This window comes from Salmo salar, chromosome ssa06 (genome assembly GCF_905237065.1).
Source record: "Salmo salar chromosome ssa06, Ssal_v3.1, whole genome shotgun sequence".
Taxonomy (NCBI): Eukaryota; Metazoa; Chordata; class Actinopteri; order Salmoniformes; family Salmonidae; genus Salmo; species Salmo salar.
In genome coordinates this window covers 19686946-19831124 of record NC_059447.1, presented here as the reverse complement: position 1 = coordinate 19831124, position 144179 = coordinate 19686946, and the positions used below count along the sequence as shown (strand labels likewise).

General features: G+C 41.6%; 1 protein-coding gene and 1 long non-coding RNA gene across 8 annotated transcripts; one reads left to right on the top strand and one right to left on the bottom strand.

Annotated features, from left to right (window-relative positions):
• Positions 1–4813: 4813 nt before the first annotated feature.
• On the top strand, positions 4814–5893 carry LOC123743399 (uncharacterized). The gene is made up of 3 exons (XR_006770167.1): positions 4814–5086; positions 5203–5451; positions 5559–5893. It is a non-coding gene; the product is annotated as an uncharacterized lncRNA (long non-coding RNA).
• Positions 5894–56268: 50375 nt separating this feature from the next.
• Positions 56269–140082, bottom strand: LOC106606551 (nuclear GTPase SLIP-GC). Of its 7 annotated transcripts, none has more exons than XR_006770165.1 (30): positions 139844–140082; positions 124746–124824; positions 124401–124516; positions 121319–121408; positions 121079–121170; positions 120901–120985; positions 120321–120369; positions 119880–119966; positions 112757–112850; positions 112445–112661; positions 105535–105762; positions 105149–105349; positions 96979–97239; positions 96252–96345; positions 95358–95479; positions 94349–94522; positions 89965–90122; positions 89749–89866; positions 85958–86066; positions 85493–85620; positions 84014–84098; positions 76512–76654; positions 76342–76418; positions 75961–76166; positions 75602–75852; positions 62420–62539; positions 62014–62164; positions 61432–61473; positions 60650–60797; positions 56269–58337 (listed from the first exon to the last, which is right to left on the bottom strand). XR_006770165.1 is itself a non-coding variant. In XM_045719887.1 (30 exons), the coding sequence occupies exons 2-30, from the start codon at positions 124813–124815 to the stop codon at positions 58321–58323; spliced, it is 3864 nt and encodes a 1287-aa protein (XP_045575843.1). In that variant the 5' UTR covers positions 124816–124824; positions 139844–140082; the 3' UTR covers positions 56269–58320. The 7 variants fall into 7 exon arrangements, 5 of the variants coding, with proteins under 5 accessions (XP_045575843.1, XP_045575844.1, XP_045575845.1 ...); XR_006770166.1 differs by having other exon boundaries at positions 56269–58334; XM_045719887.1 differs by having other exon boundaries at positions 60650–60928.
• Positions 140083–144179: the final 4097 nt, after the last annotated feature.

Sequence of the window (144179 nt, the reverse complement as noted above, 5' to 3'; positions counted from 1 at the left end):
CAGAGAAGAATGGGAGAAACTCCCCAAATACAGGTGTGCCAAGCTTGCAGCGTCATACCCATGAAGACACACGGCTGTAATCGCTGCCAAAGGTGCTTCAACAAAGTACTGAGTAAAGGGTCTGAATAAATGTGATATAGATGTGATATTTAAGGTTTTTATTTTTAATACATTTGCTTAAATGTCTATACCTGTTTTTGCTTAGTCATTATGGGGTATTGTGTGTAGATTGATGAGTGAAACAAATTAAATGAATACATTTTAGAATACGGCTGTAACATAACAAAAAAAGTCAAAGGGTCTGACTACTTTCCGAATGTACAATTTTCAGCTGCAAATGTCAATTACAATGCCAAATGTCAATGACATACCAGCAGTAGTTATTGAGTGGATAAAGTAAGTGTTAGGGTAAGGTTAGAACCCCTCCCCCCAAAAAAATATGTATTTTCTTTGTTACAGATATCACTGAGCACTGAGACAGTGAAGAGGTTCTACGAAAAAATGATGGGTAAACCTATCACAGATGTTGAAGAAGAGGCATGGTAAACACTCCACTGCTCCACATAAAACCATCAATTTGAACGTTTGAAACAAAGTACAGTTGAAGTCAGAAGTTTACATAGCCAAAAACATTTAACCTCAGTTTCACAATTGCTGACATTTAATCCATGTAAAAATTCCCTGTCTAGGTCAGCTAGGATCACCACTTTATTTTACGTATGTGAAATGTCAGAATAATAGTAGAGATAATTATTTACTTCAGCTTTAATTTCTTTCATCACATTCCCAGTGGGTCAGAAGTTCACATACACTCAATTAGTATTTGGTAGCATTGCCTTTAAATTGTTTAACTTGGGTCAAATGTTTTGGGTAACCTTCCACAAGCTTCCCACAATAAGTTGGGTGAATTTTGGCCCATTCCTCCTGACAGAGCTGGTGTAACTGAGTCAGGTTTGTAGGCCTCCTTGCTCGCACACGCTTTTTCAGTTCTGCCCACACATTTTCTATGGGATTGAGGTCAGGGCTTTGTGCTAGCCACTCCAATACCTTGACTTTGTTGTCCTTAAGCCATTTTGCCACAACTGTGGAAGTATGCTTGGGGTCATTGTCCATTTGGAAGACCCATTTGCCACCAAGCTTTAACTTCCTGACTGATGTCTTGAGATGTTGCATCAATATATCCACATAATTTTCTACCCTCATGATGCCATCTATTTTGTGAAGTGCACCAGTTACTCCTGCAGCAAAGCACCCCCACAACATGATGATGCCATCCCCGTGCTTCACGGTTGGGATTGTGTTCTTCGGCTTCCAAGCCTCCCACTTTTCCTCCAAACATAACGATGGTCATTATGGCCAAACAGTTCTATTTTTGTTTAATCAGAGCAGAGGACATTTCTCCAAAAAAGTACGATCTTTGTCCCCATGTGCAGTTGCAAACCGTAGTCTGGCTTTTTTTATGGTGGTTTTGGAGCAGTGTCTTCTTCCTTGCTGTGAGGCTTTTCAGGTTATGTCGACATAGGACTTGTTTTACCATGGATATAGATACTTTTGTACCTGTTTCCTCCAGCATCTTCACAAAATCCTTTGCTGTTGTTCTGGAATTGATTTGCACTTCTCTAGGAGACAGAATGCGTCTCCTTCCTGGGTACTATTGTTTGTACAGATCAACGTGGTACCAGATTTGTGGAGGTCTACAATTTTTTTTCTGAGGTCTTTCTTTTGATTTTCCCATGGTGTCAAGCAAAGAGGCACTGAGTTTGAAGGTAGGCCTTGAAATACATCCACAGGTACACCTCCAATTGACTCAAATGATGTCAATTAGCCTATCAGAAGCTTCTAAAGCCATGACATCATTTTCTGGAATTTTCCACGCTTTTTAAAGGCACAGTCACCTTAGTGTATGTAAACTTCTGACCCACTGAAATTGTGATACAGTGAATTATAGGTGAAATAATCTGTCTGTAAACAATTGTTGTAAAAATTACTTGTGTCATGCACAAAGTACATGTCCTAACCGACTTGTCAAAACTATAGTTTGTTAACAAGACATTTGTGGAGTGGTTGAAAAACGAGTTTTAACCTCTTGGGGCTAGGTGGGACGCTAGCGTGCCACCTGTGGTGCACTCCATCAACAGCAGGTGCATTTCAAGAGCGGCAAATTTGAATCCAAATAAATGTCAAAATTCAAATTTTTCAAAAATACAACTATGTTACACCATTTGAAAGATAAACATCTCCTTAATCTAACCACGTTTTACGATTTCAAAAAGGTTTTACGGCGAAAGCATAAATTTAGAGTATGTTAGGACAGTACATTTACAAGAGTTGTGTGTAATGTTTTGTCAAGTCAAAGACAGGGTCACCAAAACCATAAAACCAGCTAAAATGATACACTAACCTTTTACAATCTCCATCAGATGACACTCCTAGGACATTATGTTAGACAATGCATGCATTTTTAGTTCTATCAAGTTCATATTTATATACAAAAACAGCGTTTTACTATGGCATTGATGTTGAGGAAATCGTTTCCCTCCAATAACCGGCAGTCAAGTCAGCGTCACAAATTAAATAATTAAAATTAGAAAACATTGGTAAAATATTATATTGTCATTTAAAGAATTATAGATTTACATCTTTTGAACGCAATCAACTTGCCAGATTTAAAAATAACCTTACTGGGAAATCACACTTTGCAATAATCTGAGCACTGTGCCCAGAAAAATACGCGTTGCGATACAGACTAGACGTCATGTTGGGGAGATCTAAAATCGAAAATACTATGTAAATAATCCATTACCTTTGATTCTCTTCATCAGATGTCACTTCCAGGTATCACAGGTCCATAACGAATGTAGTTTTGTTCAAAAAAGCTCATCATTTATGTCCAAAAATCTCCGTCTCGTTAGCACATGATGTAAGCCAGCCGGACTTCTCGTCATGAACGAGGGGAAAAAATATATTTCCGTTCGTTCAAACATGTCAAACGTTGTATAGCATAAATCATTAGGGCCTTTTTAACCAGAACATGAATAATATTCAAGGTGGACGAATGCATAGCCTTTTATAACGTATTGGAACGAGGGTACCCAACATGAAGTAGCGCGCCAGGTGTCTAATGGGACATCACCGTTCCATGGCTCTTGTTCGGTCAGATCTCCCTCCAGAAGACTCAAAACACTTTGTAAAGGCTGGTGACATCTAGTGGAAGCAATAGGAAGTGCCAAAATATTCCTAAACCCCTGTGTTTTTCAATGGGAGAGGTTTAAAGTCAATACAACACATCAGGTATCCACTTCCTGTCAGAAAATGTCTCAGGGTTTTGCCTGCCAAATGAGTTCTGTTATACTCACAGACACCATTCAAACAGTTTTGGAAACTTTAGAGTGTTTTCTATCCATATATAATAAGTATATGCATATTCTAGTTACTGGGTAGGATTAGTAACCAGATTAAATCGGGTACATTTTTTTTATCCAGACGTGCAAATGCTGCCCCCTAGACCCAACAGGTTAATGACTCCAACCTAAGTGTATGTAAACTTCCGGCTTCAACTGTAGGTTCAACACATAGCGCTAATCTGCGCTTTAAAACCGCCTAAGGTCTAAGGGCCCGGGGCTGGGTTTCTGCTTAGCTAACATATGGAATAGTTTTAAGATGCTCATACCAAGGATCATTTAGCTATTTGATTTGGATTTGTAGGACCCCTGTAAGTATCCCCATTTTTTAAGATAAAACATTGAATTTGGCCTTACTGCTATTAGCCCATAGAAACTTGAATAACATATTCATACCAGTGGAGGCTGCTGAGGGGAGGGTGGCTCATAATAATGGCTGGAACGGAGCAAAAGGAATGGCATCAAAATATGTTTGATGTATTTTATACCATTCTACTGATTCCGCTCCAGCCATTACCATAAGCCCATCCTCCCCAATTAACGTGCCACCAACCTCCTGTGATTCATACATGGTAATACAGATAGTTTGTTTTGGAAATGTCTGTCCTATATCTGAGCGATATAAGAAAGATACTATTTTTTTTACCCATATATAGCCCCTTTTTTTTGGGCACTAAACTACTCCCATAAACACTTCCATTCATTTTTTTTTTTACTGTTACCGGGCTACCTTCAAACGAGTCTTGTGAGACTTGTGTGCATGCTAGAGCAAAACAACTGACATGTACGTGGTTGTGAGTGTCGCTACAGACGTTTGTGAGTAGACTGATTTTTGGAATAGCTCCTGGTATGACAAACACCGCTGTAGCTCTGCCACCTTCCACCACAGAAGACTATGATGGATTGAGACGCAGCCCATGCAAAACAAACTGATATTTACCTTTACAATTAGTTTACAGACACATATCAAGAAATGCTTTTGGTTGTGCTGTGCTTTTGGTTGTGCTTTATATTCATTCTGAGTGAAATTACTTAGTTTTTTTTTTCATTGTAGTATCCTAGAACACAACTCGGGGAAGGAAACAACATCTGAGCAGGTGTGCTGTTAATTGGGTTGAGATCTGGTGACTGAGACAGCCATGGCATACATCATTTTCATGCTCATCAAACCATTCAAAGACCACTCATGCCCTATGGATGGAAGCATTGTCATCCTATGGGGGCATAGCCATGGTAGCCAAAATAATGAGAAAAGAAAAATGGCCTGCCCTCATTTTTATACATGACCCGAAGCATGATGGGATGTTAATTGCTTAATTAACTCAAGAACCACACCTGTGTGGAAGCCTGCTTTCGATACACTTTGTTTCTATTATTTTGGCAGTTACCTGTTAATTAGTTGAAGAAAAGTTTTCTATCAAATCACACTGTGAGATTATAATGAGGTTCATGTCATTTTTGCACTTTGCACAATTATTTTGCAATAAGACATTTGTATACAAAAGGATGTTAGTGATATATCTTGTTTCTGTTTCACCTCTTACATTGTTGTAGAATCCACTAACAGGACTACACAAGTCATGTTAGTGGAACTCCCACCAGTTTTACCTTTAGGCTGTGTGATTCCCACCAACAGGTTCCACTAAGAAACAACAGGAATGATGAGGTGAAGGATGAACTTGCAGGTAAAAGCGATCCTTGCTATAGGCTGTGCTGTTTGTTCAAATACATTTTTTTACTATACCAGTTGATGTTTTATTCTGTACACTGTACTAAGTGTCTCTTTCACCTGAAATCCCAGATGCTGCGTTTGTGGATAAGCACATGAGTGCACTAATCAAGAGGGTCACAATGGTAATGGCTATAGCAGATGACCTACTGGGAGAGGACATGATCCAAGATTAAATGTATTTGGATATTAATGCAGCCGAGACCAGTGAGAAAAAAATGAGAGTTCTGTACAAGGCTCTACGCTCAGGAGGACCACTGATTAAATCAGCCTTCTACACAGCTCTCCAAACTAATGAACCTAATCTTGTCAAGGACTTGGGTAAGAACAATAGATACTATTTACACCCTGTGATTACCTTAAAACATTGTGTGCATTGTGATGTACAGTACACATCATATATTTTCCCATTCCTCTCCCATTTTAAGCTTCCCCCTGATAACAGACCTGGCTTGGGTTGGTCCTTCAAGTGTTGGACAAAGGACAGCAAGCAGTCTCACTGGCTGTGGGACAGCAGCGGAGTTACTACTCTCCTAATGCCCTATGGGTGTTGGGGGATATAACCAACTAGCTCTATCATCCTCTTTTGTTGTTGTGGCTTTATGCAAACTGGAACCTGTGCACTTGCAATCTGTTGTAGCCTTGTACTTTGTTTTCATCTGAATGTTTTATGTGTTTTTGTTTTTGTCAAACCCCAAAAGTTTGTCACAATTTATTTGACCAGAGGACAATACCAGTGGAAACAGTGCCATGAAGTAAAGTGAAACCCAATATAAAATGTTGATCATGTATGTCAAATTTAATTTTAGATGTGAGCTTGATTATACGAATGATTTGTGTTTGTCTCTGTTGTATCTTAACTTCTGATTTTATTATGGCACCTGGTTTATTTCATCATTCATTCTGTTCAGTCAAAGTAATCTCTATATCATCATTATATCTTCAACTCCTTTTACATTTTATGTTTCTGAGTTGAATGTCACATTGTTTCATTCTTTCCTCAATAAAAATAAATGTTAAAAGTACCATATAAATAATTTATTCAAGACTCAATATTCTCACATGAATACTACAGTAAATTTAAATATCAACATTTAATATGATTGGTGATTCTGTAATAAATACATAATGCATAGGCCTATAAACAGGAAACATATACAAAATGTTTTGTATTAAACAAACAAATTACAAAAAAAGTCAGCAATAACAATCTATATAGAACAACACCAGAAATCCTTCACTGCTACATAAGGCTATGTGTGGTGACGTAGTGCTGCTTAAGCAGATAAATTAGCCAGTTATTAATATACAAATCCCCCTAGAAAATGACTCAGGGTCAGTATCAAAGCCTCTCCCAGAATGACACGTTAATTACATGTTAGTTTTGGCTGCACTGATTCATGAAAACCCCCAGAATTGCGAGAAGATTTGCCTGGCTAACATGCTCATACCACAAGCTCTCCTCTCACTGTGTACCATGTGGGCCTGTGCATCAGCCAGGCTACAAGAAGACTGCTTTGAGATAAGGATGTTATAGCTACTGCACAGTGGTGAGTTACTTTGGTTTTCATTGTTAAATGTTTTCTCTGTAAATCCTCTCATATACACGGGCAGCTTCCAGATATTCCAGATATCTCAGTCATGTTTGTTTGTGAAAGGCAGCTATATTTCTGGTGTGGGATATTCTAATCTAAAGGATCTCCAAAGACATAGGCTTGTCTGTCAGCGACAGCTCCAACATGCAGCTCCAACGACCATCTGAAACCAAAGCATGGTTCTATTGGTACAGGGTAAAATAAACACGAAAATAGTACTTTCAGTAGTAAATGTTCTTTCATTTGGCCTTGAAGTTTCTCAGCAAAACACATTGACGTATTAAAACGGCACGTGAGATTGATAAAAGCCTTGAAAAGTTCAGCACCATGAACCAGAGGGAGAGAGTCCTCTAAGCCCTTCAACTGAAAACTAGATTACAAATAAATATCTTTTAAATACCTTTTTTTACATGGCAAATATCTATTTGTCACGGATCCCTCCGGTACTGTTGCTCATTCTGTGCACCAGTTTCGGAAGTCACCGGCCTCTAGGCACTGAACTTTGTGTCATTAAGCACACCTGGTTTCATTTCCTCACTGATTTGTATTTGTAGAAATGTGCCCTTTGGTCCACCATTGGGCTGTCGATTATTGTTCCAATGTCCGTTGGTCATGTGAGTACCTGTGCCTTGTTGTTTTGGCTTTCGTGCCACTTGTATTGTGCATAGATGATTATGGGTCTCATCCTGTGTTGTATCATTGTGCGCTTGTGCTTTCGGGTCTCGTCCCATGTATTTATTCAAGGTACACCTTGCACTTTTGTTTACATCTCAACTCTGTGTTTTGTATACGTGTTTGTTTGGTCTTCGCCTTTACATGGCACGCTGTAATTTGGGTAGAGAAATAAAAAACATTATTACGCATTCCTGTGCCTGTTCTCCCAATTTCTTATATACAATGTGACACTATGTGACTACCAACAGGGCCATTTGACATTGTAAAGGCTACTATAGCAAAGGCTAAAGCTAGGCATCACAGATTATGTAAACAGGGAAGGATACGTTTGTGTGTGCATGTGTGCCTGAGTGCGTGCGTTCGTGTGCATGTGTGCTTGAATTTGCGCGTGTGTGTATGTGGGTGTGTGTGAGCAAGAATGAGAAAAGGCTAGTTATGAAGGCATGTCCATTTCCCAGGACCAGTAGAAGAGTGCTGACTTCTTTTCCTTCATGGGAAACAATGACCTCTATCTCTAGACTGTGTGTATCTGGAAAACCCCCAAGTGTGTTTTACTGCATACACCCCTCATTGTCTTATGTCAGATGGCGCCGCGACTACGTTGAGGTTATGAGTGAAGGAGTGACACCACCTGTCAGAAGACAATCCACACCCCTGACTAATGAAACTTAATGGAACCTACTTCCTTTACTTTTGATTGTTTCTTTAAATGTTTTCACGTAAAACCTTGAAGTTTGTCTCCCTAGTACATCACCTAAGCAAGGCCTCTAGCTACAAAGTCTTTGCAAGTTATGCACCCTATATTGCTAGCTAGCAGCAATTATACAGTAATCATCTTGGCAAAAGAGTGCACAGCAGCATACAAACCTACATCAACTCATCATACTTTTGTAATATTAGACAAATCTATGGAATGATATAACATATAGTATGTACCAATCGATCGGGTGGTGTGTTGCCCTGGGTAGAGAGCACTGGACTGCACAATTAGAGGGGTTTCAGAGGGAGGTCAGAGGGACTAGCAGCATTGGCGGTTGTTGTGGTGTTGGAACCATATTGGAACATGGGGTTGATCAAAAGGTCAGGGAGTGAGGGGTCATAGAGAAAGTGAGGGAGGAACCTGTTATCCCAGGGAGTTCTGCTTCTTCAGGCTGTCTGACTCGCCTCGCTCTGTCCTCAGGGGTCTTTCTGTACCAGCTCCTGACAGACAGACACAGACAGACACACAACAGACACAGACAGACAGACAGACAGACAGACAGACAGACAGACAGACAGACAGACAGCCAGAGGGGGGGGGGTATTTTTAATAATTATAAATCATACACTCTTAGAAAGAAAGATGCTACTGTATCTAGAACCTAAAAGGATTCTTTGGCTGTCCCTATTGGGAAATAGGTAAATGCAGCTCCATCATTCATTGAATCAGTTGGCTCATTCATCACAAAACCAACCGATATAATTATTTTTTCATTGGCAAGATTAGCAAATTTAGGGATGCCATTTCAGCGACAAATGCTGACACTACACATCCAAGTATATCTGACCAAATTATTAAAGCCAAGCATTGTAATGTTGCATTCCGTAAAGTGAGTGTGGAAGAGGTGACAAAATCAACAATGACAAGCCACCGGGGTCTGACAACTTGGATGGAAAATTACTGAGGATAATAGCGGACGATATTGCCAGTCCAATTTGCCATATTTTCAATTTAAGCCTAAAAGAATATGTGTGCCCCCAGGCTTGGAGGGAAGCAAATGTCAATACGCTACCCAAGAATAGTAAAGCCCCCTTTAATGGCTCAAATGGCCGACCAATCAGCCTATTATCAACTCTAAGTAAACCTTTTGAAAAAATGGTGTTTGACCAGATACAATTCTATTTTACAGTAAACAAATTGACAACAAACTTCCAGAATGCTTATAGGGATGGACCTTCAACATGCACAGCACTTACACAAATGACTGATGATTGCCGTAGAGAAAGTAATGCTAAAAAGATTGTGGGGGCTGTTTTGTTAGACCTCAGTGAGGCTTTTGACATTATTGATCATAATCTGCTGCTGGAAAAATGTATGTGTTATGGCTTTACACCCCCTGCAATATTGTGGATAAAGAGTTACCTGTCTAACAGAACACAGAGGGTATTCTTTAATGGAACACTTTCCAACATAATCCAGGTAGAATCAGGAATTCCCCATGGCAGCTGTCTAGGCCCATTACATTAGACTTTCTATGTATGTGGATGACTCAACTCTATACATGTCAGCATTAACAAAGAGTTGCAGTTAGTTTCATAGTGGGTGGCAAGGAATAAGTTTGTCCTAAATATTTCTAAAATGAAAAGCATTGTATTTGGGACAAATCATTCACTAAACCCTAAACCTAAAAAATCTGATAATAAATCATGTGGAAATTGAGCAGGTTGAGGTGACTAAACTGCTTGGAGTAACCCTGGATTGTAAACTGTCATGGTCAAAACATATTGGTACAATAGTAGCTAACATGGGGAGAAGTATATCAATAATAAAGCGCTGCTCTACCTTCTTTACAGCACTATCAACAAGGCAGGTCCTACAGGCCCTGGTTTTGTTGCACCTGGACTATTGTTCAGTCGTGTGGTTAGGTGCCACAAAAAAGGACTGGCACTTGGATGTACACAGAGAGCTAATATTAATAATATGCATATCAATCTGTCCTGGCTCAAAGTGGAGGAGAGATTGTCTTTATCACTACTTGTTTTTATGAGAGGTATTGAAATGTTGAATGCACCAAGCTGTCTGTTTGAACTGCTGGCGCACAGCTCGGACATCCATGCATAACCCACGAGATGCCATAAGAGGTCTGTTCACTGTCCCCGAGTCCAGAACAGACTATGGGAGGCGTACAGTACTACATAGAGCTTTGACTACATGGAACTCTATTCTACATCAAGTAACTGATGCAAGCAGTAAAATTTGATTAAAAAAACAGATAAAAATACACCAATTGGAACAGCGGTGACTGTGAAGCAACACAAACATAGGCACAGCATGCACACACACACACACACACACACACACACACACACACACACACACACACACACACACACACACACACACACACACACACACACACACACACACGATAACATGCACACCATACACACACGTACACATGGATTTTGTACTGTAGATATGTGGTAGTGGTGGAGTAGGGGCCTGAGGGCACACAGTGTGTTGTGAAATCTGTGAATGTATTGTTATGTTTTAAAAATTGTATGAACTGCCTTCATTTTGCTAGACCCCAGGAAGAGAAGCAGCTGTAATGGGGATACATAATAAATACAAATACAAATAGGAGTTTCAGGTAGAACCCTTTTGAGTTCCATGTAAAACCCTTTATACAGAGGGTTCTACATGGAACCCAAAATAGTTCTACCTGGAACCAAAAAGGCTTATCCTATGTGGACAGCCAAAGAACCCTTTTGGAACCCTTTTTTGTAAGAGTGTAGTTGAATCAGTGGAGGTTTCTGAGCGGAGGATAGCTCATAATAATGGCTGGAACGGAGCAAATAGAATGGCATCAAACACATGGAAACCATCTGGAGGAGAGGATTTCTTATGTACTACAATATTTGAAAGTATAGGAGACATTAAGAGATGTGAAGTATAGAAGACATTAAGAGATGTGAAGTATAGGAGACAGTAAGAGATGTGAAGTATAGGAAACAGTCAGAGATGTGATGTATAGGAGACAGTCGGAGATGTGAAGTATAGGAGACAGTAAGAGATGTGAAGTATAGGAAACAGTCAGAGATGTGATGTATAGGAGACAGTCGGAGATGTGAAATATATGAGACAGTCGGAGATGTGAAGTATCAGGAGACAGTAGGAGATGTGAGTTATAGGAGAAAGTCAGCGATGTGAAAAATAATAGACATAAAGAGATGTAAAGTAAGGGAGACAGTCAGAGGTGTAAGGTATATGAGACAGTAAGACGTGAAGTATAGGAGCAGTCAGAGATGTGAAGTATAGGAGACAGTAAGAGATGTGAAGTATAGGAGACAGTAAGAGATGTGAGGTATAGGAGAAAGTCAGTGATGTGAAGAAAAGGAGACAAAGAAATGTGAAGTAAGGGAGAAAGTTAGAGAGAGATGTGAGGTATATGATACAGTAAGACATGTGAAGTATAGAAGCAGCCATAAATGTGAAGTATAGGAGAGAGTCAGAGATGTGATGTATTGGAGACAGTTGGAGATGTGAAGTATAGGAGACAGTCAGAGACGTGAAGCACAGGAGACAGTCAGAGATGTGAACTATAGGAGACAGTCAGAGATGTGAAGTACAGTAGACAGTAAGACGTGAAGTATATGAGCAGTCAGAGATGTGAAGTATGGGGGACAGTCAGAGATGTGAAGCACAGGAGACAGGCAGAGATGTGAAGCATAGGAGACAGTCGGAGATGTGAAGTACAGAAGACAGTCGGAGATGTGAAGTATAGGAGACAGTAAGAGATGTGAAGTATAGGAGACAGTAAGAGATGTGAGGTATAGGAGAAAGTCAGTGATGTGAAGAAAAGGAGACATAAAGAAATGTGAAGTAAGGGAGACAGTTAGAGAGAGATGTGAGGTATATGATACAGTAAGACATGTGAAGTATAGAAGCAGCCATAAATGTGAAGTATAGGAGAGCGTCAAAGATGTGATGTATTGGAGACAGTTGGAGATGTGAAGTATAGGAGACAGTCAGAGACGTGAAGCACAGGAGACAGTCAGAGATGTGAACTATAGGAGACAGTCGGAGATGTGAAGTACAGAAGAAAGTCGGAGATGTGAAGTAAATTAGACAGTAAGAGGTGTGAAGTATACAGTCGTGGCCAAAAGTTTTGAGAATGACACAAAAATAAATTTTCACAAAGTCTGCTGCCTCAGTTTGTATGATGGCAATTTGCATATAGTCCAGAATGTTATGAAGAGTGATCAGATGAATTGCAATTAATTGCAAAGTCCCTCTTTGCCATGCGAATGAACTGAATCCCCCCCAAAAAACATTTCCACTGCATTTCAGCCCTGCCACAAAAGGACCAGCTGACATGTCAGTGATTCTCTCGTTAACACAGGTGTGAGTGTTGACGAGGACAAGGCTGGAGATCGTTCTGTCATGCTGATTGAGTTCGAATAACAGACCGGAAGCTTCAAAAGGAGGGTGGTGCTTGGAATCATTGTTCTTCCTCTGTCAATCATGGTTACCTGCAAGGAAACATGTGCCGTCATCATTGCTTTGCACAAAAAGGGCTTCACAGGCAAGGATATTGTTGCCAGTAAGATTGCACCTAAATCAACCATTTATCGGATCATCAAGAACTTCAAGGAGAGCGGTTCAATTGTTGTGAAGAAGGCTTCAGGGCACAAAAGAAAGTCCAGCAAGCACCAGGACCGTCTCCTAAAGTTGATTCAGCTGCGGGATCGGGGCACCACCAGTACAGAGCTTTCTCAGGAATGGCAGCAGGGAGGTGTGAGTCCATCTGCACACACATTGAGGCAAAGACTTTTGGAGGATGGCCTGGTGTCAAGAAGGGCAGCAAAGAAGCCACTTCTCTCCAGGAAAAACAGCAGGGACAGACTGATATTCTGCAAAAGGTCCAGGGATTGGACTGCTGAGGACTGGGGTAAAGTAATTTTTTCTGATGAATCCCCTTTCCGATTGTTTGGGGCATCCAGAGAAAAGCTTGTCCGGAGAAGACAAGGTGAGCGCTACCATCAGTCCTGTTTCATGCCAACAGTAAAGCATCCTGAGACCATTCATGTGTGGGGTTGCTTCTCAGCCAAGGGAGTGGGCTCACTCACAATTTTGCCTAAGAACACAGCCATGAATAAAGAATGGTGTCAACACATCCTCCAGAGATGTGAAGTATAGGAGACAGTAAGAGATGTGAAGTATAGGAGACAGCCAGAGATGTGAAGTATAGGAGACAGCCAGATATGTGAGGTATAGGAGACAGTAAGATATGTTAAATATAGGAAACAGCCAGAGATGTGAAGTATAGGAGAAAGTCAGAGATGTGAAGTATAGGAGACAGCCAGAGATGTGAAGTATAGGAGACAGTAAGAGATGTGCAGTATAGGAGACAGTCAGAGATGTGCTATTAAAAGGCTGTTTAACTTGCAAATACTTTGCCTCTAACCCTTTTACAGGGGCTGAGTCACTGGCTTACTGGTGTTCTTCCATGCCGTCCATGGGAGGGGTGCGCCACTTGAGTGGGTTGAGTCACTGACGTGGTCTTCCTGTCTGGGTTGGCGCCCCCCCTTGGGTTGTGCCATGGCGGAGATCGTTGTGGGCTATACTCGGCCTTGTCTTAGGACGGTAAGTTGGTGGTTGGAGACATCCCTCTAGTGGTGTGGGGGCTATGCTTTGGCAAAGTGGGTGGGGTTATATCCTGCCTGTTTGGCCCTGTCCGGGGGTATCATCGGATGGGGCCACAGTGTCTTCTGATCCCTCCTGTCTCAGCCTCCAGTATTTATGCTGCAGTAGTTTATGTGTCGGGGGGCTAGGGTCAGTCTGTTACATCTGGAGTATTTCTCTTGTCTTATCCGGTGTCCTGTGTGAATTTAAATATGCTCTCTCTAATTCTCTCTTTCTCTCTTTCTGTCTTTCTCTCGGAAGACCTGAGCCCTAGGACCATGCCTCAGGACTACCTGGTATGATGACTCCTTGCTGTCCCCAGTCCACCTGGCCGTGCTGCTGCTCCAGTTTCAACTGTTCTGCCTGCGGCTATGGAACCCTGACCTGTTCACCGGACGTGCTTGTTGCACCCTCGACAACTACTATGATTATTATTATTTGACCATGCTGGTCATTTATGAACATTTTAACATCTTGACCATGTTCTGTTATAATATCCACCCTGCACAGCCAGAAGAGGACTGGCCACCCCTCATAGCCTGGTTCCTCTCTAGGTTTCTTCCTAGGTTTTTGGCCTTTCTAGGGAGTTTTTCCTAGGGAGTTTTTCCTAGCCACCGTGCTTCTTTCACATGCATTGCTTGCTGTTTGGGGTTTTAGGCTGGGTTTCTGTATAGCACTTTGAGATATCAGCTGATGTACGAAGAGCTATATAAATAAATTTGATTTGATTTGATTTATAGCTAGAGGCCTTGATTAGTTGAATATGTATTGGAGTGTTCTATTCGGGTTCATTGGGACGTCCCTACGCCCATTGAAGTTTAAATAAAAAATGGTTAGGGTTAAGGTAAGGTTAGAGTTTAGGGTAGGGACATCCCAAGGATCCCTGGATAACACTGACCAATATGTAATAGGGAGATGGACTTCAAGGTTTTACATGACAACTGACAAACATTACCAAATTAAAGGAAGTAAGTTCCATTAAGTTTCATTAGTCAGGGCTGTGGATTGTCTTCTGACAGGTGGTGTCACTCCTCCACTCGTAACCTCAGTGTAGAGGAGATAACAGTTACCCAATGGAGTTAACACTCTTCTATTGGTCCTGAGAAATAGACATGACTTTGTAACTGCCCCCCTCCTTCAGTTTTTCTGTTACATGAGCACACAGTCTCAACAGACAGGCACACACACACAAACAAACTGTGATGCCGAGATTTTGCATTTGCTATAGTAGCCGTTACAATGTCAAATAACCCTGTACTCTTGTCTTCTCATTTATTTTTCACTGAAGACATGCTCTATGACAGAGGTGTGCTCTATGACAGAGGCGTGCTCTATGACAGAGGAGTGCTCCGTGACAGAGGCGTGCTCCGTGACAGAGGAGTGCTCCGTGACAGAGACGTGCTCCGTGACAGGGATGTGATCCGTGACAGAGACGTGCTCCGTGACAGGGATGTGATCCGTGACAGAGACGTGCTCCGTGACAGAGACATGCTCCGTGACAGAGACATGCTCTATGACAGCTCTATGACAGAGACATGCTCTATGACAGCTGTATGACAGAGACATGCTCTATGACAGCAGTATGACAGAGACATGCTCTATGACAGCTCTATGACAGAGACTTGCTCTATGACAGCTGTATGACAGAGACATGCTCTATGACAGAGACATGCTCTATGACAGCTCTATGACAGAGACATGCTCTATGACAGAGACATGCTCTTTGACAAAGACATGCTCTATGACAGCTCTATGACAGAGACATGCTCTATGACAGAGACATGCTCTATGACAGCTCTATGACAGAGACATGCTCTATGACAGCTCTATGACAGAGACATGCTCTATGACAGAGACATGCTCAATGACAGCTCTACGACAGAGACATGCTCTATAACAGCTGTATGACAGAGACATGCTCTATGACAGAGATGTGCTCTTTGACAAAGACATGCTCTATGACAGCTCTATGACAGAGACATGATCTATGACAGATACATGCTCTATGACAGCTCTACGACAAAGACATGCTCTATGACAGCGGCGTGCTCTATGACACTCTATGTTTGAGATGTAGCTGATACACAAGCCTATTGTAGAGTCTTACAAGAGCCCATTCATTATGTACAGCAATGTAGCAGCCTTTCAAAAAACTAGACATGGATTATTTATTGGTCGATGTGGGAAAACATGAAATGAAAACCAAAGTAACCTATCAGCTTGAGGTACACTGTGTGGACGGCCTTTCCTGAACCAGGTGAGCCAACACTAACCACAAGGTCAACCATGTGTAAACCATGACTTGAATTCATTCTCGTATAAACCTGCTTTTAACTCATAACACGGAGATCCCACTAGCGGGATCAAATTCGACAACATCCAGTGAAATCAGAGAGCACCAAATTCAAAATCGTAATATTAAACATTCATTAAAATACAAGTGTCATACATGATTCTTTAGCTTAGAATCTTGGTAATCGAACAGCGTTTTCAGATTTCAAAAAGGCTTTACGGCGAAAGCATAGCATTTGATTGTCTGAGGACAATGCCTCACATTAGCAAATTTTCCAAACCAGCACAGGTGTGACGAAATATCAAATAACGATAAAATAAATCACTTACTTTTGAAGATCTTCCTCTGATTGCAATCCCAAGGGTCCCAGCTACACAATGAATGGTCATTTTGTTCGATAAAGTCCTTCTTTATATCCCAAAAACGCCGTTTAGTTGGCGTCATTGAATTCAATAATCCAGTCCTTCAACATGCATACAAAGGATTCCAAAACGTTTTTTATTAATCCTCAGGTTGTCTAATATCTAAATAAACAATAATATTTTAGACAGAGATTACGATGTTCAATAGCAAAGGAAAAGAACGAAGGGCGCACCCACGTTCACGCGCGCAAAAAATACTACTTTTGCACTGGCGCTCAACTTGGAAAGACAACAAATACTTCTTCATTTAAAAAAAGCCATAGGAACTGCAATCTGGGAGGTGGAAATTAGATCTTTCAATAGCATTGCATTGCATCATTTCAAGATCCAATTTTTTTATTTTATGAATCTACTTTCCTCGGGTTTTTGCATGCTATGTCAGTTCTGTTATACTCACAGACATTATTTTAACAGTTTTAGAAACCATTATATGCATATCCTAGCTTCTGGGCCTGAGTAACAGGCAGTTTACTTTGGGCATGTCAGACAGGCGGAAATTCATGATACTAGCCTTACTCGCAGAGAGGTTAAAAGCAGTAGGTTACAGCAACATTATACATATGGCCTCTTGTAGGTTGATTTTGGAGTTGTGTGGTGTTGCTGCTTTCTCTTTGAAATGTGAGTGTTATTAGATACAAAAAGTGATTTGTTTTGTACATTGATCTTATAAATGTAGACCAATGAAAATTAATTATAATCATGTTGAACGTTGATATTTATCATGTACAATCATTAACCCCCTGTCGTGTCTTTGGCATCATTAAAAGTGAAGACTGTTATTTTATCAAATCAATTCTCTGTGATTATTATTACGTGATTAAACTAATCACTAATCAAAATCTTCAGATTACAAAGTTATAATTTTCCTAATATAACTCTTCAGATATTTTAATATCTGATAAATTAGTCTTCTTATTAATGAATTATTATATACCTCACGTCAGTCTCATTCCAAACGTCGTAAATTGTTGGTTATCTGCACGAACCCAGCCTTTACTATAAATCATCCATACACCAATTGGCTTAAGCATTTATTTAATAAATAACTAAATAATCACAGATATGCATAAACAAACAAACAGTAGATCGATCTATTACTAACAAATCGTAGGGAAGATTCCCTAGTGGGCTAAGCCGATATGTCGGCTTGGTGGACAAAGGGAAGTGGGTGTGGACTGAGCGAGAGCAGGAAACACCAGAGGGATCAATACACACAGCACTACTATAATTACATTAATTGAAATGCTAATTCTTTGCACATGAACGCTCACACATTCGGGAATAACTGCAATCAATATATAAACTCAGCAAAAACAGAAACGTCCTCTCACTCTGAACTGCGTTTATTTTCAGAAACTTAACATGTGTAAATATTTGTATTAACATAAGATTCAACAACTGAGACATAAACTGAACAAGTTCCACAGATATGTGACTAACAGAAATGGAATATTGTGTCCCTGAACAAAGGGGGGGGGTCAAAAGTAACAGTCAGTATTTGGTGTGGCCACCAGCTGCATTAAGTACGGCAGTGCATCTCCTCCTCATGGACTGCACCAGATGTGCCAGTTCTTGCTGTGAGATGTTACCCGACTCTTCCACCAAGGCACCTGCAAGTTCCCAGACATTTCTGGGGGGAATGGCCCTAGCCCTCACCCTTCGATCCAACAGGTCCCAGACGTGCTCAATGGGATTGAGATCCGGGCCCTTCGCTGGCCATGGCAGAACACTGACATTCCTGTCTTGCAGGGAATCACACACAGAACGAGCAGTAAGGCTGGTGTCATTGTCATGCTGGAGGGTCATGTCAGGATGAGCCTGCAGGAAGGGTACCGCATGAGGGAGGAAGATGTCTTCCCTGTAACGCACAGCGTTGAGATTGCCTGCAATGACAACAAGCTCAGTCTGATGATGCTGTGACACACCGCCCCAGACCATGACGGACCATCTACCTCCAAATCGATCCCGCTCCAGAGTACAGGCCTGGGTGTAACGCTCATTCCTCCGACGATAAATGCGAATCCGACCATCACCCCTGGTGAGACAAAACCACGACTCGTCAGTGAAGAGCACTTTTTGCCGGTCCTGTCTGGTCCAGCGACAGTGGATTTGTGCCCATAGGCGACGTTGTTGCTGGTGATGTCTGGTGAGGACCTGCCTTACAACAGGCCTACAAATCCTCAGTCCAGCCTCTCTCAGCCTATTGAGGACAGTCTGATCACGGATGGAGGGATTGTGCGTTCCTGGTGTGACTCGGGCAGTTGTTGTTGCCATCCTGTACCTGTCCCGCAGGTGTGATGTTCGGATCTACCGATCCTGTGCAGGTGTTGTTAAACGTGGTCTGCCACTGCGAGGACGATCAGCTGTCCGTTAGGACGCTAGCGGAACGCCTCACCAATATCCAATGGTATAGAGTGGCGCGAATTACAAATACCTCAAAAATTCAAAAACTTCAATTTTTTCAAACATATGAATATTTTGCACCATTTTAAAGACAAGACTCTCCTTTATCTAACCACATTGTCCGATTTCAAAAAGGCTTTACAACGAAAGCAAAACATTAGATTATGTCAGGAGAGTACCCAGCCAGAAATAATATACACACCCATTTCTCAAGCTAGCATATATGTCACAAAAAACAGAACCACAGCTAAATGCAGCACTAACCTTTGATGATCTTCATCAGATGACACTCCTAGGACATTATGTTATACAATACATGCATGTTTTGTTCAATCAAGTTCATATTTATATCAAAAACCAGCTTTTTACATTAGCATGTGACGTTCAGAACTAGCATACCCACCGAAAACTTCCGGTGAATTTAGTAAATTACTCACGATTAACGTTGACAAAAAACATAACAATTATTTTAAGAATTATAGATACAGAACTCCTTTATGCAATCGCGGTGTCCGATTTTAAAATAGCTTTTCGGTGAAAGCACATTTTGCAATATTCTGAGTAGATAGCCCGGCCATCATGGCTAGCTATTTTGACACCCACCAAGTTTGGCACTCACCAAACTCAGATTTGCTATAAGAAAAATTGGATTACCTTTGCTGTTCTTCGTCAGAATGCACTCCCAGGACTTATACTTCAACAACCAATGTTGTTTTGGTTCCAAATAATCCATAGTTATATCCAAATAGCTCCGTTTTGTTCGTGCGTTCAAGTCACTATCCGAAGGGTGACGCACCGGCACGTTTCGTGACAAAATAATTCAGAATATTCCATTACCGTACTTCGAAGCATGTCAAACGCTGTTTAACCTCTTGATGGTCGCCTAGGATAGGGGGCGCCACAGCGCATTTTGAAAAAAATATTGCCCATTTTAAATGGCGTACTACTCAAACTCAGAAGCTAGGATATGCATATAATTAATACTTGTGGATAGAAAACACCGTAAAGTCTCTAAAACTGTTTGAATGGTGTCTGTGAGTATAACAGAACTCATATGGCAGTCAAAACCCCGAGACAGATCGAAACAGGAAGTGGAATTCTGAATTGCGGACTCAACTTCATCACGTTGCCTATTAATCACACCGTGAGCTATGGTTCATTGAGCACTTCCTATTGCTTCCACTAGATGTCCCCAGTCTTTACAAAGTGATTGGAGTCTCCTACTGTGAAAACTGACAGAATGACACGCTGTGGAACGTGGTCCCACGGAGAGGGCCATCACCATTATGGAGCCGGCGCTTCCCTGGCTACCCTCCCCTTTCGAAACGTTAATAAAGACAATGCAATCGTCCCCCTTGAATCTTATTGGAGCTCTGGTTGAAAAAGGCCCTAAAGATTTATGTTATACAACGTTTGACATGTTTGAACGAACCTAAATAAGAAAAAAATGCATTTTGTTGAAAGAGTAGCCCCGCGCACCTCGGAACTTTTGGTGCAGCCTTCAGAACGCGCTAACAACAACAAGCTAATGGAACATAAAGGATGAACTTTTTCAACGAAAATACATTTGTTGTGGACCTGGGATTCCTGGAAGTGCCTAAGGATGAAGATAATCAAAGGTAAGGGATTATTGACAATAGTATACAAAACTAGATTTGATATGCGATTGTTCCAAGATGGCGCTGACCTGTATTGCTAGCCTATTGTTCTGAGTATCGCATCCCCTTTTATCGCAAAGTGTGATTACCCAGTAAAGTTATTTTTAAATCTGGCATTACAGGTGCTTTCAAGAGATATTCATCTATAAATCTTAGAATGAAAATATTACATTTTAAAAAATGTTTTCAAATAGTAATTTAGTAAATTGTAGCGCTGTTTCATCGGATGCATTTGAGGAAAAATAGTTAGTCAACGTTACGCACCGATGTAAAATGCTGTTTTTATATTTAACCTGTTGGGGCTACAGGTTAGCAATGAACCCCGAGCCAGGATTGCTAACAAGGCTGGAAATTCAAAACATCAAAAATCTAATAATTTCAATTTCTCAAACAATCAACTATTTTACACAATTTAAATGATAAACATCTCCTTAATCTAACCACATTGTTCGATTTTCAAAGAGGCTTTACGGAAAAAGCATAAAGTTAGATTATGTTAGGACAGTACATAGCCACAAAAGTACAAACATCCATTTTCAATTCAAGGTCAGGCGTCACCAAAAGCAGAAACCAGCTTGAATTATGCACTAACTTTTGTCAATCTCCATCAGATGACACTCCTAGGACATTATGTTATACAATACATGCATTTTTTGTTCCATCAAGTTCATATTTATATCCAAAAACAGCATTTTACAGTAGCGTGAAATTCAGATTTTTTTCTTCTCTGAAATGCTTCCGGTGAACATAACAAAATTACTATTCGAAAACATTGGTAAATTATAATATTGTCATTCAAAGAATAATATATTATCATCTCGTAATTGCTACCGAATGGCCAGATCTCAAAATAACTTTACTGGGAAATCACATTTTGCAATAAACGGGGTGCTATGCTAAGAACAACAGGCTATGCTATACAGTTAGCATCATCTAAAATCGATAATAACATTGTAAATATCCCCTTACCTTTGATTATCTCCATCAGAAGGGGAGGCATCCCAGGTCCGGAAGGCATCCCAGGTCCGGAACAAATGTGGTTTCTTTTGACAAAGTTCATAATTTATGTCCAAATAACACCAAGTACTTAGCGTTCATTATGCTCCCACAAAACGTGGTGGGGGGCTGGTAAAATCACGCCGAAAAGCTAAAAAAACCTAGTAAATAATCTATTTATGTTCGTTCAAACATGTCAAATGTTGTTTAGCATTAATCTTTTGGTCCATTTTTAACGTTAAACATCAGTAATATTTTCACACAACCTATCCTATGTCTAGATAAAAATGATGACAAACTCACGTTTCTCAGATTTATGCGAAGGCGCAAAAAATGAAGTGATGACATGTCAACTTCCTTGGATTCTAATTTGCTCTCTGTTTATCATAGACGCTTCAAACAACTTTATAAAGATCGTTGACATCTAGTGGAAGCCGTAGGTGTTGCGAAATGAATCCTTTCTCACTATGGTATCTATAAAACAATGACACTAAATAGTACAGTCACAAAATCCACATTTTTTTGGATCTATTTTTCACAGGTTTTTGCCTGCAATATGAGTTTTGTTATACTTACAGACACCATTCAAACTGTTTTAGAAAATTCAGAGTGTTTTCTATCCGAATGTGTTAATAATATGCATATCCTAGCTTCTGAGTTGGTGTAGGAGGCAGTTAAAAATGGGCACATCTTTTTTTCAAAATGTCTCAATACTGCCCCCGAGCCCCAACAGGATAAATATGAACTTTATCGAACAAAATAATGCATGTATTGTGTAACATGATGTCCTAGGTGTGTCATCTGATGAAGATTGTCAAAGGTTAGTGCTGCATTTAGCTGTTTTTTGGTTATTTGTGATGCATGTGGTTGGTCGTAAAATGGCTATGTGGCTACTTTTACGATATACTCCTCTAACATAATCTAATGTTTTGCTTTTGCTGTAAAGCCTTTCTGAAAGTGGACAACGTGGTTCGATTCAGGAGAGGTGTATCTATGAATCGATATAATTTGAAAAAAAATTTGAAAAAAAAAAGTATTACATTTTGTTATGCTAATGGCGATAGGATTTTGCGCTGGAGGCCGCACAGGGGTTAAAATCAATTTTTAGGCGATTTTTCTCATAAAATAGCGATAATATTCCAACATGGAGTCGTCACATGCACGCGCGCACCAGTGCCATTGTTCTCAGAAGTACCACTCTCCAAAACCCCTGCTGTTTTTCGCCCAGAGACTGCAGAGATCTCATTCAACGTTCTGGCGCCTTCTGAGAGCCAATGAAAGCCTTAGAAAATGTCACGTTACAGCAGAGATCATGTATTTTCGATAAAGAGGCTATAGAAGGACAAGAAATGGTCAGACAGGGCACTTCCCATATATAATTTTCTCAGGTTTTGGCCTGCCATATGAGTTCTGTTATACTCACAGACACCATTCAAACAGTTTTAGAAACTTTAGGGTGTTTTCTATCCAAATCCTGAAGGACTGGATTTCTAATACTAATTCTGAGTTTAGGTGACCCTGAAGTTGGCGGGTGTCTGAATAGCTAGCCGTGATGGCTGAGCTATGTACTCAGAATATTGAAGAGTGTGCTTTCTCCGTATGAGCTCTGTTATACTCACAGACACCATTCAAACAAATCTACTAATAATATGCACATTCTCGTTTCTGGGCAAGAGTAGTAACCAGTTTAAATCGGGTACGTAAATACTGCCCCCTAGCCCAGACAGGTTAAACAAATCAAAATATATTGTATATTTTAAATTCTTCAAGTAGTCAACCTTTGCTTTGATGAGAGCTGCAGAATGCTGTTGTAACGGCTGTCTGAGGTAGAAGTGGACCAAAATGCGGCGGAGTTAGGGTTCGTCATATTTAATTCAACGAACACTATGCAATTCACACAAAAAACAAAACTGACAGCCAACACAGTCCTGTCAGGTGCAACCACAATGACAAGAACAATTACCCACGAAACACAAAGGAAACGTAGGCAACTTATGTGTGACTCCCAATCAACCACAACCCTCTATAGCTGTGCCTGATTGGAAGTCACATGGCCAAAATCAATGAAACAATAAAACACACACTCCCTTCTGCCACGTCCTGACCCAACTACACCCTCTACTGGTCAGGAGGTGACAGTACCCCCCCCCCCTCAAAGGTGCATACCCCGAAATGCACCTACAGAAAACACAGAAAAAAACCCCCAAAATGACAACAAACCAAAAAAAATCCCCTAAACAAAAAAATGGGAGGGAAGGGAGGGTGGCTGCCGTCAACGACGGCACTGTGCTACACCATGCCTCCCCAACCCACCTATCCTGGAGGTGGCTCAGGTGCAGGACGTAAACCTCGCTCCAACTTCGGCGCCGCCCACTTTGGTGGCGCCGATAGCTGCGACGGGCAGACGGGCCACTCGGGCTGACCCTGGCAGACGGGCCACTCGGGCTGGGCCGGAGGACAGGAGGGCCACTCGGGCTGGGCCGGAGGACAGGAGGGCCACTCGGGCTGGGCCGGAGGACAGGAGGGCCACTCGGGCTGGGCCGGAGGACAGGAGGGCCACTCGGGCTGGGCCGGAGGACAGAAGGGCCACTCTGGCAGCTCCGGGCAGTCTGACCACTCTGGCAGCTCCGGGCAGTCTGGCCACTCTGGCAGCTCCGGGCAGTCTGGCAACTCTGGCTGCTCCAGGCAGTCTGGCCACTCTGGCAGCTCCGGGCAGTCTGGCCACTCTGAGCTGTTCTTGCCATAATATGGACTTTGTCTTTTACCAAATAGGGCTATCTTCTGTATACCACCCCTACATTGTCACAACACAACTGACTGGCTCAAACACATTAAAGAAGGAAAGAAATTCCACTAATGAACTTTTAACAAGGAACACCTGTTAATTGAAATGCATTCCAGGCGACTACCTCATGAAGCTGGATGAGAGAATGCCAGAAGTGTGCAAAGCTGTCATCAAGGCAAAGGGTGGCTACTTTGAAGAATCTCAAATATTAAATATACACTTTTTGGGTTACTTCATGATTCCATGTGTTATTCATAGTTTTGATGTCTTCACTATTAATCTACAATGTTGAAAATAGTACAAATAAAGAAAAACCCTGGAATGAGTACTGTAGATGTGTCCAAACTTTTGGCTACTTCTTTAGATATATGTATGGTTTTTTTACACATCTTTAACCCTTTTTTTGGGGGTTGGCACAAATCCACCTCAATACTCCCATAAAATGTTTTAACCAGTACTGGTTACCTTCAGACGATTCCTGTTACACCTGTGGGGGGTTGTAGAGCAAAATGGATAATATCATCGTATTTGTGAGAATCTCCCCTTTTCACAGTGGGGTCACATTCATTTGTAGCCCAGTTTGGACGCTACAAACAGAAGTTGGCACATCGACGGTACCGATTTCAGACAAGTCCCTTGGGGCTTATGGAGGTTGTAGAGCAAAACTTGTTTGTGAGAAGAATGATTTTCGCGGTGTCTCTTGGTCTGACAAACACTGTTGTAGCTCGGCCACCTTCCACCGCAGATGCTGAAGGCCACCATAGGCGGATATCTCTAGCTTAAACGGACAGATTTTGATGTGGATTTTTTAAAGATGTTTCTTAGATTGATGCACCAATGGGTCAATAGACTGAAGGGTTTAATCAGCTTCTTGATGAGCCACACCTGTCAGGTGGATGGATTATCTTGGCAAAGGAGAAACGTCACTAACGGGTGTAATAAAAAAATAAGCTTGGCAAGCACTTTCTTGACACCAACATGACACAGTCATAACCATGCCATAGTATGTCATAATAGCTGACATAACTTGTCAAAACCTGTTATAATATGAACATACCACTGTCATTCCACATATATTTAGACCTGTTGTGACATACAGTTGAAGTCGGAAGTTTACATACACTTAGGTTGGAGTCATTAAAACTGTTTTTACAAACACCACAAATTTCTTGTTAACCTCTTGGGGCTAGGTGGGACGCTAGCGTGCCACCCGTGGTGCACTCCATCAACAGCAGGTGCATTTCAAGAGCGGCAAATTTGAATCCAAATAAATGTCAAAATTCAAATTTTTCAAAAATACAACTATGTTACACCATTTGAAAGATAAACATCTCCTTAATCTAACCACGTTTTACGATTTCAAAAAGGTTTTACGGCGAAAGCATAAATTTAGAGTATGTTAGGACAGTACATTTACAAGAGTTGTGTGTAATGTTTTGTCAAGTCAAAGACAGGGTCACCAAAACCATAAAACCAGCTAAAATGATGCACTAACCTTTTACAATCTCCATCAGATGACACTCCTAGGACATTATGTTAGACAATGCATGCATTTTTAGTTCTATCAAGTTCATATTTATATACAAAAACAGCGTTTTACTATGGCATTGATGTTGAGGAAATCGTTTCCCTCCAATAACCGGCAGTCAAGTCAGCGTCAGAAATTAAATAATTAAAATTAGAAAACATTGGTAAAATATTATATTGTCATTTAAAGAATTATAGATTTACATCTCTTGAACGCAATCAACTTGCCAGATTTAAAAATAACCTTACTGGGAAATCACACTTTGCAATAATCTGAGCACTGCGCCCAGAAAAATACGCGTTGCGATACAGACTAGACGTCATGTTGGGGAGATCTAAAATCGAAAATACTATGTAAATAATCCATTACCTTTGATTCTCTTCATCAGATGTCACTTCCAGGTATCACAGGTCCATAACGAATGTAGTTTTGTTCAAAAAAGCTCATCATTTATGTCCAAAAATCTCCATCTCGTTAGCACATGATGTAAGCCAGCCGGACTTTCGTCATGAACGAGGGGAAAAAATATATTTCCGTTCGTTCAAACATGTCAAACGTTGTATAGCATAAATCATTAGGGCCTTTTTTAACCAGAACATGAATAATATTCAAGGTGGACGAATGCATACTCTTTTATAACGTATTGGAACGAGGGTACCCAACATGAACTAGCGCGCCAGGTGTCTAATGGGACATCACCGTTCCATGGCTCTTGTTCGGTCAGATCTCCCTCCAGAAGACTCAAAACACTTTGTAAAGGCTGGTGACATCTAGTGGAAGCAATAGGAAGTGCCAAAATATTCCTAAACCCCTGTGTTTTTCAATGGGATAGGTTTAAAGTCAATACAACACATCAGGTATCCACTTCCTGTCAGAAAATGTCTCAGGGTTTTGCCTGCCAAATGAGTTCTGTTATACTCACAGACACCATTCAAACAGTTTTGGAAACTTTAGAGTGTTTTCTATCCATATATAATAAGTATATGCATATTCTAGTTACTGGGTAGGATTAGTAACCAGATTAAATCGGGTACATTTTTTTTATCCAGACGTGCAAATGCTGCCCCCTAGACCCAACAGGTTAACAAACTGTAGTTTTGGCAAGTTGGTTTGGACATCTACTTCGTGCATGACACAAGTAATCTTTCCAACAATTGTTTACAGACAGATTTTTTCACGTTTAATTCACTGTATCACAATTCCAGTGGGTCAGAAGTTTACATACACTAATTTGATTGTGCCTTTAAACAGCTTGGAAAATTCCAGAAAATGATGTCATGGCTTTAGAAGCTTCTGATAGGCTAATGGACATCATTTGAGACAATTGGAGGTGTACCTGTGGATGTATTTCAAGGCCTACCTTCAAACTCAGTGCCTCTTTGCTTGACATCATGGGAAAATCTAAAGAAATCAGCCAAGATCTCAGAAAAAATTTGTAGACCTCCACAAGTCTGGTTCATCCTTGGGAGCAATTTCCAAACGCCTGAAGGTAGCACGTTCATCTGTACAAACGATAGTACGCAAGTATAAACACCATGGGACCACGCAGCCGTCATACCGGTCAGGAAGGAGTTCTGTCTCCTAGAGATGAACCTACTTTGGTGCAAAAAGTGCAAATCAATCCCAGAACAACAGCAAAGGACCTTGTGAAGATGCTGGAGGAAACAGGTACAAAAGTATCTATATCCACAGTAAAACGAGTCCTATATCGACATAACCTGAAAAGCTGCACAGCAAGGAAGAAGCCACTGCTCCAAAACCGCCATAAAAAAGCCAGACTACGGTTTGCAACTGCACATGGGGATATAAATCATACTTTTTGAAGAAATATCCTTTGCTCTGATGAAACAAAAATAAAACTGTTTCGCCATAATGACCATCGTTATGTTTGGAGGAAAAAGGGGGAGGCTTGCAAGCCGAAGAACACCATCCCAACCGTGAAGCACGGGGGTGGCAGCATCATGTTGTGGGGGTGCTTTGCTGCAGGAGGGACTGGTGCACTTCACAAAATAGATAGCATCATGAGGATGGAAAATTATGTTGATATATTGAAGCAACATCTCAAGACATCAGTCAGGAAGTTAAAGCTTGGTTGCAAATGAGTCTTTTAAATGGACAATGACCCCAAGCATACTTCCAAAGTTGTGAATAAATGGCTTAAGGACAACAAAGTCAAGGTATTGGAGTGGCCATCACAAAGCCCTGACCTCAATCCCATAGAAAATTTGTGGGCAGAACTGAAAAAGCATGTGCGAGCAAGGAGGGCTACAAACCTGACTCAGTTACACCAGATCTGTCAGCAATGGGCCAAAATTCACCCAACTTATTGTTGGAAGCTTGTGGAAGGCTACCTGAAACGTTTGACCCAAGTTAAACAATTTAAAGGCAATGCTACCAAATACTAATTGAGTGTATTTAAACTTCTGACCCACTGGGAATGTAATGAAAGAAATAAAAGCTGAGCTAAATCATTCTCTCTACTATTATTCTGACATTTCACATTCTTAAAATAAAGTGGTGATCCTAACTGACCTAAGACAGGGAATTTTTACGATGATTAAATTGTGGGAATTGTGAAAAACTGAGTTTAAATGTATTTGGCTAAGGTGTATGTAAACTTCTGACTTCAACTGTATATTGTGTTATTTTATGGCTGGATATAACTCCTACATAAGAGTGTCAAAACCCACAAAACCTACCACACAAGGCAAATCATTCCATTACACCATAGCCTATGTGTCAACAGTATGTTTATGTTGTATACCTTTATTTTTAATTGACCATATTAAATTATAATTGTAATTGCTCACACATTAATGTCAAACAAGTAAAGTATAATGTAATTTCTACAAGTTTTTTCATAAATGTATTTTCTATCATTTTTTTAAAATATGATGAAAAAAACATGACTGTAAAGAATGAATTACAACAATCAACAAAGCATTTAAGAAACAAACTTTCAAACAAAATGAAACTTCTTGGCAGGGAAAAATACTAATTTGAGTAAATGTGGGTTTTGACACTCTTAGGTAGGTGTCATAACCAGCCATAAAAGAATGCAATATATTTCACCACAGGTCTAAATATATGGGCCATGACAGTGCTATGACCATAAGTTATGTCAGCTGTTATGACACATTATGACATGGTTATGACATGGTTGTGTTTGCATTTTTGTTCAGTGTACTATGCACAAAGTATAATTTTTGTTTCAACAGATTTACAGTTACCTGTCAAAAGCAGGCTACCTGTCAACATTCAACAAGCCGTCGAAGTTACAAACATACAACCAGTAAAATGTACCTTCTTTTTAACCTGTTGGGGCTAGGGGGCAGTATTGAGAAATTTTGCATTTTGTTTATGATCTGTAAAAGCCCCTTTAAATGTAATCTGGGGTGTGCATTGTCTTCTGACAGGTGGTGTCACTCCTACACCCTAACCTCAACAAAGTTGTGGCACTATCTAACGTAAGACAGTGAGGGGTGTGTAAACTGTAATAGAACACCTGGGTGGCCTTTCCAATCACTGACAAACACCAGAGAAAGAGGTCATTGTTTCCCGTGTGCCTGAGAAATGGACATCCCTTCATAACTTCCCTTCCTTCTCTTTCTCTGTCACACACATGCACACAGTCACACACGCACTCGAACAGACACAAACACACAAACACACAAACACACACACACACACAAACACACAAACACACACACACACACACACACACACACACACGCATTCCTCCCTCTTTACAAAATCCTTCTGTGACGCCTAGCTTTTGCCTTTGTTCTAGTAACCTTTACAATGTCAAATGACCCTGCTGATAGTCAAAGAGAGATTTACAAGGTTATCAAAGCGCCACTCCAGTGTTAGCCTACACATAACACAGCCTTTATTTAAAAAATATATGGTGGAAAAATTATTTGAACCATTTCCCTGTTTGACTGCAATGTTTTATGGGTATTATGACACCTCCACTATGGGGCTCTATTTGCTTATGACTGATGGTGAAATCATAGGGGGAGGACTTGCACCTAGTTCAGGCCACTGAGGTATGGGGTTTGAGCGGGAAGACGTCGATGTGCCCTTGAGCAAGGCACTTAACCCTAATTGCTCTTATAAGTTGCTCTGGATAAGAGTGTCCGCTAAATTACCTAAATTTAAATTTAAAATGTAACAGAGAGAGCGAGTGAGCGGCAGATGACAAACTGTACTGGATGGGAGAGCCCCACTCTTATCAAGTTCTACCAAGTTAGCTAGCTATTGTGAGCGATAGCTTTTATTGTTTTGGACAGCCCTGCCATATAGCCTGTATTAAGAGGGCAATAAAACCCTGTTGTCTGGTTCAACTTGATCTACCATCTCCAGTTAGCTGAGGAGTTGACCCAGTAATGCCACACTATGATAAGTAGCATTTACTTGGTTATTTTCTGGATAAAAATAAGTAAGTAAAGCATTGCTAAAAGTACACACAAAATGTACAGCAGTGTGAGAATCTTCATGTGTCACCTGATTCCAACCAGAGAAACCAGTACACATGAAAGAATAACACATTAAACATGGAAATACAAATAGATTCTGTTCTTAAATTGAAAAAAGGTGCTCAAGAAATGATGATGCCCACCTTTGTCAATCCTTTATGGCGTTCTGCTGTTCTGCCCGCAAAACTGACTAAGACGCTCTATCTCTTTCTCTTTTTCTGTCTCACTCACTCTGTCACTTTCTCACTCTCACACACAGGTACAAGTGTGTTGACCACTTTTTACTTTCACTCTCGATTCTGCAAAATCAAAAGTGTATCCTTCCCAGAAGCAAAGGCTGGGGGATAGTGCAACAACTTTTTGCATTATTTTGCATTACTTTTTGCATTATTATTCTGCAATTTTTGTACCTCTCCTGTACATGCACGTTTCGTTTATTTTAATGCTCAGCTTATTGTTTTGTCTTTTTCTTGTGCAAATAATAAATCATAAAATAAATAACTCAATGTTTATGTTTTTGTGGGATTACATTCATACATCACACCTCTGACTTTTTAGTACTTTTTAAGCCAAAGTACGTTAGGACACAGAGGATAACACACCTGTTATTTTATTGCAGCAACTGCTCAATTGTACTATTGTACTTTGTCGAGGTGACTAGTACGGGCCGCCTCCCAGAAGGACCTACTCGCTTCACTCACACATGGGTAGTCTTTGCCTGTGGTTCTTCTCTTGACCTCAAAGGGTGGTTAAACACCCACCACATGCTTAGGCCTGGATTATCCCATGGTATGAGCCTGAGGGGGCATCCCTGTCTTCCTACCCTGAGCTGAGTTAGCAGTGGAGCCCTCACTTTATCAGCCGGGCATCCCTCTTGGTCTATCCCTGCCTGCCACAGAGGTTAGCTTGCTCCTTCTTACTGATTACACTTCACAAGTAATTTGTGACACGTTATACTACAGAAAGCAAGGGTTCAAGCACTTTATCTGGGTAACTATAGACACCGAGTGCTCCTTTAGCACAAATAGGACTACTTCATGTTAGATCCCTCACTTCCAAGGTAGTCATGGTCAATGAATTAATCACTGATCATAAACTTCATGTGATTAGCCTGACTGAAAGATGTCTAAAGCCTGATGAATTTATTGTGTTAAATGAGGTCTCTCCTCCTGGTTACACTAGTGACCATATCCCCCGCTCATCCCGCAAAGGCGGAGATGTGGCTAACATTTTTGACAGCAAATTTCAATTGATAAAATTCAGTCTTTTGAGGTTCTTGTCATGAAATCTATGCAGCCAATCCAAGCACTTTTTATAGCTACTGTTTACAGGCCTCCTGGGCCGTATACAACATTCCTTCCTGAGTTCCCTGAATTCCTATCGGACCTTGTAGTCATGGCAGATAATATTCACATTTTTGGTGACTTTAATATTCACATGGAGAAGTCCCCAGACCCATTCCAAAAAGCTTTCGGAGCCATCATCGCCTCAGAGGGTTTTATCCAACATGTCTCGGGACCTTTGCATTGCCACAATCATACCCTTGATATAGTTTTGTCCCGTGGAATAGATATTGTGGACCTAAATGTTTTCCCTCATAATTCTGGACTATCAGTCCAACATCTTATTAAGTTTGAAATCGCAACAAATCATTTGCTTAGACCTTCTGACAACACAAAGATTCATTGATTACCTGCAAGACTCCCTCCCGCTACCCAACGTCAAAGTATAAAAATCTGTTTACCACCTAACCAAGGATCTAAACTTAACCTCGCTCAATACCCTAGATGCAGTCGCACCATTAAAAACAAAAACAATGTGTTCCAAGAAACTAGCTCCCTGGTATACAGAAAATACCAGAGCCTTGAATCAAGCTTCCAGAAAATTGGAACGGAAATGGCGCTCCACCAAACTTGAAGTCTTCCGACTAGCTTGGAAAGACAGTACTGTGCAATATCGAAGAGCATTTACTGCTGCTCGATCAGCCTGTTTTTCCAACTTAATTGAGGAGAACAAGAACAATCCCCCCAAAAGATTGATACTGTCGCAAAGGTAACTAAGAAAGCAGCATTCCCCAAGAGAGGATGGCTTTCACTGCAGCACTTCTTTGACGAAAAGATCATGATCGTTAGAAAACAAATGATTGACCCTTCTTTAAATCTGCGTATTTCTCCAAAGCTCAGTTTGTCCTGAGTCTGCACAGGACCTAGGATCAAGGGAGACACTCATGTTTTTTAATCCTATATCTCTTGACACATTCATGAAAATAACCATGGCCTCTAAACCTTCAGGCTGCGTACTGGACCCTATTCCAACTAAACTACTAAAAGAGCTTCTTCCTGTGCTTGGCCCTCCTATGTTGAGCATAATAAACGTCTCCCTATCCACCAGATGTGTACCAAACTCACTAAAAGTGGCAATAATAAAGCCTCTTTTGAAAAAACTAAACCTTGACCCAGAAATGATAAAAAACTATCGGCCTGTATCGAATCTCCCAATCCTCTCAAAAATGTTAGAACAAGCTGTTGCACAGCAACTCACTGTCTTCCAGAAGACACACAATGTATATGAAATGCTTCAGTCTGGTTTTAGACCCCATCATAGCACTGAGACTGCACTCATGAAGCTCCTAGACCTTAGTGCTGGTTTTGACACCATCGATCACCACATTCTTTTGGAGATATTGCAAACCCAAATTAGTCTACACGGACAAGTGCTGGCCTGGTTTAGATCGTATCTGTCTGAAAGATATCCGTTTATCTTTGTGGATGGTTTGACCTCTGATAAATCAATTGTAAGTTTCGGTGTTCCTCAAGGTTCAGTTGTGGGCCACTATTGTTTTCACAATATATTTTGCCTCTTGGTAATGGCAATCGTAAACTTAACTTTTACTGCTATGCGGACGATACACAGCTGTACATTTCGATAAAACATGGTGAAGGTAGCTCCTACCGAAGGTAGCTCTCCTTCCTGCTTGGGTGGTGCTCGGCGGTCGTTGTCACTGGCCTACTAGCTGCCACTGATTCCCTTTTTTCCCCCTTTCTGTTTATTGTTTGCACCTGTTTTGTGTTGGGCTGATTAGCTGGGTTATTTTAGCCAGTAGGCCCGCCTGCTCTGTGTGCGGGATTGTTTTTGTGTAATTGCTTCTGTGCACGCTCATGTTTTGAGGTGCTTGTACGTGGGTGTCCTCGGACTGTTTTAGTCCCCAGTGTTTGGGGCACTTTGTTTTTATGTGCGCCCAGTATCTCCGTGGGGTGGCTTGTGTTCGCCGTTGTGTCTATTAAAAGCACTACCCTGTACTCTCTGCTTCCTGCGCCTGACTTCGCACCCACTACGCCCAGAGGCCTTACAGAATCCCGCACCACTGAATGGAGTCAGCAGGAGCAGCTGCCACCCCCCTTCCCTCGATGGAGGAACGCGTCCTCCATCACACCACCGTTCTCCATCGGATCGGCAATGGACCAGATGATGGAGAGAATGGACCGATGGGAGAGGAGTGGTCTCCTCTCTCCACCTCCGGTTCCTCCGACGAATCCACCTCCTCCTCCCCCTGCGTCCGGCTCCGGCGCACTTCATCTTGTGATCCCGAGGGATTTCTGCTCCAGCTCGAGCTGTACCTGGCTACCGTGAGACCTACTCCCTCGGGGGAGGAGAGTGTGAGTGTCCTCGTCTCCTGCCTGATGGTCCGAGCTCTGGAGTGGGCCAACGCGGTCTGGAATGGCCCAGACTCGGTGAGGGATCACTATCCAGAGTTCGGGTGAGTGACTATTCCACCTTCGGCAGGAGACGAGGACCGCGCAGGACTTTGCGTTGGAGTTTCGGACCTTGGCCGCTGGGGCGGGGTGGAACAACAGGGCCCTGATAGACCATTACCGGTGTAGTCCCCGGGCGGATGTCCGCAGGGAGCTAGCGTGTCGGGACACCGCTCTCTCCCTCGACGAGCTGATAGACATGTCTATCCGGCTGGACAATCTGCTGGCTGCCCGCGGGCGTTCGGAAAGGGTCCTGTCTGTTCCGCCTCCTTGCACTCCCGCCCCTATTCCTATGGAGTTAGAGGGGGCTGTGCCGAGGGGTACCGGAAGAGGAGGCTCCTCCTGCACCAGCTGTGGTCGGAGAGGACACACAGCCGACCGGTGCTGGAGGAGCCAGTCTGGGAGTCGAGAGGGCAGGCAGAACACTTCTCAGTCACCCCAGGTGAGTCAGCACCAAACTCACGCAGAACCCCCTGTTGGTCACATGTTTGTATTTATTTGTTTTCGTGACTTTTCTCCCTCTTCCCAGCATAAGGCGCTTGTCGATTCAGGCGCAGCTAGGAACTTTATGGATCGCGGACTCGCCATCAAGCTGGGCATTCAGCTAGTGCCGATAGATCCCCCTTCCCCGTGCACTCCTTAGATAGCCGGCCATTAGGGTCAGGGTTAGTCAGGGAGACCACGGTTCCACTGGACATGGTAACGCAGGGGAATCATAAGGAACGGATTAGTCTCTTCCTTATCGATTCGCCTGCGTTTCCGGTGGTGCTGGGGGTTCCCTGGCTGGCTAGTCACAATCCCCGGATTTCGTGGAGACAGGGTGTTCTCCAGGGGTGGTCAGAGGTGTGTTCAGGGAGGTGTATGGGAGTTTCCATCGGTGCCACGTCGGTGGAGAGTCCAGACCAGGTTTCCACGGTGCTCATTCCCCCTGAATACGGCGATTTGGCGATCGCTTTCTGTAAGAAGAGGGCGACCAAATTACCACCTCATCGACAGGGGGATTGTGCGATAAATCTCCAGGTAAACGCTGCGCTTCCCAAGAGTCACGTGTACCCATTGTCACAGGAGGAGACGTTGGCTATGGAGACATATGTCACGGAATCTCTGGGACGGGTACATTCGGCCCTCCATTTCACCCGTCTCCTCGAGTTTCTTTTTGTGAAGTAAAAGGAGGGAGGTCTGCATCCGTGCATTGATTACAGAGGCCTAAATGCCATCATGGTGGGGTTTAGTTACCCGCTACCTCTTATCGCTACGGCGGTGGAATCATTTCACGGAGCAAAGTTTTTCACAAAACTGGACCTCAGGAGCGCGTATAACCTGGTACGTATTCGGGATGGAGACGAGTGGAAAACCGCATTTAGTACCACATCAGCCATTATGAGTACCTCGTCATGCCGTATGGGTTAACCTGTTATGGCTAGGGGGCAGTATTTTCACGGACGGATAAAAAATTGACCCGATTTAATCTGATTAGTACTCCTGCCCAGAAACTAGAATATGCATATAATTATTAGCTTTGGATAGAAAACACTCCAAAGTTTCTAAAACTGTTTGAATGGTGTCTGTGAGTATAACAGAACTCATTTGGCAGGCCAAAACCTGAGAAGATTCTGTACAGGAAGTACCCTGTCTGACAATTTCATGGCCTTGTTGATTATCTCTATCAATTACAGGGGATCTCTGCTCTTACGTGACACTTTCTATGGCTCACATGGGCTCTCAGAAGGCGGCAAAATGCTGAATCGTGGCTTTGCAGGCTCTGGTTGAAACAAAGTAGCGCGTTTGGGTAGTGGCTGGTTACAGTACTGTGAGACTCAGGCTCGTGTCCGCGTCGACCGAAAGCTTTCTTTTCCTTTGTCTGTTTAGCTAAATGGAGATTCCCGGTCGGAATATTATCGCTTTTTTACGAGAAAAATGGCATAAAAATGGATTTTAAACAGCGGTTGACATGCTTCGAAGTACGGTAATGGAATATTTAGAAATCTTTTGTCACGAATTGCGCCATGCTCGCGACCCTGATTTACCATTTCGGATAGTGTCTGGAACGCACGAACAAAACGCCGCTATTCGGATATAACGATGGATTATTTTGGACCAAACCAACATTTGTTATTGAAGTAGCAGTCCTGGGAGTGCATTCTGACGAAGACAACAAAGGTAATGAAACTTTTGTAATAGTAAATCGGAGTTTGATCAGGGCTAAACTTGGTTGGTGTCTAAATGGCTAGCCGTGATGGCTGGGCTATCTACTGAGAATATTGCAAAATGTGCTTTCACCGAAAAGCTATTTTAAAATCGGACATATCGAGTGCATAGAGGAGTTCTGTATCTATAATTCTTAAAATAATTGTTATGTTTTTTGTGAACGTTTATCGTGAGTAATTTAGTAAATTCACCGGATGTTTGCGGGGGGTATGCTAGTTCTGAACGTCACATGCTAATGTAAAAAGCTGGTTTTTGATATAAATATGAACTTGATTAAACAAAACATGCATGCATTGTATAACATAATGTCCTAGGGTTGTCATCTGATGAAGATCATCAAAGGTTAGTGCTGCATTTAGCTGTGGTTTTGTTTTTTGTGACATTATATGCTAGCTTGAAAAATGGGTGTCTGATTATTTCTGGCTGGGTACTCTGCTGACATAATCTAATGTTTTGCTTTCGCTGTAAAGCCTTTTTGAAATCGGACAGTGTGGTTAGATTAAAACCTCTTACATCAAGACGTTCCGCTAGCGGAACACCTGCTCCAATATCCAATGATAGGCGTGGCGCGAATTACAAATTCCTCAAAAATACAAAAACTTCAATTTTTCAAACATATGACTATTTCACAGCATTTTAAAGACAAGACTCTCCTTTATCTAACCACACTGTCCGATTTCAAAAGGCTTTACAGCGAAAGCAAAACATTAGATTATGTCAGCAGAGTACCAAGCCAGAAATAATCAGACACCCATTTTTCAAGCTAGCATATAATGTCACAAAAACCCAGAAGACAGCTAAATGCAGCACTAACCTTTGATGATCTTCATCAGATGACACACCTAGGACATTATGTTATACAATACATGCATGTTTTGTTCAATCAAGTTCATATTTATATCAAAAAACAGCTTTTACATTAGCATGTGACGTTCAGAACTAGCATACCCCCCACAAACTTCCGGGGAATTTGCTAACAATTTACTAAATTACTCACGATAAACGTTCACAAAAAGCATAACAATTATTTTAAGAATTATAGATACAGAACTCCTCTATGCACTCGATATGTCCGATTTTAAAATAGCTTTTTGGTGAAAGCACATTTTGCAATATTCTAAGTACATAGCCCAGCCATCACGGGCTAGCTATTTAGACACCCGGCAAGTTTAGCCTTCACCAATATTAGATTTACTATTATAAAAGTTTGATTACCTTTTGTTGTCTTCGTCAGAATGCACTCCCAGGACTGCTACTTCAATAACAAATGTTGGTTTGGTCCAAAATAATCCATCGTTATATCCGAATAGCGGCGTTTTGTTCGTGCGTCCCAGACACTATCCGAAATGGTAAATCAGGGTCGCGCGCATGGCGCAATTCGTGACAAAAAAATTCTAAATATTCCATTACCGTACTTCGAAGCATGTCAACCGCTGTTTAAAATCAATTTTTATGCAATTTATCTCGTAAAAAAGCGATAATATTCCGACCGGGAATCTCCTTTTCGGCAAACAGAGGAAAAATCACAAAGACGGGGGCGGCCAGGGCACGCGCCTAAGCCCACAGTCCCTTGTTCGGCCACTTGAGAAAGGCGATAATGTGTTTCAGCCTGGGGCTGGGATGACGACATTCATGTTTTTCCCGGGCTCTGAGCGCCCATGGAAGACGTAGGAAGTGTCACGTTAGAGCAGAGATCCTTTGTAAAAGATAGAGATGGCAAAGAAGTTCAAGAAATGGTCAGACAGGCCACTTCCTGTAAAGGAATCTCTCAGGTTTTGACCTGCCATTTGAGTTCTGTTATACTCACAGACACCATTCAAACAGTTTTAGAAACTTTAGAGTGTTTTCTATCCAAAGCCAATAATTATATGCATATTCTAGTTACTGGGCAGGAGTAGTAACCAGATTAAATCGGGTACGTTTTTTATCCAGCCGTGAAAATACTGCCCCCTAGCCATAACAGGTTAACGAGAGTCTTGTCTTTAAAATGCTGTAAAATAGTCATATGTTTGAAAAATTGAAGTTTTCGGATTTTAGAGGAATTTGTAATTCGCGCCACGCCCATCATTGGATATTGGAGCAGGTGTTCCGCTAGCGGAACGTCTAGATGTAAGAGGTTAAAGAATGCTCCAGCCGTCTTTCAATCCTTTGTAGACGAGATTCTCAGGGACCTGCACGGGCAGGGCGTGGTTGTCTATATCGATGATATTCTGATATATTCCGCCACCCGCGCATGTGTCTCTGGTGCACATGGTGCTTGGGAGACTGCTGGAGCATGACCTATACGTCAAGGCTGAGAAGTGTGTGTTCTCCAAACGAGCCGTCTCCTTCCTGGGTAATCGCATTTACACCTCGGGGGTGGTGATGGAGTGTGACCGCATTAAGGCCATGCGTAATTGGCCAACTCCAACCACGGTAAAGGAAGTGCAGCGGTTCTTAGGGTTTGCCAATTACTACCGGAGGTTTATCCTGGGTTTTGTCCAGGTAGCGGCCCCATTACCACACTGCTGAAGGGGGGGCCGGTGCTTTTGTGGTGGTCAACAGAGGCTGACAGAGCCTTCAATAGGTTGAAGGCGCTGTTCACCGAGGCACCCGTGTTGGCGCACCCGGACCCCTCTCGCATTCATAGTGGAGGTGGACGCATCCGAGGCTGGGGTGGGTGCCGTGCTATCACAGCGCTCGGGTACGCCACTGAAACTTCGCCCCTGCGCTTTCTTTTCGAAGAAGCTCGGTCCAGGAGCGTAACTATGATGTGGGGGACTGGGAGTTGTTAGCGGTGGTAAAGGCCCTGAAGGTGTGGAGACACTGGCTTGAGGGGCTAAGCACCCTTTTCTCATCTGGACCGACCACCAGAATCTGGAGTATATCCGGGCAGCTAGGAGACTGAATCCGCGTCAGGCAAGGTGGGCCATGTTCTTCACCCTATTCAGGTTCACCATTTCCTATAGACCAGGCTCCCTGAACACGAAGGCCGATGCGTTATCCCGTCTCTATGACACGGAGGACCGGCCCATCGATCCTACTCCCATCATTCCGGCCTCTAGGCTGGTGGCACCGGTGGTATGGGAGGTGGACTCGGACATCGAGTGGGCGTTAAGGGTGGAACCTGCGCCTCCACAGTGTCCCACGGGTCACAAGTACGTTCCGCTTGGTGTCCGTGATCAATTGATTCGGTGGGCTCACACTCTACCCTCTTCGGGTCATCCTGGTGTGGCGAGGACAGTGCGGGGACTCAGGGGGAAGTACTGGTGGCCCACCTTGGCTAAGGACATTAGGTCTCTTCCTGTTCGGTATGCACTCAGAGTAAGGCTCCTAGGCACCTTCCTAGAGGGAAGCTACAGCCCCTCCCCGTTCCACAACGGCCATGGTCTCACCTGTCAGTGGACTTCCTGACCGATCTCCCCCCGTCTCAGGGGAACACTACTGTCCTGGTTGTTGTGGATCGGTTTTCTAAGTCCTGCCATCTCCTCCCGTTGCCCGGTCTCCCTACGGCCCTACAGACTGTGGAGGCGCTATTTACCCACGTCTTCCGGCACTACGGGGTACCGGAGGACATCGTCTCTGATCGAGGTTCCCAGTTCACGTCCAGGGTATGGAAGGCGTTTATGGAGCATCTGGGGGTCTCGGTCAGCTTTACCTCCGGTTATCACCCCGAGAGTAATGGGCAGGCGGAGAGAGTGAACCAGGAGGTGGGTAGGTTTCTGCGGTCGTATTGCCAGGACCGGCCAGGGGAGTGGTCTAGGTACATTCCATGGGCGGAGTTGGCCCAGAACTCACTCCGTCACTCCTCTACTAACTTGTCACCCTTTCAGTGTGTTTTGGGTTACCAGCCGGTCCTGGCGCCATGGCACCAGAGTCAGTCCGAGGCTACTGCGGTGGAGGAGTGGGTGCAGCGCTCCAAGGAGACCTGGAGAGCCGTCCAGGAATCCCTCAAGCAAACCGGTGGATGGCAGAAGAGAAGTGCTGACCGCCACCGCAGTGAGGCCCCCGTGTTCGTACCGGGGGACAGGGTCTGGCTCTCGACCCGAAACCTGCCCCTCCGCTTGCCCTGCCGGAAGCTGGGGCCGCAGTGTGTGGGGCCCTTCAAAGTCCTGCTGGAGGATAAACGAGGTGTGTTATAGGTTACAACTCCCTTCCTATTACCGTATTAACCCCTCGTTTCATGTGTCTCTCCTCAGGCTGGTGGTAGCTGGTCCCCTGCAAGAAGGTGAGGTGCCGGAGGTCCCTCCGCCCCCTCTGGACATCGGGGGGTCCCCAGGGTTCACTATACGGGCCATTCTGGACTCGAGACGCCGGGTGAGGGGCCTGCAGTACTTCGTGTACTGGCAGGGGTTCAGGATTGTACTGCTAACCTACAAAGTGTTACATGGGCTTGCTCCTATCTATCTCTCCGATTTGGTCCTGCCGTACCTACCTACACGTACACTATGGTCACAAGATGCAGGCCTCCTTATTGTCTGTAGAATTTCTAAGCAAACAGTTGGAGGCAGGGCTTTCTCCTATAGAGCTCAATTATTGCTGCTTATATACTTTTCACTTATCTGACCCCTAATCAACTATGACATCATCACACAGTTCCTTCAGATCCTCCCACACATGTCTCTATTCTAGCTCTGTGGTTTCTTCATGGGCAGGCGTGAGTGGGACAGGTTGTCACTCTTCATGTCTGCTAGGGTGGCTTGGTTAAATATGAAGGTGGGGGGACTTTTTGAATTAACTGATTTCTCATCAGGTCTTCTGATTCAAGTGTAGCAGTTAGAGTGCCATTCTCTTTCAAGGTGTCTGCTAGCTCTTTCTGTGATGTAAACTCATGTACATAGAGTATAAGTGCTGCTTCTGGGTCTTGAATAATTACAGTGTCATTGTTGTAGGTGTTAATGGTGAAGAGTCCATTATCAGGCTCCTGTTTATCAAATACCAAGATCTGTTGACCATTAGTGATTCCTCTCTTTCTGACATGGTCAAAGTGCCTACATGTGGCAGAATACCAAGCAGCAATATGCTCTGTATACAGTTCCTCCAGATCGTCCCACATACGTTCCTGTTCATGCTTTGTGGTTTCTTCATTGGCAGGCGTGAGTGTGCTCACCGGGGATACTTCTCTATGTGGGTTGTTTCCACCTCCCACTGGTAGCACCATATTAGGTCCTTCCGCTCCGAAAGGTCCCCTTTCCCACCTTCCGGTCTTCTCCTTTCATGGTCTTGAGCTCTCCTCTCTTTCCTATTAAGAGGCTTGGGGACAGGTCTCAGGTCATCGGAGCTAAGACCATTCACAACAAGTCACATAAAATGAAGGCCGTAGGGTGCTCTGCCTGTGTGCTGCTGTTGTGGGTTGTGATGTTTGGAGCGATGGTATTTGGATGGACTGGGGTGGAGACCACATGTGGTCTTTTGTTATCTTCCTCTCTCCTGAGAGTCCCAGGATGGCGCCGCTGTCACTGGTGCTCCTAGGGCTGGCATGTGAAGATCTTGGGAAGGTCTGGTCATAACTATCTGAAGAGGAGAATGTGCTGGTGTGGGAGGAGGAGCTGTACTGGGTCTGATTATCTTGTGCTGAGTCTGTGTGAGTTCCAGAGGTTCACTATGAGAAACAGTGGTACTGCTGATGAGGGGATGTGAGGGTGTGGAACTGAAGATTGTGGTGGGCTCCAGTTGTTCCCTTGGAGTGTGGATGGTGGTGTCTCTGTGTTGTAACAGTTCTATGACCCCTGACAACTCCCTTTGTGTGTACTTACTCCCCTCCTGTACTCCCTGTTCACCCATGACTGCATGGCCAAGCACGACTCCAACACAGTTTGCTGACGACACAACGGTGGTAGGCCTGATCACCGACAGCGATGAGACAGCCTATAGGGAGGAGGTCAGAGACCTGGCAGTGTGGTGCCAGGACAACAAAAACAAAGGAGCTGATCGTGGACTACAGGAAAAAGAGTGCCTAATATGTCCCCATTCACATCGGCTGGGTTGTAGTGGAGTGGGTCGAGAGCTTCAAATTCCCTGGTGTCCACATCACCAACAAACTATCATGGTCCAAACACGTTGTGAAGAGGGCACGACAATGCATATTCCCTCTCAGGATACTGAAAAGATTTGGCATTGGTCCCCAGATCCTCAAAACGTTGCACCAACTGCGCCATCGAGAGCATCCTGAACGGTTTGTTCACCGCCTGGTATGGCAACTGCTCGGCATCCGACCGTAAGGCGCTACAGAGGGTAGTGCGCATGGCCCAGTATAACACTGGGGCCAAGCTTCCTGCCATCCAGGACTTCTATACTAGGCAGTGTCAGAGAAAGGCCAAAAAATTATCAAAGACTCCAGTCACCCAAGTCAGAGACTGCGGTACCGGAGCGCCAAGTCTAGGTCCAAAAGGCTCCTTAACATCTTCTACCCCCAAGCCATAACACTGCTGAACAATTAATCAAATGGCTACCTGGGCTATTTGCTTTGACCCCCCCCCCCCCACACACACACACACACGCATAGTCCCTTTACATCTACCTACATGTACTTATTACCTCAATTACCTTGACTAACCCATACCCCTGCACGTTGTATATAGCCTTGTTATTCTTATTCTATTGTGTTATGTTTTGTATATACACTGCTCAAAAAAATAAAGGGAACACTTAAACCACACAATGTAACTCCAAGTCAATCACACTTCTGTGAAATCAAACTGTCCACTTAGGAAGCAACACTAATTGACAATAAATTTCACATGCTGTTGTGCAAATGGAATAGACAACAGGTGGAAATTATAGGCAATTAGCAAGACACCCCCAATAAAGGAGTGGTTCTGCAGGTAGGGACCACAGACCACTTCTCAGTTCCTATGCTTCCTGGCTGATGTTTTGGTCACTTTTGAATGCTGGCGGTGCTTTCACTCTAGTGGTAGCATGAGACGGAGTCAACAACCAACACAAGTGGCTCAGGTAGTGCAGCTCATCCAGGATGGCACATCAATGCGAGCTGACGCAAGAAGGTTTGCTGTGTCTGTCAGCGTAGTATCTAGAGCATGGAGGCGCTACCAGGAGACAGGCCAGTACATCAGGAGACGTGGAGGAGGCCGTAGGAGGGCAACAACCCAGCAGCAGGACCGCTACCTCCGCCTTTGTGCAAGGAGAAGCAGGAGAAGCACTGCCAGAGCCCTGCAAAATGACCTCCAGCAGGCCACAAATGTGCATGTGTCTGCTCAAACGGTCAGAAATAGACTCCATGAGAGTGGTATGAGGGCCCGACGTCCACAGGTGGGGGTTGTGCTTACAGCCCAACACCGTGCAGGACGTTTGTCATTTGCCAGAGAACACCAAGATTGGCAAATTCACCACTGGCGCCCTGTGCTCTTCACAGATGAAAGCAGGTTCACACTGAGCACGTGACAGACGTGACAGAGTCTGGAGACGCCGTGGAGAACGTTCTGCTGCTTGCAACATCCTCCAGCATGACCGGTATGGCGGTGGGTCAGTCATGGTGTGGGGTGGCATTTCTTTGGGGGGCCGCACAGCCCTCCATGTGCTCGCCAGAGGTAGCCTGACTGCCATTAGGTACCGAGATGAGATCCTCAGACCCCTTGTGAGACCATATGCTGGTGCGGTTGGCCCTGGGTTCCTCCTAATGCAAGACAATGCTAGACCTCATGTGGCTGGAGTGTGTCAGCAGTTCCTGCAAGAGGAAGGCATTGATGCTATGGACTGGCCCGCCCATTCCCTAGACCTGACTCCAATTAAGCACATCTGGGACATCATGTCTCGCTCCATCTACCAACGCCACGTTGCACCACAGACTGTCCAGGAGTTGGCGGATGCTTTAGTCCAGGTCTGGGAGGAGATCCCTCAGGAGACCATCCGCCACCTCATCAGGAGCATGCCCAGGCATTGTAGGGAGGTCATACAGGCACGTGGAGGCAACACACACTACTGAGCCTCATTTTGACTTGTTTTAAGGACATTACATCAAAGTTGGATCAGCCTGTAGTGTGGTTTTCCACTTTAATTTTGAGTGTGACTCCAAATCCAGACCTCCATGGGTTGATAAATTGGATTTCCATTGATTATTTTGGTGTGATTTTGTTGTCAGCACATTCAACTATGTAAAGAAAAATGTATTTAATAAGATTATTTCTTTCATTCAGATCTAGGATTTGTTATTTAAGTGTTCCCTTTATTTTTTTTGAGCAGTATATTTTATTTTTTGTCTTATTTTCTTAAAACTGCATTGTTCGTTAAGGACTTGTAAGTAAGCATTTCACAGTAAGGTTGTATATACACCTGTTGTATTTGGCACATGTGACAAATACAATTTTATTTTAATTGATTTGATTGCTGTTTGCCAAAATGTGAGGAATCAGCGAAGTTCAACTCCATGTTGGAGCTTCCACATTTTTCCATCATTAAACGAAGCATGGAAGAGGTGGATAATAACGTGAAAAGTTCACAGTGACAAATAACAACAGGGTCTGCAGCCGTCATTTCCATGCTGATGACTTGATTGAGCCTTCAACTTGCACTGGGCACAGACGATTGGCTAAAGAAGGGAGCTCTGCCTCTCCTCTTCCAGGATTTCAGAGAAGAGAGTGACCATCCGAGACAGAGGATATTGAGGACGCTGCAGATGATGTGCCCATCATGACTAATGTGCACTCCTCGACCCCTCAGAGATCCAGCGACTGAGGAGACCATTGGAACAGTTGTCTGTCTGCCAGCGTTTCTGTTTGGAGAGATTTGCAGCCTCCGACGACAACATACAAGGTAGGTTAATATAGTACTATTACTGTTAGCTATAGGCCTACACTTTAGAAACTTTTACAATGAACATGGCAGCGGTAGTGTGTGTGTGTGTGTGTGTGTGTGTGCAACTGTAACGATCATGCTGTTTAATCAGCTTCTTGATATGCCACACCTGTCAGGTGGATGGATTATCTTGGCAAAGGAGAAATGCTCAGGAACAGAGATGTAAACACATTTGTGCACAGAATTTAAGAGAAATAAGCTTTTTGTGTGTATGGAAAATTTCTGGAATCTTTTATTTGAGCTAATGAATTATGGGACCAACACTTTATATTTTAGTTTAGTGTACATGCCTGTAAACGTACCAGCAAAAAGTACCATCATGATCAAGCTGCTAGTCACCCTGGAGTTATCCATACTTACCAATACTCCCAGAATCAATGCCTGACATCTATCCATGTAGCTGTACCATAATATATGTCCTGTAAACATTCTGTAGCTGCAACTCACTCTAAGTAAACCTCCTATTGTCTCCCAATATCCCTCCCGTGAAAAGCCTCCCCCCATCCCAGAAGGAGTTGTTGTCCCTGATACCACCATACCACCCCCATCCCTGAAAGAGTTGTTGTCCCTTATACCACCATAACACCCCCTTCCCAGAAGGAGTTGTTGTCCCTGATACCACCATACCACCCCCATACCTTTAGCGTCCTAAAGCACACCTTCAACCGCCGATTGGCATGGCCCAAGTAAGAAATTGGGACTATCCCATGAACCTCAATGCTTTCACCGCTCAAGCGCCCTGCCAAAAATCCTATAAGCCTAAGGCATGACCATGAGATGAGCATCCTCTTTTTGAATTAGCCACATTCAGTGAGAGAGTGAGAGTGAGAGTGAGAGAATTTAAAAAAAATAGTACTGAGGACAATAAGACCTAAAAAAGTTTCCCAGACTACAGCAAAACTTGGAATATAATACTAATGATAATAATAACTAATTATACTTAATTGTGATAATAGTCATACTCATATGAATAATAACCCATACAAAATAATAACAATCTAACAGCAGTAATCTTCCCAATATTCTACCATATTCCTTTGTGGTCTTCACCATTAACAGCATTGACAATAATAATACTTGTAATAATAGTAGCAATAATGATAATAATAACACTAGTAATAATAGTAGCAATAATGATAATAAAAATATTACCATTACTGCTGTTGGAAAATCAATATGATCAATACCAATACTGCCAACTACATTCACCATCATCAATACCGTAGTCACTACCAAGATCCTACCAATTCTTCCCTTGTGATCTTCACCAATTAGTAATTATATTACTAGTAAAAATACTAACATTTGTAGTAATCATAACACAATCATATTAATAGCTATAATGGTAGTAACAATAGTTAATAATAACATCAACAACACTGTAAAAAATATTGTGCCCCTTTTACTTAAAAAATTGTAGGTAACTATTTGCATCAGCTTTTTAAGTAAATCCAACAAGGAGGATATTTTAAGTATAATATACTTCGCTTTTAGTGTATTACAAACTCAAATATATGAAGTGCAATCAACTAACTGGATCTCAAAAATTCCTTTCATTCAACTTAATTTTATCAAGTTCAGAACAGTTTTTTTTGTTTGACCTGCTTAAATCCTTCGTCCCAGAACTAATGTTATAAGTTTGATATACTTAATGTAATCAGTTACAGAACTAATATTGGACATTTAATTTGCTGATTTTACTCAGTATCATAAATTATATTCAATGTTTAATCTACAAATGTTTTTTGCTCAGTTACTTATGGTACTCAGGTTAGTAAAATGTATTTAAATTGGGTTCCTACTACTCTAATATATATTCACAACTATACTTCAAAAGTTGATGCAGAAAGTTACCTCAATATACTTTGGATAATCTCCTGAAAATTATTATTTCTGTACAAGGGAATATGCAAAAAGAAACAACAGTGTTCAACCTCAAACTTCCACACTTTTATTTCTTCAAACTTCAATCTCAAATTGCCCCTCAAACCCTACTCCTTAGGCAATCGTATTTTGTAATCTGTAAGCATTCTGGGTATAACTACACCTTGCCTCCTTAGGTAAAGTTACATCCAGATGGCTTGCACCTGACCACAAATAATATTAGATCTTCACAACTGCATATATTCTAGGTGATGGTTTGGGATTAGCACTTTGACCTCACATCTTGTACAGTTTGGCAAGAATTATCTGGTGGTCTGTGTGCCCCTTAACAACATAGCAATATTTTAACAGAAACGTAAATTAACGATTTGTCTTAATAGACTTTACACAAAGCACAATATGAACTTTAGCTCAAATACAACCTCATTCAAACTGTTTTAGATGAACCAAAACATGGGTTTTCAAAACATACATGGCACACATTGTTACAAAATATATGCCAAATTGTCCCTTAAACCTGACTCCATTTGCACTAGTGAAGCCCATATGGACATATTATTTTGATAGGTATAAGCATTCTGGGTATAACTCCACCTTGCCTCCTTAGGTAAAGTTACATCCAGATAGCTTGCACCTGACAATTAATCTCAGATATCCACTAGTGCATATGGAGTATGTTTTAAAACAAAGCTGTTTTTTAAACAGGAATTGACAATGTCTCTTATGACTTCACCTGACAAAGACCATAATGTAAACTGTAGCTCCTATACCACCTAGCAACTAGCTTTTCAGCTTACTGTGTAGGGTTTAGACCACCGTTTGTGAGTGGCCCTTTGAGAATTCTCATATATATCTTTAGATATCTCTGAAAACAAGTAATTTCATCTTTAGAGCTTTGACCCTTGGGGAGGTCCTGAGATCATCAAGTTCCAAGAATACTTGTTGGAACACCTCAAAGGTATATTTCAGTTCTTTGGGGTACCTTAGATTTAAGCCATAGATGAGACCCATAAGCAACGTACATGACTGTGTACCAGCCAGGACCTCTGCTCCTTCAATGCAGGTCCCATGCTCTATATTCTGGTGCAGATCCTTCACAGTGAACACTTTCATCAGATGCTGAACGAGGTCCTCTCAGATCATGGTGTCGTCAGCATCCTGAGTGAAAAAAATTAAGAAATAACAAACTTGGCTACTAGCTTAACTGTGCAACTTGAGAGGAGAGACAGGGAAGATAGCTAATTTAGAGATAAATAAGGATACAAAAATAAAAACCTTTACCTTGTATTCTGTGATTTGGTCTTCAACCCTCTCGCCGAGGTATATGATCAGGCCACCGATCACACTGTCTCTTCTTTCTTGGATGGTGTTGCACTGTAATATGATGTTACACAAATAATTGCATTTAATACCGGCAAATAAATACACAGTATAACCTATATACTACTGTGAAGGTGTTACTGTGCATACCCCGTACATAACTTCAAGGAGTTTCTGCATATCCGCCTTTACAGAACCTCCTTTTGACTTAAACAAGTCCAATAGTTTTGGTGTAAATTCATCCAGCTTCTGCATAAAGGTGGACTCAAGAGCAACAGTTGTAATTCTTATGAACTCTTCCTTAATCTGAGTGAGAGAGAGAATTCTGAAAAGATATGGACAAAAGATAATCTGAGAGCCAGAATGCTATGTCCACATCACCAACAAACAAGAATGGTCCAAACACACCAAGTCAGTCATGAAGAGGGCACGACAAAGCCTATTCCACCTCAGGAAACTGAAAAGACTTTGTCGTGGACGAATCAGAATTAGTTGGGTAACATAGATAATTAAGATGTTTTATTAGTATAATATGCTTATTTGAGGTACTTGTCATTAGAAAGTGTCCATTGGACTCTGGTGTCTTTTCAGTTGCATGTCTACCTTAGCTGGGGCTCAGACACTTGGGGCCCAGAGAGGGGAGAGGTCAGACTTGTCGTCATGGGAATGTGTCTTTACCTATTTTTTAAACCATGTGAAGGGATGGCGTGATTAATTGGGAACCAATGACTTGTCTCCACAATGTCTGTGAGCAAGTCACTCCCTCCTTTTCTTTATTGTGGGGAGGATTATGGCAGTAAATGGACCCTTGTATGTCCTCTCTTAGATCTCGCACTTATCCTGTGATAATATATGGCCTAGAGGCTCACTCCCCAGTGAGCCTGTCCAGGAGTAGGGTCAAGAGGGGGTTTGCTTGAGATGGGAGTATCTAGAGTTGACAATTGATATATGCCATTGGATGAAATTCTTGTTTTTGTTCAATACCGTACCAGGGAGGGACAGTTCTAAGGGGACCAGATACTGGGCTATACAATGAACCCTGTTGACATAGCAGTTACTGCCTGATGTGTTTTATGGATATCTGTCATACAAAACTTAACCTTTGTGAACTGTTACTAAGTATCTGTGGTTTGTCAATGTACGTTGAAGGGGGTGTATCGTTGCTATAAAAGATCCCTGTAGCCATTGGGTAATCACCTCATACAATGATTCATTCGAGAGAGTGCATTATTGGGGGTCAAGAACTTTTGCAAAAGTATCTTAAGTATTAAAGATGTAGTTTAACTCGGACTGGTGTGTTTGTAACTCCTCATTTGGTAATGCGGAAATTAGCCACCACAACTTGGCATGGGTCTTGAGATCCTCAAAAGGTTCTAATAAAAGCAAGTTCATCATGAACAATGATCATTAGAAGCATTTCAACAAGATCTGGTAGACCTCCAGTGTATCCGTAGGTTAGGATCATTCCAACCGAGTAGTTGGTACCATTGCAGGAAAATGTGTTTGCCATCTGAACAAAAGTGTCAACTGGAAAAGAAAATTGTACCGCTTCCTTTATGTCATCCTTTAACACTTCCAAAGCAACAGTGGACAGCTTTGTGGCAGATAGGGCAGGCTTGACAAGATTGGTGCCATGCAGATGGTACGCAAGCATTAGTTGATGCTTCACTGCAAGAGACAGCAAAATATTTTGAAAGCTGTTGGTCTGTCGAACAATCCGCTTAAAAAAAGCTGTGTTTAGCTTCAAAGTGCATATTGCAAAAAGCTGTAAGGTGTCCAAATGCCTTCATCAGCTGCAGGTAGTGTTCAATGAAATTATGTTTCAGGATAAGACTATCCTGAGGAAAAACCTCTAAGAATCTATGCCTGTGCTCAGATATCTTGCTGTCAAGGTACCAAATTGATTCTTCTATGTGAATTGGTGAAACCACAAGTTCAACAATATCTTTGAGGTCCATAAGAATTTCCCAGGATGGTTCACCTATGGGTATTTTAGTTCCTATAATGAATGGAAGCAGATGCAGTAGGCACCAGTTTTCATGAGCATTTCCTCCAATACTTATTTTCCTTGGATTCATCAAGTCAAGAGGAATTCATTGTGGGCAGTCAGTTTTATCACTCCACTTATAGGGGAACTGTGTGATAAGATTGTTGAGTTCCAACAGAGTAAAATATTTATTCTTGATTAAAACCTTTAAGCACAATGCCAGTTCCAGAGGCAGGATTCCTTTCTTTCAGTTTTTCAGTCAAAGAACACTGCTTTTTCACACCATAGCAATGTATTAAGGTGGGATTTTCTAAAACTGTCTGTATTTGTTCGGAATGCTGCTGCTTGGTTCTGGGTTGGAATGCCCCAGTTCTCATTTATTTTACCTGGATCTCAGATAGTTCAGCCAAACAGAACCTGCAGACATGCGTTGCACTAAAACATTTTACAAATCCACCAATAGAGTGGGCTCCAAGATTATCTGCCGCCACACAAAAAAAACAGTGCCCTTCAGTATCTTTCCCAGCACAGGAATAAAAAGTCATTCCTCCTCCAATTGTGCAAGATCTTTTAAAAGTGGCTCTAGCACCTTCCCATATCCATATGTTTTAACATCCTTGCAGAGAACAGCTAAGTAAATAGACTTGAGTGTAGACCTAAACTGTAATGGGACATTTACCAACACCCAATAGACTCCTGTGATTTTATGCTTTTTGCGGGATGTTCCAAGGGGATTGCACACTTCAAAGTCATCAACATAGAGAAGTAAAGATAGGGTTAATTAATCTCCTGATAAACAGTCATTTTCTTTGAAATGTGTGCCATCATAAAAAGGCTCGTATCGAGAAAAACTCGTAGGCCTACTTTTTAAAGCTTTCTCCTGAATGTCCTTGTTGCTCAATACTTGTAACAGTGACTGCAGAATAGGAACATACTGAAAGCTTATTCCTTTCTTTGCATCAAGTATATATTCTACCGGCTCCACCACAGAAAAGTTTTTCTTAAAAAACTGCTTCCTCTTGTACGGTGTGGCGAGGGGTCCATTCGGCCCTAAAACTGTACTCATGGGATTTGTCTCACAGACATCTTGAATCAAATCTGAGATTATGTAATTGTCAATAACACAGCCATGTTTCCTTAAACAGGAATTAACAATGTATTTTATGACTGGACCTGACACAGAGCACGATATGAACTGCAGTTCCTGTACTACCTCATTGATACACTTGTTTGACACGTTGTAAATACTTTCCAATTTGAGCAAAAGGTGACACATTTTTTGCTCAATGTCATTTTGCAATTCTGGTTCTTCTAAAGTTTCCTCCTCTTCATGGACTTGTGTATTTGAATGGTCAATACGTTTTTGTACGACTCCAGTTCTAAAGTCGCCCAGAGAATGCGGATTGTGTTATCGAATCATATAAGATGCAAAGGTACCAAATACAGCTGAAGTCGAAAGTTTTCATACACTTAGGTTGGAGTCATTAAAACTAATTTTTCAACCACTCCACAAATATCTTGTTAACAAACCATAGTTTTGGCAAGTCGGTTAGGACATCTACTTTGTGCATGACACAAGTAAGATATCCAACAATTGTTTACAGACAGATTATTTCACTTATAATTCACTGTATCACATTTCCAGTGGGTCAGAAGTTTACATACATTAAGTTGACTGTGCCTTTAAACTGCTTGGAAAATTCCAGAAAATGATGTCAAGGCTTTAGAAGCTTCTGATAGGCTAATTGACATCATTTGAGTCATTTGGAGGTGTACCTGTAGATGTTTTTCAAGGCCTACCTTCAAACTCAGTGGCTCTATGCTTGACATCATGGGAAAATCTAAAGAAATCAGCCAAGACCTCAGAATTTTTTTGGTAGACCTCCACAAGTCTGGTTCATCCTTGGGAGCAATTTCCAAACGCCTGAAGGCACCACATGCATCTGTACAGACAATAGTACGCAAGTATAAACACCATGGGACCTCGCAGCCATCATACCGCTCAGGAAGGAGATGCTTCTAGAGATGAACGTACTTTGGTGCGAAAAGTGCAAATAATTCCCAGAACAACAGCAAAGGACCTTGTGAAGATGCTGGAGTCCTATATCGACATAACCTGAAAGGCCGCTCAGCAAGGAAGAAGCCACTGCTCCAAAACCACCATAAAAAAAGCCAGACAACGGTTTGCAACTGCACATGGGGACAAATATCGTACTTTTTGGAGAAATGTCCTCTGGTCTGGTGAAACAAAAATAGAACTGTTAGGCCGTAATGCCTGTTGTTATGTTCGGAGGAAAAAGGGGCAGGCTTGCAGGCCAAAGAACACCATCCCAACCGTGAAGCACGGTGGTGGCAGCATCATGTTGTGGTGGTGCTTTGCTGCAGGAGGGACTGGTGCACTTCACAAAATAGATGGCATCATGAGGTAGGAAGGTTTTGTGGATATATTGAAGCAACATCTCAAGACATCAGTCAGGAAGTTAACGCTTGGTCGCAAATGGGTCTTCCAAACGGACAATGACCCCAAGTATACTTCCAAAGTTGTGGCAAAATGGCTTAAGGACAACAAAGTCAAGGTATTGGAGTGGCAATCACAAAGCTCTGACCTCAATCCCGTAGAACATTTGTGGGCAGAACTGAAAAGGCGTGTGCAAGCAAGGTAGTTACAAGACTCAGTTACACCAGCTCTGTCAGGACGAACGGACCAAAATACAGCCAACTTATTGTGGGAAGCTTGTGGAAGGCTACCCGAAACGTTTGACCCAAGTTAAACAATTTAAAGGCAATGCTACCAAATACTAATTGAGTGTATGTAAACTTCTGACCCACTGGGAATGTGATGAAAGAAATAAAAGTTGAAATAAATCACTCTCTACTATTATTCGGACATTTCACATTCTTAAAACAAAGTGGTGATCCTAACTGACCAAAGAAAGGGAATTTTTACGAGGATTAAATGCCAGGAAATGTGAAAAACTGAGTTTAAATGTATTTGGCTAAGGTGTATATAAATTTCCAACTTCAACTGTATATTTGTTCTAAATCCGCACTTGTCAAATACGTAGAGGACAGTTTCGTGTTTCTTTAGATGGTTTCCAAGGTGTTCAAAAAATATTTTTCTGTTGAAAACTGCAAGCTCTGCAAATTTCACATTTAAAAGAAAAGACCTCTCCTGGCCTTACTGACTTGTCAATTGCATGTTGCTTCGAAAAATGTACATTCAGGGAACTCCATGATTTGAAGGAACAGATGCAATCTGGGTGGAGGCAGGACAGTGTTCAATTATGTCCATGCCTCAGTCTATAGTGCTTCAAAAGTTCTGTTTGTTTGAATGCAGCAAAACTGCAGATCTTACATTGCCTGATCCGTACGGAATTAAGATAAAATCAATTATTTGTGTGTGTATATATAAGCTTAAAACATTATTACTAACCCATCCCATATGCTATCTCATTCTAAAATAAGGAAGACACACATTGTCAATACCTGCTTGGGCAACAACGCATTGTGTAAAACACCAATAGGGCCCTATGAAATACTTTTTCTGTTTTATTTTCCAAAATTCCGTGTTAACTTTTTGTTGCCTAACTTGTTCACTCCATTTGGTTTCTTTAAAAATACAGTATATATCTAATACCTATTGTTCACACTAATGTTGGGTTACTGTAATAAAAATATCCTGCGTATCCTGTACGAGGGGTACCGTGTATTCTGTTTACATTTCTGGATCCCGTCATAGGGCCCTGCAAGCCCGAATGTGAGCTACAATCAAAACACACAGACATTTGAATATATTTACATACCTTGTCAATGTATTCTGGAAAATATGGTCTACCCAGTACTCAGGAACGTCTGACTACGTGAATACCTATAACGTTACCTAAAGAAGAGGAGTTGCATTAAAATCTATGACAATGTCAGGAAAATAAAACTCGACTTCAGCTTTAGATAGCTAGTCAACAACAAGGTTTCTGCAAGGACAGGTGTAGCTAGATAGCGAGGTGTAGCTAGATAGCTAGGTGTAGCTAGATAGCTAGCTACGTATTATCTGTTCCTATCTCTGCCTGGCTAGCTTGCCTAGCAGGCAAACATTAAATTGCATGGGCACCACGTGTTCAGTTCTACTGTAATGTTTGCTGACGATACATTTTTTGGTAAGCTAGGTAGGTAATATGTTACATAGCTCTTTCGGTTAATATAAAACTTACACAAAAATGACAAAGGTTAGAAACAACACGAAAACGATAAAATGCACTGCTAACTTACTAGCTAGCAGCATGCCCACCACTAGCTAACTATAGACATAACGGCCTATAACTAGCTAGCTTATCAATGTGCAAATATAACATGATCTGGCAATATAGCTAGCTAAAGGCTTTTCGTACTTTAATAATATTATCTAACATTTTCCACAAATATTTTCAAAATTTCATCGAAAATATGTGTAGAGATCCAAACTACATTCCAAGTTATAATTTGGTCCTTACTTGCCGCATGGCCATTCCAGAGGAGAAAGATCAAGACAAAGTCCGTTGAAATGTTCAATTGACATTCAGAACTAGATTTAGCATGTCAGTCCAACATAATAATGATACTTTGAATATCATATTTTTAAGTTGTTGGTTGTTACTTAGAAATATTTGTTCTAATGTAGCAGCATATTACCTTGGATTTTTATTTTCAAATGCCAGTCTTTTTCAACACATAAATTAGGTATTATATTCCAAAATGTAAGTAACACCAAAATCCTACTATTTTAAGTAAAAATTATTGATTTTCTTTTTCAATATTTACTAAGCCCGTGAGTCATTTTTTACAGTGAACAATGCAATCCTCATCCTCATCATCCTCATCATCCTCATCCTGCTCTTGAAAAAAATAGTTCCAAAGGGTTCTTCTGCTGATTTACTGCTGAATGTATGTGTCATAGTTGTTTGAATACAGGAAGTTTCTGAAACAGTCAGACATGGTAGACCTGCCCTGAACTGATCTGGCTGAATAGACCTCTAATAACCTCCCCATTCAAAAGATGGTTCAGAGGAAAGATTATGTTCCATAAACCAGGTCAGATAGGATGGATGTCAAGAACAGGGACCATTGTTGACGGTGGCCACCCTCCCTTCCCTCCCTTTAAGTTTGGGGTTGTTTTGTGGGGTTTTTGTTTAAGGTGCATTTGGGGTCTGCACCTTTGGGTGTTGGGGTACTGTCACATCCTGACCAGTAAAAGAGGTTATTTGTCATTATAGTTGGTCAGGGCGTGGCAGGGGGGTGTTTGTTTTGTGTGTTTGGGTATTGTGGGTTTAGGTTCTAGTTTTCTTATTTCTATGTTTAAATCTAGCTTTTCTATTTCTATGTGAGTTTTGGCAATGACCTCCAATTAGAGACAGCTGGTTGTTGTTGTCTCTAATTGGAGGCCATATTCAGTTGTGTTTGTTTTCACTTGTGTTTGTGGGTGGTTGTTTCTAGTATAGTCTGCACCTTACTGGACTGTTTTTGTCGTTTGTTTATTTTGATTAAGTGTTTTCTTTAATAAAATAAGATGAGCACTTTACCCGCTGCGTTTTGGTCCCCCTTCAACGACGGTTGTGACAAAGTGCTTTGTTTTGTACATTGATATAATAAATGTAGACCAATGAAAATGAATTTTAATCATGTTGAAAATTGGTATTTATCATGTAAATACCGGGCTCCAGAGTGGCGCAACGGTCTAAGGTACTGCATCTCAGTGCTAGAGACATCACAACAGACCCTTGTTCGATTCCAGGCTCTATCACAACCAGCCACGATTGGGAGTCCCATAGTGTGGTGCACAATTGGTCCGGGTTAGGGTTTGGCCGGGGTAGGCCGTCATTGTAACTGACTTGCCTAGTTACATAAAATAAATAAAAAAAATGTACTAGCTATTATGTCAATACAATCATTAAACCCCAAACACCACACCATGTTGTTTTCATGTGAAGGGAATCACCACACCATAACTATTTATAGTCATTATTTATCCAGAAATAAACCCATAAGAGGACATGATTTTCAAACTTCCCCTTTCCCCGCAATGGACATCGCAGGGAATCATTCAACAATACTCAACAACACTAAACAATACTCAACAATACTCAACAATAGAAAATTAGGTTATAACAACATCATTTACGCATTTTGGTTAAATGGTCATTTGGAAAGAAACCTATCCAGATATTGTATTTCTGCATAAAAACATGTATAAAATGATTAACCAATATTACTACACAAAAGGTTTAAAAAGTCAAGCATGAAACAATAGACACATCAATCCCTTGAATTAATGAATATGAACCAACAGCATATGATTGGTAAACTAAAATAAAAATAAACAATTGAATAACTGTAATAGCTCAAGGAATATGCATCCATTCAATAGCAGACATACTTTTCAAATATCTGTGTAATAAAGGACTTTGTGATAAGATATGAAAATTCAGACCAATTCACTAAACAGAAAAATACATGACAACACCCAAAATTGCATATAATGTTCTGACTACACCATTTCTAGAGAGGCTTGCTATTCCAAAAGTAGAGTAAGGCAACATTTCAGAGAAATAGAATGGAAATGTTGGTAAACAGCAACAATCACAAGGTTAAAGTTTTTCCTCTAGGATTTAATTTTCCCTCTATTTAGTAATTTATTAGGATCCCCATTAGCTGTTGCAAAAGCAGCAGCTACTCTTCCTGGGGTCCACACAAAACATGTCATAATACAATGCGTCAATAGACAAGAACAGCTCAAGGACAGAACTACTCATGGTGGCTACCACCAGAGAACAAGAGTAGCCAGTCAGAAACATACAAACTGGACTATTAATAACATACACCCTTATAGTTCAACGCATTTGTAGAAACTGGATGGCATTACAAGTCAACATTTCAACATTAAAAGAGTAATTTATAATCACCACATTAATAGAAGTAAATGAGAAAAATTTGAAAATGTACCACCCAATCTAACGACGAAGACACAAGACATTTAAAAATGAACATGGTTACAAATTATTGTAGGACACACTAGAAGCCTGAAGAAATCTGGCGTGTTTGTGATAACATTCCACTCCTTGTGGGAACGGTTCTGCATTTATCAAGAAGGCACACCAGCGCCTGTTCTTCCTCAGGCGGCTGAAAACCTGGCATGGCCCCTCAGATCCTCACCAGCTTCCACAGATGCACCATTGTGCTGCATACTGACAGGCTGCATCACCGCCTAGAACGGCAGCTGCACCGCCCTCCACCGCAAGGCTCTACAGAGGGTGGTGAAGTCTGCACAGTTCATCACTGGGGGCGAAAACCCGGGTCTACAGGATATCTACACCAGGCGGTGTCTGAGGAAGGCCCAGAAGATCACCAATGACTTCAGTCACCCTAGCCACAGTCTGTTCTCTCCACCACCATCTGGCAGACAATACCGGAGCATCAGATCTCGGAGCAACAGGCTCTGAACAGCTTATCACTTGTCACTTGCTGTCTACCTGCAATCACTCTACACACACCACTTCACACATTCCCACACCTACATTCATTAATTCATTCATTAATTCATTCTCACACACACACACACACACACACACACACACACACACACACACACACACACACACACACACACACACACACACACACACACACACACACACACACACACACACACACACACACACACTATCCTGTGCCAGTGATGAAAACACGTATATTTGATTTTGACTGATTCTTGTCATGCCATACAGCCAGACTGTTTGGCATGACAAGAAGTTTCAAAGATTGGAATGTTAGCACAAACACACTGGATTTCCAGTCTAACAAACTACTATAGCAGACGATAGATTTCACAGGAAGCTTTCACTTTAAATCATCATAGACTTTCTGCTGTCAGTCATATCTCCCAACACTCCAATGCAGATTAGGAGCATCGTAACTGTAGTATTCTGACATCCTGCTCTGGAAGAGGGACCGCTTGCTGCCCTTTGTCCAGCGGCCGAGGACCAACCCAGGCCATCCCATTCATCAGTGGTAAGCTGCTGCTGCCATTGGTAGAAGAATGGGATTAGACATGTTACTGTAAATGTACATACTTCCCATCAAAATACATACGAATACACACTATAGGAATACACACTATGAGAATACACACTATGAATACACATATAAGAATACACTCTCTGTCCACCAAACTGCATTGAACTCTGCAACAATACCTTACAATACTGTAGCAGGAATTATCTGGTAACTGATCTTTAAATGTATTGTATGATGTTCGTAAGAAGGCAGTGATTGTTTATGCAACAAAATAATTAAGACGTTTAAAGAACAAAGTGGGGGAAATGCCATGCACTCAATCCTGCAATACTCCAAACACGCTGAAATTAAACTCAGCAAAAAAAGAAATGTCCAAACACTGTCAACTGCGTTTATTTTCAGAAAACTTAACATGTGTAAATATTTGTATGAACATAAGATTCAACAACTGAGACATAAACTGAACAAGTTCCACAGACATGTGACTAACAAAAATGGAATAGTGTGTCCCTGAACAAAGGGGGGGTCAAAAATCAAAAGTAATAGTCAGTATCTGGTGTGGCCACCAGCTGCATTAAGTACTGCAGTGCATCTCCTCCTCATGGACTGCACCATATTTGTCAGTTCTTGCTGTGAGATGTTAACCCACTCTTCCACCAAGGCACCTGCAAATTCCCGGACATTACTGGGGGGAATGGCCCTAGCCCTTATCATCCGATCCAACAGGTCCCAGACGTGCTCAATGGGATTGAGATCCGGGCTCATCGCTGGCCAGGGCAGAACACTGACATTCCTGTCTTGCAGGAAATCACGCACGGAACAAACAGTATGGCTGGTGGCATTGTCATGCTGGAGGGTCATGTCAGGATGAGCCTGCATGAAGAGTACCACATGAGGGAGGAGGATGTCTTCCCTGTAACGCACAGCGTTGAGATTGCCTGCAATGACAACAAGCTCAGTCCGATGATGCTGTGACACATTGCCCCAGACCATGACGGACCCTCCACCTCCAAATCTATCCCGCTCCAGAGTACAGGCCAGTGTAATGCTCATTCCTTTGACGATAAACGTGAATCCGACCATCACCCCTGGTGAGACAAAACCACGACACATCGTGAAGAGTACTTTTTGCCAGTCCTGTCTGGTCCAGCGACGGTGGGTTTGTTCCCATAGGCGACGTTGTTGCCGGTGATGTCTGGTGAGGACCTGCCTTACAACAGGCCTACAAGCCCTCAGTCCAGCCTCTCTTAGCCTGTTGCGGACAGTCTGAGCACTGATGGAGGGATTGTGCGTTCCTGGTGTAACTCGGGCAGTTGTTGTTGCCATCCTGTACCTGTCCCACAGGTGGGATGTTCGGATGTACCGCAGGTGTTGTTACACGTGGTCTGCCACTGCGAGGACAATCAGCTGTGCATCCTGTCTCCCTGTAGCGCTGTCTTAGGCATCTCACAGTACGGACAATTCAATTTATTGCCCTGGTCATATCTGCAGTCCTCATGCCTCCTAGCAGCATGCCTAAGGCACATTCACGCAGATGAGCAGGGACCCTGGGCATCTTTCTTTTGGTGTTTTTCAGTCAGTAGAAAGGCTTCTTTAGTGTCCTAAGTTTTCATAACTGTGACCATAACTGTAAGCTGTTAGTGTCTTAATGACTGTTCCACAGGTGCATGTTCATTAATTGTTTATGGTTCATTGAACAAGCATGGGAAACAGTGTTTAAACCCTTTATAATGAAGATCTGTGAAAGACAGGGTCCTGAAAAAGGGACATTTCTTTTTTTGCTGAGTTTAGTTCAACTTTTGATGGACAGACAAATACTTTGTGTATTCTGTGTGAACAAGCCCTAAGTGCGGGCCGTCTATATGAAATATTAGGGTTATTTTGGGAAACTTTGCAAGTTACATGGCCATTCTATGGTCTCTGCATGATTACATTTACAGTATCAGACGCATTTATCCAAAGGGACTTACAGTCATGCGTGCATATATTATTACGTATGCGTGCTTCTTGGAATTTAACCCACTATCCTGGCATTGCAAGCACCATGCTCTACCAAATGAGTGAGAAAACGTCAGGGTAGCCTAGTGGTTAGAGCGTTGGCCTAGTAACTGAAAGGTTGCAAGATTGAATCCCCGAGCTGACAATGTACAAATCTGTTGTTCTGCCCCTGAACAAGGCAGTTAACCCACTGTTCCTAGGCCAACATTGAAAATACGAATTTGTTCTTAACTGACTTGTTCTTAACTGACTAGTGAAATAAAGGTAAAATAAAAAAATACAAAATGAGCTACAGAGGACAGGAGGAGTTCGATCTTACCCAGGTCCTGGACAAGATGAGGTTCATGGATTTGGAGATAATTGTAGATGGCAGATTTCACTCTTCTTCCTCCTCTTCGTGCAGCATCAAAAACCAGTCTCATTTGCTCCTGACTAGTATATTTACTGCGGATTCTTGTGTACATTTCCTGTTGGATCATGTTCTCAGTAAACAGGTAATCTGCTACAGGCAGCACCATCGTGACCCTCTGAATGAGATCAGCCATATGTTCATCAACAAATGCTTCACCCAAGAGTTGGTTCAGTTCTGCCTCAGCACCTGAGATTCATGTCAGAAAATGCATACACAACTAGGTCATATTATTAGAGCCATAATTAACTAATACCCTCAAGAACAACTGTGTTCTACATAACAAGCCACTAAATACAACAAAACATATTTGTCTTAATGTGTTTCTTTTAACAAATCAAATGAAATTGTATAGGTTGAATACACATATTTAGCAGATGTTATTGCGGGTGTAGAGAAATGCTTGTGTTCATAGCTCCAACAGTGCAGTAAAATCTAACATATATCTCTACACAACAATACACATAAATCTAAAAAGTAAAATAATGGAATTAAGAAAAATTAGGAAGAACAATGTCGAAGTCCAGAGTATAAATATATACAGTATATACAAGACTGATCACTTGATGCTGTTATTACAAGATCTAAAATAAAAGTTAACAAAACAATGATTGATTCCTTTGTGTGTCACTCAAATACATTCCATACCAAAGGTATAGCCATAGACAAAGAAAGAGAAAACAAAACCCTACCTGGGTTAGGGTTGATCGGATTGACTTGAGGTGGTTCGAAATCTGAAGAAAATCGAAACAGATTTATTTTATCCTGTGTGTTGAATACAGTTTAAATAAGTAGGGGGTGAGGGGTGTACAGTGTGTTGTATACAGTTTAAATAAGTACGAGGTGAGGGGTGTACAGTGTGTTGAATACAGTTTAAATGAGTAGGGGTGAGGGGTGTACAGTGTGTTGAATACAGTTTAAATAAGTAGGGGGTGAGGGGTGTACAGTGTGATGAATACAGTTTAAATAAGTAGGGGTGAGGGGTGTACAGTGTGTTGAATACAGTTTAAATGAGTAGGGGTGAGGGGTGTACAGTGTGTTGAATACAGTTTAAATAATTAGGGGTGTACAGTGTGTTGAATACAGTTTAAACAAGTAGGGGGTGAGGGGTGTACAGTGTTGAATACAGTTTAAATGAGTAGGGGGTGAGGGGTGTACAGTGTTGAATACAGTTTAAATGAGTAGGGGGTGAGGGGTGTACAGTGTTGAATACAGTTTAAATGAGTAGGGGTGAGGGCTGTACAGGTTCATAACAAACTGGCATTTGATCTAACCTGTTGGAATTAGACACTCCCACACTCTTTGGTTGTAACTTCCTCTGTCTAAAAGACTCAGTCTGATGTTCTCTGCACCCGACATGCAGTCCAAAAACACCTGAAATGTGGGGTGGAAGTTTGGGCTATAGTCACAGTCAAACTGCCCACTCTGAAACACAAAATGAAAAAGAATATTAGCCAAATATAGACAGTAACAGAGAGCTAGAATAACTGTAGCTGGACATATAGCACTTAGAACTTTTTATCCTGTGGGAACTTCATGGTGTCAGGTACATGCACATAGAAACCACACATCATACCCAACACCACAAACCAATAGTAGCACATCACAAAGGAATACTCTGAAGGAATTACATCACTACAAATATAGGAATGTATGGCTGTATGTGATGGCCATGCTTACTTTTGGCTGTATGGTAGTATTTGCCACCAGCTCACAGCAGAGACCATATTTTCCTCTAGGAGTCAATGTGCAGTTGGAGCTGGTTTGAATGAAAGTACTCCCCCTCTGTTGATGTTCCACCTTCAAAGAATAAAGGTGCATTACTTCAAGGCAAACTGATCAAATACCTTGACACTAACAGTTCTGAGAGAAATCAAGTAATGGTAATGAGCCATTTTACCACCATTTATCCAGCTAGAGCAATATACTTCAGAAAGTATTCATACCCCTTGACTTATTCCACATTTAGTTGTGTTAAAGCCTGGATTAAAAATGGATTAAAACAATTGTTTTCTCACACATCTACACACAATACCCCATAAAGGCAGAGTGAAAACATTTTTAGAAATGTTTGCAAATTTATTCACACCCCTGACACCAAGGGCCTCATTTCCAGGTGAGCCCTGTGTACACAATACACAGTGTGATACAATATACACATTTAAACTATACATCCATAAAATACATGTTAAAATACACACAAAAAGCAAAAACAAAATCAAAAACAACAGTTGCATTTTTCATCTACTAGGTCCTCAATCAACATGAAATTGCCTGGGTGGCACCAGAGCATCACATTTTAATGAGATTTGCAGATTGTTTAAAACTAAAAGCAGATTTACCTAATTTGGTGGAGACCCGAGGAACCTCAAGAGTTAACCAACCCTGTGAACGGGTTTGGTAACTTGTGTTTTTATACTTCAACAATGAAGTTATGCCACGTCCTGACCAGCAGGTGGAGAAGGTGTATAAGTGTTGGTCAGGGCGTGGCAGAAGAAGTTGGGTTTTCTTTGTTCTGTCTAGGTTGGGTGTTTCTATGTAGAGGTAATTGGGGTGGACTTCCAATTGAAGGCAGCTGTGTGGTGTTGCCTTTGATTGGAAGTCCTATATTAGTTGGATGTGTTTGTCTGTGTGTTTGTGGGGAATTGTTGTGAGCACTGCTTATTTTTGGTTTAGCCTGCTACACTGTCGTATCGTGAGTACTGTTCATTGTTTTGTTTATTGTTTTTTCAGTGGATGCTTTACTCCTGTTTTTGACATAAAAATATGAGCATCCATATTCCCGCTGCGCTTTGGTCCTCCTTTCAACAGCACGATGGATTATGTGACAGAATTCCCCACCAACACAGGACCAAGCAGCGGAAGAATTCTGGCGAGGACTGGGGAACACGACGGGTAAGGGAGAACGAGAGGCACCCCCAATAATTTTTTAGGGGGGGGCACAAGGGCTGTGTGACGGGGCAAGATTGGAGACCCAGGCCAGCGCCCCGTACCCTTGTTAAAAGTAAACAGACTGGACAGGTCCCGTGCTTTGGGGTGGTGCCATGGTAAGGCCTGGTATTTTTAGGCCAGTAGGCTGAGTACCAGCACCCCGCACGTGCCAGGGGAATGTAGGCATCGAGCCAGCACCGGAGATGCCAACCCTGCACTTAAGACTGCCAGTGCGCCTCTACGGTCCGGTGTTTCCCGTTACACGCACTAGCCTTGAGGTGCGTGTTCCCAATCTGGTACGCCCAGTACCAGCACCACGCACCAGGCTCCAAGTGCGTAAACCCAGCCTCGCCAGTCAACAGTCACCAGAGCTGCCCGCCAGTCAACAGTCGTCAGAGCTGCCCGCCAGTCAACAGTCGTCAGAGCTGCCCGCCAGTCAACAGTCGTCAGAGCTGCCCGCCAGTCAACAGTCGTCAGAGCTGCCCGCCAGTCAACAGTCGTCAGAGCTGCCCGCCAGTCAACAGTCGTCAGAGCTGCCCGCCAGTCAAGTCGTCAGAGCGGCCCGCCAGTCAACAGTCGTCAGAGCTGCCCGCCAGTCAACAGTCGTCAGAGCTGCCCGCCAGTCAACAGTCGTCAGAGCTGCCCGCCAGTCAACAGTCGCCAGAGCGGCCCGCCAGTCAACAGTCGCCAGAGCGGCCCGACCGCCCCGAACCGCCGGAGTGGCCCGACTGCCCCGAACCGCCGGAGTGGCCCGACCGCCCCGAACCGCCGGAGTGGCCCCCCGCCCCGAACCGCCGGAGTGGCCCGACCGCCCCGAGCCGCCGGAGTGGCCCGACCGCCCCGAGCTGCCGGAGTGGCCCGACCGGCCCGAGCCGCCGGACTGCCCAGACCGGCCCGAGCCGCCGGACTGCCCAGACCGGCCCGAGCCGAGCCGCCAGACTGCCCAGACCGGCCCGAGCCGAGCCGCCAGACTGCCCAGACTGGCCCGAGCCGCCAGACTGCCCCGAGCCGCCAGACTGGCCGGACTGCCCCGAGCCGCCATACTTCAGAAAGTATTCATACCCCTTGACTTATTCCACATTTAGTTGTGTTAAAGCCTGGATTAAAAATGGATTAAAACAATTGTTTTCTCACACATCTACACACAATACCCCATAAAGGCAGAGTGAAAACATTTTTAGAAATGTTTGCAAATTTATTCACACCCCTGACACCAAGGGCCTCATTTCCAGGTGAGCCCTGTGTACACAATACACAGTGTGATACAATATACACATTTAAACTATACACCCATAAAATACATGTTAAAATACACACAAAAAGCAAAAACAAAATCAAAAACAACAGTTGCATTTTTCATCTACTAGGTCCTCAATCAACATGAAATTGCCTGGGTGGCACCAGAGCATCACATTTTAATGAGATTTGCAGATTGTTTAAAACTAAAAGCAGATTTACCTAATTTGGTGGAGACCCGAGGAACCTCAAGAGTTAACCAACCCTGTGAACGGGTTTGGTATCTTGTGTTTTTATACTTCAACAATGAAGTTATGCCACGTCCTGACCAGCAGGTGGAGAAGGTGTATAAGTGTTGGTCAGGGCGTGGCAGAAGAAATTGGGTTTTCTTTGTTCTGTCTAGGTTGGGTGTTTCTATGTAGAGGTAATTGGGGTGGACTTCCAATTGAAGGCAGCTGTGTGGTGTTGCCTTTGATTGGAAGTCCTATATTAGTTGGGTCTGTGTGTTTGTGGGGAATTGTTGTGAGCACTGCTTTTTTTGGTTTAGCCTGCTACACTGTCGTATCGTGAGTACTGTTCATTGTTTTGTTTATTGTTTTTTCAGTGGATGCTTTACTCCTGTTTTTGAAATTAAAATATGAGCATCCATATTCCCGCTGCGCCTTGGTCCTCCTTTCAACAGCACGATGGATTATGTGACAAGTTAGGTAAGTCAGAAGTTTCTCCAGTAAAGTTTTGTAAACAAAGAGGGAGTTATGAAGTGACCTATGGGACATTAATGAGGACCAGTCAACCTTTTGATACAGGACACAGTGATGCGTATTAAAACTGTCACCTGTGATAAAGTGAAGGGTGCTTTGGTACCCGGCATCCAAAGGTTTAGGAGTAGTGGTTGCTGCTTTCCGATAAATGGGGCTTAGAATGCAGTCAAGAACTGTCAGGAAAGTTGACTGCACTGTCTGCCTCCTGCTGTCTAAAGAAAGGCATGATCTATTACTTTAAAAGGCCCTACTTTAAATCTCAGCTTCTTAACTAGCCCGTCCATGTGTATTTTAATGTTAAACGTGTCACGGATCCTCTAGGCACTGAACTGTGTCTTTACGCACACCTGGTTCCAATTCCTCACTGATTGTATTTGTATAAATGTGCCCTTTGTTTCTCCATTGGGTTGTTGATTATTGTTCCAATGTCCGTTGGTCGTGTGAGTACCTGTGTCTTGTTGTTTTGGCTTTCGTGCCGCTTGTATTGTGCAGATGATTAGGGGTCTCGTCCCATGTTGTATCATTGTGCGCTAGTGTTTTCGGGTCTCGTCCCGTGTATTTATTCGAGGTACACCTCGTTCTTTGGGACAATGTTCACTGGCTCTTTGGGGCAATGGGACAATGTTCACTGGCGCCCTCTTGGACACAATCAAGTTAGCTTAGTATCTCTAATGCAGGAAATGGGACAATGTTCACTGAGCTCGTTTGCAAAGATTCCATTGGCTGTATACTTATGAGGGGCGTTTGTCAGAATGATATCCAAAATAGTTGATTTAGGGTGTTTTAAGTTGGGGCGGGTTGATTTAGTTATATTTAGCCCAGTACAAATATATTTCAGTCTATCTGATACTGGCATCAACCAGTCCAGGTTAAAATCACCCAATATTAATAATTAGTATAGTTAGACAGCAAGTTAGACAGCAAGTCATATAATTTGCTAAGAGCAATTGGGAGGGCGATAAACTCCAAGGCATTCAAATTAAGGACAGAGGTGGAAATACACATACTAACATTCAAGTTGTTCTTTATGAATATGGCGACACCTCCACTTCTGCCAGCTCTGTCATATCTACAAACATTATATCCATTTAGAGTCTGGCACAAACTTTTTAAACTTTTTGAAGTCTCAGTAATTGTCAAAATGTCAGAGTTAGTTTGAGAAGCCATAATTTCAATAAGATCCATTTTTCCATCAAACTTCTGACATTTCAATACATGTTGAATCACCTTTGGCAGTGATTACAGCTGTGAGTCTTTCTGGGTAAGTCTCAATGAGCTTTGCACACCTGGATTGTACAATATTTGCACATTATTCTTTAAAGAATTATTCAAGCTCAAGTTGATGGTTGATCATTTTCAAGTCTTACCATAGATTGTCAAGCCGATTTTAAGTCAAAACTGTAACTAGGCCACTCAGGAACATTAAATGTTGTCTTGGTAAGCAACTTTTAGGTTATTGTCCTGCTGAAAGGTGAATTTGTCTCCCAGTGTCTATTATAAAGCAGCCTGAACCAGGTTTTCCTCTAGGATTTTGCCTGTGCCTGGCTCTATTCCGTTTCTTTTTATCCAAAAAAACTCCACAGTCCGTGATAACAAGCATACCCAAACCTAATGCAGCCAACACCCTTCATCAAAATATGGTATTCAGTGATGTGTTGTTTTCCCCAAACATAACGCTTTGTATTCAGGACATAAAGTTAATTTCTTTGCCACATTTTTTGCAGTTTTACTTTAATGCTGTATTGAAAATAGGATGCATGTTTTGGAATATTTGTATTCTGTACAGGCTTCCTTTTCACTCTGTCATTTGGGTTAGTATTGTGAAGTAACTACAATGTTGTTGATCCAGCCTCAGTTTTCTCATATCACAGCCATTAAACTCTAACTGTTCTAAAGTCACCATTGGCCCCTTAGTGGTTTCCTTCCCCTCCGGCAACTGAGTTAGGAAGGACGCTTGTATATTTGTAGTGACTGGGTGTATTGACATACCATCCAAATTATAATTAATAACTTCACCATGCTCAAATGAAGATTCAATGTTTGCTTTTTTTATCTTTACCCATCTACTAATAGGTAGTTTGATGCTGCCGGAGGGGAGGGCTGCCGTCTCACCAGCTCTTAATCAACCATGCTATTTTGTTAGTTTTTTTCTCTCGCATTGTTAGAAAATTGTTTTATACATAATGTTGCTGCTACTGTCTCTTATGACTGAAAAGAGCTTCTGGACATCAGAACAGAGATTGCTTACCTCAAACTGGACGAAGAGTTATTTTTCAATGAGTTGGACGGGAGGGATATACTACAGACACCCGACCAGGCCCAGATCCCTGTGATTTGCTGGAGAAGGAAACTGAGATTTCTAGGAAAAAGATCAGGGTGCCTTGTGAGGATCAGGCGACGAGTGGCTAATCTGCCCTTGCCCTCCGTCCTGCTAGCTAACGTTCAATCGCTGGAAAATAAATGGGACGAACTGAAAGCACGTATATCCTACCAACGGGATATTAAAAACTGTAATATCTTATGTTTCACTGAGTCGTGGCTGAACGAAGACATTAAGAACATGCAGCTGGCGGTTTATACACTTTATTGGCAAGATAGAACAGCAGCCTCTGGTAAGACACGGGGCGGGGGCCTATGCATATATGTAAACAACAGCTGGTGGACAATATTGAAGGAAGTCTCGAGGTTTTGCTCACCTGAGTTAGTGTGGTCTACATCTTATCATGAGATACTCTATCTACCTAGAGAGTTTTCATCTGTATTTTTCGTAGCTGTCTACATACCACCACAGACTGAATCTGGCACTAAAACCGCGCTCAATGAGCTGTATACCACCATAAGCAAACAGAAAAACGCTCATACAGCGGCGGTCCTAGTGGCCGAGGACTTTTAATTCAGGGAAACTTAAATCAGTTTTACCTAATTTCTATCAGCATGTTAAATGTGCAACCAGAGGGAAAACATTTTTAGACCATCTTTACTCCACACACAGATGCGTACAAAGCTCTCCCTCCATTTGGCAAATCTGACCATAATTCTATCCTCCTGATTCCTGCTTACAAGCTAAAATTAAAGCAGGAAGCACCAATGACTCTATCAATAAAAAAGTGGTCAGATGAAGCAGATGCTAAACTACAGGACTGCTTTGCTAGCCTTTTGGGGCTAGGGGGCAGTATTTTCACGGCTGGATAAAAAAACGTACCCGATTTAATCTGGTTACTAATCCTACCCAGTAACTAGAATATGCATATACTTATTATATATGGATAGAAAACACCCTAAAGTTTCTAAAACTGTTTGAATGGTGTCTGTGAGTATAACAGAACTCATTTGGCAGGCAAAACCCTGAGACATTTTCTGACAGGAAGTGGATACCTGATGTGTTGAATTACCTTTAAGCCAATGCCATTGAAACACACAGGGGCTGATTAATGTTTTGGCACTTCCTATTGCTTCCACTAGATGTCACCAGCCTTTACAAAGTGTTTTGAGTCTTCTACTATGAGATCTGACCGAACAAGAGCCTTGGAACGGTGATGGCCGATTAGACTCTGGCGCGCGAGGTCATGTTGGGTACCCTCGTTCCAAAACGTTTTAAAAGAGAATGCATTCGTCCACCTTGAATATTATTCATGTTCTGGTTAAAAAAGGCACTAATGATTTATGCTATACAACGTTTGACATGTTTGAACAAACGTAAATATATTTTTTCCCCTCGTTCATGAAGTGAAGTCCGGCAGGCTTAGATCATGTGCTAACAACACGGAGCTTTTTGGACATAAATGATGAGCTTTTTTGAACAAAACTACATTCGTTATGGACCTGGGAACTCCTGGAAGTGACATCTGATGAAGAGAATCAAAGGTAATGGATTATTTACATAGTATTTTCGATTTTAGATCTCTCCAACATGGCCGTTTGTCTGTATCGCAAAGCGTATTTTTCTGGGCGCAGTGCTCAGATTATTGCAAAGTGTGATTTCCCAGTAAGGTTATTTTTAAATCTGGCAAGTCGATTGCGTTCAAGAGATGTAAATCTATAATTCTTTAAATGACAATATAATATTTTACCAATGTTTTCTAATTTTAATTATTTAATTTGTGGTGCTGACTTGACTGCCGGTTATTGGAGGGAAACGATTTCCTGAACATCAACGCCATAGTAAAACGCTGTTTTTGGATATAAATATGAACTTGATAGAACTAAAAATGCATGCATTGTCTAACATAATGTCCTAGGAGTGTCATCTGATGGAGATTGTAAAAGGTTAGTGCATCATTTTAGCTGGTTTTATGGTTTTGGTGACGCCTGTCTTTGAATTGACAAAACATTACACACAGCTATTGTCAATGTACTCTCCTAACATAATCTGACTTTATGCTTTCGCCGTAAAACCTTTTTGAAATCGGACAACGTGGTTAGATTAAGGAGATGTTTATCTTTCAAAGGGTGTAAGATAGTTGTATGTTTGAAAAATTTGAATTTTGACATTTATTTGGTTTCAAATTTGCCGCTCTTGAAATGCACCTGCTGTTGATAGGGTGCACCACGGGTGGCACGCTAGCGTCCCACATAGCCCCAAGAGGCTAGCACAGACAGGAATATGTTCCGGGATTCTTCCAATGGCGTTGAGTACACCACATCAGTCACTGGCTTTATCAATAAGTGCATCGAGGATGTCGTCCCCACAGTGACTGTACATACCCCAACCAGAAGCAATGGATTACAGGCAACATTCTCACTGAGCTGAAGGGTAGAGCTGCTGCTTTCAAGGAGCAGGACTCTAACCCAGAAGCTTATAAGAAATCCCGCTATGCCCTCCGACAAACCATCAAACAGGCAAAGCCTCAATACAGGACTAAGAATCGTACTGCTCGTTGGATGTGGCAGGGCTTGCAAACTATTACAGACTACAAAGAAAAGCACAGCCAAGAGCTGCCCAGTGACACGAGTCTAGCAGATGAGCTAAATAACTTCTATGCTCGCTTCGAGGCCCAACACTGAAACATGCATGAGAGCATCAGCTGTTCCGGACAACTGTCTGATCACGCTCTCCGCAGCCGATGTGAGTAAGACCTTTAACCTCTTGGGGCTAGGTGGGAAGCTAGCGTGCCACCCGTGGTGCACTCCATCAACAGCAGGTGCATTTCAAGAGCGGCAAATTTGAATCCAAATAAATGTCAAAATTCAAATTTTTCAAAAATACAACTATGTTACACCATTTGAAAGATAAACATCTCCTTAATCTAACCACGTTTTACGATTTCAAAAAGGTTTTACGGCGAAAGCATAAATTTAGAGTATGTTAGGACAGTACATTTACAAGAGTTGTGTGTAATGTTTTGTCAAGTCAAAGACAGGGTCACCAAAACCATAAAACCAGCTAAAATGATGCACTAACCTTTTACAATCTCCATCAGATGACACTCCTAGGACATTATGTTAGACAATGCATGCATTTTTAGTTCTATCAAGTTCATATTTATATCTAAAAACAGCGTTTTACTATGGCATTGATGTTGAGGAAATCGTTTCCCTCCAATAACCGGCAGTCAAGTCAGCGTCAGAAATTAAATAATTAAAATTAGAAAACATTGGTAAAATATTATATTGTCATTTAAAGAATTATAGATTTACATCTCTTGAACGCAATCAACTTGCCAGATTTAAAAATAACCTTACTGGGAAATCACACTTTGCAATAATCTGAGCACTGCGCCCAGAAAAATACGCGTTGCGATACAGACTAGACGTCATGTTGGGGAGATCTAAAATCGAAAATACTATGTAAATAATCCATTACCTTTGATTCTCTTCATCAGATGTCACTTCCAGGTATCACAGGTCCATAACGAATGTAGTTTTGTTCAAAAAAGCTCATCATTTATGTCCAAAAATCTCCGTCTCGTTAGCACATGATGTAAGCCAGCCGGACTTCTCGTCATGAACGAGGGGAAAAAATATATTTCCGTTCGTTCAAACATGTCAAACGTTGTATAGCATAAATCATTAGGGCCTTTTTTAACCAGAACATGAATAATATTCAAGGTGGACGAATGCATACTCTTTTATAACGTATTGGAACGAGGGTACCCAAGATGAACTCGCGCGCAAGGTGTCTAATGGGCCATCATCGTTCCATGGCTCTTGTTCGGTCAGATCTCCCTCCAGAAGACTCAAAACACTTTGTAAAGGCTGGTGACATCTAGTGGAAGCAATAGGAAGTGCCAAAATATTCCTAAACCCCTGTGTTTTTCAATGGGATAGGTTTAAAGTCAATACAACACATCAGGTATCCACTTCCTGTCAGAAAATGTCTCAGGGTTTTGCCTGCCAAATGAGTTCTGTTATACTCACAGACACCATTCAAACAGTTTTGGAAACTTTAGAGTGTTTTCTATCCATATATAATAAGTATATGCATATTCTAGTTACTGGGTAGGATTAGTAACCAGATTAAATCGGGTACATTTTTTTTATCCAGATGTGCAAATGCTGCCCCCTAGACCCAACAGGTTAACTTCTTTGGGATAGGGGGCAATATTTTCACGGCCGGACAAAAAACATACCCGATTTAATCTGGTTACTACTCCTGCCCAGAAACTAGAATATGCATATAATTAGTAGAAAACACTCTAACGTTTCTAAAACAGTTTGAATGGTGTCTGTGAGTATAACAGAACTCATATGGCAGGCCAAAACCTGAGAAGATTCCACAAAGGAAGTGCCCTGTCTGACAATTTGTTGTCCTTCTGTTGCATCTCTATCGCCATTATAGCATCTGTGCTGTAACGTGACACTTTCTAAGGCTTCCATTGGCTCTCTAAAGCCACCAGAAAGTGGACTGGGGTGTCTGCTGTCTCTGGGCAAAGAATAGGAGCAGAGTTTGTAAGTGGTCAGCCCGGGGACAGTGAGACTGGAGATGGGCGCATGCACAAGAACTCGCTATGTTTTTCTTTCAGTCTTTGAATGAATACAACATTGCCCGGTTGGAATATTATCACTATTTTACGAGAAAAATTGCATAAAAATTGATTTTAAACAGCGTTTGACATGCTTCTAAGTACGGTAATGGAATATTTTGAGATTTTTTTGTCACGAAATGCGCTCGCGCGTTACCCTTCGGATAGTAACCTGAACGCACGAACAAAATGGAGGTATTTGGATATAACTATGGATTATTTGGAACCAAAACAACATTTGTTATTGAAGTAGAAGTCCTGGGAGTGCATTCTGATGAAGAACAGCAAAGGTAATAACATTTTTCTAATAGTAAATCTGAGTTTAGGTGACCCCGAAGTTGGCGGATGTCAAATAGCTAGCCGTGATGGCCGAGCTACGTACTCAGAATATTGCAAAATATGCTTTCGCCGAAAAGCTATTTTAAAATCGGACATAGCGATTGCATAAAGGAGTTCTGTATCTATAATTCTTAAAATAATTGTTATGTATTTTGTCAACGTTTATCATGAGTAATTTAGTAAATTCACCGGAAGTTTGCAGTGGGTATGCTAGTTCTGAACATCACATGCTAATGTAAAAGCTGTTTTTTGATATAAATATGAACTTGATTGAACAAAACATGCATGTATTGTATAACATAGTGTCCTAGGAGTGTCATCTGATGAAGATCATCAAAGGTTAGTGCTGCATTTAGCTGTGGTTTGGGTTTATGTGACATATATGCTTGCTTGGAAAATGGCTGTGTGATTGTTTGTGTCTATGTACTCTCCTAACATAATCTAATGTTTTGCTTTCGCTGTAAAGCCTTTTTGAAACCGGACAATGTGGTTAGATTAACGAGAGTCTTATCTTTAAAATGGTGTAAAATAGACATATGGTTGAGAAAATTGAATTGTGGTATTTTAGTAGGTTTTGTATTTCGCACCGTGCGATTCCATTGGCTGTTGGCTAGGGGTTCCGCAGGCGGAACATCTGTCCTCAACAGGTTAAACAGGTCAACATTCAAGGCCAAAGGGCCAGACGGATTACCAGGACGTGTACGCCGAGCATGCGCTGACCAACTGGCAAGTGTCTTCACTGACATTTTCAACCTCTCCCTGTCTGTAATGCCAACATGTTTTAAGCAGACCATCATAGTCCCTGTGCCCAAGAACACTAAGGTAACCTGCCTAAAGGACTACAGACCCGTAGCACTCACGTTTGTAGCCATGAAATGCTTTGAAAGGCTGGTCATGGCTGACATCAACACCACTATCCTAGACCCACTCCAATTTGCATACCGCACCAACAGATCCACAGATGATGCAATCTCTATTGCACTCCACACTGCCCTTTCACACCTGGATAAAAGGAATACCTATGTGAGAATGCTATTCATTGACTACAGCTCAGCTTTCAACACCGTAGTGCCCTTAAAGCTCACCACTAAGCTAAGGACCCTGTGACTAAACACCTCCATCTGCAACTGGATCCTGGACTTCCTGACGGGCCGCCCCCAGGTGGTAAGGGTAGGTAACAACACATGCGCCACGCTGATCCTTAACATGGGGGCCCTCAGTGGTGCGTGCTCAGTCCCTTCCTGTACTCCATGTTCACTCATGACTGCATGGCCAGGCACGACTCCAACACATTTGCTGATGACACAACAGTGGTAGGCCTGATCACCGACAACGATGAGACAGCCTATAGGGAGGTTAGAGACCTGACCGTGTGGTGCAAGGACAACAACCTCTCCCTCAACGTGATCAAGACAAAAAGAGATGATTGTGGACTACAGGAAAAGGACGACCGAGCACGCCCCCATTCTCATCGACGGGGCTGTAGTAGAGCAGGTTGAGAGCTTCAAGTTCCAGTACATCACTGGGGCCAAGCTTCCTGCCATCCTGGACCTCTATACCAGGCGGTGTCAGAGGAAGGCCCTAAACATTTTCAAGGACTCCAGACACCCTAGTCATAGACTGTTCTCTCTGCTACCACACGGCAAGCAGGACCGGAGCGCCAAGTCTAGATCCAAGAGGCTTCTAAGCAGCTTCTACCCCCCCCAAGCCATAAGACTCCTGAACATCTAATCAAATGGCTACCTAGACTATTTGCATAACCCCCCCGCCCCATATGTTGCTGCTACTCTGTTATTATCTATGCATAATCACTTTAATAATTCTACCTACATGTAAATATTACCTCGACACCGGTGACCCCTGTATATAGCCCCGCTATTGTTATTTACTGCTGCTCTTTAATTATTTGTTATGCTTATCTCTTACTTTCATTTTAATATATTTTTTTGTTATTTTATTAAAACTGCATTGTTGGTTAAGGGCTTGTAAGTAAGCATTTCACTGTAAGGTCTACACCTGTTGTATTTGGCGCATGTGACAAATTGATTCGAAGATTTGAATAGGTATCCTTCTTTGCGAGGCATTCGAAAACCTCCCTGGTCTTTGTGGTTGAATCTGTGTTTGAAATTCACTACTCGACTGAGGAATCTTACAAATAAATGTACAGTATGTTGGGGTGCAGAGAAGTAGTGATTAAAAAAATCCATGCAATATGTGACTTGTTATGCACATTTTTACTCCTGGCTTGCCGTAACAACGGGATTGAATACTTACTAACTCAGTGCGGCAGGATGCCTAGTGGTTAAGAGCGTTGGGTCTGTAATCGAAATGTCACTTGAGCAAGGTACTTAACCTTAATTTCTCCTGTACATCACTCTGGATAAGAGTCTGGTAAACAAAATTGTTCATTCATTAGTGTTAATTTCTTAAAACATATTTCCACTTTGACATTATGGGGTATAGTGTCACTGGCCTACACACAATCTCAATTTAATGTATTTTAAATTAAGGCTGTAAGACAACAAAACTTGGAAAAAGGCAAGGGGTGTGAATCATTTCTGAAGGCATTGTTGGTTGATATTTTCAGTCCCCCAAACAGTGTGCAGAATGAATTCCTTAACTGTAAATATTACCTTAGAAAGTGGCACATTTTTGGGCAACAAAAAAACATTCAGTATGCGCTGCTGGGGTCTGTTCCCTTGTGGTTGGAGGAACAGCAGCACCTGGCTTCGGACCGGGAGGAAGGAGAACACATCCCTGATGAGGCCAAAGAGGGAGAGGTGTGTGATGGTTACAATCACATGTGTAGCAGTCGTCTTGAGTGGCTGAACAATCTCCATGCTGCCATCAGTAACATGGACCACGGACAAATTGTCATCCTTCTCTGCAGAATAAGAACAATGCTTTTATTTACAAATTATGTATTATTCAGTGGTAGTGTCATGTCATACCCATTTTAATATTTTATAATCAGAAATGATGCATCACTTACCATCACACATACAGTGTGGGAGATGCAGTTGGCGGACACACTGCTCAGGACAGTCAATGCTGAATAGGGGACCTGCTGGTGTCATGGAGCCCAGGAGGCTGCTGTCCCATTGAGTCACCTTGTAAACCACATCTCCCTTCCCTTCCATCAGAAACACCAGTCCAGTGGAACTGCACTGGAAAAGACCTGACTTGGGGCATTGGAGCCTGCAAGGCAGACGAAGGGCAAAGGTGACAGTTGTAAATAAAAAAAATGTAATCAAGATTCAAGCACTCTTGACATAATGTCTTTGTAGATTCTGTGTGGAACTGGTTAGTGGTAAACATGACCATAGGAAAAGGCCATGATAAAGTAGTGGAAGTTTCAGTGATCAATAGTTACCTATACGTAGGCTTGCGGTTATGTGTTGTCAAAGAACTTACAATCTCAGAAGTTAACATTGTTACACCTGTTGGCACCTGTAACAGAAAAACAAAGACCAGGCAACTCTAGTACATTGGATCAAATACTTGCAGACTGAAATATGGTTCATCAACTCCCCACAAACATACCTGCACACTCTTCCTTCCATTCCCAGACTGCGATTCAAATGTGGTAGTATTTGTGTGGAAATCCAATCTTGGAGTGACACGAGAGCAACCCATCAGTTTCTCATAGCACATCTTCATCTTGTTATACTCCACAGTGACATCATCTGCATAAGATAAAGGATTTAGGGCAAGCATCAGCTTTTAAAGGAGAAGTTCAGGATTTTACAACTTAATTAATGTTAGATGGTGGCCAAATCACCTGAAATCAACTTGGTCATTTCTGTATTTTGTTTGTTACTTAAAGGTGATTTGGCCATTTAAGAAAACAAAACATGCTCATATGTCCCCATCACTTATATTGATTGTTAGCTTGTGGTGGCTAAAGTTAGCTGAAGTTTGTAGTGGTTGTTTAAAATAAATATTTTAAATATTTATAATTAACTGTCCATGAGGAGGATGAGCTGGCCAATCAGGGTTCTACTCGGATGAATATTGTTAATGACGGTGTACTCCCACACCATTCTGTTGTTCGGGTACGCCCATGCCATTCCAACACAGAAAAGCTGTTTTTAACATAAAAATATTTAAGTAAAAATATTCCACTCATATTGAAATTGTTACTTTAAAACGATGTGGATGTCATGGATTGTCAGTCCAACTCAAGGTGTCAAAAGAAAATGCACATCAGCCTCCCCTTGTACTGTAAAATAAATTCAACACCCTTGCCCTTCATAGAATGAATGCAAAATAATGTTTACAACCAATAAATAACAATAACGGTAGAGACCCTGTGTTTCTAAACGTGGATATCTGCTTTGCTTTTGTGGCACAGTCGATGCCATGGGTCAGACGGTTGACGGTTCGCCGACCACCACTGAGGAGCGCACTCTCCCTGTCTGTTTCATTACTTCACAATCAGAGCTGGTTGTAGACAATGATCAGTTAGGGGGAAATCAGATTTTCAACATTTAACGCCATATTTATAATTATATAAAATTCTGTATATGCAACAAATATTTCCACCAAAAAGTTTCTGTGCCAATATGCCACACAACCAATAAACAAAACATACGACATGGTTTGCATTTTCAACACCACAATGAATAGACTATGTCAATCTCGACAAACAGAACACATCCCTCCCTACCTTGTAGGCTTACCGACACACTTAGCACCTTTTTTTCTAAAACCTAAAGTGGTTCTTCTGCTGTCCCCAAAACATAACCCTTTGAAGAACTCCTTTTTGGTTCCAGCTAGAACCCTTTTGGGTTCCATGTAGGACCCATTCTACAGAGGGTTTTACGTGGAACCAGGGGTTCTACTTGGAACCAAAAAGGGTTCCCCTTGTAATCAAAAACAGTTCTCCTATGCGGGCAGCCAAACAACCCAGATGTCTCTTTCCATTCATCAAATTGCCTCTGCTCAGTTTGGATTAATAGATTTTTTTAATTTGTCAGTAAAAAAAATACATATACACATAATTGTAAAAGTGACCAGGATTGCACAATAAAGATGGACTTGTGGTCCCTACATTTGCTGCAGGACTGAACGCAACGTCTAATTTAGACATCTCCATCTGGCTTTCTGGGATCACCTTATGTTTTAACATAGCTACATCTATGGGCTTTTATGTTTTTCTGTTGTGTGTAATGTGCGGTATGGCCGGTGTCAGTAAACGTCTGCAAAAAAGCGTAATTAAATTGTTTCCAGCAGCACAGTCACCAACGCTCTGGTTAACACAAACTGCCTACCCAGCTCTGATAGGGTGAGTAAAATGGTCAGAGTGGTCTCATTGTGTCTGGAAGTAGCTAGCAAGCTAACCAACATTATCTTGGGTGCTTGACTGCCATTGTAAGGCCAGAATGCTCAAATCAACCCTGCTCCTTGGCCGAAACGTCCAGTGTGCGCTCCGAGAACGAAACGGTCTGGATTTACAAATTGACAATGCTCTGAATTTATAAGCGCAGGCACTCCAGATTGAATTTAACTAGGCAAGTCAGTTAAGAACAAATTCTTATTTTCAAGGACAGCCTACTCCTTCCTCCCTGTCAGGGAATTAAACCCCGGTCTCCCTCGTGCCCTGGCCGCACGACACAGGGATTCTTTAGCTAAATAGCACAGTACTGTACTGCCAATCGTCACGTTGTACAGCACCATATTTTCCATTTCATCCTAACGGAAGGTTTCGTATTTAGTTTTTCTCGGAATAGAAACACCATAATATTGATCAAATTAATTAAGCCAAATATCTTAATCAATCCCATATACTATGTTATTACAAAAAGGGTTTTAAATTTTCCGGTATGCTAATATGGAAGACTATCAAATGCTTCTCAAAGAGAACTCTGGTGGTCAAACTAGCACTAACTTGCATTAACAGAAAATGTTTGACAATTAGATAACGTGCCACAGAATGCTGCAGCAGCCCGCAAGGTGTGCTGCAGAATGATGCAACTTTTAAAGGAGCAACCACTGTATATCATAGGCTATGTATTGGATAACAGCCCAATCATTTGGGCATTTTTTGGCTTAGGCTCATAAAATGTATTTTTAATGTAGGGCTCATAAAATGTATTTCATGATTGGCTCATCAGACTCAGGTAGCATCAGACTTTAATTTTCATGCCGATTTAAAGCTCTAATCAAATCCAGACATATTAATATGAATTTGAATGACACTTATGGTTTGGGTGGAAAATACCGGGTTGCCCAGGAGAAAAGTGGTTATTCTCGGGATGGAACATTTGTAAAATACTAGGAAAATATGCAACACTATTCTGTAGCTTATTCTTTAGATGTTTGGGGCTTCTGGTGAACCATGATGTGCCGGCATCATAAAAGTGACACTGGACTAGCGCACTTGCCAGAAACTTTAGGGTCTCTACAGATTTCCATCCAATTCGCAAATATTCTATAATCTGCATGAATATAATATACACGTTTCTAGATTACCTTTAGGAAAATTTGGCGCTGGACAACGTGGCGGTTAAGATTTTAATATACTGGACATTTGAGAAATTTACCGGACATGCATATGCATTGCGATCCGATTTGGCGCAGCCAGTGCAATCAATAAACAAGGGATATTTGCCAAAATTAGCCACATTCACTTTTCCTTAAATAGCCAGTAACAAATGACACACTTCATTTTGTTGCAATATATAGCATATGCAAAACGTTATAGCTAATTTCTTGTTTTTTAGGCTACTTTCCTAAAACAATAATTGTCCAGCTCACGGTTTAGCTGTCAGATTTTGATCACTAAATGCATCAGAGCATTACATGCATAGGCCTATAGGCTTAGGTGTCCACTGTATGATATTCATATAAAAAAATATATAGGCTATATAAAATTAGAGAAGCTTGGAGAGATATGGAGAGAGATATGCCGGCATTTCTTTATGTCAGATGGCTACTGCATCTCCTATACAGTACAGAAGGAGGCTAATTCGTAAATGTTCTATCAGAATATTGTGTATAAAGATGAGCAATATATTGTTAGATTATAGGAGTAACTTTGGTAGGAGTAACTTTGGTAGGCCTAAAACATTCTTCACCTCAATTTCAACTGTTGGTGCACACTGCCTTCATATCATAGGCTTGCAGCAGCTAAAGCTTAATAGCCACACCAAACAGTCACAAGTTTCTTCTAAACTATTAGCGTAATATCAAGTAAGTCAAAGGAAAATACGAGCAGGCTATTATATTGGGGAAAACAGCATTACAGATGGAATTTCATTTGGCCAAAGAAAATGGCTCAACAGAATGAAACAAAACACTTGCGAACTGGTTTAAACCTTCACAAAAGTTTTGAACAGGCTATATTGAATCATTACCAACAAAAGCAAGTGACTTCCATACTCAACAAATGACAGAAATAGACCTACTTATAATCTATCTTAAACCAAAATACGGAGCACACAATTTTAAAAAGGCAGCTTGAATTTAATTTAGCCAAAAAATGCCAAAAATGAAACCAAACAGGTTTTGCATATTTAAAGAACCTGTTTTGATTAATAAATAGGCTTACTCTAACAATGATATACAATAATGATAAAACAAATGATTATAAATACATTTCAGTTCCAAAATTGCCTCCTACCTGAATAGGGAGTTGCACAGTAGATTGCATTCTTCTCATCTTATTCCACTACAATTTTACAACTTATATTAAATTCCCCTTGTAGGCTTTTCACTATAGGTACTCTTTTTCCTCAAACTTCTGTTTTGCTTCAATTAAAAAGGGTTCCATCTTCTCAATCAACAGTAGCCTAGGCCAAGGCTCCTCTGTTGCTCGCTCTCTGCAGGTGCAGGTGCAGGTGCACTCAAGGCATGAGAGAATAGTGCTGATGTACGAATTCGGTGTGTAGGCTTTGATAGACAGCCTCTCCTGGACATTTTGGCCGGCTAAACTGTTATTTATTGGCTTAACATTTTTAGTTGCCAAATGCTGGCAATTAACAGCTCAGGGAAACCTTGGAGCATTTTCCCATCAGAGTAGTGTTTCCATCAATTTACTTGTGGCGGATAAAAGGCTGTGTAAATACGTAGTGCACATAAAAAAACACACGTTAAATGGGTTTCCAAAGTTTTTCAACTCCAGGCTTACTGATGGTTTTGTCACCAACAAAATGTGCGTAGATATCCTCTATGAGACCGGCGGGACGAATTCGTCCCACCTACGTAACAGCCAGTGTAATCCTGTGGCGCGATTTTCAAAACGTTTGAAATGCTATTACTTCAATTTCTCAAACATATGACTATTTTACAGCTATTTAAAGACAAGACTCTCGTTAATCTAACCACACTGTCCGATTTCAAAAAGGCTTTACAACGAAAGCAAAACATTAGATTATGTCAGCAGAGTACCAAGCCAGAAATAATCAGACACCCATTTTTCAAGCTAGCATATAATGTCACAAAAACCCAGAAGACAGCTAAATGCAGCACTAACCTTTGATGATCTTCATCAGATGACACACCTAGGACATTATGTTATACAATACATGCATGTCTGTTCAATCAAGTTCATATTTATATCAAAAACCAGCTTTTTACATTAGCATGTGACGTTCAGAAAAAGCATACCCCCCGCAAACTTCCGGGGAATTTACTAACAATTTACTAAATTACTCACGATAAACGTTCACAAAAAGCATAACAATTATTTTAAGAATTATAGATACATTGCTCCTCTATGCACTCGATATGTCCGATTTTAAAATAGCTTTTCGGATGAAGCACATTTTGCAATATTCTGAGTAGATAGCCCGGCATCACGGGCTAGCTATTTAGACACCCACCCAGTTTAGCCTTCACCAAAATCACATTTCCTATAAGAAAAATGGTCTTACCTTTCCTGTTCTTCGTCAGAATGCACTCCCAGGACTTCTACTTCAATAACAAATGTAGGTTTGGTCCCAAATAATCCATAGTTATGTTCCATCAGCGACGTTTTGTTCGTGCGTTCTAGACACTATCAGAATGGTAAATCACGGTCGGGCGCATGGCGCATAACGTGACCAAAAAATTCTAAATATTCCATTACCGTACTTAGAAGCATGTCAACCGCTGTTTAAAATCAATTTTTATGCCATTATTCTCGTAAAAAAGCGATAATATTCCGACCGGGAATCTGCAATTAGCTAAACAGACGAAGGAAAATACTGCACGGGGTCGAATCGGGCACGCGCCTAATTCCATTGTCCTCTGATGGGCCACTTGGAAAAGGCGATAATGTGTTTCAGCCTGAGGCTGCCTCGTCATCGTTCAGGTTTTTCCCGGGCTCTGAGAGCCTATTGGAGCCGTAGGAATTGTCACGTTACAGCTAAGATCCTGACTCTTCAATAAACAGAAGCAAGAACAACAACACCTTGTCAGACAGGCCACTTCCTGCATGAAACCTTCTCAGGTTTTTGCCTGCCATAGGAGTTCTGTTATACTCACAGACACCATTCAAACAGTTTTAGAAACTTTAGGGTGTTTCCTATCCATATATAATAAGTATATGCATATTCTAGTTACTGGGTAGGATTAGTAACCAGATTAAATCGGGTACGTTTTTTATCCGGCCGTGTAAATACTGCCCCCTAGCCCCAACAAGATATAGCGAATGTGCCCACTCTGGTGTTGACACGTGTACACTAGCCAACAGCTCACAGATACAGTGCAGGGACAGCCCACAACATGATGACATTATTATGGACTAAAGTGCAAGATCATTTTTATTTGTAAAATTGCAGCCAAGCATCGATCATCATGTCAACAGAATAAGACCCTTGGTATTTATTGGAAAGGAGCATCAAACTCATCACTGTGCACTTTCACCACCCTGTGAAGTACATCATAATTGATTTAATCAGTGACATTTTTTATCAGACATGTAGGCTACTTTACTCACATTAAACAGTTGCATGGAAACCTGGTTAATGTCTAGCCATGTTGAGGATGCTGGAATTATATTTTGGATGAACGTTCGCATGCCTACAGGAGTACAATAGCCTAATCAGATTAAAACACTGTGACTGGTTGTGTTCATGCCACATATAAAAGGTAATACATTTAAAAAGTTAAATGATCAATATTTAGGCTATATTGAAGCGTTAGGTTCTAGGTGCGTAAGGAATAGCCGTTCGGATTGGAGAGGAGACAGTGTGTGTTAAGCTTCCCTGAATAACTGGGCCTGCTTGGAGCACATGTGACCACATTATTATAGGAAGATTTGGGGGAATGATGAATTGCAACAGACAGCACATTCAGTATCCGAAGTAAAAATCCAGTCAGACTGGCCTGCTACTGTGCCTTTCTAGACCTTATAAACTGAGTAGTAGACCCACAATGGATCCAAATGAAACAATCAAATCACAGGGATTTTGTGGCATTATTCAAAATACATTTTCACTGCAGCCTAGAGTAGGCTAGAACGTTGTACTCACTTGAAAACAATAATGCAATTATTCATTGCATTGTGGTGTTGTAGGACAATTGTATTGTCCTTGAACAAGATCAATAGGGGAGGGTTTTTACTGTCTTTACTGTTCTTCCATGTACAATGATTCACCTGGCCTCTAAGCTACCTATCAGCTATTCCTATTTGTTCTTGGTGATTAATATAAAAAATGTATGCCACTTTGAATGTTTTTATATGTGGTATGATTGCTTGTTAGCCTATTGTCGATCTGGACAAACGATCCACCTACCACTATTGTCACTATGAATGGTGGCTAGAGGGCTGGATAGACCATTAGACTGGTAGACTATACTGACCTGTGGTACAGTAAAAAAGGAGTGTATAAGGGAAGTACCAAAACACCTTGACATAGGGGAGGTGCTTGCAAGCAGATGAGAAAATCTGGCTAGGATGAAAGAAACCAGGGAAAAATTACCCTCCACTGTGCCCAATGGAAAAACCACACAACCCAAAGCAACAAAAAAAAAAGTTTGACAACCCTCCCCTATTTTGGACACCCCTCCCCCCAATAAATTGCAATCTGTCGCTAAAACATTTGGTCCCTTTCATTTACCTGGGAGGAACGCGCTGTTGGGGGTCTTGAGTGAGAGATCCATTGACTCTTGTAGTTTACACTTCAGCTGCATCACAATGTGTTCCTAATGTAGGACAGAAATTATTATTTAGTCCACTCTCATACTAAGTGATTGTACTTTAACCACAATCATGTCTAAATGCTGTGCACCAGGTGTTCTTAAACTAGGTGCTTCTTGAGTGTATTTTGGTGTGTTTTCAAGCCGCAAATATCTAAATTCAGCATGTGCAAACATATTTGCTATGGTGCCCTGTGGAAACATGCAGATCCCAAGTAGAGTACTAACCTAAACCCATCTGAAAATGTTACACCAGCTCTGTCAGGAGGAATGGGCCATAATTCACCCAACTTATTGTGGGAAGCTTGTGGAAGGCTACCTGAAATGTTTGACCCAAGTTAAACAATTTAAAGGCAGTGCTACTAAATACTAATTGAGTGTATGTAAACTTCTGACCCACTGGGAATGTGATGAAAGAAATAAAAGCTGAAATAAATCATTCTCTCTACTATTATTCTGACATTTCACATTCTTAAAATAAAGTGGTGATCCTAACTGACCTAAATCAGGGATTTCTTACTAGGATTAAATGTCAGGAATTGTGAAACTGAGTTTTTAAATGTATTTGGCTAAGGTGTATGTAAACTTCCGACTTCAACTGTAGGCAATATACTATCTTTACTATTAGCAAACATCAATCTATCTGCTGTTTTAAATTGAAGTGTTGTTACATATACAGACATTACAAAACTTCATTTGAATGCTAACATACACGCCAAATGCTGCTATTCAAGGCAATATGGGCTGGAAACCAGTGCCGATGCCAAAATAGCATCTATGCAAGGTATTATGTGCTTGCAATGTTGCTACTGCAAAGAGATGTTATATACAGTACCATGTCAAATCCTTTTTTAACTCCATCTATATGACTCAGCTGATACAGCAATTACCGTAATGCTTTTGAATCAGCACATTTAGAAAGCTTTGAACTAAAGTGGTACCAACTGATAAACAATCCTGAAAGTAATAAAACTGTGCACCTACTGCCTGTTTTAATTAACTTTTGGGACAGAACCATATTTACATATTGTATTATCCAAGCAATATCGAAGCTCGTATAAGAAAGGCTTGTCAATACAAAACACTCCCCTAGATAAACGTATATGTACTTTTTGTTTTGATGGTTTAAATTGTTCTAACTTAAACTGTCAAATGTGTCCATGAAACTAAAAGAAAATATTACAGTTTTAAAATGAATTTCCTGCAATTCTACACTTTTTGCCATCGGACAGAGGAAAGCATTTGTTTTACAGCTAATCTCATGCTTTTGTTCACATTTTTCCATGAGGCTGAGAACATTTTGCAGTTTTAAAGCTAATTTCCTGCTATTCTACACATTTTGCTATCTGGTCAAGTGCCCTGCATGCCCGTTCGGTAATCCGACCCTGAATGTGCCAAACCTTCAGGTTGGTTAAACATTTCAGCATATCTTCCTTGGCCTTCTGGAAAATGTTGTTATTCTTCATGTGATGATGTAGCTCATCTTTCATCCGTTTCAGAGCATATTTTCCTGTCTGCTCTGATGCCCCTAAAACACAGTAATCATATTTTTTCCATAACCATTGTTACTTAATCTGCTATTAATACATTCTAAATACCTTAGAAAACATGTTACTTCCCAAATATCCTTGTAATTTTCATGACTAGGCCCCAATACCTTATCTCAGATAATAAATTGTTAATCAATCTATGTAACATAATAAAAAAATCCCCAACAAAATCTGTTAGTTTAAGCTAGAGATATCGTGTTTTTTTGCATGAGTTTACGAATGTGTTTCTATGGGCCAAATTCATTCCTTTGTCAAATATATAAAATATAACCCCCAAAAAATATATAGACCCACATTGTTAATTTCAAGACTTACTTATATAGCATCGATGCATGGAGTCCTTGATTGACTCGGATAAAGTGGAGTATAATTTCTTTTTTTTCTCACGGAGGTCACAGATTAGTTTTGCCTTCAACTCAGTTTCCTTTAAGATATAAAAACATGGTCAAGAAGACCCTCATTTAAGTTGAAGGGATAGTTCACCCAAATTACAAGTGGTTTACAGTCTATTGTTTTGTTTATGACTATCTCCAACGGCTAACTTTTTGCCTTAAAAAATGTATTTTTGTACTGCGCCTTCAGAAAGTATTCACACCCCTTTACCTTTTCCACATTTTGTTGTGTTACAGACTGATTTAAACAACACCCATAATGTCAAAGTGGAATTTTGTTTGTAGAACATTTTCTAAATTAAAGATGTAATATTTAACTTTTCAGATGAACCTACCAAATTCAAATAGAGATGTGATTTATAGATCTGTCATTCTCATTGAAAGCAAGTCTAAGAAGCGGTAGATTGGTTCTATGTGCGCCATTTCTATGCTTACTGTGCCCTAAGACATTTCTATACTTACTGTGCCTAAGTTATTTATATGCTTCCTGTGCTTAAGTTTCTATTTTTGAGTCTTTTACTTTCGGTTTTGTACACCAGCTTCAAATATCTCAAAATACATTATTTTTGGTTATACAGTGCCTTGCAAAAGTATTCATCCCCCTTGGCATTTTTCCTAATTACAAGCTGTAATTTAAATATATTTTTATTTGGATTTCATGTAATGGACATAGACAAAATAGTCCAAATTGGTAAAGTGAAATAAAAAAATATTACTTGTTTCAAAAAAATGTAAAACTGAAAAGTGGTGCGTGCATATGTATTCACCCCCCTTGCTATAAGATCTGGTGCAACCAATTACCTTCAAAAGTCACATAATTAGTTAGATTGCACACAGGTGGACTATTTAAGTGTCACATGATCTGTCACATCTCAGTGTATACATACACCTGTTCTGAAAGGCCCCAGAGTCTGCAACACCACTAAGCAGGGGCACTACCAAGCAAGCGGCACCATGAAAACCAAGGAGCTCTCCAAACAGGTCAGGGACAAAGTTGTGGAGAAGTACAGATCAGGGTTGGGTTATAAAAAAATATCTGAAACTTTGAACATCCCACAGAGCACCATTTAAATCCATGATTAAAAAATGGAATGAATATGGCACCACAACAAACCTGCCAAGAGAGGGCCGCCCACCAAAACTCACGGACCAGGCAAGGAGGGCATTAATCAGAGGCAACAAAGAGACCAAAGATAACACTGAAGGAGCTGCATAGCTCCACAGCGGAGATTGGATTATCTGTCCATAGGACCACTAAGCTGTACACCATACAGAGCTGGGCTTTACAGAAGAGTGGCCAGAAAAAAAAGCCATTGCTTAAAGAACACATTTGGTGTTTGCCAAAAGGCATGTGGGAGACTCTCCAAACATATGGAAGAAGGTACTCTGGTCAGATGAGACTAAAATCGAGCCTTTTGGCCATCAAGGAAAACACTATCTGGCGCAAACCCAACACCTCTCATCACCCGAGAACACCATCCCCACAGTGAAGCATGGTGGTGGCAGCATCATGTTGTGGGGATGTTTTTCATCGGCAGGGACTGGGAAACTGGTCAGAATTGAAGGAATGATGGATGGCGCTAAATACAGGGAAGTACTTGAGGGAAACCTGTTTCAGTCTTCCAGAGATTTGAGACTGGTACGGAGGTTCACCTTCCAGCAGGACAATGACCCTAAGCATATTGATAAAGCAACATTTAGGGGGTTAAGGGGAAACATTTAAATGTCTTGGAATGGCCTAGTCAAAGCCCAGACCTCAATCCAATTGAGAATCTGTGGAATGACTTAACGATTGAGGTGCACCAGCGGAACACATCCAACTTGAAGGAGCTGGAGCAATGTTGCCTTGAAGAATGGGCAAAAATCCCAGTGGCTAGATGTGCCAAGCTTAGAGACATAACCCAAGAGACTTGCAGATGTAATTGCTGCAACGTACTGACTTTGTAGAGTGTTCTGTTTTTTTTTGTCTTATTTCTTGTTTCACAATAAATATTTAGCATGTTGTATAAATCAAATGATACAAACCCCCCAAAAATCTATTTTAATTCCAGGTTGTAAGGCAACAAAATATGAAAAATGCTAAGGGGGTGAATACTTTCGCAAGCCACTGTAGAAAATACATTTCACAGCAGTTTAGATGGTACAGTGAATTCTCTGCACAATTACTGCTTGTTTTTTCACATAAACTGAAATTAGGCAAACTATTCAAATTTTAGCAACCGGGAAATAGCAACCGGGATTTCTACATATTTCTGCATATTGCATCTTTAATAAAAAATGAAAAGCTGAAATGTCTTCAGTCAATATGTATTCAACCCCTTTATGGCAAGGAGTAAAAATCACATTAGTTGCATGGACTCATTATGTGTTAAATAAAAGTGGTTAACATGATTATGGAATGACTACCTCATCTCTGTATCCCACAAATACAATTATCTGTAAGGTCCCTCAATCAAGTACTGCATTTCAACCACAGAGACCAGGGAGTGTTTTCAATGCCTCGCAAAGAAGGGCATCTATTGGTAGATGTGTGAAAATGAAAAAAAGCATATTTGAGCATTGTGAAGTTATTCATTACAATTTGGATGGTGTATCAATACACCAGTCACTACAAAGACAAAAAGGTGTCCTTCCTAACTCAGTTGCCGGAGAGGAAAACTACTTGGGGATTTCACCATGAGGCCAATTTGATGGTGTTGAAAGGTTCTGATATGAGAACTGAGGATGGATTAACCACATTGTAGTTACTCCAATAAAACCTAAATGACAGAGTGAAAAAAATCAAGCCTGGAATAATCCACAACATGCATCCTGTTTGCAACAAGGCTCTAAAGTAATGCTGTAAAAAATGTGGCAAAGAAATGTACTGAATCCAAAGCGTTATGTTTGAGGCAAATCAAACACAAAACATCACTGAGTACCACTCTTCATATTTTCAAACATGGTGGTGGCGGCATCATGTTATGAGTTTGGTCATTGTAAAGGACTAGGGAGTTTTTTGGGGATGAAAATAAATGGAATAGAGACAAGCACAGGCAAAATCCTAACCAGGAAAACCTGGTTCAGTCTTCTTTCCAAAAGTCACTGGGAGACAAATTCACCTTTCAGCAGGAAACTGGAGATGCTTATCAAGACGACTTTGAATGTTCCTGAGTCGCTTAGTTACAGCTTTGACTTACATCGGCCTGAAACTCTATGCCATGCATTGAAAATGGCTTTCTAGCAATGATCAACAACCATAGCCGCGTGAAGTAAGTGTGCTGAGGGTGCTGCAATTTTATTATTATATTTGTTTTTACAAAAGTAGCGCACTGGGACTTTAATTGTGCTGTATTAACAGACCCATATAGCGTCTGTAGCGCTGGCACCCAAAAAAAATCTGCCCCCCCAATCCGACTCTTAGAGATTTACCAAAAAAAGACTGACAGCTCTAATCGCTGACAAAGGTGATTCTAACATGTATTGACTCAGGGGGTTGAATACTCAACTAGTGTTTTATTTTTGAAAGATTTTTTATAAAATGTAACTTTTTTTGTGTAGATCGCTGACCAAAAATGACAATAAAATCAATTTTAATCCCACGTTGTAACACAACAACATTTTGAAAAAGTCAAGGGGTGTGAATACTCTCTGAAGTCACAGTACAGTATGTATGTATGTGTGGGGGGGTGTATGGTAATGTTGCATTTTCATAATAATAAAAAAAAATCATACCTCTGTCTTGAGGAATGTCAGATGCAGTGACACTTCCGGGTGCTCCCCAAACAAGCTGTTTGTGTCAAGGGTGAAATTATCAATCTGCTCCATGATTGGGCCATGTTTGCCCTCGTTTCTGAAACACAATATGTCCAAATCAGAAGAATGGTTACCAGATTTGATTGAATTTCTGTGTTTAAAAAAAAATGTTTTACTAACAATTAAATGACTTACGGGAAAAATGTCTTAAACTTTTCATCAATTAGACTTCTCATACATGAGGCTAAACTCTCATTAAGGTTTATTTCCCTTCTCCCTTTTGGTTTGTAGACGCCGCCATTCTTGCATAAAGACTTCAGAACTTTATGATATCCACTGCCTTTTTTCCCTTTCTGGGAATAAAAAAGAAAATATGTTCAATGTTTTTAACAGCATAGTATTATGCAAGCCTATGTCTGTGGGAGCCAATGCATGCTATTGTCAGAGAAATTTGAAAATCAAGACACTCAACACAGTCATTTCATGTATATAATAACCTACCACTCATGTCTGGTTTGGATAATGACGACTTGTGCATGTCACTGGTTTATTCTGTGTTCATGAGTGGCCCAGGAGTCCATGTTTTGAAGTGCAGACTGAGTCATGCGGGATAGACAAGTGCTTCTGTTGGTGTTGTTGGTCCTGTTTTGCGGAAATGAAGATTTGCAGTTCGATGGCTTCTGTCCTACTCGAAGTTGCCTACTGCTGTGCAAGTCTTGGAGTGCCAGGTGGATCAGATAGAGGACATGTCTGAGATGGCTGGGCTGGATTTTGCAGAACTTGAGGTTGTGCTCAAGGCTGTTTTTGAAGCGCTTTTTGGGTGCCTTTGTTGCAGCTCGACAAATAAAATCCTTATTGGGAGACGGTTTTGACGGTGTGGCCAGTCCATCAGAGCGGTGTCTTTATGGCCTCAATGCTGGTGCTGTTTGCTCTCTGCAGTACCTCCAAGTTGGAGACCTTGTCTTGCAACCGGATAATCTGGACCCACTCTTTCTAAAATTATCCGCTGCCATTCTTGCAACCCCTAATACCAGTCTGTTCAACCTCTCTTTCATATCGTCCGAGATCTCTAAAGATTGGAAAGCTGCCGCGGTCATCCCCCTCTTCAAAGGGGTTGACACTCTAGACCCAAACTGTTATAGACCTACATCCATCCTGCCCTGTCTTTCTAAAGTCTTCGAAAGCCAAGTTAATAAACAGATCACTGACCATTTCGAATCCCACCGTACCTTCTCCGCTGTGCAATCTGGTTTCCGAGCTGGTCATGGGTGCATCTCAGCCATGCTCAAGGTACTAAACGATATCATAACTCCCATCGATAAAAGACAGTACTGTGCAGCCGTATTCATCGACCTGGCCAAGGCTTTCGACTCTGTCAATAAACCACATTCTTATCGGCAGACTCAACAGCCTTGGTTTCTCAAATGACTGCCTCGCCTGATTCACCAACTACTTCTCAGACAGAGTTCAGTGTATCAAATTGGAGGGCCTGTTGTCCAGACCTCTGGCAGTCTCTTTGGGGGTACCACAGGGTTAAATTCTCGGGCCGACTCTTTTCTCTGTATATATCAACGATGTCGCTCTTGCTGCGGGTGATTCCCTGATCCACCTCTATGCAGACAACACCATTCTGTATACATCTGGCCCTTCTTTGGACACTGTGTTAACAAACCTCCAAACAAGCTTCAATGCCATACAACACTCCTTCCATGGCCTCCAACTGCTCTTAAACGCTAGTAAAACTAAACGCATGCTTTTCAACCGTTTGCTGCCTGCACCAGCCCGCCTGACTTGCATCACTACTCTGGACGGTTCTGAATACCTAGGTGTCTGGCTGGACTGTAAACTCTCCATCCAGACTCATATTAAACATCTCCAATCCAAAATTAAATCTAGAATCGGCTTTCTATTTCGCGACAAAGCCTCCTTCACTCAAGCCGCTAAACATACCCTAGTAAAACTGACTATCCTACAGATCCTTGACTTCGGCGATGTCATTTACAAAATAACTTCCAACACTCTACTCAGCAAACTGGATGCAGTCTATCCGTTTTGTCACCAAAGCCACATATACCACCCAACACTGCGAGACCTGTATGCTCTAATCTGCTGGCCCTCGCTACATATTTGTTGCCAGACCCACTGGCTCCAGGTCATCTATAAGTCTTTACTAGGTAATGCTCCACCTTATCTCAGCTCACTGGTCATGATAACAACACCCACCCGTAGCACGCGCTCCAGCAGGTACAGTTGAAGTTGGGAGTTTACATACACTTAGGTTGGAGTCATTAAAACTCGTTTTTAAACCACTCCACAAATTTCTTGCTCAAGAACTATAGTTTTGGCAAGTCGGTTAGGACATCTACTTTGTGCATGACACAAGTAATTTTTCCAACAATTGTTTAGACGGATTATTTCACTTATAAATCACTATCACAATTCCAGTGGGTCAGAAGTTTACATACACTAAGTTGACTGTGCCTTTAAACAGCTTGGAACATTCCAGAAAATGTCATGGCTTCAGAAGCTTCTGATAGGCTAATTGACATCATTTGAGTCAATTGGAGGTGTACCTGTGGATGTATTTCAAGGCCTACCTTCGAATTCAGTGCCTCTTTGCTGACATCATGGGAAAATCTAAAGAAATCAGCCAAGACCTCAGAAAAAAAACTGTAGACCTCCACAAGTCTGGTTCATCCTTGGGAGCAATTTCCAAATGCCTGAAGGTACCACGTTCATCTGTACAAAAAATAGTACGCAAGTATAAACACTATGGAACCACACCGCTGTCATACCACTCAGGAAGGAGATGCGTTCTGTCTCCTAGAGATGAATGTACTTTCGTGCGAAAAGTGCAAATCAATCCCAGAACAACAGCAAAGGACCTTGTGAAGATGCTGGAGGAAATGGGTACAAAAGTATCTATATCCACAGTAAAACGAGTCCTATATCGACATAACCTTATAGGCCGCTCAGCAAGGAAGAAGCTACTGCTCCAAACCGCCATAAAAAAGCCAGACTACGGTTTGCAACTGCACATGGGGACAAAGATTGTACTTTCTGGAGAAATGTCCTCTGGTCTGATGAAACAAAAATAGAACTGTTTTGCCATAATGACCATCGTTATGTTTGGAGGAAAAAGGGGGATGCTTGTAAGCCGAAGAACACCATCCTAACCGTGAAGCATGGGGGTAGCAGCATCATGTTGTGGGGGTGCTTTGCTGCAGGAGGGACTGGTGCACTTCACAAAATAGATGGCATCATGAGGGAGGAAATGTATGTGAATATATTGAAGCAACATCTCAAGACATCAGTCAGGAAGTTAAAGCTTGGTCACAAAAGCCCTGACCTCAATCCTATAGAACATTTGTGGACAAAACTGAAAAATAGTTTGCAAGCAGGGAGGCCTACAAACCTGACTCAGTTACAGCAGCTCTGTCAGGAGGAATGGGCCAAAATGTACCCAACTTATTGTGGCAAGCTTGTGGAAGGCTACCTGAAACGTTTGACCCAAGTTAAACAATTTTAAGGCAATGCTACCAAATACTAATTGAGTGTATGTAAACTTCTGACCCACTGGGAATGTGATGAAAGAAATAAAAGCTGAAATAAATAATTATCTCTATTATTCTGACATTTCACATTCTCATTTTTACTAGGATTAAATGTCAGGAATTGTGAAGCTGAGTTTTTAAATGTATTTGGCTAAGGTGTATGTAAACTTCCGACTTCAACTGTATATCTCACTGGTCATCCCCAAAGCCAACACGCCTACCTGGTTAAATAAAGGTGAAATATATATGTTTTTTATAATAGATCTCAGAATGTTTCCAGCTGTTTTATGTGGCGACTGTACAGATTCCAAATTTCACAGCCATACAGCAGGGTTGGGATGACAGCATACATCCTAGCTTGATGACGTTGGAGATGGGGAAGACTTCAGAGATGTACCCACTACAGAAGATCTTCCATAACCCCTCCCTGTTAACAGTGTCAAAAGCCTTTGAGGTTGATAAACATGCAATAGAGGTCCATGTTTTGCTAGGTATTCTTTTGGTACTAGCCTGATGGTAAATATCACTCTCCCACCCATAACTGATACCTTGCATAATTGCATCCAATGCTTGTTTTAATTCTGGGGGCAGACTTGTTAAAAAAAACATACTAGAACGATAAGAAGTAGAGCGGTAACTCCAAGCCCCCGGGCAGGTCTATGGTCCAAATGCCCCCCCCCCACTGAAATGTTAAATACGTAAACACCTGCAAAATTGTGATTTGCCCAAATGATAAGTGATGAAATATCTGCACACCAGAACAATCACCTCATTTGTCATCGTATTCCAGTCTGCTACCAATATCAGTTATGTTACGTGAGTCTGTCCATGAGAGATTACTCTCCCATTCACTTCAGTCTGAATCTATCTCAAGCTAATGTGAGTTACTAGATGTAAACCATTTGATTTTGGAATCCTGGTTGAGTCTCTTGATTTTCAGCTTTTCTGGCACTAACAAAAACTGACTAGCACGTAAATAGGGTGAGAGTGAAAAGTAGCTATTAAAGTTTTTTTAAGTAGCTTACTGGTGCTATCACTTTATTCATTAATTTCTCGCATGATTCTTCAGACTGTTTAACTCCTTTTGAGAGGCATTGTTCAAAAGCCGTATAAGTCTTATCCATAGTTTGACCAATGGACTTGATCTCATCTTTGAGCCTCTCCTCCAGAACCTGGCACACCTCTTCTTTGATGTCTGTCTGAAATCCAAACTCAACATAATCAATATACAGTGCTGTGAAAAGTATTTACCCCACTTCTAATTGTATTTACTCACAGATTGATGGGATGAGATGATCTGATACAGAACAGAATTCTATTAAGGCAAGAACCTCATACAAACGGTCAAGCATGGTGGTGGTAGTGTGATGATTTGGGGATGGTTTGCTGCCTTAGAACCTGGACGACTTGCCTTAATAGAAGGAACCATGAATTCTGCTCTGTTTCAGAGAATTCTATAGTAGAATGTCAGGCCATTCCTCTGTGAGCTGAAGCTGAAGTGCAGCTGGGTAATGCAGCAAGACAATGATCGAAAACACACAATCAAGTCTACATGAAAATGGTTAAAAAGCAAGACATTTTAAGTTTTGGAAGGGCCTAGTCAATGTCCAGACCTAATCCCAATTGAGATGTTGTGGCAGGACTTGAAACCAGCACTTCCTGCTTGAAAACAATTCCTCCACAACGATTTGAGAGACTGATCAACAACTACAGGAAGCATTTGGTAGCAGTCATTGCAGCTAAAGGTGGCACAATCCGTTATTGAGGGTAAGGTGATAATTACTTTTTCACATGGGAATTGGGTGTTGTATAACTTGGTTAATTAAATAAAATAAATATATTTTTTTGTTATAGCAAACTCAGGTTCCCTTTATCTAATATTAGGTTTTGGTTGGAGATCGGATAACATTTAGTATAAAAAAACATGCAAAAATCAGAAAGGGGGCAAATACTTTTTCACGGCACTGTAATACATTTATTCACATGCAAGGAGAGTGTTAATTACGAGAATTTGTTCTGCTGGAAGTACAATACCATGTCGCTGCTTTTGGCTCCTTGTATCAGAGAGAGGATCCCATAGGCTCCAGAAACATAATCTGAAATCTTTGTGCGACGATCATTGAGATTTCTGAGAAATTCCTGAAGTTTGGGTATTTCTGCAACATCAGTTAAAAAAATGTATATATTTCTTCCTTTGGTTGGTGTCAGTGTTATTTTGATGCTATTACTGATCCTGGATTCAAGTCTATCATTTCATTTTCAGATTTCTGTTTCAGTTTGATTAACTAATTTATTGATTAACTATTAACTATGCATACAAATCTTAAGTCAGGATTCAGCACTTAGTAGTGTTCAAAAGAGAAAGATATTCTTCAATAAAGTGAAATATTTCAGAGGACATGAGGATAGCTTAGCATGCTGGAGGTATGCACACTACCCAAAATATTTTTCAGAAAACAAGAACATGCCTTATTGACTATCATATGGTCTAGATCGGGGTTTCCCAAACTTGGTCTTGGGGCCTCACCTGGGTGCACGTTTTTGCCTTAGCACGACACAGCTGATTAAAATAATCAAAGCTTGATGAGTTGGTTGTTTGAATCAGCTGTGTAGTGCTGGGCAAAAACCAAAACGTGCACCCAGGGTAGGCCCCAGGTCAGAGTTTGGGAAACCCTGTTCCAGGTTACACTTGGATTAAGTTTTGTTGTTCTTGACTAAGATATATTGCATGTTTCATTTTGACAGATACTACAGGTAATATCCAAATAGGTATGCTGCTTAGGTGAAGTGTGTTGCTATGTAAAGCAGTTTACAACACAATACAATACACACAAATATTCTCAAAGAAAGCATAAGCATATGATAACAGGAAACAATTCGATATCTGTCTGTATGTCGTAGAATCAAAAATATGTTCAGTTATCGTACCTGTCTCTTCTTGTTGCAAATAATTTTTATTTTGGTATTCCGTGGAACTCACAGTAAACACCTGAAGGAAATCCTTTCCCCCACTGAAGTGTTTCTGAAAGGTGTTTAAGAGAGAATGACAGCAAATTAAATAATGTCCACACACTGACCTTTTGCAAACTCAAAAAATATATATTCATTGTGCTCATGCAAGCAGTTGTGCATCAACTAATTAAAATTAATAAAATAAAAAGTTGGATTTAGAAGAATATGACTGACAATTGTCTCACCTTATCATAAATAAAAAAGGTACCTGCAATTGTAGAAAAAAAGGTGCTATCTAGAACCTAAAATGGTTATTTGGTTGTCCCCATAGGATAACCCTTTGAATATCCCTTGTTGGTTTCAAGTAGAACCCTCTTGGTTCCAAGTAGAACTGTTTTGGGTCCAATGTAGAACCATTTCCACAGAGGGTTCTACATGGAACCCATTGGTTCTACATCGAACCAAACAGGGTTTTACTTGTGACCAAATAGGGTTCTCATATGGGGACCTCCGAAGAACCCTTTTGGAACCCTTTTTCCTAATTCCTCAATCTGTTGTCTTATTAGACAACAAATATGTGTAATGAATATCTTTACTAATCTTGCTCTCATGGAATTCCATGAAATTTCTATATATTCACCACTACAACATATGTGCATGTTGACAAACCACAGAATGCTCCTTTATGTCAGATGTAATTTACCTTAATTTCTTTTTTTTTGGTGAACTTGTCCCTCACTTGCTTCTTGGTTGTTTCATTTCTGCGCAAAATACAGGTGTGTGCATCAGCCTTTTGATTCTCATCAATGTAGTCTGTCTTGGTGCAGATAAAACTGATGCTTCGACATTCTCCCCCAGGTCCAAAGAGGCTAACGGTGCTGTCTAAAATATCCCATGATTCCTTTTCTGAATATGCTCGTGCAATGTCGCTTACAATCCACACAGCAGAGCAGTTTCCAACAAACTGTTGAAGTGTAACATTAATTTAGAACGCTCCAACAGTAAAGGTGTAATATACACAATATATAATTCATAACATACAGTGCATTCGGAAAGTATTCAGAACCCTTGATTTTTTTCCACATTTTACGTTACAACCTTATTCTAAAATGTATTAAATCGCTTTTTTACCTCATCAATCTACAGACAATACCCCATAATGACAAAGCAAAAACAGATGTAATTTTCTATTGCAAATGGACTAAAAATAAAAACAGATATTACATTTACATAAGTATTCAGACCCTTTACTCAGTACTTTATTGTAGCAACTTTGGCAGCATTACAGCCACAAGTCTTCTTGGGTATGACGCTACAAGCTTGGCACACCTGTATTTGTGGAGTTTCTCCCATTCTTCTCTGCAGATCCTCTCAAGCTGTGTCCGGTTGGATGGAGAGCGTTGCTGCACAGCTATTTTCAGGTCTCTCCAGAGATGTTCGATCGAGTCCGGGCTCTGGCTGGGCCACTCAAGGACATTGAGTCCCAAAGCCATTCCTGCATTGTCTTGGCTGTGTGCTTAAGGTTGTTGTCCCGTTGGAAGGTGAACCTTCTCCCCAGTCCTGAGCGCTCTGGAGCATCAAGGATCTCTCTGTACTTGCTCCGTTCATCTTTCCCTTGATCCTGACTAGTCTCCCAATCCCTGCCACTAAAAAAACATCCCCACAGCATGATGCTGCCACCACCATGCTTCACTGTAGGGATGGTGCAGGTTTCATCCAGATGTGACGCTTGGCATTGAGGCAAAAGAGTTCAATCTTGGTTTCATCAGACCAGAGAATCTTGTTTATCATGGTCTAAGAGTCTTTAGGAGCCTTTTGGCAAACTCGAAGCCGGCTGTCACGTGCCTTTTACCAAGGAGTGGCTTCCGTCTAGCCACTCTACCACAAAGGCCTGATTGGTCGAGTGCTGCAGAGATGGTTGTCCTTCTGGAAGGTTCTCCCATCTCCAAATAGTGTAATATGGTGCAGAAGAGGATGGCTGAAGTTTTACATGCTCCTAACCAATTGTGCAATTTTCTTTTGCGTTTGTAACTAATTTTACTTATTTTGTACATAATGTTGCTGCTACTGTCTCTTATGACCGTAAAATAACTTCTGGACATCAGAACAGCGATTACTCACCACGAACTGGAAGAAGCTTTTTCCTTTCCTTTAACGAGTCCGACGAGAAGGATATACTGCTCTCCCAGGAACAGGCCCAAATCCCCGTCATTTCCGTGAAGAAAAGACGGAGGAAAAGAGTACGCAGATCGGGCTGCCTTCTGAGAATCCGTAGGCGAGCAAGTAAACTCCCACTGCCATCCGTCCTACTTGCTAACATGCAATCATTGGAAAATTAAAATTGATGACCTACAATTATGAATATCCTGCCAACGGGACATTAAGAACTGTAATATCTTATGTTTCACCAAGTCGTGGCTGAACGACGACACGGATAATATAGAGCTTGCGGGATTTTCCTTTCACCGGCAGAACAGAAGCTACGTCTGGTAAGACGCGGGTGGGAGTGTCTTTTTGTCAATAACAGCTGGTGGGTGATGTCTAATATTAAAGAAGTCTTGAGGTATTGCTCGCCTGAGGTAGAGTACCTCATGATAAGTACCTTATGATGATATATCAAGAGTCCTCATCTATATTATTTGTAGCTGTCTGTTTACCACCACAGACCGATGCTGGCACTAAGACCACACTCAACCAACTCTGTAAGGCCATAAGCAAACAAGAAAATGCTCATCCAGAAGTGGCACTCCTAGTGGCCAGGGACTTTAATGCAGGCAAACCTAAAACAGATTTGCCACATTTTTACCAGCATGTCACATGTGCAACCAGAGGGCAAAAAAATTGAGACCACCTTTACTCCACACACAGAGATTTATACAAAGCTCTCCCCACCCTGCATTTGGCTAATCTGACCATAATTCTATCCTCCTGATTCCTGCTTACAAGCAAAAACTAAAGCAGGAAGAACCAGTGACTCGCTCAATACGGAAGTGGTCAGATGACACGGATGCTACGTTACAGGACTGCTTTGCTAGCACAGACTGGAATATGTTCCGGGATTCATCCAATGGCATTGAGGAGTGTACCACCTCAGTCATCGGCTTCATCAATAAGTGCATCGATGACGTCGACCCCACAGTGACCGTACATACATATCCCAACCAGAAGCCATGGATTACAGGCAACATCCGCATCGAGCTAAAGACTAGAGCTGCCGCTTTCAAGGAGTGGGACACTAATCCGGACGCTTATAAGAATTGACATTGAATCCTACTACACCGGCTCTGACGCTCGTCAGATGTGGCAGGGCGTGAAAACTATTACGGAATACAAAGGGAAACCCAGACGCGAGCTGCTCAGTGACGCGAGCCAACCAGATGAGCTAAAACCTTTTATGCTCGTTTCGAGGCAAGCAACACTGAAGCACGCACAAGAGCACCAGCTGTTCTGGATGACTGTGATAACGCTCTCGGTTCCGATGTGAGCAAGACCTTTAAACTGGCCAACATTCACAAAGCTGCTGGGCCAGATGGACGTGTACTCAAAGCATGCACGGACCAATTGGCAAGTGTCTTCACTGACATTTTCAACCTCTTCCTGACAGTCTGTAATACCTACATGTTTCAAGCAGACCACCATAGTCCCTGTACCCAAGGAAGGGAACGTAACCTGCCTAAATGATTACTGCTCCATAGCACTCACGTCGGTTGCCATGAAGTGCTTTGAAAGGCTGGTCATGGCTCACATCAACAGCATCCTCCCGGGCACCCTAGACTGACTGCAATTTGACTGCAATTTGCCCAACAGATCTACAGATGATGCAATCTCAATTGCACTCCACACTGCCCTTTCCCACCTGGACAAAAGCAACACCTATGTGAGAATGCTGTTCATTGACTAAGCTCAGCATTCAACACCATAGTGCCTACAAAGCTCATCACTAAGCTAAGGACCCTGGGACTAAACACCTCCCTCTGCAACTGGATCCTGGACTTCCTGACAGGCCGTCCCCAGGTAGTAAAGGTAGGCAACAACATGTCTGCCACGCTGATCCTCAACACTGGGGCCCCTCAGGGGTGTGTACTTTGTCCCCTCCTGTACTCTCTGTTCACCCATGACAGCGTGGCCAAACACGACTCTAACACCATCAAGATTGCTGACGAGACAACAGTGGTTGGCCTGATCACCAACGACGATGAGACAACCTATAGGGAGGAGGTCAGAGAACTGGCAGTGTGGTGCAAGGACAACAACCTCTCCCTCAATGTGAGCAAGACAAAGGATCTGACCGTGGACTACAGGAAAACAGGTCCCCATTAAGATCAACGGAGCTGTAGTAGAGTGGGTCCAGAGTTTCAAGTTCCTTGGTGTCCATATCACCAACGAACTATCACGGTCCAAACACACCAAGACAGTCGTGAAGAGGGCACAACAAAACCTTTTCCCCCTCAGGAGACTGAAAAGATTTGGCATGGGTCCCCAGATCCTCAAAGTTCTACAACTGCACAATCGAGAGCATCCTGACCAGTTGCATCACCGCCTGGTATGGCAACTGCTCGGCATCTGACCGTAAGGTGCTACAGAGGGTAGTATGTACAGCTCAGTACATCACTGGGGCCAAGCTTCCTTCCATCCAGGACCCATATAATAGGCGATGTCCAGTCACCCAAGTTAGAATCTTTTCTCTGCTACCGCACGGCAAGCGGTACCGGAGCGCCAAGTCTAGGACCAAAAGACTCCTTAACAGCTTCTACCCCCAAGCCATAAGACTGAACAATTAATCAACTATTATATTGACCCCCCCCATCTGTTTTGTACACTGCTGCTACTCGCTGTTTATTCTTATATTTTTTTTACCTTTATTTAACTAGGCAAGTCAGTTAAGAACAAATTCTTATTTTCAATGACGGCCTAGGAAAGGTGGGTTAACTGCCTTGTTCAGGGGCAGAACAACAGATTTTTACCTTGTCAGCTCGGGGATTCGATCTTGCAACCTTTCGATTACAAGTCCAACGGTCTAACCACAGTCACTTCACCCCAACCTACATGTACAAATTACCTCAACTAACCTATACACTGACTCGGTACCTGTACCCCTGTATATATCCTCGTTATTGTTACGTTATTGTGTTACTTTTTATATAATTTAAAAAAAAAATGTTTTACTCTAGTTTATTTGGTAAATATTTTCTTAAAACTCCTTGAACTGCACTGTTGGTTAAGGGCTTGTGTCACGATTCCCACCGACGGATCGCCCTGCGCCTCGCCCTCCGGGTCGACCTCGAGGCCGGCGTCAGGAGGGGGGTACTGTCACGATTCCCACCGACGGTGGCGCCCCCTCCTGCTCGGGTGGCGCTCGGCGGTCGTCGTCACCGGCCTATTAGCTGCCACCGATTCCCTTTTGCTTTTCCCTTTTTTTATTTTGTGACACCTGTGGTCAATTAGCCATTAGAGGGGCTATTTAGTTTAGCTGGTCCGCTCCTGTTCGTGTGCGGGATTAATGATCTGTTTCTTGTTAGACGGCTTATGTTCGTGTCGACGTTGTTGGACGCCGTATGTATTTTCTCCCCTGTGTGTGGGAACATTTGTTTTTTGCGATGGTCGACGGAGGCGGACAGAGCCTTCAAGAAGTTGAAGACGCTGTTCACCGACGCACCCGTGTTGGTGCACCCGGACCCGTCTTTAGCGTTCGTAGTGGAGGTGGACGCAGCCGAGGCTGGGGTGGGTGCCGTGCTATCACAGCGCTCGGGTGCGCCATTGAAACTCCGCCCCTGCGCTTTCTTTTCGAAGAAGCTCAGTTCGGCGGAGCGTAACTACGATGTGGGGGACAGGGAGTTGCTAGCAGTGGTTAAAGCTTTGAGGGTGTGGCGGCACTGGCTTGAGGGGGCTAAACACCCCTTTCTCATCTGGACCGACCACCGAAACCTGGAGTACATCCGGGCAGCGAGGAGACTGAATCCACGTCAGGCGAGGTGGGCCATGTTCTTCGCCCGGTTTAGGTTTACCATCTCCTATAGACCGGGTTCTCTGAATACTAAGGCCGGCGCGCTGTCCCGTCTCTATGACACGGAGGACCGGCCCATCGATCCAACTCCCATCATTCCAGCGTCTAGGCTGGTGGCACCTGTGGTATGGGAGGTGGACGCGGACATCGAGCGGGCATTGGTGTTGGAACCTGCGCCTGCGCAGGTGCCCGTGGGGCGCATGTATGTGCCGCTCGGTGTTCGTGATCGTTTGATTTGGTGGGCGCACACGCTACCTACTGCGGGTCATCCTGGTGAGGCGAGGACAGTGGGGAGTCTAAGGGGGAAGTACTGGTGGCCCACCTTAGCTAAGGACGTGAGGTCCTATGTCTCTTCCTGTTCGGTGTGTGCCCAGAGTAAGGCTCCTAGGCATCTACCAAGAGGGAAGTTACAGCCCCTCCCCGTTCCACAACGACCATGGTCGCACCTGTCCATTGACTTCCTGACAGATCTTCCCCCCTCTCAGGGGAACACGGCGATTCTGGTGGTTGTGGATCGGTTCTCTAAGTCCTGCCGTCTCCTCCCATTGCCCAGTCTCCCTACGGCCCTGCAGACTGCGGAGGCCCTATTTACCCACGTCTTCCGGCACTACGGGGTGCCGGAGGACATTGTCTCTGATCGAGGTTCCCAGTTCACATCCAGGGTCTGGAGAGCGTTTATGGAGCGGCTGGGGGTCTCGGTCAGTTTGACCTCCGGTTATCACCCCGAGAGCAATGGGCAGGCGGAGAGGGTGAACCAGGAGGTGGGCAGGTTCCTGAGGTCGTATTGCCAGGACCGGCCAGGGAAGTGGGCGAGGTATATTCCCTGGGCTGAATTAGCCCAGAACTCACTTCGCCACTCCTCTACTAACATATCACCCTTTCAGTGTGTGTTAGGTTACCAGCCGGTCCTGGCACCATGGCACCGGAGTCAGACCGAGGCTCCTGCGGTGGAGGACTGGGTCCAGCACTCCAAGGAGACCTGGAGAGCCGTCCAGGACTCACTAAAGGAGGCCAGTGCGCGGCAGAAGAGGAGTGCTGACCGCCACCGCAGTGAGGCGCCCGTGTTCGCACCGGGAGACAGGGTCTGGCTCTCGACCCGGAACCTGCCCCTCCGCGTGCCCTGCCGGAAGCTGGGGCCGCAGTATGTGGGGCCCTTCAAAGTCCTGAGGAGGATAAACGTGGTGTGTTATCGGTTGCAACTCCCTTCCTATTACCGTATTAACCCCTCGTTTCATGTGTCTCTCCTCAGGCCGGTGGTAGCTGGTCCCCTTCACGAAGATGAGGTGCCGGAGGTCCCTCCGCCCCCTCTGGACCTCGGGGGGTCCCCGGCGTACAGAGTACGGGCCATTCTGGACTCGAGACGCCGGGCGAGGGGCCTACAGTACCTCGTGGACTGGGAGGGGTACGGCCCGGAGGAGAGGTGCTGGGTGCCGGCGGCGGACGTCCTGGACCCATCTATGTTGAGGGAGTTCCACCACCTCCGTCCGGATCGCCCTGCGCCTCGCCCTCCGGGTCGACCTCGAGGCCGGCGTCAGGAGGGGGGTACTGTCACGATTCCCACCGACGGTGGCGCCCCCTCCTGCTCGGGTGGCGCTCGGCGGTCGTCGTCACCGGCCTATTAGCTGCCACCGATTCCCTTTTGCTTTTCCCTTTTTTTATTTTGTGACACCTGTGGTCAATTAGCCATTAGAGGGGCTATTTAGTTTAGCTGGCCCGCTCCTGTTCGTGTGCGGGATTAATGATCTGTTTCTTGTTAGACGGCTTATGTTCGTGTCGACGTTGTTGGACGCCGTATGTATTTTCTCCCCTGTGTGTGGGAACATTTGTTTTTTGTGTGAGTGTATATCGACGTTGTTGGACGCCGTATGTATTTTCTCCCCTGTGTGTGGGAACATTTGTTTTTTGGGTGAGTGTATATTAAAAACACCACTACCCTGTGATCGCTGCTTCCTGCGCCTCATTCCTCCTCCACGATTACCAAGCCGTAACAGCTTGTAAGTAAGCATTTCACTGTAAGGTCTACAATTGTTGTATTCGGCGCTTGTGACAAAGTTTAATATGATTGGAACTCTACAGCTCTGACAGAGTGACCATTGGGTTCTTGGTCACCTTCCTGACCAAGGCCCTTCTCTCCCAATTGCTCAGTTTGGCCAGGCGGCTAGCTCTGGGAAGAGTCTTGGTGGTTCCAAACCTCTTTCATTTAAGAATGATGGAGGCCACTGTGTCCTTGGGGACCTTCAATGCTGCAGAAATGTTTTGGTACCCTTCCCCAGATCTGTGCCTCGACACAATCCTGTCTCAGAGCTCTATGGACAATGCCTTTGACCTCATGGCTTGGTTTTTCTTTGAAATGCACTGTCAACTGTGAGACCTTATATAGGCACGTGTGTGCCTTTCCAAATCATGTCCAATCAATTGAATTTACCACAGGTGGACTCGAATGAAGTTGCAGAAACATCTCAAGGATGATCAGTGGAAACAAAATGCACCTGAGCTCAATTTCTAGTCCATAGCAAAGGGTCTGAGTACGTATGTAAATAAGGCATTTCTGTCTTTATAAATTTGCACAAATTTCTAAAAACTTGTTTTTGCTTTGTCGTTATGCGGTATTGTGTGTAAATTAATTAGGAAATGTTTTCATTCAAGGGTTCTAAATACTTTCTGAATGTACTGTATATAGCTTTCATAAGCCTACATAATATGTATATATTAATCAATTGTATATAAATAAACTAAGATACATAGATATAGCCAGTCATTTGCCCCTGTACCTATGATGTTGATCTATCACCAACCAAATTAGAAGTTGCATGAATACAATTCTAAACAGAACATGGGATCATCATCAATAAGATTTGTAAATAATTACTGATTTCCACATCTCATCTCTGCTCTTGTTGCAGTCTCCATTGCCTGGAAGATCAACAAGCACAACATGCTCCAGCAGGTCTTTGGAGTTTGGCACCTTGATGGTTATACACTTCACAAGCGGCCAATACTGTCTTTTAAATGTATCACTCTGTGTGTCACTCCGTGTGTAACAAGTTATCTTTTCAGAGAGTTCTTCAGCCTGCAATTGTAATAAAGCATCATTACATGCATTGATGAAAAACAAAATATCTTAAAATAACACTTTGGCAAAAATCATTTGCAATCAGACCTGGTTGCCGACCTAAAATGATTTTCTTATCCATATTATTTTTTCACAAAAGCACACAATCTTCACGGAAGTGAACTTGCATGACACTAACTTACTGTGTTACATTTAAATATTTTCTTGACTGATAAATGGAACTCTGGAACTTCTCTGAAGTGCTTCCTGTCCGTTAATTCTTCTAAGGTTGCCCCACTTCCAGCTTTTCCATACAAAGCTGATATATTTTCATCATCAATGTCATCATCGTCGTCATCCATTTCCTGATCTTCATTTCCATCCTTATAAGATCTGTCTCTGAAGATGGATTCTAGCTCCTCTTTCCATTCCTAATAAAAATGTAAAACCATAACAAATGTGTAATACATGCTGTGTCACTATTTTCCAGCTAAGTGCTACGAAACCACCTAGCCAGCTTACTTCTTACGCAACACTAGCAATGCAATGTCTAGGGGTCCCAGGCCATATAGAGTTGTTTTTAGATGGTCATACCATGGATCATTTAGCATTCTTCTTCCTTTATTTTTTGACTGCTGTAGGTATAAAAACATTAGCTGGCACATCGGCGGTACCGACTTCAGATGAGTCCTGTGAAGCTTGTGGGGGTGGTAGAGCAAACCGGAGAACACTGTTGAGTTTTTAGCCCAAACCGTTCAGACGCTACAGACGTTTTCGAGAGAAGACCGATTTTCGGATGTCTTCTGGTATGGCTAGCACTGTTGTAGCTCTTCCACCGAAGATGCAGAAAACTGACATCGCCGGATAAAGTGGATTGAGACACAGCCCATGCATCTCTAGCTTAAACAGACAGATGTTGATGGGGATTTTGTGTTATGATAATCGACAAGCCTGGCACAAGACCTGGACCCGGTTGCTACTGCACCTAGGGATGAGGTGTGAATGTGTAGTGTTGTCATGACTCTCACCCCTTTCAGTGGATTGGCTAGGCAGCAGAGATGTGAACAACCCCCCCCCCCCTGTTAGGTGGGGGGCAGCTTTATGACTTTACGACAACTTTCATAAGCCTACATAAATTCCCCCACCCCCCCGCTAATTAGTGGACCCTCACTCATAAACGGATTGATTGCTGACCTCAGCAGCGATAGCAACCCTAACTACCCATTTGAATAAAAACAGTGGAAATCGCTACAAACGCTCTCCAAAATCAACCATCGGGCGCACCTTGTAAAGGTACTCTCCAGTTTAGCCCTGATGTACTGCCATCCGAGATTGGCTTTGGTCCAATACAGCGGTGCACAGCTGAAGCACGGGCAGGAAGTGGTAGACATAAAGGGACAGGTGGAGAGAACTGGGAAACTAACGACAAAAACAGGAAATGCTGCTAACAGTGGAACTGCGTTTGAAACTGAACAATTAAAAGTAATTGCAAAAATGTATGACGACGAATGAGCACAAACGCTTCAACAAAATCATCTTCTACAGGAACAAAATCGTCTTCTACAGGAGCAACTCGATTTAGCAAAACTAAATATGACGAAGTACACACCAAACTAGATAAATCTGACGAGTTATCTACAAACAAGAGCTTGCAACTTGATAACATGCATGTAGTTTTGTTGAACGTTACTCAAAGTAACAATGTTCTAGTCCAAATGCTGCAGACCAAAGACGATCAGTTAATGAACACAATGACCAAGTTGGATGACAAATCAGCAGATCCCATTGAAGTCGCTGACCAATTGAATGATGAGAGAACTCAGGTGATGAAGATGGAAATATTGATTTCTAAGCATGCGGAGGAAATCTCATTACTGAAACTCTCACTCCATACTCGAGACCTCTACCTGCAAACCATGTCAAATAAGTATGAGGCCGAATAACGCAAGTGCGACACCAGCGTGTCTGAAATAAGTACTCTAAGCGCCCAAGTGGACTCTGCTATGCAGCAGAATACCACCCTTAGGTACCATCTGGAGGAATTCCAGAACAGTCCCGCGCTACAGCATGACTACCCAACAGAGCAACCTAGCCCGCAACCAGAGCTCGGTTCTTAGAGGAGTGAAGACGACAGAAGGTTTCAGACTTTGTCTCTTGCAGTTGTCCCTCAGTCTTCCCCTCTTGGCTGTTTGGCTCAGGGTAATATGGCGCAACCTCGCTGCCAAAGCTACGCTTCACCTCTTGGCCTTCCGGCCCATTATCCTCCACAGGATGAAGTAGATGCTCCCTGCGCACTTGGCAGGGAACGCTTTGACAAACTTGTCAAACTTCCACAACTTTGACCCCGTTCCAGGCCAGCCAAACGACACTGAGATGTTCCTAGCAGACATGGAGGATGCAATGGATGGCTACCCAAACGCTACGGGTGCTGACAGACTTTACCTGTTAAAGTGATTGTTGAATAGTCACATGATAAGGTTCATTTGTATCCAACAGCAACACGTGCAAAACAACTACTCTAAACTTGCCACAGCTTTGAAAATAGAATTCAGTGGTTCTGCGACTCGCTAACACTGTCAAACAAGCTTGGAATGTACACCCACAAGCTTACTATCATAGGCTTCATTCAGCTTACTTTGGCCTACTCACTGAAACAGGAATGGAAGAGCTGTAACCATTCAAATGTTTCTGTCGAACATATATCCCCACTTCACAACTTCTGTAGGGCCCTACTTTGTGGGGTATATCATAACTCAAGGCGCCCATACCTGGAAACAGTCCTGGAGGACTGCTTAACCTGTCATGCACTAATTGATCCAGGAACTACCATGTTGCTCATCTCTCAAACGTTGTTCGATGATCTCAAAAGGGCTTTGAACCCAGCTAAACGTTTGTTGAAAACAGAACGATGTGATACTTTCCTTCGAGGTTTCACTCAGGCTACCTCGCCTCTCAATGCGACTCATGCTGAAACTACGATTCTAAGACGTATCGCTTGTTCACGCTGTGTATGTTATCAGCCTCAAATCTGAACCACTGCTACTCGAAACAGACTTGAAGGATCGTTTGATCCCTCTGATGGATTGGAAGACCAACCAAGTATGGTCACAGGCACCTGTGCTGTCTCCACGGACCATAATGTCGTCTCCTACTGCTGACTGCAACAGTCACCCACAAGGACCATCTATCAGAAGAACCCCTTTTGAAAGAGATGTCTCGACACTTCTCAGTGCAGCATCTGACCCAAGGAGATATTACGATATCTTGTCACATTCAATCAGCAAACCTGATTGACAAGTCTTTATATGATTTCGAGCCAGCAGTCTCTGACCAACTTCCCGCCACCATGGAGTCACGCGATACTATTGCTGAGATTAACTTCTCTTGTCCTTCAGACACTTCCGCAAGCACTGCGGCTATCTCAGGATTAAAAGCATCAACGCGCAGCTTCTGTTGATACATTTTCCGCTTTGAGGGGGACTGAAACCCCTTACAATGAATCTAACGCCGTCAGTCCCACAACTGACCCGATGATTTCCACTGGTGAAACACTGCCATATCGCAAAACCATATCCTCATCTCAGTTCGCAGGTACTGGAACTGTCGCCACATGCGGACGCTGTGGTGACTGACAGGCCTCGACAGCCACTAAGCATTTGAATGCACAAACACCAGGAGATTTGGTTGAATGGTTAAAACCGAACCTACAACCTACGTGGTTGCTGACAACTCGTACACAGGGTACAAACCTTTAGTTTGTGCCTTGGATACCCAAACCAACCGCTGGTGTGGGGTTCCCGAGGCCGGTGGGGTGGGGTGGGGGTGTGGGAGGTCGAGACTACGTGCAATACTGGACGAGGCCGCCAGAGCAGGAAACAAATCTAAACTTCCCCATGACAACAGAGGAGCGGACAGACCCCTCGACGGGGATAACTTAGAACACATCTGAGATATCACTGAGGTGTACCACACTGGTCGTAAACGAAGTCCAGTGGACTTTCCACCTCCAAAACAAACGGCAACAATAATCATTCCTTGCCATGTGTAGTTTCAACTACAACGCAACTAGTAAAGTGCTCTAATCATTTATTCCGGTAGGATAACATTTCAGAATAAATCAGTAGGATACCTGGTCCAGTCCAGCAACAATCAGTAAGAAGGTTAGAGACCTAACAAGTCAAATTACCCTTGACAACAGCGACAGAGTAGTTAGGAGTCACTCAGATTGCAACACGTGGAAGGGAATCTCCAAAACACTCTTCCGATGGTTAACACACATGACACTAATAAATAGAACCCTCAATTCAGGAGGAAAGTTATTAGAAGTCATGAACCATGATCACACCGCATGCGACTGGTTCAGTGCTTATAAAGTACTTCCGTAGTGAGGTTAGCTCCTCCGTGGATAACATAGGTATGAAATAAACTTCTTCATACCTATCGCCACTACAATGGTGGAAGACACAATGACTTGTAGTAAAACCACTACAGACTCACTCGACAACTCTTACTGACCTCCAGGCATTGACCTGAAAATTACCTGATCACGTCAGACTCATTCTGAAGAAGTTGTAGTCTACCAGGATACTTGGTTTTATTCCATTGGCATGCGTGCTTATGTAAGCATAAACGCACATGAACAATGGAACATTCAAAGAGGATTTATGCTAGGATCACTTAAGGGTCTGAGCAAAACGCCAGCCTGGGTAAAGTTGAAAATTTACCCTGAGGCCTTTGACCCTACAGCTACCGTACTCACAGTTTCTCCCCAGAAGTCCATAGGTTATCCCTGTAGACTTCCCAAAACGAGTGCCTTACAGCTGTAGACGTATCATGTAGTTATAAACTTGGGATAGTGCCTAAGCAACACCACTAAGTAGGAAAACCGTAGACATGACATTAGACACAATGCCATGATAGTCATTTAGCCAAGACCATGGACGTTTATAGAATACAGTCCAATTAGATGATTAAGGTGTGATAACTATATTTTGTATCTCTTTTGTTTATGCTTCTATTCATTTTGTTTCGTTTTCTTTGACACTTAGGAAGTGATAGAACCATAGACAACTTCCCCATACAACCATCAGTTAGTACCACAATGCCGCTCATTTGCATGTAATTATGTATTTTGTGAGTGTGTGTGCGTGCGTTGCTAACATCTGCCTAAGTTACTGGCCAGATCTATCAGCCTGGAAGACCAGACGACGTGTCCGAAATGGCGATGCCCAACCCGGACATCCTCGGCCCATCCTTGGAGCTGCCAGCAGCTTGCAGAAATCCTCCCAGGGTAAACCACCAGAGGGGGACAGCAATGGTGATCCCCAACCAGGACATCTCGGGGTCATTTTTATGGTGGGTTGCAACATGCAGAATAATACCAAGATTGAACCACCAGAGGGGCCTGCTCGCCCCTTTCAGTGGATTGGCTGTTAGGGGGGGGGGCGTTTTATGACTTTACGATAGGTCATAAATTCCTGGCCGAGACTCTCTCTCCCCCTGGTTATGCAGAAAGAGAGGAGAGAGGAGACTTTTTTAACAGAGACCCTTCCCGCCAAAACTCCAACATCCTACAATGAATGAACAATATTTCCAACATAGAGGATGTGGCAAACGATCGGGGTATGCAAAAACGACCATGTCAATTCTTTTTTCATTTTGTGACATCATGAAAGACAGTAGGACAACTTAACAGTATCTCTTAATTTCCCAGCTGTCAGGTTTACATCTGAATGTTGTATAAGATGAATGATTAAGAATACTTTTGAAAAGATAACAATGTGATTTAGTCTTCTAAATGAGAATGGGTTGTTTTATGGTAACTTATGCATAGTCAGTTGCCACGCCCAGGTGGGCACAAACATGATGAGACGGACCCTTTACTATCCAAATATAAAAGCCCCCGTGACGCAATTCCCACCAGACCACGTAAACCACGGTGTAAGCTAAGGTTGCAAATGGTTGAATTTCTAATTCCAGAAAGAACGTGAGAGCTTGCTCCACATGTTTGAAATGGTTGAATTTCTATTAGGCCAGTCTACACACGGTGTAATCCGGGTGTTACAAATGGTTTGAAACTACAACTCTAACAAAATACCAGACAACGTGGAGCGCCGAACTCTGAACTATTGATCACTAAAGAAGTGAATCCTAGACTACAGCCTATATCAGTCTGCAGCTGAAAATGTGTGCAAGTCTAGTCCAAGAACACTGACGACAATGCAGAAGCATCTATAAAGTGAGATGAACCTCTCACACCACGACCCGGAAGACTCTACAAAGGACAATGGCGATCTCTACTTGGCAAACCAGTCTTACCACATTGACCAGCTATCTAAGCCAGCTTCACGTAAATACATTGCATTACTTTTTCAAATGAGAGATTTATTAGTGACATATGTATTTGTATTTCCGTGAGCGGAGGTTCCCCATTCTCCTAGAGACCCATTCCTTTGTCTCCGTTCCTTCCCCCCTTTTCTCTCTGTTTCTACCGTGTTGTAACCAAACTGTCATGTTTTGTTAAGTCTTCTAGGGACGGTATTTACTGTATAATATTAGGATGTTTTATATATTCTGTAATTGTGTAATTAGCTAGTAAATAAATAATTGAGCCAATTTGTGTATGGATGATTCATCAAGTAAAGTCTGGGTTTGTGCAGACTACAAGGATTTACGACGTTGAAGAACAGCTGAGATAGGATAAGATTCCAAACATTGGCCTTGCATGTACAGTAATTGCAATTACACCTGGTATTACTTGCAATTACAACTGTGTTCAGATCTAACTTTTCCCTCCAATTCAAGACATCCGTATGCTTGGCATGACTGTATGGGCATAGCAAACCATTGGATATTCCCTTAAATATTTTGATGTGCAACATGGAATTAAAATTGAAGAGGACCAGTTCTTATAGCGAGATACATTGTATTATTGTTTCTTATATTGTTTCTTCTTCTTTTAATACAAGGTGTATATTGGGTCAATGACTCAGATTCAGATCTAAGTTTTAGTTGCATTGATATGTTTCAAAGAAGCTTTTAATGAATTTTACTATTCCTCATGACACCACTTCCAAAACATTGTGAGATTAGGATATAAACAGATGCTCTTACCTCCTCTGTCATGAACTCAATCTCTGCGATATACTTCGAGTCTGTCATATTGGCCTCCACCTGAATCATGACCGAGGTGCATGCCCCTTGGTTTCCAGAGGGCAGCAATTTTGGCTCACCCAAGATGGTGTTAATCAAGACGCTCTTACCAGCTCCAGTCTTCCCAAAAACACCCACTATCTCTTTTTTGTCTTTCTCCAATGTTTGGATCTTACCTCTGTTAGAAATGAAAGACGAAAACAATTAAAGCAATTTCGTGGCCTGTATGAGTCTTTATCCAAGTGTTTTCTCTTCACATTTAAAAATGCTTACCTGAGGAAGTCAATGAGTTTTGTAGAAGGCAGATCATCAAGTTTGCTTTTGACACATTCCATGATCTTCTTCACCTCTGTCTTGGTTTCAGTTTCTGTCAGAGTTAAACACAGGTCACCAACCAGCTATAACCTTGTTGTGTCAACATGTTTATAAAGGTGGAAAACATATTACAAGGAAATAACAAGAGGAATGCACAGTGGCATTCAGTTATGCTATATCATAAACTGAGAAAATGTTGCTGTGTGTGGATGTTAGAAGTGTCATGGTTCCACCTGTTACCAGGGGGCGGCAGAGACCGCCCTAGAGACATTAATGACACTCCGGTGTGTCCTATTACTCATTATGATTTCCCTGTTAAAAGAGGTGTGTTTTCTGGTTTCCTTTGAAGAAGCTTGAATTGTTTTGCTGTGTGCGGTTGTCTCTTGAGTAAGTTTTCGAGACATAGTGTTCGTTGTTTTTCCAGTGTTCCTGTGATCCTTCGGTTACCGGTCCTCAGTCAAGTATTTATGTTTATCCTTAAACACTGATTCCTCATCTGGTCTCTTCTCTGCTCCTGGGTCCAACCTCACCACGTCACAAGAAGAATTTATAGCATGTGTTGAGTTAAAGGAGTACTCCACTCAAATAACCATATATTTACTACTGTTAGAGAGATGGCTACAAGAGCAGAGCACTGGACTCTATAACACCACTTTTGAGGTCTGAAAACATCTGAAAACTTAGATTTTGGAGTGAACTGTAATTGTAGCTTCTCCAACTGTGCAACCTGTAAACGGTGAACTGTCAGTCATGTCCATTTGTAGGATTCTCAATTAGTAATGTCTACAATAAATTTACTTAAATGGTTTTGAATTAAAATAGTTCTTAGCCCTTTACACTTGTACCATGTGTTGAGTTAAAGGAGTACTCCACTGCAATGAAAATGTCAGATTTGGACACTGATAAGTGCCTAAGTTGTATCTCAGTGGCTGTACAGTAACATGCTATACATGACATCAGAGCTCAGGGTTTCCACTTCAAGGCTCTGTAGGGGTTTTGACTGACAGCCATTCTGAACTTGAGCACCAAGCGGGGCAACAAGTTGCCCCCATCCCTCCCGCTAATTGGGCAACTTTTGCAAAACAAAAGTAAGGGAAATACAGTAAATTAAGAAGACGATGTTTATTGAAATATCAGATGTTGAGGATAATAAATACCGCTTTGATGTCATACAAGCAAGCCAAACACCTGTGAGTCCAAATGTGCACTTCGCATTTCTGCCTTATATCATAAACCTCATTTAATGTACAGTGTCAAGGTTAATGATCACTATCTTTGATGTACAGTTACAAGAGTACATTACATTATAACCTGGGTTGTCCTGAACAGAATGAGCCTGTGTTTGTATTATGAAGAAATCTGAATGCCTACCATTGTAATATCGTATTTTATAATTAAGCTAGTCATGTTGGCAATAGAAAAAGCTTTCAAATGATGCCGACCTGACCCAGACTGTGATTTATAATGGACTGTTTTTGGATCGCGTAAACAACAGTAATTGTGTGATCATGGGGATGAAGGGCTGTTTTTCAAATCAAAACAACTACAAGTGTTGTTAAGGCACAGATAGCAGAGCAAAAAAAACACCTTATTGTTGAAGACTCTTCTTTCAGTCATAAAACAACATCAAAATTACTTCTGAACTGTGTACACTTTGGAGGGGTGTGGCCACTTGGAGACACCAGTTAGTCCTCTTAGTCAATTTGTTTGTCTTCTGTTTATTTTATTTTATTTAACCTTTTAATTTGACTACGCAAGAACAAATTCTTATACAATGACGCCTACCAAAAGGCAAAAGGCCAACTGTGAGGACGGGGGCTGGAATTAAAAATATAAATAAAATAAATACAAATATACGACAAAACACACATCACGACGAGAGACAACACTTCATGAAGAGAGACCTAAGACAAGATACTGTAGCATGGCAGCAACACATGCCAACACAGCATGGTAGCAACACAACATGACAACATGGTTATGCAGCACATGGCAGCAACACAACATGGTAGCAGCACAAAACAGGGTACAAACAGCACAGACAACAGCACAAAGGGCAAGAAGGTAGAGACAACAATACATCATGCAAAGCAGCCACAACTGTCAGTAAGTGTCCATGACTGAGTCTTTGAATGAAGAGATTGAGGTAAAACTGTCCAGTTTGAGTGTTTGTTGCAGCTAATTCCAGTCGCTAGCTGCAGCGAACTGAAAATACGAGCGACCCAGGGATGTGTGTGCTTCGGGGACCTTTAACAGAACGTGACTGGCAGAACGGGTGTTGTATGTGGAGGATGAGGGCAGCAGTAGATATTTCAGATAGCGGGGAGTGAAGCCTAAGCAGGGGCGAAAATCTGATAGCAACTTTGGAGGGGACAATTGCATGAAATTTTCTCAAGAGCAATTCCTGAGGGGGACACCAAAAGTAGTGCTGTAACACATAGCCTACATTGTAATATGGTAAATGTATATTGAGGAACCAAAGAAATAAGGTGTTTGCCGTACTCCTAACTACCGGTACCCAAAACTACACAACTAATCACAACAGCAATACCATTGCCTTTAACAAATCTTAGCTCAGTCACCAGTTTAACATTTTATCAACTAGTCTTTGAGATATTAGGCTACTAGGGTTCTTACTTTGCGTTTTGGTGTACTGAAAAATACTCTGATGTCCGTCTTTTATTTTTCTGCCATTTTTCTACCTGGCTGGCTGGCTACACACACACAGTGTGTAGGTTATTTAGAGTAGGAGATGGGCTTCTATCATCTTATCTTTTCTCATTCTATTTGGGCTTCGATCTAAAAGGTAGCTAGCAAATGTGAAACGGATTAAAATGATAAGAGTTGACAGCTGTATGAGTTCACCATTTACACAACATATTCTGCAACCTTCTGTAATTTTAATAGTTTGTTTCATATTAGCTGGCTTCCAACAATAGCTGAATTTGCAAAGCTAGTGAGCACCAATTCCGTTTCAGTGGTGTTTGCTATAATCTTTGCTACCCGGGTTAAATAAAGGTGAAATAAAATAAATAAATAAAAGTACCCTTGCGACAATGAGACCATTAAATATATTTAAGACAATGGTAGAAAAGAGTGTAGTTCTGTTCAGTTTGGACTTCAGTTTATCGCTAACCTTATCACAGGGACTTTGAAGCACTAACTTACATCATCTGCATGCTGATCTTGGAATAAATTGATGATAGCAAAGATTACATTTTTGACAAGGCCACATAAATGGAATAGGTACTAGCTAGCTTAATAGTTAATATTTGTGCGCTAGCTCTGCATATTCAGCTAGTGTGTGTGTGTGATTGACTGGATTAACCTCACGTCAGTTACGTTCATTGAGTGCCTTTCAGACAGTAGATACGACCCCTCTGTTACCTTGCCAACTAAGGAATTGGCAGTGGATCAAACCATTGTGAGGCAAAGGGTGGGGGGGTCGCAATCTTTTGAAACTTAAAAACGCGCTATTAAGTGTCTATAATCAGCACAATTGCTTTCATTGCGTATTATTAATATTATTTAAATTACATAGTTAGGTTTCAGTGATATATTGGGGGGGACAAATCATATTTTTCCCAGGATGGGGGGGTCGTGTCCCCTCCGTCCCCCCCGGGATTTCCGCCCCTGGGCCTAAGAGGGTTTTATAAATAAGCATCAACCAGTGGGTCTTGCGACGGGTATACCGAGATGACCCGTTTACAGAGGAGTATAGTGTGCAGTGATGTGTCCTATAAGAAGCATTGGTGGCAAATATGATTGCTAAATGGTAAAGTACATCTAGTCACTCGAGCACCCTTACCTGCCAATCTATAAATTACGTCTCTGTAATGTTGCACCTACCCCAAATTTTCCAAGACTATTCTTATCACATTATCAACAAATGCGGCAAATAGTACAGTAAATGTAAAATGCATATCAAATCAATCAGTGTAATGTTTGGATTCAGTCATGTGTCAGGTGTACTATTGTGTCATCTCCTTTAGACTAATCATTTTCCCATCATCTCCAAACTGTTTTAACCTCTTCGCTATAGGGGGCAGTATTTTCACGGCCGGATGAAAAACGTACCCAAATTAAACAGCCTACTACTCGGGCCCAGAGTCGAATATTTGCCTATTATTAGTTTGGATAGAGAACACTCTGAAGTTTCTAAAACTGTTTGAATGGTGTCTGTGAGTATAACATAACTCATATGGCAGGCAAAAACCTGAGAAAAAGTCAACCAGGAAGTGGAGGCTCTGAGAAATGTAGTTCTTCTTTCTAGTCCCTTTCAAAACTTTCACTATCTGTGCTTTTACGTTGCACTGTCTAAGGCTTCCATTGGCTGTCTAAAGCCTTCAGAAAGTGGATTGAGCCTTCTCCTGTCTCTGGGCAGAGTATAGTAGCTCAGTTTCTGAGTGGTCTGCCTGAGGACAAAGAGATTGGATATGCGCGTTCCTGCGAGCACGTTGTTTTTTATTTTCCTCCTTGAATGAATACACTATTGTCCGGTTGGAATATTATCGCAATGTTACGTTAAAAATACCATAAAAATTGATTTTAAACAGCGTTTGACATGCTTCTAAGTACGGTAATGGAACATTTGGACTTTTTGTGTCTCGAATTGTGCTCGCGCGTTACCCTTTGGATAGTGACCTGAATGCACGAACAAAACGGAGGTATTTGGACATAACTATGGATTATTTCGAACAAAAACAACATTTGTTGTGGAAGTAGCAGTCCTGGGAGTGCATTCTGACGAAGATCAGCAAAGGTAATACAATATTTCTAATACTAATTCTGAGTTTAGGTGAGACCGAAGTTGGCGGGTGTCTGAATAGCTAGCCGTGATGCCTGAGCTATGTACTCAGAATATTGAAAAATGTGCTTTCTCCGTAAAGCTATTTTAAAATCTGACACAGCGGTTGCATAAAGGAGTAGTCTATCTATAATTCTTAAAATGTTTGTTATGTATTTTGTCAACGTTTATGATGAGTATTTTTGTAAATTCACCGGAAGTTTTTGGTGGGATATACATTTTCTGAACATCAAGCGCCAATGTATAATGCTGTTTTTGGATATAAATATGAACTTTATCGAACAAAACATACATGTATTGTGTAACATAATGTCCTAGTAGTGTCATCTGATGAAGATCGTCAAAGGTTAGTGCATAATTTAGCTGTGTTTTCGGTTTCTGTGACATATACCCTTGCTTGGAAAATGGCTGTGTGATTATTTGTGTCTATGTACTCTCCTAACATAATCTAATGTTTTGCTTTCGCTGTAAAGCCTTTTTGAAATCGGACAATGTGGTTAGATTAACTTCTCTAGGGCCAGTGGGACGATTTCGTCCCACCTACGTAACAGCCAGTGGAATCCCGTGGCGCGTTATTCAAATACCTTAGAAATGCTATTACTTCAAGTTCTCAAACATATTACTATTTTACACCATTTTAAAGACAAGACTCTCGTTAATCTAACCACACTGTCCGATTTCAAAAAGGCTTTACAACGAAAGCAAAACATTAGATTATGTCAGCAGAGTACCCAGCCAGAAATAATCAGACACCCATTTTTCAAGCTAGCATATAATGTCACATAAACCCAAACCACAGCTAAATGCAGCACTAACCTTTGATGATCTTCATCAGATGACAATCTTAGGACATTATGTTATACAATACATGCATGTTTTGTTCAATCAAGTTCATATTTATATCAAAAACCAGCTTTTTACATTAGCATGTGACGTTCAGAACTAGCATACCCCCCGCAAACTTCCGGTGAATTTACTTAATTACTCATGATAAACGTTCACAAAAAACATAACAATTATTTTAAGAATTATAGATACAGAACTCCTCTATGCACTCGCTATGTCCGATTTTAAAATAGCTTTTCGGTGAAAGCACATTTTGCAATATTCTCAGTAGATAGCCCGGCATCACAGGGCTAGCTATTTAGACACCCGGCAAGTTTAGCCCTCACCAAAGTCAGATTTACTATAAGAAAAATGTTAATACCTTTGCTGTTCTTCGTCAGAATGCACTCCCAGGACTTCTACTTCAATAACAAATGTTGGTTTGGTTCAAAATAATCCATAGTTATGTTCAAATATCCTCTGTTTTGTTCGTGCGTTCAAGACACTATCCGAAGTGTAAAGAAGGGTGACGCGCATGACGCGTTTCTTGACAAAACATTTCTAAATATTCCATTACCGTACTTCGAAGCATGTCAACCGCTGTTTAAAATCAATTTTTATGCCATTTTTCTCGTAAAAAAGCGATAATATTCCGACCGGGAAAGCGTGTTTACGTTCAAAGAGAGAGAAAATAAAAACATGGTATCCCCTCGGGCACGAGCCTCAGTCTGATGGTCCTCTGATAGAGCACTTACCGAAGGCGGTAATGTTTTTCATCCAGAGGCTGGAATTACATCATTCAGCTTTTTCCCGGGTTCTGAGAGCCTATGGGAGCCGTAGGAAGTGTCACGTTACAGCAAAGATCCTCAGTTTTCAATAAACAGAGCCAAGAAGCTCAAGGAATGGTCAGAGAGGGCACTTCCTGTACAGAATCTTCTCAGGTTTTTGCCTGCCATATGAGTTCTGTTATACTCACAGACACCATTCAAACAGTTTTAAAAACTTTAGGGTGGTTTCTATCCAAAGCCAATAATTATATGCATATTCTAGTTTCTGGGCAGTAGTAATAACCAGATTAAATCGGGTACGTTTTTTATCCGGCCGTGTAAATACTGCCCCCTAGCCCTAACAGGTTAACGAGAGTCTTATCTTTAAAATGGTGTAAAATAGTTGATTGTTTGAGAAAATTGAATTGTGGTATTTTAGTTGTTTTTGTATTTCGCGCCATGCGATCCCATTGGCTGTTGGCTAGGGGTCCCGCTGGCGGAACGGGGTTCCGCTAGCGGAACGACTAGATGTAAGAAGTTAATTGCTACCATGGTTATGCATATGCTTTCCATTTTTCTTCTGTAAGAACATTTCAATTAAGTCCTATCCATATAAGTCAATTCCCACAAGTGTAAAGGATTAAAACGATTGTGGTCCATATAAACACCATCATCCACCTACCAAATATTTCAGTTATTCTGGATGCAGCACCATGTTGACGTTTGTTTGTTTGTTTGTTTGCATGGGTCTCATCAGATTTCCTTTTGCCTGGAAACAATTGGAAACATCTTTTATTAATTAATACACAAATCATCCAGCAGCAGTCACAGATCTTCCAATCTCGTTATAGCCAATGCTGTTATGCAAATTAGTTGTATCAGTCTGTGATTGTCTACTTACTGTATGCATATGGTACACGGTACAAAGGGTACTTGCAACTCAAGTGTAAAGTATCTAATTATTCAATAGTATGAATTATGATTAACTGAGTGATTTGTATTACATTATTTTGAAAATAAACTGATATAGTATCACTACCTGTTTCTCATTGTCATCTTGTAAAAGTAGTATTTTTGTGTTGTTTTTCTGTACGTGTAAATCTGAAACATCTATGCTTTTTACCTGGGATATTCACTGGAAGAGGGAGTATCTTACTGGTTGAGGGTTCACTCTGAAGAAACATATAGATGATCAACAGGTTAACAAAGGAATCATTCCACAAAACTGATCACAATTGCTTTAGTTTGAGATGCATTTTCTTTAATGATTTTGGTCTCTTCCTGAATGTTTTTTTCACTGATAACCTTTGACTGTTGTTGTTTATAGATTAGATTACAGTAGATGTTTCCTATGTTGTATAGTGTTGCGACTATGAGAAAGTGGCAGGTAGCCTAGCGGTTAAGAGTTGGGCCAGTAACCAAATGGTTGCTGATTTGAAACCCCAAGCCGACTAGGTGAAAAAGCACTTGCCCTTGAGCAAGGACCGTAACCCTAATTGCTCCTGTAAGTCGCTCTGCATAAGAGTGTCTGCCAAATGACTGAAATATAAAGCGCTTTATAAATGCATTTGATTGTGATTATCTTAGTCCCTCTGGAGTGCACTGATATCTTATTAATGAATGATAGTCCATCAGCCTTGGGATCACCACTGAGCACTGCCTAAGCTTTGACCACAGACAAATGAGCTCCAGATTTTACCCACCTGGTCATACACTGTTTCTCCCACTCCAGAGGTGTCAGTTGTGGGCACACTTCCTCCAAGTGTACCAAAGGGTTTATCCAATGACCTGGCGACAGAGTCACAACAATTGTAATTTTGTTGACACCAACGGGACATTATATGTAGTCAGTGATGAATAAAGGAATTATGTATTGCTTACGTTTTAATCTCTGAGCGTTTAGAAGTTTGATTTCTGAGGGGTTTTATGATGGCCTTTTGACGAGGCACTTGATTGATCATCTCACAAGTAACCTTGGAACAGAAGCCATGTTGGGTTATAGGGGTCACACACATAATGGTCTGTATGCTTATCTAAATAAACTATGCATTTGGTTTAGTTAATTGTACTTTAGGGCTGAGGTTTCATGTAAATAGTTATAGAGGAGGATAAAGATGGTACATTTCCTGAGGAACTCTTGGAGTCCTTAATGGAGGCTGATAAAGACGTGGCCTCTTGAATGTTCTTGTCATCATTGGTTTGCTGTCGTTTCTGCAGTAAAAAAACATTAGATGACTCTCAGTTAGGGTGACCACATGTCCCGGATTATGTGGGACAGTTCGGCATTTTGGCCCACATTGCGCAACCAAACAATCATATTCTGCATTTTGTCCTTTTGTCCCGGATCCCTTAACCAAACAATCATGTCTCGCATTTTATAAAAACAATTCTAACACATCTAACTTAGAACAAAGGTCGATATGTTACGTATTTCAGTCAGGCATTCCAACCTGTCTCTTTTGCAACATAGAGTAAGAAGAAAAGCGAGAGATCTAGGCCGTCAACTGACTTGCCTAGTTAAAAAAAGGTTCAATATATATTTTTTAATGCGTTTCTATGGGCTTAATTTGTACCTAAGCTTTTCGGCTACCTTCCCACCTTTGGGACAACGACTTCCATTGTTAGGGCGGAGACATGTGCATCTCGTCATTATATACAGATCTCTGTTTGCAGTCACGTTGCGATATTGACAAGATACCAAAAAATGTTGAGGGCAAGGGCAATGTCATATCTTCAATCAATCATATTAGTCAAATCCTTTCGGTCTAAATTCCGGCTAAACTTGGAGGAAAGTTAAAAAGCATGCTTCTGATAAAGAGTTACAAAAGTATGTAAACTGAAAAAATATACGTTGATTTTGTTTAACTTGTGAGGCTCTACTGTATATGCTCATTATATGCTTATTTAACATAAATTCAGCAAAAAAAGAAATGTCCTCTCACTGTCAACTGAGTTGATTTTCAGAAAACTTAACATGTGTAAATATTTGTATGAACATAAGATTCAACAACTGAGACATAAACTGAACAAGTTCCACAGACATGTGACTAACAGAAATGGAATAATATGTCCCTGAACAAAGGGGGGGCAAAATCAAAAGTAACAGTCAGTATCTGGTGTGGCCACCAGCAGCATTAAGTATAGCAGGGCATCTCCTCCTCATGGACTGCAGCAGATTTGCGAGTTCTTGCTGTGAGATGTTACCCCACCCTTCCACCAAGGCACCTGCAAGTTCACTGACATTTCTGTGGGGAAATGGCCCTAGCCCTCACCCTCCAATCCAACAGGTCCCAGACGTGCTCAATGGGATTGAGATCCGGGCTCTTCTCTGGCCATGACAGAACACTGACATTCCTTGCTTGCAGGAAATCACGCACAGAACGAGCAGTATGGCTGGTGGCATTGTCATGCTGGAGGGTCATATCAGGATGAGCCTGCAGGAAGGTTACCACATGAGGGAGGAGGATGTCTTCCATGTAATGCACAGCGTTGAGATTGCCTGCAATGACAACAAGCTCAGTCCGATGATGCTGTGACACACCGCCCCAGACCATGACGGACCCTCCACCTCCAAATCGATCCCGCTCCAGAGTACAGGCCTCAGTGCCTCATTCCTTCGACGATAAACGCAAATCCAACCATCACCCCTGGTGAGACAAAACCACGACTCGTCAGTGAAGAGCACTTTTTGCCAGTTCTGTCTGGTCCAGCGACGGTGGGTTTGTGCCCATAGGCGACATTGTTACCGGTGATGTCTGGTGAGGACCTGCCTTACAACAGGCCTACAAGCCCTCAGTCCAGCCTCTCTCAGCCTATTGCGGACAGTCTGAGCACTGATAGAGGGATTGTGCATTCCTGGTGTAACTCTGGCAGTTGTTGTTGCGATCCTGTACCTGTCCCGTTGGTGTGATATTCGGATGTATCGATCCTGTGCAGGTGTTGTTACATGTGGTCTGCCACTGCGAGAATGATCAGCTGTCCATCCTGTCTCCCTGTAGCTCTGTCTTTGGTGTCTCACAGTACGGACATTGCAATTTATTGCCCGGTCTACATCTGCAGTCCTCATGCCTCATTGCAGCATGCCTAAGGCACGTTCACACAGATGAGCAGGGACCATGGGCATCTTTCTTTGATGTTTTTCAGAGTCAATACAAAAGCCTCTTTAGTGTCCTACGTTTTCATAACTGTGACCTTAATTGCCTACCGTCTGTAAGCTGTTAATGTCTTAACAACCGTTCCACAGGTGCATGTTCATTATTGTTTATATTCATTGAACAAGCATGGGAAACAGTTTTTAAACCCTTTACAATGAAGATCTGTGAAGTTATTTGGATTTTAACGAATTATCTTTGAAAGACAGGGTCCTGAAAAAGGGACGTTTATTTTTTTTGCTGAGTTTATGTGCTGCTACTTCACATAATTTGTTTTCAAACACTCGCTTCCTAACTGTTTTATATTCCCTGAGACCAACCAGAAATGTTTCCTTGGCCAAGTATTCCTAGATTTTCATAAAATATACATTTGGTTTCTCGTTTCTGCATGACCAAATTTTGCGGGAGGCAAAGGAGTAGCCTATAGACGCGCTTCAATTAGCTCAATCAGTGCAGCTACAGTGTAGATGCAGCTACATCTACACTGTCCCTCGAATGTCCTGCAAAATCATCCTTTTGTCCCGCAAAGTTGGGGTATTTTAAATGGGGCCATTCTACTCTCAGTTGTAAAGCAAAGAACAAGAAACGTACAATAACATTTCAGACTCTAGTTAGAACACACACTAACCTTGTGTTGCTGCAATGCAGGACATTTAAAATGTGTACTGTATTTGAGGTTCAAAAAGGCTTCTTAAGTTTGTATTTAACACTTTGAATTTTCACACTTGATTTTCCCTTTCGAAAAATGGATGTATCAACCACTACAAAAATGTCCATGAATATTTCCTGTTGCTGCAGGATTATTTTCCTGCTGTAGCAAACTGACTCAAATTAAGATCCTACATGTGTAACACAAAATCTCCTGTTATTCTAAGACATTTGTAAACTGAAAAAAATATGCCAGTACAGTGGACATGTTAGAGTACAATGTCACAGCTGAGATCTAAATGCAAACAGTTTGTTCTGCACTACTGATGCAGTACTGATAAATATAGACCATACTCAGTCACTCTGTGTAACAGTAGTTATTGTACACCAAGTTTGTAAAATACCTTCAGAAATGCGTTGTGATTTTTTCTAAATCTAGACCTTGGTCCTGTTTTTGGGATCAAGTGGATGAGGTCAGTCTCCTCAAGGGAGAGGAAACCTTCTTCATCGACTTCTTCATCTGAAATTCAGGAAATATACATTTTAGGCATATTAATATCAGAAAATAATAATGACTATCAAATTAACAAATAAACATGTTTACAATTAAGGTGATAACATATTTACTTTAATGTATAATAATACAATCTACAATACATATATTATTTTAATCAAATCAATCAATCAATAATTGTTTTATTACACAATGTATTATACAATGTATAATAATACATTTAAAATATCTTCACCTTCAAACCTCTGAATCAAGTCACTGTGGTTCCACTCAGTTAATTTGTCTCTGACGAATGATGATGCCATGAGACTTCACTATGAAGGGAGAGAAACATAGTACAATTTACATATTTGTGGTAGGAGATATCACATTCACTTTATTTCAAAAGGTGCAAGTGCAACTATAAAGAAAAACAATATGATTTGTTAAATCAACAAAAGCACACACAATTCAGTATTTTTATTTATTTATCATTTAATCTTTATTTATCTAGGCAAGTTAGTTAAGAACAAATACTTTAAGCTTCATTTTCAAGAAAAAAATCAAGTGCTCATGTTCTTGTGAATATTGTAATTGTAGGATGTTTGCAAACATTTTTCACATCAAATTTCAAAGAGTAGTAAAACACACAGAGACATATCTCACGAGTAAACTGTTTATCTGAATGCAAGTCTATCTACTTTTTTATTTTGTTTAGAAAAAAATAATGATTTTAATATTTATTTTGCTATAAATATTAAAAAGTGGAGGCACCTTTCAAGACCCTTAGTATTTAAACACATGCACTTTTCGTTTCATTTAAATCTTATCTTTATATTGTATCGTCTTTTATTTCTCATCATTCTGTTTTGTCTTAATTCTCATTAAGGATGCTAATTTTGCTCAATTAACCCATTTAACAAATGGTTAAATCAATTACAAAAAGTATTTACGTGAACATTGAAAATACTAATATTGGGTAAAAGGAACGGAACGGACATGTTTAATTTAATGCCTTAAAATACATGAGACAATAGCAAGCCTATCTTCTCATCAAAATGCGTTTTTTGGCAGAAATGTCTCCTCGAACATGTGAACTTTCATGTGCTTTAATATCAAACTTGTATGCCATCTGTAAATACGAATAAAATAGTTAAATTACGAGCTTAGTTGGTTTAGCCACAGAAAAAGTGAGCAACCTTCCCACAAAGCCATGATTGGCTGAGATAATGAGTGGGGTGGACATGTTGAGAGATGAGTTTGGATTGGTCTGCCATATAGCGCATGTCTGTCTATTGGAGCTGGTCAGGTCTAGGTTATCGTGTCAAACGCAACTTTTAAAAAAATGTATTGTGTAGAAAAACCACAAAAACCTAATGTCAAGTTAAAGTGTACTGTTGGCTAGCTAACATTAGCTGGCTGGCTTACTAGCTAACGTCACGTGTATGCTCTCCACTTTCTGGAGGACCGAGTTTTGAAATCAGTGGAATTCGAGTATGATAGCTAAGGAGATAAAAGAGAGAGAAAACACCAGTCTGGATTACATTGTGCATGGCATCAGACAGGAGATACGGCCAACCATGATGTATACTGGTAAGATGGTCTAGCTAGCTACATTTTCAGATATTACACATTTCTAATTTTGACAGAAAGTGGTTTCATTTCAAGTGTACTGTTAGCTAGCTAACGTTAGCTGGCTGGGTTGCTTGCTAACGTTATGTGTATGGTCTTATTCTTTGTATCTCGGACACATTCTCTTGACTAGTTATAGCCATAGAACCTGGTTGGTTAGCTACCTGCAGATTCATGCAGGGTAGTAACGTCATGAGTTGTGATTATGGTCCATTGTTTAGCTAGCTAGCTAGATACGTCTTAACCTCTCTGGGCTAGGGGTCAGTATTTTGAATTTCGGCTGTCTGACATGCCCAAAGTAAACTGCCTGTTACTCAGGCCCAGAAGCTAGGATATGCATATAATTGGAGCATTGGATAGAAAACACTCTGAAGTTTCTAAAACGGTTAAAATGTCTGTGAGTATAATAGAACTGATATGGCAGGGGAAAACCCGAGGAAAATCCATCCGGATTCTTGTTTTTTTTGGTCCCAGGCCATTCCTATGTTGGCATATTGAATTTCCAACCAAAAAGGACTCAGACTGCAGTACCTATGGCTTCCACTGGATGTCAACAGTCTTTATAAAAGGTTTCAGGCTTGTTTTTTGAAAAATGAACAAATAGTTGTAGTTTTTCCAAGGTCTCCCTCATTAGGACTCTAGTCTTGTTGCGCGGGTGAATGAGGGCACGCACTTCGTTATTTATCTTCGCTATTGAACATACTACATTCTGTCTTAAATGTTATCATTTATTTACATATTAGGGTACCTGAGGATTGATTAGAAACGTTGTTTGACAAGTTTACCGGTAACTTTTGGGATTCCTTTGTCTGCATGTTGAACGAGTTGAACGGGTGGATTACTGAATCAAATGCGCCAACTAAACAGACTTTTTGGGGATATAAAGAAGGACTTTATCGAACAAAACAACCATTTGTTGTGTAGCTGGGACCTTTGGGATTGCAAACAGAGGAAGATCTTTAAAGGTAAGTGATTTATTTTAGCGCTATTTCTGATATTTTTATGTGGGTGTATGCGGGGCACTGTCCTCAGACAATCAAATGCTATGCTTTCGCCATAAAGCGGTTCGATTACCAAGATTCTAAGCTAAAGAATGATGTATGACACTGAATGTTTAATATTACTATTTTTGTATTTTGAATTTCGTGCTCTGCAATTTCACCGGATGCTGTCGTGGTGGGACGTTAGTGGGACACCTAGCCCAAAGAGTTTTAACACTAGACTCCACTCTAATTTTGACAAAGTACTTCATTTCAAGTTAGTGTACTGTTAGCTAGCTAGCTAATGTTAGCTGGCTCGCTAACTAACGTTACATCATGCGTTGGGATTCATTGTCTACCTAGCTAGCTATCCAGCTAAATTTCTTAACAAAAGACTCTCGTCTTAGTGCAGAATAACTGATTAATTTTTGAATGCTCAACACCCGTTGAATATGTCCGGTGTGAGTAAACGTCGGCAACAAAGTGGAATTCAATTGTTGCCAGCAGCACTTTTACAGTCACCAACACTCTGGATAACATGAAAACTCCCTAACTAGCTCTGCTAGAGGGAGTAAAATGGTCAGAGTGGGGTGTTCTCTCATTACGTGTCTGGAAGTAGCTAGCCAATGTTAGCCAGTTAGCTTGTGAGCTTGACTGTCGTTGTGAGGTCAGAGCTTTCGGAAAAACCCTACTCATTGGCCAGAGCGTCCAGTGTGCGCTCCAAACCCGAAACGCTCCGAATTTACTAACGGACAATATGACAGCACAGTTGCAGTCACCAGCACTCTGGATAACATACTGTAACAGCCTAACCAGCTCTGCTAGGGCGAGTAATGTTCAGTGAGCTGTTCTCTCTCTCTCTCTTAGATGTCTGGAAGTAGCTGGCAAGTTAGTACAGAACACACGGATCAACTCTTAAAGAGACGTGTGAGGCTAATGCTTAAGAGGGTGTGAACAATGCTGAATAAGTGTAGACAAAGTGTTCTCCAATAGTAGAACCAAAACATTGAAAGACGGTTTTGTCAAAAGTGAGTTTACAAGTTGATAAACATTCAAAGCAGAATTACTTTCCCACTGTTTCCTCAAATGCAGTGTATGATATACCATTTTGTAGCTCTGAGTCTCTACTTCTATCCAATGTAAAAAACAGAAATATAAATGTTGCTACATAAGACCGAATCCAGGTGGTGATTCACAATTACCAAGAGAGTTTTCATCTATATTTTTCGTAGCCGTCTATTTACCACCGCAAACCAATGCTGGCTCACTCGGTGAGCTGTTTACGGCCATTAAGCAAACAGGAAAACTCTCATCCAGAGACAGCGCTCCTAGTGGCCGGGGACTTTAATGCAAGGAAACTTAAACACGTTCTACCTAGAGGCAAAAAAAGCTCTAGATCACCTTTACTCCACACACAGAGACGTGTACAAAGATATCCCTCTCCCTCCATTTGGCAAATCTGACCATAAGTCCATTCTCCTGATTCCTGCTTAGAAGCTAAAACTAAGCGGGACTCTAACCCGGACGTTTATAAGAAATCCCGCTATGTCCTCTAACGAACCATCAAACAGGTAAAGCGTAAATACAGGACTAAGATTGAATCGTACTACACTGGCTCTGATGCTCATCGGATGTGGCAGGGCTCACAAACTATTACAGAATACAAAGGAAAGCACAGCCGCGAGCTGCCCAAACAGACGAGCTAAAATTCTTCTATGCTTGCATCTCGGCAAGCAACACTGAGGCATGCATGAGAGCATCAGCTGTTCTGGACAACTGTGTGATCACACTCTCCGTAGCCAATGTGACTAAGACCTTTAAACAGGTCAACATTCACAAGGCCGCAGGGCCAGAAGGATTACCAGGACGTGTACTCTAAGCATGCGCTAACCAACTGGCAAGTGTCTTCACTGACATTTTCAACCTGTCCCTGACTGAGTCTAAAATGCCAACATGTTTTAACCTCTTGAAGTTCGCATAGGATAGGGGGCGCTACAGCGATTTTCGAAAAAAATATGTGCCCATTTTAAACGGCCTCCTACTCAAACTCAGAAGCTTGGATATGCATATAATTAACCTCTTACATCTAGACGTTCCGCTAGCGGAACACCTGCTCCAATATCCAATGATAGGGGTGGCGCGAATTACAAATTCCTCAAAAATACAAAAACTTCAATTTTTCAAACATATGACTATTTCACAGCATTTTAAAGACAAGACTCTCCTTTATCTAACCACACTGTCCGATTTCAAAAAGGCATTACAGCGAAAGCAAAACATTAGATTATGTCAGCAGAGTACCAAGCCAGAAATAATCAGACACCCATTTTTCAAGCTAGCATATAATGTCACAAAAACCCAGAAGACAGCTAAATGCAGCACTAACCTTTGATGATCTTCATCAGATGACAACCCTAGGACATTATGTTATACAATACATGCATGTTTTGTTCAATGAAGTTCATATTTATATCAAAAAACAGCTTTTTACATTAGCATGTGACGTTCAGAACTAGCAGAACTTCCGGGGAATTTGCTAACAATTTACTAAATTACTCACGATAAACGTTCACAAAAAGCATAACAATTATTTTAAGAATTATAGATACAGAACTCCTCTATGCACTCGATATGTCCGATTTTAAAATAGCTTTTGGTGAAAGCACATTTTGCAATATTCTAAGTACATAGCCCAGCTATCATAGCCGGGCTAGCAATTTAGACACCCGGCAAGTTTAGCCTTCACCAAAATCAGATTTACTATTATAAAAGTTTGATTACCTTTTGTTGTCTTCGTCAGAATGCACTCCCAGGACTGCTACTTCAATAACAAATGTTGGTTTGGTCCAAAATAATCCATCGTTATATCCGAATAGCGGCGTTTTGTTCGTGCGTCCCAGACACTATCCAAAATGGTAAATCAGGGTCGCGCGCATGGCGCAATTCGTGACAAAACATTTCTAAATATTCCATTACCGTACTTCGAAGCATGTCAATTTTTATGCAATTTATCTCGTAAAAAAGCGATAATATTCCGACCGGGAATCTCCTTTTCGGCAAACGACGGGGGCAGCCAGGGCACGCGCCTAAGCCCACAGTCCCTTGATCGGCCACATGAGAAAGGCGATAATGTGTTTCAGCCTGGGGCTGGGATGACGACATTCTGTTTTTTCCCGGGCTCTGAGCGCCCATGGAAGACGTAGGAAGTGTCACGTTAGAGTAGAGATCCTTTGTAAAAGATAGAGATGGCAAAGAAGTTCAAGAAATGGTCAGACAGGCCACTTCCTGTAAAGGAATCTCTCAGGTTTTGACCTGCCATTTGAGTTCTGTTATACTCACAGACACCATTCAAACAGTTTTAGGAACTTTGGAGTGTTTTCTATCCAAAGCCAATAATTATATGCATATTCTAGTTACTGGGCAGGAGTAGTAACCAGATTAAATCGGGTACGTTTTTTATCCAGCCGTGAAAATACTGCCCCCTAGCCATAACAGGTTAATATATGTGGATAGAAAACACCCTAAAGTTTCTAAAACTGTTTGAATGGTGTCTGTGAGTATAACAGAACTCTTATGGCAGTCAAAACCCCGAGACAGATCGTAACAGGATGTGGAATTCTGAATTGCGGACTCAATTCATCACTTTGCCTATAAATCACACCGTGAGCTATGGTTCATTGAGCACTTCCCATGGCTTCCACTAGATGTCCCCAGTCTTTACAAAGTGGTTTGAGTCTTTTACTGTGAAAACTAACAGAATGAGAGTCTGTGGAACGTGGTCACATGGGGAGGGCCATCACCATTATGACGCCGGCGCCCCTGGCTACCCTCCCCTTTCGAAACGTTTTGAAAGACAATGCAATCGTCCCCCTTGAATATTATTGGAGCTCTGGTTGAAAAAGGCCCTAAAGATTTATGTTATACAACGTTTGACATGTTTGAACGAACTTAAATATTTTTTTTTGCATTTTGGTAAGAGAGCAGTCCCGCGGACGACGTTACATTTGGTGCAGCCTTCAGAACGCGCTAACAACAAGAAGATATTGGGACATAAAGGATTAACTTTTTCGAACGAAAATACATTTGTTGTGGACCTGAGATTCCTGGAAGTGCCTTCTGATGAAGATAATCAAAGGTAAGGGATTATTGACAATAGTATACAAGAGTAGATTTGATATGCCATTGTTCCAAGATGGCGCTGACCTGTAACGGTAGCCTATTTTTCTGAGTATCGCATCCCCTTTTATCGCAAAGTGTGATTACCCAGTAAAGTTATTTTTAAATCTGGCATTGCAGGTGCTTTCAAGAGATGTTAATCAATAAATCTTAGAATGACAATATTACATTTTAAAAATGTTTTCGAATAGTAATTTAGTAAATTGTAGTGCTGTTTCACCGGATGCATTTCAGGGAAAATAGTTAGTCAACGTCACGCACCGATGTAAAATGCTGTTTTTATATATAAATATGAACTTTATCGAACAAAAGAATGCATGTATTGTGTAACATGATGTCCTAGGAGTGTCATCTGATGAAGATTGTCAAAGGTTAGTGCTGCATTTAGCTGTTTTTTGGTTATTTGTGATGCATGTGGTTGGTTGGAAAATGTCTATGTGGCTACTTTTACGATATACTCCTCTAACATAATCTAATGTTTTGCTTTTGCTGTAAAGCCTTTTTTAAATCGGACAACGTGGTTCGATTCAGGAGAGGTGTATCTATAAAACGATATAAAATAGTCCTATATTTGAAAAAATAAAAATAAAAATTTGTTGTGAATATGGCGTTAGGATTTTTCGAAGGATGTTGATTCCGCATACGGGACGGAGACCGTCATTAAGCACAGCACCATAGTCCCTGTGAGCAAGAACACTAAGGTAACCTGCCTAAATGACTACAGACCCATAGCACTCACGTCTGTAGCCATGAAGTGCATTGAAAGGCTGGTCATGGCTCACATGGCTCACATTAACAACATAATCCCAGAAACCTTGGACCCCCTCCAATTCAAACACCACCCCAATAGATCCACAGATGACGCAATCTCTATTGCACTACACACTGCCCTTTCCCACCTGGACAAAAGGAACACCTACGTTAGAATGCTATTCATTGACTACAGCTCAGCGTTCAACACATAGTGCCCTCAAAGCTCATCACTATGCTAAGGATCCTGGGACTAAACACCTCCCTCTGCAACTAGATCCTGGACTTCCTGACAGGCCACCCCCAGGTGGTAAGGGTAGGTAAGAACACATCTGCTTCGCTGATGCTCAACATGGGGGCCGCTCAGGGGTTCGTTCTCAGTCCCCTCCTGTACTCCCTGTTCACCCATGACTGCATGGCCAGGCTCGACTCCAACACCATAATTCAGTTTGCCAACGACACAGCAGTGGTAGGCTTGATCACCGACAACGATGAGACAGCTTATAGGGAGGAGGCCAGAGACCTGGCTGTGTGGTGCCAGGATAACAACCTCTCCCTCAACGTGATCAAGACAAAGGAGATGATTGTGGACTACAGGAAAAGGAGGACCAAGCACGCCCCCATTCTCATCGACGGGGCTGTAGTGGAGCAGGTTGAAAGTTTTAAGTTCCTTGGTGTCCACATTTCCGACAAACTATCATGGTCCAAACACACCAAGACAGTCATGAAGAGGGCACGACAAAGCCTATTTCCCCTCAGGAGACTGAAAAGATTTGGCATGGGTCCTCAGATCCTCAAAAGGTTCTACAATTACACCATCGAGAGCATCCTGACTGGTTGCCGGGAATGGCAACTGCTCGGCCTCCGACCGCAAGACACTACAGAGGGTAGTGCGTCCAGCCCAGTACATCACTGGGGCCAAGCTTCCTGCCATCCAGGACCTCTATAACAGGCAGGGTGTCAGAGGAAGGCCCTAAAAATTGTCAAGGACTCCAGTCACCCTAGTCATAGACTGTTCTCTCTGCTACCGCATGGCAAGTGGTACCGGAACGCCAATTCTAGGTCCAAAAGGCTTCTCAACAGCTTCTATCCCCAAGCTGTAAGACTCATGCTGCTAGTCTGTTTATTATCTATGAATAGTCACTTTAACCATACCTACATATACATACTACCTCAATTACCTTGACTAACCGGTGTCCCCGCACATTGACTCTGTACCGATATCCCCTGTATATAGCCTTGCTACTGTTATTTTTCCTGTTATTTTCCTGCTTTAATTTTTTACTTATCTATTGTTTACTTAACACTTATTTTTCTTAAAACTGCATTGTTGGTTCGGGCTTGTAAGCAAGGATTTCACTCTTACATCTATTGTATTCGGCGCATGCAACAAATAACATTTGATTTGATAATACCATGATTGCGTAATAGTGGTTCAAACTAATTAACTCATAAAGAAATCCTGTCACACAATAACTTTGGCTTTATTCAACTAAATAATGTCTTGGCTGTAACATTTCATGGAATTTTTATTCAAGCTAATGGTTTTAGCAGCAAAATTAATCTTTCAATGATAATTTTATAATATACAGTTGAAGTCGGAAGTTTACATACACCTTAGCCAAATATATTTAAACTCAGTTTTTCACAATTCCTGACATTTAATCCTAGTAAAAATTCCCTGTCTTAGGTCAATTAGGATCACCTATTGTTTTCAACACATTCCCAGTGGGTCAGAAGTTTACATACACTCAATTAGTATTTGGTAGCATTGCCTTTGAATTGTTTAACTTAGGTCAAGCGTTTCGGGAAGCATTCCACAAGCTTCCCACAATAAGTTGGGTGAATTTTGGCCCATTCCTCCTGACAGAGCTGGTGTAACTGAGTCAGGTCTGTCAGGAGGAATTGCTCGCACGCTTTTTCAGTTCTGCCCACAAATTTTCTATGGGATTGAGGTCAGGGCTTTGTGATGGCCACTCTAATACCTTGACTTTGTTGTCCTTAAGCCATTTTGCCACAACTTTGGAAGTATGCTTGGGGTCATTGTCCATTTGGAAGACCCATTTGCGACCAAGATTTAACTTCCTGAATGATGTCTTGATATGTTGCTTCAATATATCCACATTAATTTTCCTACCTCATGATGCTATCTACTTTGTGAAGTGCACCAGTCCCTCCTGCAGCAAAGCACCCACACAATATGATGCTGTGTTTCATGGTTTGGATGGAGTTCTTCGTCTTGCAAGCCTCCCCCTTTTTCCTCCAAACATAACGATGGTCATTACGGCTAAACAGTTCTATTTTTGTTTCATCAGACCAGAGGACATTTCTCCAACCAGTACAATCTTTGTCCCCATGTGCAGTTGCAAACCGCAGTCTGGCTTTTTTATAGCGGTTTTGGAGCAGTGGCTTCTTCCTTGCTGAGTGGCCTTTCAGGTTACGTCGATATAGGACTCATTTAACTGTAGATATAGATACTTTTGTACCTGTTTCCTCCAGCATCTTCACAAGGTTTGCTGTTGTTCTGGGATTGATTTGCACTTTTTGTCCCAAAGTACATTAATCTCTAGGAGACAGAGCGCGTCTTCTTTCTGAGCGGTATGACGGCTGCGTGGTCCCATGGTGTTTATACTTGCGTACTATTGTTTGTACAGATGAACGTAGTACCTTCAGGCATTTGGAAATTGCTCCCAAGGATGAACCAGACTTGTGGAGGTCTGCAATTTTTTTTCTAATTTCTTTAGATTTTCTCATGATGTCAAGCAAAGATGCACTGAGTTTGAAGGTAGGCTTGAAATACATCCACAGGTATACCTGCAAATGACTCAAATGATGTCAATTAGCCTATCAGAAGCTTCTAAAGCCCTGACATCTTTTTCGGGAATTTTCCAAGCTGTTAAAAGGCACAGTCAACTTAGTGTATGTAAACTACATCCATAAAGAAATTGATACTTACATTTGTTTATCCATTGTGAATCCAGGGGAGGCTAACACTACTTTTTCCTGAATAAAGTGTCTGAGAGGCAAGTTGAAGACCAACCAAATCAGATTCCATTCCTCTCGTGAAGATTGAGTAGCATCATTTGGAAAATATTTGAGGAAGACAACTGATTAAATAGAATGTTTTATCAAGCAACATTTTTGTTTTTTGTATTAATAATGCATTTGACACTTCACGCATGACTAAATAATTCATATAAAAGTTGATTATTTATTTAACCAGTCATGTTCTAATTACTGACAACATTTCTTAACATCCCATTTTTACTTGAATATGGCATATATGATGGGAGGTGTTCCCCTTTCTGTCCAATTAGATCATTTTTTGACAACATTTCTGCAAGTAAAAATATGGTCACACTTCAGAATAGCAAACACATTTTGAGGTACTATACCCTTAATAGTCCAAAATTGAGCCAGTTTACTTACTGTAGAGTCTGTTTCTTGTGTAACTTCCTCTTTGTTAAATTTAAATATGCCTTTATTAAAGTTAATACGGTTATTAGGATTTGCCTGTACTACATGACTTATAATGGCCTCACCATAGCAAGAAGACCTTACCATAGCAATTAAATTCCATACACTCTTAGGAAAAAGGGTTCCTGGGGGGTTCTATTACTGTCCCCATGGAGGGGCCCTTTTTGGTTCTGTTAAAAGTGCTTTATAAATACATTTGATTGATTGATTGATTGATTAAAACTTCTTATGGGTAGGTGGGACGCTGGCCAACATCCGGTGAAATTGCAGAGTGCCAAATTTAAAATACAGAAATAGTCATAATAAACATTCATAAAAATACAAGTGTTATACATCGGCTTAAAGATTAACTTCTTGTTAATCCAGCCGCTTTGTCAGATTTCAAAAAGGCTTTACGGCGAAAGCATACTATGCGATTATCTGAGGACAGCGCCCCGCTTACAAAAGCATACAAACATTTTCCAAGCAAGTAGAGGAGTCACGAAAGTCAGAAATAGCGATAAAATTAATCCCTTACCTTTGAAGATCTTCATCTGGTTACAGTCACAAGAGTCCCAGCTACACAATAAATGGTCGTTTTGTCTGATAAAGTCCCTCTTTATATCCCAAAAACTCTGTTTTGTTTGGCGCATTTTGTTCAGTAATCCACTGGCTCAAAGGTGGTCAAAACATGCAGACGAATACATCCTAATAGTACCGGTAAAGTTCGGCGAAACATGTCAAACAATGTTTATAATTAATCCTCAGGTTGTCAATTGTCTACATAATCGATAATATTTAAACCGGACAATAGTGTTTTCAATAGAAAGGAAAAACAACGAAGGGTGCGCACACGGTCATGCGCGACCCGCTCTGCATTCTTCCCCAGTCCACAGACAGAAAGGTCTCATTCTTCTTCATTTTTCAGAAAACAAGCCTGAAACAATGTCTAAAGACTGTTGACATCTAGTGGAAGCCATAGGAACTGCAATCTAGGTCCTAACCCATTAGATACTCTATAGGCTTTCAATTGAAAAGCACCCACATAAAAAAAAAATCCCACTTCCTGGATGGATTTTCCTCAGGTTTTCGCCTGCCATATCAGGTCTGTTATACTCACAGACATTATTTTAACTGTTTTGGAAACTTTAGAGTGTTCTCTATCCAATACATGCATATGAATATTGTTTCCAGTACTTGTCTTATATTATCTCCAATGTATTGTCCATGTAAAAAACCTGTCTGATTAGGATGAATAATATCCAACTGTCACAACTTCCGCCGAAGTCGGTCCCTCTCCTTGTTAGGGCGGTGTTCGGCGGTCGACATCACCGGCCTTCTAGCCACCGCCGATCCACTTTTCATTTTCCATTTGTTTTGTCTTTGTCTTACACACCTGGTTTCACTCACCCAATTACCTGTTTATTATTTAACCCTCTGTTCCCCATGTTTGTTTGTGAGTGATTGTTTGTTGTAATTCGGTCGGTATTTGTGGGCTCGTGATTATACTTTCTATATTTGTCTTTTTTTAGTAAAAGAACGTTGATTACTCATATCTGCTGTCCTGCGCCTGACTCTCTACACCGGCTACACTCAGGACCCTTACACCAACGACACCTTTTTAATTGTATATTCTATGCATTTTGCTAGAATTTTTGAGTCACAACACTGAAGTGTAAGGGGCCTCCCCAAAAATGTTTATGGACTTGATCTTTATATTTATCGCCTGCGTCCTGTATCAGTTATAGTGAAATCAGACCGTTTTGTTGAGAATCTGATAATCTACTATTTTTATAGGAGTGGTTAAAACATGCAAATAAAGGTCCTCTGATTACATCAACTGGTATTCCATCCAGCCCTGGGGTTTTCCCGGACTTCAAGGCTTTAATTGCATCAAGAAGTTCGTCCTCTGTAATTTGGCCTTCACATGAGTCTTTCTGTACAGCTGTTAATTAATAGAAAAAATGCTTACAATTAACTTCGGTTAGTGAAAATCAGGGAAACTGAAACGAAAACATATGCATAAGTACGTTGCTTCCTCTTTCAAAATATTGTTTGGTGAATCATGGGTGACTGTCATTTGTAACAAGTTGCAGTAAATTCTTTTTGGTAGCATTTCAATGTTGAAGATAAAAAATTATTTGGTTCATTTTCCCCCATATTCCATCCAATTTGCTTTATTTTTTATAATATAATACACCTGATATTTCTTGAATAAGTTCCTCCAGTTCATTTAGTTTTCCTCTAACTTATTATGTCTAAGTACAAGAGGCGTCACTACAGTCCCTGGTTCGAATCCAGGCTGAATCACATCCAGCCGTGATTGGGAGTCCCATAGAGCGGAGCACAATTGGCCCAGGTTTGGCCGGGGTAGGCCGTCATTGTAAATAAGAATTTGTTCTTAACTGACTTGGATAAGGAAATAAAGGTTAAATACAATTTAAAAAAATGTGAGTCTATGGTACAGTTTTTTTGCATTAGTTTTTTCTATCTGTACTGTTTGGCCCTCTATTTCCTTTGTTAATATGAACTCTTTTGACATAAGCCTTTTTGTTTTAAAGATGAGTATTGAATTTCTTGGCTTCTAGTGGCACATTTAAAAGTGGCCCATACAGTAAGGGGATCTGCTGTACCTATGGTAAGTTGGGAAAAGTCAGTTATAAATTATTCTGTCCTGCTTAAAAACAAGTTGTCATCAAATAGGCTTTGATTAAATATCTAACATCCTCGCCCACGTGGAAATTCTGTATGAGTAATGTATAAACAAATTTCACACAAATTATTTAGTATATGTAAATACAAGATTAGATCAAGAATAATCTGATGGGTGACAATATTACCCTATCTCTTGTGAGTGATGCCCAGTTTAAGGCAAGAAACAACATATGCATTTTTTTTTCTTCTACTTTTTCAGAGTGAAGGAAAAGCAGCCATAAAGTGCTCAGCATATGTGGGAACTCTTTCAAGACTGTTGGAAAAGCATTCCAGGTGAAGCTGGTTGAGAGAATGCCAAGAGTTTGCAAAGCTGTCATCAAGGCAAAAGGTGGTTATTAGAAGAATCTCAAATATAAAATATATTTTGATTTGTTTAAAAAAAATGGTTACTACATATGTTATTTCATAGTTTTGATGTCTTCACCATTATTTTACAATGTAGAAAATAGTAAAAATAAAGAAAAACCCTTGAATGAGTAGGTGTTCTACAACTTTTGATCGGTAGTGTAAGTTTTTACAGCAGCAGACTATGATTAATAATGTCAAAAGCTGCACTGAAGTCTAACAAGACAGCCCCCACAATCCTTTAATCATCAATTTCTCTCAGCCAATCATCAGTCATTTGTGTACATGTAAGTGCTGTGCTTGTTGAGTGTCCTTCCCTATAAGTGTGCTGAAAGTCTGTTGTTAATTTGTTTACTGTGACAAAGCATTGTATCTGGTCAAACACCATTTTTTCCAGAAGTTTACTAAGGGTTGGTAACAGGCTGATTGGTCGGCTATTTGAGACAGTAAAGGGGGCTTTACTATTCAAGGGTAGGGGAATGACTCCAGCTTCCCTCCAGGCCTGAGGGCACACACTCCATAGTAGGCTTAAATTGAAGATGTGACAAATAGGAGTGGCAATATCGTCTGCTATTTTCCTCAATAATTTTCCATCCAGATTGTCAGAACCCAGTGGCTTAACATTGTTGATACACAACAATACTTTTTCACCTCTTCCACACAGACTTTAAGGAATTCAAAAGTACAATTATTTTCTTTCATAATTTGGTTAGATATAGTTGGATGTGTAGTGTCAGCGTTTGTTTCTGGCATGTCATACATAAGTTTGCTTATCTTGCCAATGAAAAAGTAATTAAAGTAGTTGGCAATATCAGTGGGTTTTGTGATGAATTGGCCATTGTATTTTTTTCCAAAATGTAATTAAAGGTTCTCCAAAGCTTTTTACTATCATTCTTTATATAATTTATTTTTGGTTCATAGTATAGTTTATTTTTAGTTTTACTAAGTTTAGTCACATGATTTCTTAATTTGCAATATGTTTGCCAATCAGTTGGGATCCTGGACTTTTTTGCCATACCTTTTGCCTCATCCCTCTCAACCATACAATTTTTCAATTCCTCATCAATCCAAGGGGATTTAACCGTTTTTACAATCATTCTCTTAATGGGTGCGTGCTTATTAGTAATTGGAGTAAGCAATTTCATAAATGCGTCAAGTGTGGTGTCTGGTTGCTCCTCACTACACACCACAGACCAGCAAATATTCTTTGTATTACTTCAATGTATTACTTCAGTACTTATAGTAGCAAACATACAGGTTATGAAAAAGATGAATGTAAAGTAAAAGGTAGAACACTTACGTAGCTTTCCTAGCATCTGTCAATGGGTTCACTCCGAACAGAGTTGAGTCGATCCTGTCGTCAAGTGCTGGGTGTCAGTTGTCCGACTTAACATTACTGCTGCTTATATACTTTTCACTTATGTGACACATACTCAACTATGACATCATTACACAGTTCCTTCATATCCTCCCACACACGTCTCTCTTCTAGCACCGTGGTTTCTTTATGGGCAGGCGTGAGTGAGACAGGTTGTCAAGGTTCATGTCTGCAAGGATGGCTTGGTTAAATATGAAGGTGGGGGGACTTTTGGAATTAACTGATTTCATGTAGTAAGCACAAAAGTCTGTAACAAAACAAAATATATTTTATATTTGAGATTCTTCAAAGTAGATACCCTTTGCCTTGGTGACAGCTTCAAATACTCTTGGCATTCTCTCGACCAGCTTCATGAGGTAGTCACCTGGAATGCATTTTAATTAACAGGTTGGGGCTAGGGGGCAGTATTTTCACGGCTGGATAAAAAAACGTACCCGATTTAATCTGGTTACTAATCCTACCCAGTAACTAGAATATGCATATACTTATTATATATGGATAGAAAACACCCTAAAGTTTCTAAAACTGTTTGAATGGTGTCTGTGAGTTTAACAGAACTCATTTGGCAGGCAAAACCCTGAGACATTTTCTGACAGGAAGTGGATACCTGATGTGTTGAATTACCTTTAAGCCTATGCCATTGAAACACACAGGGGCTGATTAATGTTTTGGCACTTCCTATTGCTTCCACTAGATGTCACCAGCCTTTACAAAGTGTTTTGAATCTTCTACTATGAGATCTGACCGAACAAGAGCCTTGGAACGGTGATGGCCGATTAGACTCTGGCGCACGAGGTCATGTTGGGTACCCTCGTTCCAAAACGTTTTAAAAGAGAATGCATTCGTCCACCTTGAATATTATTCATGTTCTGGTTAAAAAAGGCCCTAATGATTTATGCTATACAACGTTTGACATGTTTGAACGAACGTAAATATATTTTTTCCCCTCGTTCATGACGAGAAGTCCGGCTGGCTTAGATCATGTGCTAACAACACGGATCTTTTTGGATATAAATGATGAGCTTTTTTGAACAAAACTACATTCGTTATGGACCTGGGATTCCGGGAAGTGACATCTGATGAAGAGAATCAAAGGTAATGGATTATTTACATAGTATTTTCGATTTTAGATCTCTCCAACATGGCCGTTTGTCTGTATCGCAACGCTCAGATTATTGCAAAGTGTGATTTCCCAGTAAGGTTATTTTTAAATCTGGCAAGTTGATTGCGTTCAAGAGATGTAAATCTATAATTCTTTAAATGACAATATAATATTTTACCAATGTTTTCTAATTTTAATTATTTAATTTGTGGTGCTGACTTGACTGCCGGTTATTGGAGGGAAACGATTACCTCAACATCAATGCCATAGTAAAACGCTGTTTTTGGATATAAATATGAACTTGATAGAACTAAAAATGCATGTATTGTCTAACATAATGTCCTAGGAGTGTCATCTGATGGAGATTGTAAAAGGTTAGTGCATCATTTTAGCTGGTTTTATGGTTTTGGTGACCCTGTCTTTGAATTGACAAAACATTACACACAGCTATTGTCAATGTACTCTCCTAACATAATCTAACTTTATGCTTTCGCCGTAAAACCTTTTTGAAATCGGACGACGTGGTTAGATTAAGGAGATGTTTATCTTTCAAAGGGTGTAAGATAGTTGTATGTTTGAAAAATTTGAATTTTGACATTTATTTGGTTTCAAATTTGCCGCTCTTGAAATGCACCTGCTGTTGATAGGGTGCACCACGGGTGGCACACTAGCGTCCCACATAGCCCCAAGATTGAGCCCATCAGTTGTGCTGTGACAAAGTGGGGGTGATATACAGAAGATAGCCCTATTTGGTAAAAGACAAAGTCCATAATATGCCAAGAACAGCTCAAATAAGCAAATAGAAACAACAGTAAATCATTACTTTAAGACATGAAGGTCAGTCAATCTGGACAATTTTAAGAACTTTGAAAGTTTCTTCAATTGCAGTTGCAAAAACCATCAAGCAGTATGATGAAACTGGCTCTCATGAGGACCACCACAGGAAAGGAAGTCCCAGAGTTACCTCTGCTGCAGAGGATAAGTTCATTGGAGTTATTTGCACCTCAGATTGCAGCCCAAATAAATGCTTCACAGAGTTCAAGTAACAGACACATCTCAACATGAACTGTTCAGATGAGAAGAAGTGAATCAGGCCTTCATGGTTGAATTTCAGCAAAAAAACAATACTAAAGGAAACCAATAATAATAAGAGACTTGCTTGGGCCAAGAAACATGAACAATGGACATTAGACCGGTGGAAATCTGTCCTTTGGTCTGATGAGTCCTAATTTTAGATTTCTGGTTCCAACCGCTGTGTCTGTGAGACGCAGAGTAGGTGAACGGACGATCTCCGCATGTGTGGTTCCCACCTGGAAGCATGGAGGAGGAGGTGTGATGATGGGGGTGCTTTGCTGGTGACACCTGTGATTTATTTAGAATTCATTTAATTAGAATAACCAGCATTGCTACCACAGCATTCTGCAGCGATACGCCATCCCATCTGGTTTGCGCTTAGTGGGATTATAATTTATTTTTCAACAGGACAATGACCCAAAGCTCACCTCCAGGCTGTGTAAGGGCTATTTGACCAAGAAGGAGAGTGATGGAGTGCTGCATCAGATGACCTCGGCTCCACAATCACCCGACCTCAACCCAATTGAGATGGTTTGGGATGAGTTGGACCGCAGAGTGAAGGAAGAGCAGCCAACAAGTCCTCAGTATATGTGGGAAGTCCTTCAAGACTGTTGGAAAAGCATTCTCGTGAAGCTGGTTGAGAGAATGCCAAGAGTGTGCAAAGCTGTCATCAAGGCAAAGGGTGGCTACTTTGAAGAATCTAAAATTAAACATGTATTTTCATTTGTTTAAGGCTCTATGGCAGTAGTCACTATAAGTTATTATCCCCACCTTTGTAATTTGTTTCTTCAAGTAGTGCAGTTACTAGAGGGGTTTGGAGTTATCCCACAACTGTTGGGCCCTTACAGAGAAACAATAAGTGTTCAGTAAATGTTTAACTCTAGACTGGAGGTCCATATCTTTTTCACCAGTCTCTCTTTTAGGAAACACTGTGTTCTCTCAGCACATCAGACTGAAGCAATGTTGTCATGGGTAATGCTTGTGGTTGCGTTAACCTCTACAGCAGTGGTTCCCAAACTTTTTATAGTCCTGTACCCCTTCAAACATTCAACCTCCAGCTGATTACCCTCTCTATCACCAGGGTCAGCGCACTCTCAAATGTTGTTTTTTGCCACCATTGTAAGACTGCCACACACACACTATACAATAAATTTATTAAACATAAGAATGAGTGTGAGTTTTTGTCACAAAGATCTCTTATAGGACCAGGGCACAAATAATAATTTAAAAATAATCAAGAATTTTGCTCTTTATTTGCTATCGTACATATAAAACCTTATTTGTTTATCAAAAATTGTGAATAACTCACCACAGGTTAATGAGAAGGGTGTGATTGAAAGGATACACAGAACTCTGCAATGTTGGGTTCTATTGGAGAGAATCTCCGTCTTAAATCATTTCAAAATCAAATGAAATTAAACTTTATTTGTTACATGCGCCGAATACAACAAGTGTAGACCTTACCGTGAAATGTTTACTTCCAAGCCCTTAACCAACAGTGCAGTTCAAGAATAACATAACAATAACGAGGCTATATACAGGGGGTACCGGTACCGAGTCAGTGTGTGGGGGTACAGGTTAGTTGAGGTAATTTGTACATGTAGGTTAGGTAGGGGTGAAATGCCTATGCATAGATAATAAACAGCGAGTAGCAGCAGTGTACAAAACAAATGGGGGGGGGGTTAATGTAATAGTCAGGTTGTCACGTTCGTTGTAAACAGTGGACCAAAACGCAGCGGGAATATGTATACTCATCTTCCCTTTTTATTTAGGAAAAAAGACGTGAACACAAAATAACAAAAACAACGACGACAAACAGTCCCGTAAGGTATAATGACTACACAGAGAAACAACTACCCACAAATCCCGTAGACAAAACACCCCTATTAAATAGGACCTTCAATTAGAGGCAACGAGATACAGCTGCCTCCAATTGAAGGTCAAACCAATAAACTAAGAATAGAAATAGACTAACTAGAACGAACATAGAAATACACTAACATAGAACATTAACCAAAAAAAAATGAAAACCACTAAACAAACACCCCCTGCCACGCCCTGACCAAACTACAATAGACAACA

What these genes read in the sequence shown, in the direction of transcription:
- LOC106606551 (XM_045719887.1), bottom strand. Translation starts at nt 124,815, where the DNA reads ATGGCATCATCATTCGTCAGAGACAAATTAACTGAGTGGAACCACAGT. An exon ending in TCTTCCAGTGAATATCCCAG is followed by an intron (nt 119,967 to 120,320) that starts GTAAAAAGCATA and finishes AATTGTTTCCAG; the next exon opens with GCAAAAGGAAATCTGATGAG. An exon ending in CCAAAAAAAAAGAAATTAAG is followed by an intron (nt 96,346 to 96,978) that starts GTAAATTACATC and finishes AACACCTTTCAG; the next exon opens with AAACACTTCAGTGGGGGAAA.